This window comes from Peromyscus leucopus, chromosome 1, assembly GCF_004664715.2.
Source record: "Peromyscus leucopus breed LL Stock chromosome 1, UCI_PerLeu_2.1, whole genome shotgun sequence".
NCBI lineage: Eukaryota > Metazoa > Chordata > Mammalia > Rodentia > Cricetidae > Peromyscus > Peromyscus leucopus.
In genome coordinates this window covers 95,445,228-95,588,595 of record NC_051063.1, presented here as the reverse complement: position 1 = coordinate 95,588,595, position 143,368 = coordinate 95,445,228, and the positions used below count along the sequence as shown (strand labels likewise).

The window sequence follows — 143,368 nt, the reverse complement described above, 5'->3', positions numbered from 1 at the left end:
AAAAAAAAAAAAAAAAAAAGTACAATATGCCACAGTGCACACAATAGGGCTCTATACTGTCCCTTCCCCTAAAGCCAACTCTAGTTTTGCTTTGTTTTGAGACTTTTTTAAAATAGTGCTGGGGGGAGAAAAAGCCTCCAAAACACATTTTCCACACCAAATCAAAGTGGTACAATGTTCTTTACCTTGCCATGTTGGTCACATTCCTATGGCTGCCCTCAGTTCCTTTTGTAGTCCTCCTCACAAAAACCCAGGGCATCTACTTTGTGATATAAATTCTCCACTTCCCCCTTGCAACAATGAATTATTAAGTGGCTCAGGGTTCTCTAAGGGCAAGGCTTACACGTCATCACGGAAAGTGTGAAAGTATGGAAAAGGCATTCATCCAACTGTCCCATGCTTTTGTGTGGTACTGAATCAGCTCTTTGGAGGGTTCCTCCTGGGTTTGGTTAAATCTCCTGTAAGCAAACACTCTTCAGGCGCATCACTCTGCTGAGCAAATGCTCAAATGCACAGAACAAAGTGTCATCTATATTCTTTGGACCACAAACAACCTTACCTCATAGCACTCATCTCTATCATTCAGTGTCATAGAAAGTCCAGGAAAGTGACCAACTATACATTCTGCCTGTTCTGGGACTTCAAAAAACATATGAAGGCGGGGCGGTGGTGGCGCACGCCTTTAATCCCAGCACTCGGGAGGCAGAGCCAGGCGGATCTCTGTGAGTTCAAGGCCAGCCTGGGCTACAGACTGAGTTCCAGGAAAGGTGCAAAGTTATACAGAGAAATCCTGTCTCAAAAAACAAAACAAAACAAAACAAAAAACCATATGAAGTATAATTGTTTATAGTCAAGGTGGTTTTATAAATGCACTTCATTGAGTATGATTCAAGTTTTATAATTCTGTTAAGGTTAAAATGTAAATAAATTTGCAAACTGAGACAGAAAATCCTTTACTGGGGGCTGGAGAGATAGCTTAGTGGTTAAGAGCACTGACTGCCCTTCTAGAGGAGCCAGGATCATTCCCAGCACCCACATAGCAGCTAACAACTGTCTCTAGCTCTAGTTCCAAGGGGGATCCAACATCCTCTTCTGGCCTGCACAGGCACTGCATGAGTATGGTATGAAGATATACATGCAGGCAAAACACTCATACACATAAAATTTAATAATAATAATAATAATAACAACAACAACAACAACAATGTAAGAAAAGGTCCTTTACTGGCACAGGGGTACCAAATTTTTATTTCAAAATCATAGCCACTCTTCTTAATAACAACCATGTCACCAGAGAGTTCCTTTGCCCTACAGCACCAAGCTCAGCCCACCCATAGCTACTAGGGACAACTCTACAAAGGAACAGACTCATTCCCCAGCCTCATTTTCCTCCCCTAGCTGAGCATAAACAAGAATCTCTGCATCTGTAATAATGCCCAAAGGAATATTAATATGGAAAACAGCCACTGGGAAGGAAACACCCTCAATGGATTGCTAACACTTTCTCACGCCCATTCCTTGGCAAGCACTCCCTCCACAGACCTCCAGCCTTTTTACAAGCCATGCAAGGGTCCTGTCATGCCACTACCCCCATATGTTCTGCCTTTTTTTGACCTCCAGGTCTTTTTCAGATATGGTTCCCTCTCCCAGAAATTTTCTTTACATTCCTATTTTGCTTAGACGATTAAAATCGCTCCTCAAAATTCATTCCCACAGTATCTCCTCTGATGACTGTCCCTGACACTGGGGATTCTTTGCTTTCCTCTGATTAAGTACCTGTATCACACTCCACTTTAAATGTTTATCATGTGCCCTGAAAGATTTTACAAAATACATTATCTTCCATAAATATATGTGTACACAAATACATGTACATATGTAATACAATATATATATACAAACATGCATATGCATGTTAGTATTTAAACTTCTGCATCATAAACAGTAACAGAAATGTACTTCTGGTATATTATAGATGTTAGAATTCTGGGCTGGGGATCTAATTCATTGATCAGTGGTAAAGTGGATGCTTAGTACATGTAAGGCTTGGGTTCAATCCCTAGCAACAAGAACAAAAGGAGAAAGAGGAAGAGAGGAAGGAAGGAAGGAAGGGAGGGAGGGAGGGAGGGAAGGAGAAGAGGCAGTGAGATGGCTCAGCATCTAAGATGTTTGTTGTGCAAACCTGCTGACCTGAGTTCAATCCCCAGAACCCATACAAAGGTAAAAGGAGAGAACTGACTCCACAGAGCTGGCCTCTGGCCTCTACACAGGCTGTAGCACAGGTACCCTCCCCACCCCCACCTCATATAATAATACATTTTTTTAATTAAAGACTAGAATAGGATATTGCATTTATAAATATTTCCTCTTGAAATAAACCACAGCATTACTCTTTTAAGTGAATCCAAATAGTCCAGTGGAATCTAAGTACCACATCATCCATCTAAAAACAAATTTGGGGGCTGGAAAGATGGCTCCACAGTCAAGAGCATTTGCTCCTCCTGCAGAGAACTAGGATTCAGCACTCACATGGTGGCTCGCAATCATCTGCAAGTTCCGTTCCAGGGTTTGGCCTCTATGGGCACCAGACATGCACATGGCGTACAAAAATACATGAAGCCAAACACTCATAAAAGAAAAATAAATAAAAACACATAAATTTTATCATTCCCATCTTTCCTTAAGTTTTTAGTTTTAGTTTTGTTTTGTTTTGTTTTTGTTTTTCGAGACAGGGTTTCTCTGTGTAGCTTTGCGCCTTTCCTGGAACTCGCTTTGGAGACCAGGCTGGCCTCGAACTCACAGAGATCCGCCTGGCTCTGCCTCCCGAGTGCTGGGATTAAAGGCGTGCATCACCACCGCCTGGCAAGTTTTTAGTTTTTGTTACTCATTCTTCATATTGTATCCTAACCTTTATGGTTCAAAATCTTTTACTGATCAACCAATAAAACTTCTCTGCAATGCATATATATTATATGTGCCCAAAGTTTTAAATTCTCCTCTAAACATAAGCTGTGTATGTTTAAAAAATATATAGTATTTTATTATTCCTTCTGGATTGGATTTTCTCTTCCTTTATACAACTGGTAAAAAACATAATTACGGCGGGCGGTGGTGGCGCACGCCTTTAATCCCAGCACTCGGGAGGCAGAGCCAGGCAGATCTCTGTGAGTTCGAGGCCAGCCTGGGCTACCAAGTAAGCTCCAGGAAAGGCGCAAAGCTACACAGAGAAACCCTATCTCGGAAAAACCAAAAAAAAAAAAAAAAAAAAAAAAAAAAAAAACCATAATTACATTATAACTTGGCACTACTAAGCATAAAAGGTAATTTTTTATCTGAAGTTCATTATCTTTCACAGTTAGGTGCAAGTGATAAGAAAGCCTGTTTACCTAGGTAACTAGACAGTAATAACAGAAAATGGTTATACCAATATCTGTTTTGTACTCATTTAAAGTTACACCAAAATCACACAATGGTTGATCATCAAAGACTATTTTTCATTATCTACAAGCCGACAACTCAAAATTTTGTTGAAAGCATGGATTGTAAACCATCTATGATGGTACACACCTTTAATCTTAGGATTTGAAAGGCATAGGCAAAGGCAGGCAGATCTCTGAGTTCCAAGCCAGCCAGTGATGTTTGTTCCTGTCTTAAAAAAAGAAAAAAGGAAGGAACTAATTAGGAAAGAAGAGAGGGAGATGGAGAGGGGGGAGGGATTTTACCCAGTCATTCACTTTCTTGACCATTTCTGATTGTGCCTTTGCTTATTAACTTGAAGGCTTCACAGACCAGGCAAACAGTGATACAAAATAAGAAACAGCTATGGCTTCTTCTCATAAAGCAGAAGAGTGACTTTGGAAAGAAACACCGTGGGTACAACTGCATTCTCAGACAGATTGACTTTGGAAAGAAGACACAGGAAATCAAGGATCTTGGAAAATTTTCCAATTTGAAGACTAGTAGTCTATTTTAGGCAACTTTCTCCATCTTATTTTAAAGATTTGTGTGTGTGTGTGTGTGTGTGTGTGTGTGTGTGTGTGTGTGTGTGTGTGTGTATTTGGGTGGTATGCATGCCACATTGTGGGGGTGCCAGTCCCCTGGAGCTAGTGGTGAACTGTCTGATATGAGTGCTAGGAACAAAAGTTGATTTCTCTGGAAGAGCAACAAGTACTCTTAACTGCTCAGTTTTCTCCCCAGCTCCTTCCATCTTGATGAGGCATGATTTTTTTTTTCCTCCCTCTCTGGGACCAAATACCCTCTCCCACAAAAATAGCAGCATTAACAAAATTAAAAATATTAAATTATGTTTATACATGATTAATTATTATTATATCTTAACAGAGAGACTGAAAACAACTTAAATCCTTCAATAAATCATATTAAATATTAAAAATATATGGGGCACCCCCAAAACAAACAAAAAAAAAAACACCACTATATAGTTCTCCTTGAGAATGAAATCAAGCCGGGCGGTGGTGGCGCACGCCTTTAATCCCAGCACTTGGGAGGCAGAGGCAATCGGATCTCTGAGTTTGAGGCCAGCCTGGGCTACCAAGTGAGTTCCAGGAAAGGCGCAAAGCTACACAGAGAAACCCTGTCTTGAAAACAAAACAAAACAAAAACAAACAAACAAACAAACAAAAACCAAAACAAAGAGAACGAAATCAATTCCCTCCAAAATTAGAACCCATATCTGTATTTCCAGCCTTAATTCTTACATTATTAATACATCACCCCATATACATGACATGGCTTCTAGACTCTGGTACAGGAGATCATGACCAACACAGGAACAGAGACAAAAATAGCATAGGACACATGGAAAACAAGGCCCAAAGTTTACTCCTAGAGCCTGCATTGACATTTATGGATTTCCAACCTCGAAGCCTAGATCTAGAGAAAGGAGGGCTGGGCAGTCTCTAAGCTGAGCTGGGAAGTACAAGGACCTAGAGGCTAGGAACTAAGCACAATATGGGTGACCTCAGTACTCAAGGAATTATTGATTTTAGTTAGTGAGGTTGGTGGAGACAGAGCTCCACAAGGTGCATGGAGGCCATGTCTCTCCTTGGAAGAAGGCAAGCACGAGGCAGTGTGCTTAGATTCCCTACATCAGCAGATTGATGGGCCCCCTGGGGAGAGCACCACTCCTTGAGACTCACAATTATCACTGTTGAAAGTGAGGCAGAATCTACACATAGTAACAAATGTTGCTTATAAATATGTCCCACTTTGTGCTTTAGGATATTCTTCACTTTTTCCTTTCTCTCACTACATCAAATATCTGTTCTCCAAACAGTGACCTGCAAAGGCCAAGATCAATGCCCTTGTGTTCCATGCAGCTTTCTTACACCCTTATATTCCCAGCCAGTTGTTCTATGGCCCTTATAATTGTTTCCACTGCATATATAGCACAAGGTCTTCAATGTTTCATGAATCTACCCACCTTGGTGCTTATCTGTAGCTCTTTATTGTAGGCACTGAGGCAAGGTCTAAGTCCTCCATGTCTCCCTGTCACACAGAGTTGGTCTTAATACACTTACTGTGCAGGATGCCTAAGAGCTTACAGGACTATCTCCTCCCAAATGCCCACCTCTTTTACATATTTTAAGGGTCACATCCAAGTCTCTGTGGGCCCTTCATAGTCCTTGGGGTTTCACTTTTTTTTTTTGGTTTTTTTTTTTTTCCCCCGAGACAGGGTTTCTCTGTGTAGCTTTGCGCCTTTCCTGGGACTCACTTGGTAGCCCAGGCTGGCCTCAAACTCACAGAGATCCGCCTGGCTCTGCCTCCCGAGTGCTGGGATTAAAGGCGTGCGCCACCACCGCCCGGCTTATTAGGCACTTTTTAGTTGTCAAAATAATTTCTCAAATGCTGTTCTACCTGAAGGTTGCCTGCAGCCTGTGCCAGCCAACTCTTCAGAGACAAAGCCAAACAAACACAGTGGCACTCAGAAGCCAGCAGCATGCTAGGAGAAGTCATTCTGGGAGGGCTTTCCCTTCATGCAAATGGTGTGTGTGTGTGTGTGTGTGTGTGTGTGTGTGTGTGTGTGTGTGTGTGTGTGTATGAGTGTGTATGAGTGTGTATGAGGTATATGTCTGTGTGTGTGGTATGTGTGTACATTGAGGACTGCACCCTTTTTTGTATGTGGAAGCCAGAGGAGGATGTTGAGTATCCTGCTCTATCACTCTATCACTCTTATTCTTTTGAGACTGGGTCTCTCACTGAACCCAGAGCTAAGCTGGCAGATAATAAGTCACAGAAATCCTTCTTTTTCTGTCCTTCACAATGCTGATGTATTAAACAGGCTAGCATAGTCGCTCTTTGCTTTTTACATGGGTGCCAGATATTTGAACTCGGTTCCTCATGCTTGCAGAGCAAGCATTCTTACTTGTTGAGTCACCTCCCCAGTCCCTCCAGCTAATCCTAACAGAAACAAAATGGAATTCAGGATTTCCCTTACACACACACTTATTTCCCAAAATAGGGAGAGGAATATTTATTGCAATTAGACTCACCATTACAGCTAGGCAATGATGACTCCTGCCTGTAACACCAGCAAGATAAGGAGTTCAAGGCCAGCCTAAACTATATAGCAAGTTTGAGGACAACCTTGTGTAACATAAGACTCTGTCTTTCAAAACAAAACAAAACAAACAAACAAACAAACAAATAAAAAACCCAAAGCCCTACGCATCATCAAAAATAAGCTCACCATAACTACTTAATACTTTGTAGTCAGCCTGAGTGACTGGAGAGATGGCTCAGTAGTTATCAGTTAAGAGCACTTGCTGCTCTGGCAGAGGACATGAATTCCATTCCCTGAACCTATGTAGTGGCAGCTTACAACTACCCACAACTCTGGTTCCAGGGGATCCAGCACTCTCTTCTGGCCGCTGAGAGCATCAGGTATTAATTCTACTTACATACATGAAAGCAAAGCACTCATACATATAAAATAAGTATTTTTAAAAATATAGTGAGCCTGAATAAGTATCTCAATACAGTACAAATAAAATAGTCTTAAACTATGGAAGGAGGATTAAATGGTAAAATTAGAAGAATAAGTTGGCAGGGGTGGGGGTGGGGTGGGGAATGCTTATTGTAGAAACTAAGGGCCAAGTTAATCTCTAAAATAGAATGCCTTCCTCACAAATGTAGAAAAAAAGTTCACAGAATGGCTGGTATCGAGTCCCAAGGAGATGAAACAGACTCTGGAAATGAAACGGAAATAGTAGAAACATTAAATCCACAGACAATCAATGAGCAGATGCTACAAAAGAGTCAAGAACATTATAGCTACAGAGATAAATTTGCAATGAAAGAAACATTAAAGGATTGATGCATGGGATGACAAACAAGAAAAGGAATTTGGCTCCCAGGACTGCCCTGCAGACAAAAGATGTCTTTGGACAAGTAGCCTCAAATCTATAATTAAAAGTTTAATAGATAAAAACTGTCTTGAAATGATAGACAAGTTTGGTCTGAATATAAGAGACTTAAGAGATACCTGAAAAAAAAAAAAAAAGACAACCATGGGCAACTACTGTGAGAATATTTTATATATATATATATATATATATATATATATATATATATATATATATATATATATCAATGCGTGTTACAAAATCCCCAAACTAAATTTCTTCAAGCTCTGCAGGGGGTATATTTATAGGCTACATTTGTATATAAAACTCAGAGTAATTATTTTTACTTCAAATTGTTTAACAAGGTCTTTGAGGGTCATTAAGATGGCCCAACAGGTAAAGATGTCTATCACCAAGTCTGACCACCTGAGTTCAATTCCCAGGACCCACAGGGTAGAAGGAAAAAACTACTCCCTCAAGTTGCCCTCTAATTTTCATATGAGTACTAAGGTACACCCCTGTACCATACTTCCTGCATAAATAATAAATTAAACCATAATGAAAAAAGTTAAATAAAAAGAACTTTAGGGGCTGGAGAGATGGCTCAACAGTTAAGAACACTGACCTGTTTTCCAGAGGACCCATTTCAATTCCCAGCACCGACATGGCAGCTCACAACCATCTATAAACCCAGTTCCAGGGAACTGATACCCTCTTCTGGCATCCCCATATATGCACCAGGCATTCAAGGGGTGAACAAACATACCTGCGGGCAAAGCACCCATCCATACACATAAAATAATTAGTTCGTAAAAAGTGGGGGAGGGGTGGCTGGAGAGACGGCTCAAAGGTAAAGAGCACCAATTACTCTTCCAAAGGACAACAGTCTAATTCCAAGCACCCACGTGGCAGCTCACAACTAACTGTATGTAACTCCAATTCCAGGGATCTGACACCTTCACACAGATATACATGTGGGGAAACATCAATGAACATGAAATAAAAATAAATAAATTCTATATTAAGCATAAGAAAAAATATAAATAAGTAAAAAGAACTTTGATCTTAGTTGAGCAAAGAGGCTCACATCTATAATTATAGTATGCAGGAGGATAGCTGTAGGTTCAAGTTTGGCTTGGTGTATGTAGTGAGTTCTAGGACAGGTAAGACAACATAGGAGACCTTGTCTCAAAAGTGGGAAGAGGGAAAGAGAGTCAGGAACAGAAACAGAGATAGAGGTAGAGAGGTTTTAATGTTAAGAAATGTGATTTTACATTTTACATTTCCATCTCACTCTTGGTTCCAAATTGAACTCGAGTTGGGGAAAAAAAAAAAAAAAAGCCTGGTCTCTAAATTAAGGTAATATTGGAGTCAGCTTGACTCCTGCCAAAGACACCGCAGCTAGGGGAGAAGGGCCATGACCCAAAAGAACCAAAGAAGTTGAGGAAGCTGTTTATTGGTGGTCTGAGCTTTGAAACTACATGTGATAGTTTAAGAGAACATTTTGAGAAATAAGTACACTTATGGATTATGTGGTAATGAGAGACCTCCAAACAAAATATTCCAAGGCCATGGTTTTGTGATTTACTCCCCCCTCCCCTCCTTTAGACAGGGTCTTTCTAGGTAGCCCTGGCTGTTCCAAAATATATTATGTTGTCCAGGCTGGCCTTTAACTCACAGAGTCTGCCTGCCTCTGCCTCCAAGAGCTGGGATTAAAGGCATGCATCTGGCTTTTTTGACTTATTCTTAAACTGAAGAGGTAGATGCTACAATGTGTGCCTGACCTCAGGAGGTTGATGGGCATGTGGTGGAACCAAAGAGAGCTATTATTAGAGAGAATTCTATAAAGCCTGGTGCCCATCATTGAAGAAAATGATTGTTGGTGGCATTAAAGAAGATACAGAAGAATGTGGAATATTCCTTTACACTGTGTGAATATATTTCACTGTGATTGGTTTAATAGAAAAGCTAAATGGCCAGTAGCTAGGCAGGATTTTCAGGGCAGAGAGAATGGGGGGGGGGAGAAGGGCAGAGTCAGGAGTCACCAGTCAGACACAGAGGTAACAAGACATGTACAAAATGAAGTAACTAGCCATGAGCCATGTGGCAGCAAGTAAATAAATAGAAATGGAGTAATCTAAGTTATAAGAGTTAGTAACAAGCATAACTATTGGCCAAGCATTTATAATTAATAATAAGTCTTTGTGTGGTTATTTGGGAGTGGCTGGCAGGACAGAGCTCAACTGTGGTCCTGACAAAAAACTTTGCCAACAAACGAATATGATTTGAGAGACTGCTTTGAAAAGTATGGCAAGATTGGAACAACTTAAATTATGGAAGATAGAGTGGAAAAAAGGAGCTTTTGCTTTTGTAACTTTTGTTTTGTTTTTCAAGATAAGGTTTCTCTGTATAGCCCTGGCTATCCTGGAACTTGCTCTGTAGATCACATTAGCATTGAACTCAGAGATCTGCCAGTCTCTGCCTCCCTAGTGCTAGGATTAAAGGCATGTATCTCTACAGTCATTGCTTTTATAACTTTTGATGATCATGAATCAGTTTGTTCAGAAATACTACACTATAATGGGCAGAACTGGGACATTTAAAAGGCCCTTTCTAAATAAAAGATGTAGTCAGCTGAATCATAGAGACATAGAGAGGTCATGGAGATGGATTTGGCAACTTTAAGGATGATGGAACAATTTTAGTAGATGAGGCTATGGTGGTAGAGGTAATGGCAGCAGAGGTAGTTATGGGGGTGGTTAGTGACAGTGGATATAATAAATCTGGAAGCAATAGTGGCAACTATGGTGGTAGTCCTGGTCATAGTAGTAGAGGAAGCTACGGTAGTGGTCTTGGTTACAGTAGTAGTGGAGGCTATGTTTGTGGTCTTGGTTATAGTAAGAGAGGAGGCTATGGTGTTGGTCCTGGTTATAGTAGTAGAGGAGGCTACTGTGGTAGTCCTGATAAAGTAGCAGAGGGTACTATGGTAGTGGTTTTGGTTACAGTAGTAGAAGAGGCTACTGTTGTAGAATATTATTTTAAGGTGTGTTTCTTTTGTTTATGTTGCATTTGTTTAACTCTGTGAAGCTGTGTTACTATGCCTGTCTAAAACACCTGATAGTCTAATAAAGAACTGAACAGCCAATAGTGAGGCAGGAGAAAGGATAGGCAGAGCTGGCAGGCAGAGAGAATATACAGAGGAAAAACAGCAGCCAGAGAAGGAGGATGACATCAGGGGCCAGCCACCCAGCTACATAGCAAGCCACAGGTTAAGAGTAAGAGGTACAGAAGTCAAAGAATGGGAAAATCCCAGAGGCAAAAGGTAGACAGGGTAATTTAGGTTAAGAAAAGCTGACTAGAAAATAACCCAAGCTAAGGCCAAGCATTTATAAGTTTAAAAAAAAAGCCTCTGTGTATTTATATGGGAGCTGGGTGTCAGGCCTCCCAAAAGAGGAAAAGAGGAAAAAACCCCCAACAACAGGCTATGACCGTGGTCTTGGTTACAGTAGTAGAGAGGATGTGGTGGTGGCTCTGGTTATAGTAGTAGAAGAGACTATGGTAGTGGTCCTGGCTATAGTAGCAGAAGAGACGATGGTGGAGAGTAGACAGTAGAGATAGTAATGGAGGTACTGATGGTGGATATAAAGGATTTGGAGATGATGTAGCACTTACGGTGGTAGCCCTGGTTATAGCAGTAGAGGAAACTATGGTGGTTGTCCTGTCATAGTAGTAGAGGAGACTATGATGGTGGTCCTGGTTATAGTAGCAGAGGTTGATGGTAATGATCCAGAATACAGAAACCAAGGTAGTGGATATGATAATGGAGGAGGAGATAAGGGTTACAATGAAGGGGGAAAGCTAGGTGGAGGTAACTATAGTGGTTGTGGGAACTATAATGATTTTGGAAATTATAGTGGACAACCACAATCAAATTATGGACCCATGAAGGAGGGCAGTGTTGGCAGAGGATGCCTAGGCAGTCTCTATCATTGTGGCTATGGATCTGGTGGTGAAAGTAGTATATTTGGTAGCAGAAAAGGGCTACAGTTCCCATCAGGAGAGAGTGAGGAATTGCCAGGAAAACTGCAAGTTACTTTGAGATAGTTGTCCTAAACACATCAGAGGAATTGTAAAAATCTGCCAATAAAGGAATGATAATCCACAGTCAGAAAAGTTACTACAGCTTAAACAGGAAACCCTTCTTGTTCAGGACTGTCAGAGTCACAGTTTGCAAGAAGTGTAGCTATTAATTAATGTAATGTAGTGTCAACAGGATGTAAATTCTTTTTCATTACATCAAGTATATTGCCAGTTCCAGGAGATCTAATATCCTCTTGTGGCCTCTGAAGACACCCATACACATGTGGCACACACACTTTGAGGGCACACATACACACAAAACACAAATTAAAATTAAATTTAAAAAAACATGAACATGTAAATAACTAAAGAAATACTGTAGAAATTAAATGGCCATTAAACATATAAGAGAATATTCTATCACGGTAATAATCAAAAAACTCAAATTAGAACAACAATGGAGCACCATTTAAATGATCTGACTTGCAAATATTTATCATGTGCATCATTTTCAGTTAGTTAGCTAGAAACAAGCACTCTCACTCACCCTAGCAGAAGGGCACACCAATAGTCAATGACTTTCTGGAGAACAAATTGGCTAAACGTGTCACATCACGAACTCTAAAAAGATCCATTCACTTTCTTTCTAGAAATGTAACCCAAATACTTGAGGAATAGCATTAAAATACACAGGCATAAGGATGTTATTCTCAGTTTTTCTAGACAAGCACTCAACCACTAGCCTATATCCCTGACCATTACAGTATCTCTATAGCAATGTGTATGTTGAGGGGCAAGGGGAGTTTCTAAACATTAATAAAGAGATTAAATAAAGTAGGTAAACATTTGCATTTTGTGAATGCATATTTATTTTGATAAGTGTATAAGTAATGATTTTCTCTGAATACTGACATAGTAGGTGGGTTGAGGTTTTTTATTTTTGGGTTTTTGTTTTTCAATTTAATTTCCTAATTTTTCTAGAAACAATGAACCACTTATGTAAAATTCAACCAACTAGAAGCTAGAGAGATGGATCAGCAGTTAAGAGCTCTTACAAAGGACCTCAGTTCCTTTCCCAGCACCCACTTGACAGCTCATAACCATCTGTAACTCCAGCTCCAGGGAATCCAATGCCTTCCTCTGGCCTCCTCAGGTACCAGGCACACACATGACACACATGATGCACATACATACATGCAGGTAAAACATTCATACACATGAAATAAAAATAAATCTTTTTTGGGCCGGGCGGTGGTGGCGAACGCCTTTAATCCCAGCACTCAGGAGGCAGAGCCAGGTGGATCTTTGTGAGTTTGAGGCCAGCCTGGTCTACCGAGTGAGATCCAGGCAAGGCACCAAAACTACACAGAGAAACCCTGTTTCAAAAAAAACAATAAATAAATAAATCTTTTTTGTTTTTAATTCAACCAATTAATTATAGATGAAATGTTCCATCTTTGAGGCATGAATCACCCACCAGCCAATAAAGCAATGACGAAAGAAAAAGATGTGTAACACACAACTAACTAACCCTGCTTCTAGAGTGTAGAGAAGGGCTCCATCCTGCCTGGAGCTGAAGCATGAATGTGAGAGGTAAGGAAGTCAACAAAAGAATAGTAAAAGCAAAAGAAATGGGAGGGAAAAGTCAGCCACATTGATTCTACACATGATTCCAGCATGGCTGAAAGGGGAGGGTATGTATGCACAGAGGACTTGAAGTAAAAGCCAAATGACAAAAGCATTTGAAAGTCATAGAAAAGGATGGAACTACTGAGTGAAAAAAGAATCCACAAAGAGCTTCTGTGGTTCATTTACACAGGGTCAGAAAGGGCAAAACAAGTGGAAACAGAAGAGTAATTAGGGATAGGAATGCATGTGCTTTCTGAGGAGGTGGGAGGGGACATGCAGGGGCTGTAAATGCTCTGTCTCATGATCTGAATGGTAGCTATGTAGAAGTTAATACATGCTGAGATCCACTACTATGAGCTTATACTTACGCACTTTGTGCTATTCCTCAATTTTAAAAAAAGAAAAGAAAGTATCGTAAGCTGTGTTTTACAAATCTTGTTTAGGGGAGCCTCAGAATTTGAAGAACATCTGAGCCATAAAAGCTCAGGTGTTCAGCCGGAACAGGCCAAGGCTTTAGTGGGGTTGGAGGCAGCAAGACAATGAGGAGGAAACCCAACTAAGGACATGCTGGAAAGTGAGACTGGAAGGGCTTTTTAAATATGATGCTAATAGAGAAAAAAGGGGATGGCTGATATCACAAAACACAGGAGGAAAAAGATTAGCTTTATAGTGTACAGGTAGATATTGGACATGGGAAGTTCAGGGGTACCTGTGGGTCATCCAGCAGCCTGCCGTATCATATTTTCTGTATAAAATCAGTTAGCTTCACCACAATTTAATAAGGTAGGTACTATTCGCCTCATTTTACAGATGAAGAAACCAAGGCATAGAGAGAGTACGGAGCTTGTCTAGAACCACATAATCTAAAGTAGGCCATGTGGCTCTAGCCCAAATTCTTAAGGTAACTGCAGATGATAAATCTCTGACATAAGGGAAATAGGAGAAGCCCTGGGGATAGGTGAGATCACACACACACACACACACACACACACACACACACACACACACACACAAAAACCCACAAAAACAAACAAAACAAACAAAAAAAATCACTTCTCATGGCTGCTATAAAAATTAAATGAGATGACCTTCAAAAAATCCACAGAACTCAATTAAAGGGATCTGTTAAAGAGAAGTATTTAGTTGGATACTACTGTACAAGGGCTGGAGAGATGGCTCAGTAGTTAAAGAGCACTTCCTACTCTTCAAGAGGACATGAGTTCAGTTCCCAACACTCACTTCAGGTGGCTCACAAACTCTGGTTCCAGGGAATCCTTCACACACACACACACATACACACACACACACACACACACAGAGAGAGAGAGAGAGAGAGAGAGAGAGAGACAGACAGACAGACAGACAGACAGACACAGAGAGACAGAGACAGATTGAAACACACAGAGAGAACTTTGTTTAAAAACAAAAGTCCATCTGAAACAAAAGGTCCCATCTCCCACCACACTTTTTCTTTTTTTGCAGAGCTGGGAATCAAACCCAGCTAGGTAAGCACTCTGCCACTGAACTACATCCCCAGACCTTTCCCATGACACATAAGGCTCTTTCTGTACAAACACTGTGGATCCTAAACATGATTCCAAATCAAGGCAGTGGCTTGTCAAAAGAGAGATGTTGGGGGAAAAATAGCAAAACAAAATTGTAACAATGGATACCGGTTGTAAGATATTTGTACACACTGTGAATTGCTGTGATTGGTGTAATAAAGAGCTGAATGCAATAAATAGATAGGAAGGAATTATAGGTGGGATTTCTGGACAGAGAGAGCTTTGGGAAGAAAAAAAGGGGGAGTCACTAGCCAGACGCTGAGGAATCGGGACATGTAGGATGTGAGATAAAAGTCATGAGCCATGTAGCAGCAGGTAGATTAATAGAAATGGGTTAATTTAAGTTATAAGAGCTAGTTGGAAACAAGCCTAAGCTAAGGCTGAGCTTTCATAATTAATAAGTCTCCATGTCATTATTTGGGAGCTGGCTGGTGGGACAGAGAGACTCTTTACAGACACCCATTTTTCCATGCTAACACAAAGCACTACTCCTCTGCAAGTTGGCTCTTCTTCACCTCTAGGTATCTATGAACAGATTCTACTGTCCACTCAAGCAAAAAGTTTAGATGCCCACTCTCCACCATAGAACACAATTTATTTTTTAGTTTTAGGGTTTAAGTGATTGCTTTGTAACCCAATCCAGCCTTAAATATATTCTCTCTCTCTCTCTCTCTCTCTCTCTCTCTCTCTCTCTCTCTCTCTCTCTCTCTCTCTCTCTCTCTCTCTCTCTCTCTCTCTCTCTCATTCTCTCTCTATGTGTGTATGGGGTTCACATGTGTGCACATGCATGTCAAAGACAGAAGACAACCTCAGGTGTTCTTCTTCAGGCACTATATACCATTTTTCTGAGATGGGATTTCTCAGTAGCCTAGAAATCAGTAAGTAGGCTAGTCTGGCTGGCCAGTGAGCCCCAGGGATCTGCCTATCTCTACCTCCTCTGTGCTGGTATTAAGAATGCACACCACTACACATAGCTTTTTTAATAACAGAGGGCTCTAGTAATCAAACTCAGGTCTTCATGCTTGTAAAGCAAGCTATCTCCCCAGCTTATGGCCTTGAATTCTTGATGTTCCCACTCTGCCTCCTCAGTGATAATTTTATAAGTATGCGTCATACCCAGCCAATATATTTTTTTAAACAGTCTCATATGTTCCATGCTGACCTTAAACTCACTGTACAGTGGAAGATTATCTTGAATTCCTGATCCTTCTATCTCCACCTCTGCTGTGCTTAGAACACAGGTGCATACCACCATTCCCTATTCATGTAGTGCTAGGGACCAAACCCAGGGCTTTGTCCATGCTAGGTGAGGGCTCTATCCCAGTCCAAGGACACAATCTTTAAAAGAACTGCCATTCTCCTTGGACTTGAATCCAGTATATGGAAACTCCCTCAGGCAGTCTTTACTACTAACCACAGTGTAGTACTCTCTGAGAGGATATCCTGCTAACTGCAGTTCCCAGCAACAGTAAATGTATCCTAACATGTATAATAGGAAAAATAACTAACTAAGTCCTATTTGTCACAGAAAAATACAATCCCACATGTTCAGCCTTCTTATCAGGTCATCTCAACACCCATGTGGGGCTCAGAATAGTGACTTTACCAATAGCAGCATTTAAGTAAAGAGGTATCCAACACCCATATTAATGCCCCACATAGTTTTCTCTTGTTTGGTACTTAGTATTGACCTAGGGCCCTACACATGCTAAGCAAGTGCTCTACCACCTTGTTTTTAAGTTTTTCATAGTTGTGTGTGGAGACCTCATGCTGATGTCAGTTTATTGCTCTCTACCTTGTACACTGATTTAGGGTCATTCACTTGAACCCAGAGCTCCACAATATATCTAGTCTAGAGGGAAATTCTCATCTCCACTTTCTTTCTTGGCACTGGACTTAGTCAGGGCTTTCACATCCAACTGGCATTTACAAGGCTTCTGTGGATAACTCCAGTCCTCACCAAATGCTTTAACAGCTGAGCCAGCTCTCCAGCCCCTTCCAACTCTTATTTATTTATTTTTACTTTTTTGAGACAATATCTCAACTAAGTTTCTCAGGCTCACCTGAACTTGCTTTAGCCTCCTGAGATGTCAGGCATGAAACACCAGGCTAGGTCCCACTTCATTTCTTAATTTTGCCCATTCACTGATTCACCAAATCCCTAATACTAAGCAAGTTCAGAGCAATAAGAATAAAGAGATACTGGAGGCCAAAGAGATGGCTCAGCAGTTAAGAGCTCTGGCTCTTTTAGAGGACCCAGGTTCAATTCTCAGCTCCCACATGGCAGCTCACAACTGTCTTTAATTCCAGTTCCAGGGACTCTGGCACCCTCACACAGACATATATGCAGGCAAAACACCAACACACATAAAATAAATATAAAATAAATCTTAACAAAAAAAAAATAAGCAGATGCCTAGATACCCAGTGCTTTCCCCATAGCATCCAGTTAATATAGGTTAAACATGAGGAAGAACTGTATAAGCAACAATAACAGAACATCTCTCTCAAGACCAGTGTCTGGCAATGACTCCCTGATTAAGAATTCCCTCTACCCTACTCCAGTTGACCTCTCCCAAAAAGTAGAATAGGGGGAAGAAAGGGATGAATTCAACAAATCTTTAGATTCAAAATTGCCTGAGATAAACTGACATCTAAGATCTCAACTTTACATCAAAGACAGATAAAAGCTGCCAAAATGGACCCTTCCCACTCAGGAAGTTTTTTTCTGAGAACTGACAGGGGTACAGTCACATACATTCTAGTAACCACTGTCCTTTATCAGAATAGGCCCATATCGTTTCCAACATATTTGCTTCAGAATACTAAATTCTAATTTAAACAAATGATGCCCACACTTGTAGAAAGGCCTTAATTGGGCTAGTCTGGTATTTTCAGCACAATCTTGCAAAGACTAGATTCTTTTTAAGGCTTTAAAAGACTTGGGCAAAATCCTTTTGATGCTATTTTTTTAAAAGGCCATCTCCAGAGTTTACATGTGCTCCCCAGTTGCTTAAGCTGATGGGAGAGGACATGTTTTATTCCAAGGGCTCCTTCCAAACAGAAAGCTCTAATCATCAACACATCTGATGTAGACTTCCTGTATAAAACAAAACACAAAGTCACAAATGTATTACATAATCATACATCTAAAAAGTGAGACTCCTAAAGGCAAAACACAAAAACAGAAAGCTCAGCTTGTTTAGCCAGAGGGTGACAAAAAAAGGGATGAGCACAATGGTACATTTGGTGATGGCCACTGGGCTCCAGGAAAAACAGTTTGTTCTCTCTGTAGTCATCTGTGCATAGGAGATAGATGGGAAAACAGTGGAAACAAACTAACTAACTAACTAAAAGAAAACTAGCTAACTATGAGGAGATAATCTGTGCTGTCAATCTGGAAACCTTAACACTGCCCAGGGAAGCCGTGAAAGTACTTGAGAGCAAGGGGTTTAACAAGAACTTAGGGCTATCTGGAGATAAGAGTTATTTCAAACAGTCAAAATTCTGTACCAGGTGGTTACATTTGAGTATCAAAAGGAAAGCACAGTCCTGTCTTTCGGAAAACTTAAATCACTTCTCTAATAAGTGATAAAAATGACAAATGCTCACCAAGTATAAAAAATGTTAATTGTGTAAGCAAGGTATCATGCTGGGCATAGTGATATATGCCTTACTCAGGAGGCAGAGAAAGGCCAGCCTGGTCTACAGAGCAAATTTCAGAACAGCCAGGGCTACACTGAGAGACCCTATCTGGAAAAACCAAAAAGAAAAGAAAGGAAAGGAAAAGAGACAAGGTATCAAACAAAGCAACCAAATATGTCTGACTTTCAAAAACAGCATTGCAAAAAACTTCTTTCTGAGACCCTCCAATTCTCAGAACTAAGTTGGAGAACTTACAGGAATTCCTAAGAAAAGCTCACCAACTGACTGACAATGAGTATCACCACCCTCTGAGGAAACCTGAACAGTGTTCCTTCCTATCCTGTAAACAGAGGCTAAAGACAAAACAAAATGGATCTCAGGAGATTCGAGACACAAAATGGAAGAATGAACCAGGGGCTCATTTGGATATAACTTCCTCTGTCTGGTCCTAAAGGACAATTATGGTCTAGAGGCTGAAAAACTAAGCTATTGAGGACTGGTGCACTCTTTAATCACAGCATTCATGAGGCAGATGATCCCAGAGTTCAAGACCACCTTGGTTTACACAGCAAGCTCCAAGCCAACCAGGATTACACAGGGAGACTGTGTCTCAACAAAATAAAATTGAACTACCCCTCAGACATCAAATTCCAAAAACCTGTGAATAATGGCAAAGCTGGAACTCTTAACTTGTGATTTTTTTACTTCAAATGACCTGCCCTAAGAGAGATACCATGTTAGAGGTCCAGATCCCAAACTGAGTCATGTCTGTATAAGTACTGGTCATTTCAAAGCACAATTCAACAACTCAGATCTCCAGGGCTAAGGACTCTTAATGGTAAAGTGGGTATGGAAAGCTGAAAACAGCTTTACTTTTTTTTTTTTTTTTTTTTTTTAATGACTTTCATGCACTCCAGCCAGGGAAGCAGGAAAGCTAACTGTAGATCATCACCTCTTTCTCCTCCTCTTCTCCAAATCTAATCCCGTCTCATCCCCAGCACTGTAGCAGACCACCTGATGCAGCCTTCCTCCCCTCAACCCCTACCCGCCATCTCTAGCAGATCATGCATTATCTGGGAAGGCACCAGCCAAGCCTGCCAGAGAACCAAGTAGGCCAGCAAAACAGGTAAGTGAACTTCAAATCTTTACTCTCCTTCCACTCCTCCAAATGTAATCCTCCAGTCTCATCCCTGTAGCTCTGCAGCAGACTACTTGTGGCCTCTCCTAACTCTGCTGCTATCCCCAGGGAACTGAGCAGATCCCGGTAGAACACCTGCTTTCCTCCCTCCTGTGGATCCCCTCAACCCCCATCCTAGCCCATCACCATTCCTAAGTGTCAGCTCCTAATACCTAGAAACAAATTTTACCTGGAACCCCTACACCTATCAGAATCCCAGAAGAATTTCCTACCAGGCAATGCACAGCCACCACATTCTCCTAAGAACCAGAGAGGGCAACAGAAACCAAGGAACAAAACACCCAACAAGACCAGATATCAACCCCTAGAATTACAATCTTCCTATACCCAAGTGCCTAGACACCAGTGTAAAAACACAGTAATAGTCAAGACAATATGTCTCTACTAGAGACTGGCAACCCTACCACAGTAGGCTCTGAGTATTGCAACATAGCTGTAGCACAAGAAAAAGATCTAAAAATAGTCTTTATGGATATGATAGAGGTCCTTAAAGAAGAAATGAATAAATAAAGAAATCTATGAAAACACAAAGTTAAGACCTAAAAGTGGAAATACAATCAATAAAGAAACAAAACAACTCACTACTGAATGAAAAATGGGTCAAGACATAAATTAAGAATGAAGAGCCGGGCGGTGGTGGTGGTGGTGGTGGTGGTGGTGGTGGTGGTGGTGGTGGTGGTGGTGCATGCCTTTAATCCCAGCACTCAGGAGGCAGAGCCAGGCGGATCTCTGTGAGTTCGAGGCCAGCCTGAGCTACCAAGTGAGTTCCAGGAAAGGCACAAAGCTACACAGAGAAACCCTGTCTCAAAAAAAAAAAAAAAAATTAAAGAAAGAAAGAAAGAAAGAATGAATGAATGAAATTAAAGATTTTCTAGAGTTGAATGAAAATGAATACACAACATATCCAAACTTGTCAGGCGGTGCATCTCGTAAATAATGCATCTTGTTTTGTACATGATGTTTATAGTGTGTGTGAATAGGATCTTTTTGTATGTTTTTTTCTTATTTAGATGTTATATTTATTTTGTTGTAATGGTATAAGAGTGTTATATATCTTTTTTTCTATTAGATAGCGTAATCTATGATCTCTGTGGACAGGGTTTATGTGTGATGTGTTGACTGGTGTTGTGTGGAGTTTAACATGTGTAGTATTGAGAAGCCAGCCTGTCTAGCATATATGCGTAGATCTGGATATGCATGCTAAACTAGCACGAGATATCCTCGGATTTTCTAAACTGTATCCCCCCCCATTCTCACACTCAATAATATATCCAACCTAGGTGTAAAGCAATTAAGTACGTCTGAAGAATCATAGTATGTGTCTAGCACTAAGTGCTTACATAAAAAAAATTCCTATCTTTCTGAAGAACCACCACACTGATTTCCATAGTGGTTGTACAAGTTTGCACTCCTACCAGCAATGAATAAGTGTTCTCCTTATTCCACAACCTCAACAGCACGAGCTGTCATTTGCTTTATTGATCGTAGCCATTCTGATGGGGGTAAGATGAAATCTCAAAGTAGTTTTGATTTGCATTTCCCCTATGACTAAAGATGAACATTTCTTTAAGTGTTTCTTAGCCATTTGAGTTTGCTCTTTCGAGAATTCGCTGTTTAGATCCGTACCCCATTTTTAAAGTGGGCTGTTTTCCTGATGTCAGAATTTTTAGTTCTTTGTATATTAGCCTTTTTCCTCTCTTTTTATTTTATTATTTACAATACATTTTATTATATTTTTTAAACTTTTATTGATTATTCTCTCATACAATACATCTCAACCACAGCTTCCCCTCCCTCCACTCCTCTCTCCCCAGATACAACCCACCCCACCCCAGTCTCCCCCTAGAAAAGAGCAGGCTTTCCAGGTACATCAACCAAACACAGTACAAGATGCAATAAGACCAGGCACAAACCTTCACGGGCGAGGCAAGCCAGAAGGAGGAAAAGGGTCCCAAAGGCAGGCAAAAGCATCAGAGACACTCCCACTCCCACTGTCAAGAGTACCCCCAACACCAAGCCAACAATCCTAACATATATGCAAAGGACCTAGCACAGACCCATGCAGGCTCTTCTATTGTCACTTCAGTCTCTGTGATCCCCCATAAGACTGCTTAGTTGATTATGAGGGTCATGCTCTCCCAGTGTCCTCAACCCCACTGACTCCCACAACTCTTCCTCCTCTTCCACAGGATTCCGCCAGATCTGAGAGGAGGGACCCGATTGAGACCTCCAACCTGAATTCTCTTTCCACCTAATATCTGGCTGTGGAAGCAGCTTCTCTGATGATGACTGGACTAGGCACTGATCTATGAGTACAGCACAACATCATTAGGAATTATTTCAATGATTTTTTTTTTTTTTTTTTTTGCCAGTTGTATTTGGTTCTACCTTAGGTCTCTGGGCTATCCAGCCTCTGGTTCCTGGACATCCAGGCAATGTCAGGCATGGGCCTCAACTTGGAGGAGTCATTGGCTGGCTACTTCCACAAGTTCTGTGCCACCATTGCTCCAATACATCTTGTAGGCAGGACAGATTGTAGATGGAAGGTTTTGTGGCTGGGTTGGTGTCCTAGTCCCACCACTGGGAGCCTTGCCTGGTTACAGAAGACAGATGATTCAGGCTCCATATCCTCCATTACTAGTAGTCCTTGCTAGGGTCACCCTCTAGATTCCAGGAAGTTTCCACCTTCTGTGCCACCTCACACTACCTGATACTCTTTGGCCTAACAACCAAGTCTTCAGAAGAAAACCTATAGTCTACAGAGGGAACAGCAAGAACTCCAGGCTATTCCAGGAAAAGTCTAATGAGATAGCTTCATCCACTGCTGCCCTTCCTGTGTCCAGTATCTGTGGAGAATCAAAGAGCTTGATTATAAATTTGGGGATTCAAGGACCCTTTATGTTCTGTAGCAGTACACACAAACACAATCTCTTGGTAAGAAATCTAAGGGATAGGAAGAACCTTCCATATTTCTAAATCCTTTCTACATTACCACACAATAATCCTCCAAAGGCTTCTTACTGTTCCACCAGTAACCACAAGAGAAATAAGATGGTCCCGTTTGGTATTGATCTCATTAAAAAAGATAATCTCAATTCATGTTTTTCTTATTTTAAAATTCAGTATTTTTAATTGGAAGTAAAAGAATGTATGCATGGAAAACATCTCAAAATGTTGAGGGCAGGCAAGGAAAGGCTTTTAAATCACAGCATTGAACTCTACCTCTCAGGGTATTTGTCAAAGAAAAAAACTGTCACTGGAGTATTGCAAAACTCGTGCAGCACATACACGACAGACCACCAGTGGAATTGCTCCACACACATTCCATTTCAGTGTTTGCCAGCTAACATTCAGTTCATTCTTTTTCCCAGCAACCCTGTAGTCAATGCAACTAACTTCTTCCCATTTATCCAGCTACTTACTGCAGGGTACTTGCTGTCAATGGGGCATAAACTGAAACACCCAGATACTTTGGTTACATTCCCTTTTTAGCTTCTAGATTATGAACTATAACATCACATTCCTGTACATCAATGTCACATAAGTCTTCTAAAAACATTGTTCTGGCCATCATTGCTTTTCTCAAAAACCTTTAGAAGTGTGATGATGTCTGTGGGATAAAATTCTAGCCCTTGAGCCAGAATTCAAGCTGATCACAGTCCCTGCTGCCGGACCTCCCACTGCTCACTGTGGAAGCAGCAGTGGAGACTGAGTCAGCAAACTGGGCAGCTAAATCCTAGCTCTGCCAGTGACTGGTGTGCCATCTTGAGCAGGCTACCTATTGCTCTGATCTTCTCCTTAAAACAAGAGCAACAGTGAAGAATTAGAAAGCATCCAAGGGCTCGCCGCTCCTTTTGACTTTTCTCCCTAGTTCCCATCCAAATGGCCCACTCTGTGCCCTTGAAAACCCCACCAGCAACACTGCACCATTCATTTGCACAACCACATTTCCAAGCCTGACTCAAACTACCCCACTTCTGGGAAGTGCTCCTGCCTCTAGCCATTTTCTAGTTGATGACCTTTATTATAAGTCAATCAACTAGATATTTATTTGTGTCAGTCCTTTCTCCACAAGTCCACAAACTGAAGACCAACCACAACACAAAATACATTGATGATAAAGGTTACCTCAAAACTGTCAGAAACGAGTTCCTTTCTGGCCCAATTAAGGAACAGACTACCAATATGTATCTTTCTCCCAATATTTATTTGAATCAATCTCTTCCCCCATATTTTGCAGTCTTTCCAAAGTTAATGTTTACTTAGTAAATAAAAAGGAGTGCTGAATCTGTTAGTCTCCTAGAGACTGCCATCCAGGCCAGCGGAATCCAGACAGCTTTTGCTTCACAGTATGCATTTAATAGACACTAGAGCCTTGGAGTCTTCCTAATTCAGCATGGGATTTGGATACTACAGACAATTCAGTCCTTTTGATTAAGTTTTCTAGAATTTACACTATTTCTGATACTTTTGAAATCTCTTACTTCTGAAAGAAAAAAAAAAAACCATGAACCGAGCAGGGCATGGTGTTTTCACACCTGTAATCCCAGTACAAAGGAGGTAGAGGCAGAAAGCTCATGAGTTTAGGGCCAGCCTGAGCTACATCAGACTTCCCCCCCCCCCCCCCCCCCCCCCCCCCAACAAAAAAAATCAAAGAAGGTGTCCACCTTTGAAAGAAAACAAAAACAAAACAAAGCATTTATGTGGTCAATTAGGGGTTTTCCTTGTGGCCCTTAACATCTTGGACATTGGATAACAACTTCTTTTCCATTTCCCAGACCCTGTAACGCAAAAGCAGAAACATCTCCTTGGAAATGAGATCAATAGCTGGTCTGAGGCAGCATAATGGCACTCTTTCATTTGGCCAGGAAGCTATTTTATCCATATTTAAGCGATTTTAAATTATGTTCATACAAAATTCCCCAGAACACTGCAATATCCCTTCTTTAAAAACACTAGAAAACGTTCAGTCCTTTCACTTTTACTCGGATACTAGCTTTTCAGCACAAATGCTGAAGAGTGTTCCTTCAATGCTAGATCATTTCGTTCACATAGGAAAGTGTATGAAGGTATAGAGCAACAAACCCTGTTTAGCAGGTCCAAGTGATAGAAAACAAAGTTAATTCCCTTTGTTTGAGTAGCAAGCTAGTCTGTGTGGATGCGTGTGTGAGCGTACATCCAGCTGCACTCAAGCTGCATGGGTTCAGGTAATTGCAGCTCAACTGTCTCCCAGGCTGCCTGCGTTCCGCAGTACTGCACAACTCCAGGCTCGGGTCGGGGCTCCACACCCCACACAGCGCAGCCCGGGCCTGACCGGAAGGCAGGGCTGGCCACGATCGCCTGAAGGGCAGTCCCCAGCAACTCCGAAAGCTGTGGCCCGCACGCTAAGTACTCACGCAGCAGAAGCCCCTGCCTGGGCCCGGATTAGGGAAAGCGGAAGGGCTCCGTACGCCGCGTAATAGGAATCCGCGTCCTATCCGCCACCCGGTGGGGAGCTGAAGCAGCGCGGCCGGCCGGCGACTCCTGCGGTCGGCCGGGAGCCACTTACCTCGGCCGCCCGAGCTGGCCGGGAGTTCCGCGCAGCCGGAGCTGCCCCGGCGCCGCACAGCCCGAAGGAGGGGCCGCTCCTGTAGAAAGGGCGGGCGGAGGACGGGTATTCGCGCCCGGGGCTGCAGAACCAGAGGAGGCGTGCCTCCACCGGAGACCTAAAGGGTGGGCTGCTACAGCCAGGAGGAGGGGTGTGCTCCCGGGCGCGGGGGAGGGGGGGTCTGCACGGTGGGGGGAATGGAGAGAGACGGGGGGGGGGGGGGGGGAGAACCAGGGTGGGAAGTCGGGCCCCTAGACCGCACCGCCCTCACCTCCGCACCATCCGACCAAGGATTGTCTGGATCTGGAGCAGAAGCACAAGGGGATCAGAAACTTTATGTCATTTTCTCATACACACGTGATCCCCTGCAGTCCAGATGGTTTCAATCACCGAAGGAAAAAAGCCGCTCTGCTGGTATGCATGAAAAGCCGGAGCTGGGAAAGTCTGGGAAAAACTGCCTGTACAGCCGGCTTGCCTTCAAACAAACCCAAGTGCTCTTTCCGTTCTGCTGGCTTTGGGCCCAGGAGCCATACGAAACCCAAACGACATTAAAAGAAGCTACCCTGGGTATTGCAGCCAGTAGCAGAACTAAAGCTCTAGGGTTGCAGGGATCGGTTCTGAAGCCTAAGCTCCACGGGAATTATGAGAATTTAAAATACTCTACGTGCACGCAAAACCAAAAAGTAGAAAAGAATGTCATTCAATGATGAATCAACAGTTACTGGTGATGGTCTTATTTATCGATGGAATTTGATGGAAAATTGTTGACCCAGTGTAACAATCCAGTTCGAAAAGACTATGTCATGTACAATACTGACCCATACTTACTTGATGGGGTACTATAAAGCCTTATAACTTGATTTCTCCTCCCATAAATCACTTACAAATAGATCTTGGAATTGGAATGACCACAGTAAAAACTGACTTTCAAAATTTAGAATTTCAAATTGATAATTTTGGCGGTGAGTAGTGGTACATACCTTTAAACCCAGCACTAGAGAAGCAGATGCAAACAGATCTCTCTGAGTTAAAGGACAGTCTAGTCTACATGGCCAGTTCCAGGATAGCCAGGTCTACACAGAGAGACCTTATCTAAAACAAAAAAAATTTACAATTTTAAGGCTGGTGTATATAAGGCTCTGGGTTTGGTCTGTAATCACACACACTTTATAATTTTACATTGACTGGTTGCATTTCAAAAGAACCAATGTGTGTAGATCAATATAAGCAGGCTCTAAAGTCAAGACCTGTTTCAAAACCCAGACCAAATCAATTGTCACATATCCTAAAGAGATATTTACTCAGCTGCAAGACAAGCACCAAAAATAATAAGTTTAAGATTCATCCTAGAAATAATTCAACTTGCTCATAATCAAACACAAATAGTGGCAAGAACTGAACTGATTAAAAAAAAAAAAAACTATTGTTCCTTTGCCAAAAGAGGATACAGACATGAATTCTAGTATTAACTCTTTATCACCATCATATTGACATCAGAGAAGATGTCCGGACTGTCTGGTAGACTTTTCCTTTGGACACCTTGCCTTTGGTGTGACATAGTCATCCTGTGTAAAAAATGAATCAATTCCTGGTAAGTCGAACTGGTTCTACACTGGGAAAACCCAAGATTTCAGCTGCTGCTGAAACTCTTTGGACAACAAAGGCACTGCGTGAAACTAAGCAAGACAGTATGTGTTGTATACCAAACTCAAAATCGGTGAGTTTCTACTACAATTCACTGACACGTGGACCCTACACTTGGATGGCCTTGCCTCTCTAATCACCAATCTTCAATTAGGGTGATTTTTCCCCAAACACAGAAAGAATGCCTATATGGCAGCAGGGAGGAGGAGTAGCAGAGACACCGGAGATGGACAATGACAAGCCAAGCTCAGCGCTTATTACTCCTGGCAAACTCCACTTGCAGCTCTCAAGAGTTGTAGTGGAGGAGGGGTATAGAGATTGTTCTGAGGCCGCAAGCATGCATACTAAGCACAAGCTGTCCCACTGACTACACCATCTGCCCTGTGAAGAGGCTCATCAGTCTCTCACTTCTAAACCTAACAAAACTTGTATGAACATCCCATTTTCCCCATGGGTGATTTGTAGAGAAAGCCAACTGAACAGAAGGCATCAAGACTTTCTTCCACCATGACCCAGGACATTAGTTATTTTCATTTCTAGCTGCTGGGACCTCTTATGTGTGCTGAAGCAATTGCAACAGGCAATGATGAGGTACAAGTCATTCTTTTTGTCTGAAAATTTAATTTACAAAGTATACATAGAACTCTGTGTGTGTGCGTGTGTGTGTGTGTGTGTGTGTGTGTGTGTGTGTGTGTGTGTGTGTGTCCACAATTGCATGCTTGCTACAGAGTGTGTGTGGAGGTCAGAGAACAACTTTCAGTAGTTCTCTTCTTCCATTTACTGAGACAAGGTCTATATTTTCTTTCTGCCATATTGTACTCCAGGCTACCTGACCTTTGACCTCTGATTTTCCTGCCTCTGTATTATTATCCCATCTCACTGTAGGAGGGTAGGATTTCAGATACAAACTGCTACTGCCTCTGGTGGTTTACAAAATATTCTATTATTTAAATTACATATATATATGTTTCTATGTGTGGCTATGTGCACCAGTGAGTGCAGGTACTCATGAAGTCTGGAAGAGGGCACCGGATACCCTGGAGCTGGAATTACTATTGGTTGTGAGCTGCCCCACATGTGTGCTGAGAACTGAACTACAGTTCTCTGCAAGAGCAGCAAGCACTATAACTGCTGGGCCATCTATCCAGCCCCTACATCTAGCTTTTTATGTAAGTTCCAGAAATGAACTTAGGGCAATCACTTTTACCCACTGAGACATCTTGCCAGCCCATGTGTGGAGCTGTTTTAATTCCTAAGAAAAGCCTTTGCTAGACCTGCTTTGTCGGGAAGAAAAATTAGCATACCTTAAAAATCTCTAAATATTGCCGGGTGGAGGCAGCGGCGGCGGCGGAGGACACCTTTAATCCCAGCACTTGGGAGGCAGAGGCAGGCAGATCTTTGTGAGTTCGGGGCCAGTCTGGTCTACAAAGTGAGTTCCAGGAAAAGCGCAAAACTACAAAGAGAAACCCTGTCTCGAAAAACCAAAATAATAATAATAATAATAATAAAATAAAAAATAAAAATCTCTAAATATAGTCCTGAATCTTAGTTCCACTTACGTAAGCATTAGTGAGCAGCTAATATTGGCCAGATATTTATTAGAAACATTGACATCTGGAATTTCTTTTAATTTTCATTAACCAAATATTCACTTTGTTGGATGAACAAGGCCAATTATGTGTAAGGTTCTTAGGAGGATAGTATGCTTTGAGAACAGGAGCCAATTGTTTGCTCACAATTACATCCTATGTACCTACCATGAAATAAGTCCACAATGCATTCATGCTGTTTCAGTGAATAAAAGATAAATAAACTGAGCATGGTGAAATGCCTGTGATTGCACCTCTCAAGAGGCTGAGGCAGGGAGTCAAGAGTTTGAGGCATACATGGGCAACACAGGAAGACTTCGTAAGAAAAAAAAATAGTAGTAGCATAGCTAGAAATACAAATAGTAACACTTCCCAGGTTGCAGTCCTGTAGAGGCATGTCACTTATAAACAACAGAATGAAAGAATAGCTATAGGGTAGAGCTAGCAGCAAAAAGAGAAGTAGTGGTTAGCACTAACCAGCTGTGCACTTTAATCACAATGTATGTTCAGAACACAGACTGCTGAAAATAGGAAGCATTTGTGGAAGGAATTTGGTCTGTTTAGTGCCTAAATTAAGGACTTCAGAGATACACTTTCCCATGTCCCAGTTGTTCGTGCCCTCAACACAGAGCCAAGACAAGATTTGAGCATAAACATCCTGACTCTAATTTGGATAGCATGAATACAGTCCTTTCATCCTCTCTCCTACTTCTCCTCTGCCTCCAAGCCATTTCCTCTGTACTGTCTTCTGTCAGACAAATGAACATCTTCTAATTTTCAGACGAAGTAGCTTTGGCTCTCTTTGTGTAGAGAAGTACAATACAGCTTGATTACATGGTTATGTTCCATACAGATGCCTGGCAACACATCTTATAGCTAAGTGTCTGTATTTTTTAACTCTGAGGGACTTAAAATTCAACTGTGTTACTGCACATCGAAACAGAACTTGACGTCACAGAGATGGGTTTTATGTCCTTTTTCTGTTTTAAGAAAGAAAACCTGAAGCAGGGTGAGTTGCCTGGGTTTTGGTTTATTAATTTCACATTGACACATTGATTTTGGTTTCTTTTCAGGGACAGACTTTTGGGTCTGTAGCTCTAGTCCTCATGAAGCAGTTGTTTCCCTAGCACATGTGCCCATCAGCCTGGCTGTGGGGCTAGGCTTCCTGGCACAACAACTAGATTTCTCTGTATCAGGAAAATGGGAGACATGGTTGGCCTAGATGACTCAGCTTTCTAGGATAAATGTTTCCAAACATGCTTTTTTTTTCTTCTTAGCTTTTTGTTTAGATTTGGGGGTATCTCAGGAATCTGGGGGGTGGGGGTTAAGGTGTTTGATTGTTTTGGAGACGGGTTTCATGTAATCCAGGCTAGTCTCCAATATGCCATATAACTGAGGATGACCATAAACTCCCCATCTTCCTGCTTCACATCCAAAGTCCTTTCTTTTTTGTTTTTTGGTTTTTCAAGACAGGGTTTCTCCATGTAGTTTTGGTGCCTGTCCTGGATCTTGCTCTGTAGACCAGGCTAGCCTCAAACTCACAGAGATCCACCTGGCTCTGCCTCCCGAGTGCTGGGATTAAAGGCGTGTGCCACCGCTGCCCAGCCAAAGTCCTTTTCTAATATTTAAGAATGTTATAGTTATTGTATAAGAATGTTTTAGTTAAATTGCCAAACTTCAATGTTATTTGAAATCATCTGGAAATGTTTTTCAAAAATAGTAATCATCAAATAAATAAAAAGCCAGGTGTAGTAGCACACACCTTTAATCCCAGCACTAGGAAGGTAGGGGGAATCTCTCTGAGTTTGAGACCAGCCTGATGAACATTGCAAGTTCTAGGCGAGCCAGGGCTACACTGAGACCTTGCCTCAAGAAAACATAAAAACAAACAAAAAATATTAACCATGACTCTGTGGCGATATTTTGTATCCCCCAAAATATTTGTACCCTAATAAAGTTTATCTGAGAATCAGAGGAAAAAGCCAGCCACTATAGTAAACATAGAGGTCAGGCAATGGTAGCATATGCCTTTAATCCTATCACTTGGGAGGTAGAGATCTGTCTGGATCTCTGTGAGTTCAAGGCCACACTGGGAACAGAGTCAGGAGTGGTGGTACATACTTTTTTTTTTTTTTTTTTTTTTTGGTTTTTCGAGACAGGGTTTCTCTGTGTAGCTTTGCGCCTTTCCTGGAACTCACTTGGTAGCCCAGGCTGGCCTTGAACTCACAAAGATCCGCCTGCCTCTGCCTCCCGAGTGCTGGGATTAAAGGTGTGCGCCACCACCGCCCAGCGGTACATACTTTTAATCCCAGCACTAACCATAAAGGTCTGGAGGTCTGTACAGACAGGAAGTAACAGAACTGGGCAGGAAGAGGAAGTGATATAGCTGGGCAGAGAGAGGAAGTGAGGTGGCAGAACAGAAAGGCATATAGGTGTGAGTATACAGGAAATAGGTCTCTTTGGAGACTGAGGTGTTGGTGAGGTAAGGTTGTCCATGGCTTGTCCTATTCCTTTGATCTCTCAGTTTTTCACCCCAATATCTGACTCCAGGTTTTTTATTAATAAGACCATTTAGCAATTTGTCTTACAATGACTCCATAACCTTAACAAGTACTATTTAATCCAATCTGCTTTCCATTCACCCAGATTTGAGAAGAAATTCATTTCTAAAGCAACCGGATGTGATTAGAGATAGTTGTAATTTCATCACTTACATCAGCTTGACTGGAGGCAGGAGGATTGCTGTGAGTTGAAAGCCAGCCTGAGAGATACATAGGGAAACCCTGTTTTGAGAACAAAAACATGGCTGGGAATATTGCTTAGTTGGTAGAGGGCTTGCCTAGAACCCAGAAGCCCTAGGTTTGATTCCCACTGCTGCATAAAAGTTGGGTATGGTGATATGCACATCTGTAATCCTAGCATGTGAGAAGTGGAGGCAGGAGGATTAGAAGTTCATGTTCCTCTTTAGCTATATAGTAAATTCAAGGCTAGCCTGAGCTCTGTATGAGACCCTGTCTCCAGATGAATAAAGACACAAACAAACAAACATATAATTCAGCCCATGTTCACCCTTGAGGCTTTCACATAAGCTTTAAGACTCTGGGGCAGGGGTTGGACAGTTAGCTCTTAGGCTAAGAGCACTAGTTGCTCCTGCAGAGGATCCAGGTTCAGTTCCTAGCACCCATGTGATGATTCACAACCACTGATAACTTCAGTTCCAAGGGATCCATGTCTCTCTTCTGACCTCTGTGGGCACCATGCACATGTATTGTGGACATACACATGTGCAGACTAAATAAAATAAAAATCTAAAAAGCAAAAAATTAAAGAAGACTCTGGGCCAGTGTGGGCATCAACACCTCAAGTCTATAAATCTGCATTAATTCCAAACACACTAGGACACAGGTTAAAACCCTGCACAATTGTTCAGCAAGTAAAAGCACTAACCATACAAATCTAACAAACCCAACTCAATCCCCAGAACCCAAATAAAAAAACAGATGCATCTGTAATCACAACACTCATGGAAATGGGAACTGCCCTTCTTCACTGGAAGCTAGTCTTCACAGCAGCAAAAACCCTTCCTCAGAAAAGTAGAAGGTGAGAACTGACTCCTGAAAAATGTCCTCTGACACCTACATATTCACCATGGCACATGCACACCCACACTCACATGTAAAAATTTAAAAATAAAAAAGAGCTCTGACAAGTACAAAGGGTGCCAGATGCAGTGGTGTATGTGTGTAATCCAAGTGGAAGGCTAAGGCAGGAAGGGATCCCCATGAGTGTCATGGAAGGCCTTGTTTGTCCTCTCTTTGGCTTTGTACTGTCTTTCCAAGCCCCTCAAGAACTGTGGCATGTGTAGAGTCACTGGTTTCTCACTCAGATCTAAGCAGTTGTCACAAGTAGACTCTGGTCTAGACCTGCTAACTTAGAATCCCCAAGGCCAACCAACACTAGGCTTAACAATAAGGTCTTTACTTTGTTAGCTGTACAGTGCATAATTTTCCTTCTAGAAAAGCCCCACCATGACCACACACTCACACAAGCTTCTCCAAAGGAACCATAAAAATATTTTATGAATTGAAATAGAATGAAGTTCTTTCCTTCACAAGAATACTTGGACACAACTACTGCTACAGCCTACCTCTAAAAGAAACAAACAAACAAACAAACAAAAAGCCTAGTTTAACAAAACTTTTTAATAGATTACTGAGGAATCAGCAAGATTTTGTGAGGCAAACAGAACTAGTAAGTCACTTATGACACTGTTTCTGGGGAGACCTGAACAAACATCTCACCCTAGAAAGAGAACCATTAATAGACCCATGTTAAGGATACCACCAAAGTCTTAACTTGGTAAATCAATGAGTTTTACTGGGGTTACGTACAGGAGCAGCAACAACTCAAAGACAGCTGTATCACCAAAGCCCACCGCAGTATGGGCACGGCTGACAAAACCTGGAAACCTGGGGCTCACTATACAATTTGCAGTAGCTCCACAGATTGAAGAGTGTCTTTGTAGGCAGCTCAGTTAGGCTGAGCTTTTTCCAGCTTATTTGGGAATGTCTCTGCTATCCTTACAGTTTGTGTGCTTGTAGAGGAAAGAACCTAGTATATCTTAACGATTTCAGGGACTTCCTGAAGCCTTTGGGTTGTTTACTTCCTAAGCTTAAGAGTTTGCCTGAATGTTTTCCCCTCCTCTTAGAATATCCAGTGTCTTAAAGAGTTCCCCTCCAGCTGGGCAGTGGTGGCACATGCCTTTAATCCCAGCACTTGGGAGACAGAGTCAGGCGGATCTCTGTGAGTTCAAGGCCAGCCTGGGTTACAGAGCAAGATCCAGGACAGGCAACAAAACTACATCGAGAAACCCTGTCTCAAAAAAAAAACCAAAAAAAAAAAGCTCCCCTCCAAAAGGGCCATTTTAACTCTGAGGAAATTGCTATACCACTCTACTGAAACTACTGATTTCATACTAACCTGTAATCCAGAAAAACTAACTAAATGTATATCTGATTAAAAACTTTAAATAAATTTTTTTAAATATTTACTTACTTACTTATTGTGTATGTATGTGGGTGAGTACACATATACCACAGCACAAATGTGGAGGTCAGAAGACAACTTGCTGGAGTCCTTCTCTCTTTGTATCATTTGGGTTCTAGGGACTTAACTCAGGTCATCAGGCTTGGTAGGAAATGACTTTAGCATTAGCTGAGCAATCTCACCACTCCAAGATTTCATTTTTTAAATTTCAAGAAATAGGAAATTCAGAACACTGTTCTATAAATTATATGAAAAACTTTTTTACATTGATTTAAAAGCATTTTTATATACAATACAGGTAAGACATACCTGGTTACACTTTTAAAAACAATACAAATTAATATACAGGGAAAAATAAGCACCCCTCCCCCAATTTTGTATGCATGTGCTTGTTCATTTGTGTTCAAGTATACATGCGCCACTGTGCCTTTGTGGTCACAGGACTAGCTCCAGAGTAGTCTTCTCCTTCCACCTTGTTTGAGGCAGGCTCTCTTTGTTGTTCACTACTGCTATATAGCTCAAACTAGCTGGCCTTCAAGGATTCTTCTGTGTCAGCTTCCCATCTCCTCATAGGGAGCACTTAGAAACAGAGGCATGCTACAGCATCCAGTTTTATATGGGTTCGTGGGATTTGAACTCAAGCCCTCACACTTGTATGGCAAGCATTTTACTCACTAAGCCATTTTCCCTCCCCAAACCTTTCCTCTCATTCTTGCCCATCAGTTCTCCTCTTTTTGGGAAATCACTGCAAATTATGTATTCTTCCAGAGATGCTCAATGGAAAATACAGAACTGTTAATATGTATTGAATTCATTTCAAAGAGGAAAGGTTCACATCTTTCAACATATTCTCAAAGAGGTTCATGATCTCAAAAAAATTAAGAGTAACTATTTTAGAGCAAAGCTAAAGAGTGGTGCACTACCTCAATCAATTAGTAGGATTAGCAGAACTGCATCCTGCATGTGGTGTTTTAAATAAGAATGGCCCCCATAGGACTAGGCAGTGGTAGTGCATGACTTTAATCCCAGCATTCAGAGGCCTAGGAGGTGGATCTTTATGAGTTCAAGGCCAACCTGGTCTACAGAGCAAGTTTCAAGACACCAAGGTTACACAGAGAAACCCTGTCTCGAAATACCAAAATGGCCCCCATAGACTCATATATTTGAATGCTTAGTCATTAGGGAGTAGCACTATTTTAGAAGAATTAGGGGGGGTGTGGCCTTGGTAGTAGATGTGGCCTTATTGGAGGAAGTGTGTCACTGGGAGTGGTTTTTGAAGCTTCAAAAGCCCACACCAAACTCAGTTTCTCTCTCTGCCTGTGAATCAGGATGTAGCTCTCAGCTATTTCTCCAGCACCATGCTGCCATGCCTGCCATCATGGTCCCCACCATGATGAGAATGCCCCTGAAAGCAAGCCCCCAATTAAATGGCTTCCTTTATAAGAGTTGCCATGGTTATGGTATCTCTTCATAGCAACAGAATATGATTGAGACAATGCATTTACTTATTGGTGTTTCTCTGTATAATTCCAGACAACAAAAATCACAACAAGCAGTGTGGGTTAGCATGCAGATGTGGTTATAAAAACACTCCATGTGCTTGTTAATAACCTCCTGATTTTTATTTCTGTTGCTTCCAAATAATGTTAGTGTTGACTGACAAAGAGTGGAAATCTGTAGGAAATTTTTGGTATGTGGATATGCACAAAGAGCACACATTTTTCTCTCATAGCCTAAAAATTTTCTACTGGATAAAGGAAAGATTTTATTTAGCTCTACAAGGATTTCAAAAGAAACATTAACTGGTAATCCTGGTTACTACAATTAACAAGTTATAGGGTTATTAGAAAAACTATAGCACACACACACACACACACACACACAGAGAGAGAGAGAGAGAGAGAGAGAGAGAAGAGAGAGAGAGAGAGAGAGAGAGAGAGAGAATGAGAATTAATGGGAATCTTGCCTAGTAAATCTCATTTGGATTTCAATAATTATTTTCAAGTGTTACTACACTTGAGAGTTTTACAAAAAATTAAGACAAGTTACTAGTTTCTATGAGAGAACAACTGTGCTGCTTTCTCTAGCCCCCTTTCCACAGCAGATTCAGTTTCCAAGGCTTGAACCCCATTCATACCTTTCACTCTCCCTTTTCAAAGTATACCAAAGATGTAATACAGAAAATCAAAATTTTCTTCCAATAACCAGTTCATGAAAAGGTTAAATTAGATCTAGGTCCTTATGTTTTGTGCTACAATATCTGGTATTTTATTCTAAATACTAGGCTAATAGTAACAATAGTTCACTTAAGGAAAGCATTGGGAAAACTTCACTGATGCTGTTGGTTGGGTCAGCTATGAGAACAAGTGAGCTGAGATGCCAGGTGCTATGGATGCATAGGAGGTGAGAACAGGCTCATTTGATGTGCTGGATAGTTTTTAGTCAACTTGATAAGTTAAAGTCATTGGAGAGGAGGGACCCTTAATTAAGAAAATGCCTCCATAACATTGGGCTGTAGGCAAGCCTACAGGGCATTTTCTTAATTAGTAATTGATGAGGCAGGACTCAACACATTGTTGATGGTGCTATCCCTAGGCTGGTGGTCCTGGGTTCTATAAGAAAGCAGGCTGAGCAAGACAAGGGAAACAAGCCAGGAAGCAGTACCCTCCATGACTTCTTCATCAGCTCCTCCCTCCAGGTTCTTGCTGTTTGAGTTCCTGTCCTGACTCGTTAAAATTACAATGAAGTAAATGTTAAAAAAAACAAACAACCATCTCCTTCATGTCAATGGGAACCTTGACTTCACCACTTTAGTGAAAACAGACTGTAATCTCACTCAGCTTTCCCCTGCTACATCAAAATAGCCCTTCATTCTCCCACCTCCTGATACAAACAGTTTATTCTCTTGGGATAGAAGACCTCCTGGATCTCCTGGATTTTGCACCCTTTCTTGTTTGAGCCTCTTATTTCTTTGAGTACCTTTCCCTGTGTCTTCTGAGAAGGGTGATCAGTGATACCATTTTGTTCTTTGCAGGCTGAAAACAACCTCAATCTATTCACCCATTGGGTTGATAGTCTGGCTGAAAAAGTACAGAGAAAAATACAATGTTCCTGCAGATTGTAGAAGGCATCATTTTACTAATTATACATGTGCTTTCACATACTGCAGTTGAGAATATAATATACACTTCTGTCTTTGGAAACTTGTATGGTCTTTCTCTGAAGCTCCAGATGATGTAGTGTACTATGTGTACCTCTTCAAACAGTCTTTGGTAATCTGGATACCCAGGTCTTTTTCTTTTTGTTTATAAATTTGGTTTTGTTTGTTGTTGCTTGCTTGCTTTGGGACAGAGTCTCATGTATCACAGGCTGGTCTCAAAGTCCATATGTAGACAGGATAACCTTCAACTTCTGATCTTCTTCCCTCTACCTCCAAAGCACTGCAGTTGCAGGCTTGTACCATGCCTGGCTTCAACTATTCCAGTTTTTATTTTCCAAATGCTCGGCTTGTTCATTTTTCCTGTAGCATCCGAGCTCTTTACTTGACCTCTGTGCTCCCAGCCTCTCTATCAACTCCTTTTCCCATCTCTATGACCACTCATCAGTGTCTTTCATTACTGAATCCTCTTCTGTGTAGTTTTCAAGTAGAAAATTTTCCTTTTGGCTCTTTCCTACATATAAGCATTTTATCTGTTTACACAACTTCAGTTAAATATATTGATCTTGTCAAACTATTATCTCTAGAGCTCTAACTTATCTCTTGTATTTTCTAGACATGAACTTTCAATTTACTTGTGAGGCATCTGTACCTGGAAATACCAGATACTGTAAACTTTACACCTCTGTTCTGGCTTAAAGCATTCTATGCTCCAATCTCATAACGACTTGTTACCAGAAAATATCACAAAAGTTAACAACTAAATAGGTTCAATACAAATGTCAAGCCTTTAGTCAAGCCTTCTCCGATTTCTTCCTGTCCTAGGCAGAGTGGACGAGTCATTCTCTGAGATAGTCATATCTCAGGATGCTTGCTCACCAATACTCACCATCACCCAGTCTATAAACTAAGCAGACACTGGAAGGCTCTTGAAAGTATAGGCTAGTCACCTTTCTGTTAGCATCAGCTCCACCTTCAATACCTTGCAACTACCTATAGCTATAGCTGTAGCTGTCAAATTACTGTCATTTCTTTTTTAAAGATTTTAAAAATCATCTTTAACTTTGTATATGTGTGTTGGTTTCTGGAGTAGGAGTGTGCACACAAGTGCAGGTGCCCCAAGAGGTGTCAGATCCCATGGAGCTGGAATTACAGGCAATTGTAAACCACCTGACATGAATGCTGGGAACTCGGGTCCTCTGCAAGAGCAGAACATGTTCTTAGCCAGCTCCAAAGTATAGGCATTTCAAATGAACATACAATAGAAATATTTGACAGTGTAATCCATCATTAAGCACAGAATGTAATTAGAAATGTAAACATGTATATATATATATACCTACACATGTATATATACATATATGTATATGTATTTCTAGTTTTCCCAATCTAATCCAAAGACACATTCTTCAGAGTCACTTGCACATATATAAATCAGAATTTGAAATGCTAATTCAGTTTTCAAATCACTTGTTCTCCCAAGCAGGCACCCAAAAATTTACTTAGAAGACAGAACATGTGTTTTTTGAAAAGATAAAAAACAAAACAAAACAAAGGGGGGGGGGAGAAAAGAAGGCAAAGCGAAATCTTTTTAGAAAGTATCCCTCATACAAATATGTTAGCAGTGGGTAACACCCAAGCACCCCAAGCATGCCAGCTGCTGACCACTTTTTTCAGTGATTAAGGAGTAAAGAAAAGACAGCCCTGAATCTGTATGGATCTTTGCTGCTATGGGCATTGTAAGGCTGAATAAAGAATGTCATTTGTATGCACGGGTTAGGCCTTGTGGGCTTTTTGTTTAGTTTTGATTTTTTTTTTTAACTAAGCCTTAATGCCAAATCTTTCTCCCCCACCTTCCTGTTGAACTGATGCTATGTTAAGATATAAGCACAAACATCTCGTAAGTGTTTTAAATCCATCCAATTGTTTGAGAAGGCATACGTGCTGGGCCATTGAAACCAAAACATTAGAGCTAAGAATTTTGATGAAGATAATAATTGCTTACAGACCAGCTTGTTTTAACTTGCTCAACAAAGAGCACAGTCCTTTACCACACTTTCATCATAGGCTTTTTCTCTTTATAATCACCACTACAATTAACCCTTTTAAAGGGGAGATTATCTTTAGGTTATAAGGAAGTTATCACTTAGATTCCATCATCTTCAAAATTTCACTTACCTAAACTTTTTATTAATGTTTTGTGGCTGACTTAAGCATTATTTTTACAACCCATTTGTTCTGTGTACAGTCCATTTCCAGAAGCCTTAGCCTATAATTTCCTTGTGTCTTATACTTCTAGGACATTTCTGTAGGTCTATAAAGCTGTAGTTGCATCTGAAAGCTGTGATGGGGCTCTGCCTCAGTTGGGAGTGATTCCCTCACTCCTTCCTGTTTCAATTCAATTATTTTTATTATTTGTGAACTTGCTCAACTTTTTTTTCTTTTTTCTTTTTTTTTTTTTTTTTTGAGAAAGGATCTCACATAGCCCAGTCTGGCCTCATTATATATCAAAAATGACCCCCTAAGTACTGGGATTATAGATGTATGCCACTATATGCAGTACTAGAGACTTGAACTCAGGGCTTCATGTATGCTTGGTAAGTACTCTATCAACTTAGCCACACTGCCAATCCCTGCACACACACACACACACACACACACACACACACACACACACACACACACAATTTTTTTGGACAAGTCTCACTAATAGCCCTGGCTGGCTTCAAACTCAGAGTGTTCTGCCTCCCAAGTGCTGGGATTAAAGGCATGCACCACTCTGCCCAACAACAGTCCTATTTTTAAGGGCTCTTCCCATGATAATCCTTGTAGGGAGTCCAGGGTGAGTTCAGTGCCTGAGAGGATGCTAATAGTAATTTATTGACTGACAGAAAGGACCAAGCTCAGTTATCTGCTGGTGTCATCCTGCTTCTTTGGATTTCCTAGTCTCCATTTCCTCTATGCAGGTAGAAGTCCTAAAAAATGAGGTACATTAGAGTTGTGGGACTGGGTTAAGTCAGTCCTCATGATCAGATGGCTGCAGGAACAAGCAATCCAGAAGTCAATAGGACTTCATGTCAAAGGTAAAAAGTCATAAACAAACCACCAGGCAGCCACCCACAAGATCAAGGTAACTAATGGAACTAGGGGGAACCCAGGATTTGCTAAATCCCTGGCAGAACTCTAGAGACCTCACTCAGCAAGCTATGCTGCCTTCTGTTTCTCTCAAAGCAGGAAGCTCTCCATCTCAGAAGCCTTCAGTTTCAGGGTGTGAAAGAAAAGGATATGACTGAAGTCTCACAAGGAGAAAGATGTAAGAGACTTATGATGTCCAAAAGAACTAAGAGGTTGGCTGGGCATAGTGATACATGCCTTTAATCCTAGCACTCAGCAAGCAGAAGCAAGTGAATCTCTGTGAGTTCAATACCAGCCTGGTCTATATACTGGGTTCCAGGCCAACCAGAGCAACACAGTAATATCTTAAAAAAAAAAAAAAAAACCTAAGGGAGAGATTCTTGTTTTAGTTGTGGTTGTCTTTGGAGAGGGGTGAAAGAGACAGAGGTGTGAAGGTCTGTGCACAGAACCAAAGAAAACACTGTGTGTTATGCTTCATCGTCTCTGCCTTATTCCTTCAAGCAGGGTCTCTTGCTGAAGCACTAGATCAAGGTTGGCAGTGAACAAGCCCTGGCAATCCTCTTGTCTCCATCCCCCACAGCACTGGGGTTACCACTCCACTACCACATCTGTCCCTGTTTTCCTTAACATGAATACTGGGGATTCAAACTCAGGTTATTGTCCTTATGTAAGCATACATTCTATCCACTAGCCAACATCCCAGCAAGGAGCTGTATTCTTTTTTAAAAACCTGTGTGTGTTTCTTTATATGTATGTATAGGTGTGTGTGTGTGTAGATCAGAGAACAGCCTGAAGGAGTCAGTTAACCACCTTCCAGATGTGGGTCCTGGAGACTAAACTCAGGTCACCAGGCTTGACAGCCAAGTATTTCACCTGCTGAATCATCTTTCAGGACCCAAGTTACTTAATATTTTTAAACTTTTATTTTCTCATTAATGAAGTCCATCTGTGCAACTACAGCAACATGAATCCTTACTTCTTTTCTTCTTCTAAACTGGCTCAGGTAGTTCACTATCCATTTGTGTATACATGATCTCATGTAAATTCAAAGGGTTCCAAAGGGTGCTGCCTGGCTGAGGTTGCTCCAGGGCCAGATTTTAATGATAGAAATTACACGTGAGCCTCTAAACTGAGGCCATTTATATATTCTTCCCATTTACTTCCCACTGGTATTTGTATTACATCCTTTACTTTTTTCCCATGACCTGATGTTTGCACTGATTCTTGCCTTTCACAGGCCACTGGATTTTCTAATCTGTGACCTTATTCTGAGTTTGGGCCACAGATACACTCTCGGTCTGAAACATTTGGGTGGCATCAGACCTCTGGCCCAAGACTCACAATAAATTCCTTCTCTTGCCACTATTCCCATGCTGTTCATTTTCATGTCTATGACTTTTTTTTTTTTTTTTTTTTTTTTTTTTTTTTTTTTGGTTTTTCGAGACAGGGTTTCTCTGTGTAGCTTTGCGCCTTTCCTGGAACTCGCTTTGGAGACCAGGCTGACCTTGAACTCACAGAGATCCACCTGGCTCTGCCTCCCGAGTGCTGGGATTAAAGGCGTGCGCCACCACCGCCCGGCTCATGTCTATGACTTATGTCCTTCCTCCCCAGCCAGTGCTGCCTGCAGTTCTGCTGCTTACCCAAGTTGTAGAATCTTCTTTAGAGCTTTGAGCAGAATAAAGAAATTAAGTAGAGTTTATATAACAATACTATGTACAGAAGACAGAAACCTGCTCACAACTAACAGTAGTATTAAGTGATTGTGTCTTTCTGTATCTCAAGTTCACTGTCTTTTAAGTTGGCTTTTTTTAAAGATTTATTTTGATTTTATGTGTATGAGTGTTTTTCCTGCAAGAGTGTCTGTGTACTATGTGCATGAAGTGCCCATAGAGGCCTTAAGAGAGCATCAGGTCCCCTGGAACTGTTATTACTATTGGTTGTGAATTGTCATGTGGGTGCTGGGAGCTTCTAAAAGAGCTATTAGTGCTCTTAAGCATTAAGCAACCTCTACAGTCCCTACTGTTTGTTCTCCTTTTGTTTTTTGAGACAAGATCTCACTCTGTAGGCCTGTTTGGCCTGGAACTTTCTACGTAGACCAGGCTAGCCTTGAACTCATAGAGATCCACCTGTCTCTTCCTCCAGAATACTGGGATTAAAGGCATATGCCACCATGCTTGGTTTCTTAAAAAAAAAAAAAATTTTAAGATTTATTTATTATGTATACATGTTCTGCCTGCGTGTTTGCTTGCACAACAGAAGAGGGAAGAACCAGATCTCATTATAGATGGTTGTGAGCCACCATGTGGTTGCTGGGAATTGAACCCAGAACCTCTGGAAGAGTAGCCAGTTCTTTTAACCTCTGAACCATCTCTCTGCCCCTGACCCCTTTTAAAATTATTAATTACATTTAGTGTGTGTGTATACATATGTGAGTATGCACATTTGGAGGTCAGAAGACAACTTGCAAGAGTTAGTTCTCTCCTACCATGTGTCACCTGAGGATTGAACTCAGGTCGTCAAGCTTGGTGGTAAGGGCCTTACCTACTGAGCTATCTCACCAGCCCCTAATTGAGCTTTCAGACTTATCTAAAATCTTACAGAATATTCGAGTACATTCCATCAAATGAACTCATTTTCCCTAGCCTATTACTAAAGCAGATACCTTTCCCCCTCACAGACAGGGTTCCCATTGCTCAGACACATGGCACAGTGCTGAGATGTTCTATGAAGAAGTTCTAAATACAAAGGAGTTCAAGGATACCCCTTCATCCCAGTTCCTAGGGAGTTGGATCTAGTGAGGGGTAAACAGAAGCAAATAGTTTCCTGAAGCTGTGCCAAAGCTCTGTGTCAACTGTCTAGCAGGAAATGCTTTCAGAGGATGAAGATAAACAGACTATCATCTTTTGGGGTGAAAATATTCTGTCTTCTTACAAAACAAATACACTGGATTTAATCAGTATCACACAGAGGGTGAACAGAAAAAGGCACTGAGAATGCTTGAATAATGGTACTTTGTCTCAGTTAGGGTTTCTATTGCTGTGAAGAGACACCATGACCATAGCAACTCTTAAAAAGGAAAATATTTAACTGGGGCTGGCTTACAGTTTTAGAGGTTTAGTCCATTATTGTCATGGCAGGGGGCATGTTGGCATGCAGGCAGACATGGTGCTGGAGAAGGAGCTGAGATCTACATCTTGATCCTCAGGCAACAGAGAGTGTACTGACTTGAGCTTCTGAGACCTCAAAGCCCGCCCCAACAGTGACACACTTCCTCCATCAAGGTCATATCTACTCCAACAAGGCCACATCTCCTAAAAGTGCCACTTCCTATGGGCCAAGCATTCAAACAAATGAGTCTATGGGAGCCATACCTATTCAAACAACCACATACCTGTAGGACATGTGGCAGCTACATGGGCTGTACATGAATCTCACTGCTCAACAGTCATGTATATAGTCAAAATGTCTTATGAAAATGTCATGGTAAATTAAATTAAATCTTGTCTTTCTTGTAATTTCCATTATAGCTTTATGAGAAATTTATATTTTAGAAGCAGTTCTTAATGTTTTTATTTTTTGCTAGGCTCTTACTCTGTAACCTAGTCTGTCCTAGAACTTACTATGCAGACCAAGCTGGGTTTGAACTCACAGTTATCCCCCTGCCTCAGTTTCTCAAGTGCTGAAATTACAGGCATAAGCCACAACACCTGTTGTTGTTCTTTTTAATTATTTTTCTTAAACTGGAGAACTAGCTCAGTTGTTAAGAGCATTGGCTGCTCTTTAAAAGGAGCAATATTCAATCCCCAGAAACCACACGACAGATTTACAACTGTCTGTAACTCCAGTCCTAAGGGATCTGACACCATCTTCTGGCCTCTAAAGGCATCAGGCATGCATGTAAGCAAAACACCCATACACATAAATATAAAAATTTTGGGGTTATTTTTCTTATTATTGTTATTTTTTTGAGACAGAGTTTCTCTGTATAGGTCTGGCTATCCTGGAACTCACTCCACAGACCAGGCTGGCCTTGAACTCAGAGATCTAACTGCTTCTGCCTCCTGAGTATTGGGATTAAAGGCATATACCTCTACCACAATATAAAATGATTTAAAAAGAAATTTATTTTTTTTCTTATGTGGGGAAAAGAGGCAGTGTCACAGGCCCAGTATGGCCCTGAACTCCCTATATGTCCATGAATAACCTTGAATTGAACTTCCTGCCTTCACTTACTGAGTGCTGGGATTACAGGCATGTGCCACCACACTCAGTGTGGTGCTGGGGATCAAACCCAGATCTTCATGCGTACTAGGCAAGCACTCTACCCAACTGAGCCTAATCCCTTGCCTTTATGCATTTTTCTTTCTTTTCCCTTCCTTCCATTCATATATCCTTCAACAGTCTCTACTCATGATCCTCCTGCCTTTGTCTCTTTAATACTGGGGGGAGGGGGTAGATACATGGCACCACATCTAGTTCTTAATACTTTAGCACTATAGAATTGTAATTCTTTCTAACACTTTCTACATAACCATAAAATTTTCAAAATACGTTGAGTTTGGACTGACACTTAAGCCAGTTGAGTAATTTGGTTGTAGCCTAAGATGAAGTTATTCATAGGATCAGGTCTAAAGCAAATCACTCCAAAACCTTTTCCAATACATTTCTGTCTGCCCTCATTGTCTATCAGAAAGTATACCTGACAATTATACCTTTACTAAAGAGCTCCTCTGCTGCAACTTACTTTTACTTTCTTTAGCTGCAGAAAGATGATGATAATATATGGGTTGACTGAAAAGGCCTACTACCAACCAAAGAAATCTGCTGTCCTCCATAAAGTCTCTTGGCCTTTTTTTGCTTTCTCTACCAGTCACCTGTGTTGTTCAGCTCCAATCCCAACCACCTGTAGTCACTGTCTCCTTTCTCACATTAGGAGTGTCCTCTGTCCCAACCAACTTCATGTCCAATGTTTCTCAGTAACAATAAGGAATAAAAAACTCCCATATCCCAAGAAACAGATTTACCTGCAATAGATCCATTTCTGTACCTGTTATACATCAGCATACTCCAGGCACCTCAGATAACAATCTGAGCCTATCTCTTTTTCAGGATCCTCTCCCATATTCCATGTTCATGTTCCATCAGGTGTCATTTCAAATATCCACCAAAGTAGGGCTTCGCTACCTTAGTTACTACAGGGGAGCAACAGGAAACTTTGTGTAGAGCCTTTCATGTTTTCTCCTCAACATGAGGAAGAGGAAGATTTTGATACAATAGAAGAGTAGAAAACAGGAACCCTTCTCCTCAATAATTGCATAAGCAGAATCTGCTAGATGCAACTGTTTTGGAACTCTGGAGTTTACTGAAGGATTGCTACTTCCCAGGTAAGGCTTGGACAGACCTGGCTTAGTTAGGGTTTCTATTGCTGTGATGAGACACCATGACTATGGCAACTCATTTTTGTTTTGTTTTCTTTTGGGGGGGTGGGGGTTTCAAAATAGGGTTTCTCTGTGTTGCCTGGCAGTCCTGGAAATAGCTCTGTAGACCAGGCTGGCCTTAAGAGATCTGCCTGCCTCTGCCGCCCAAGTGCTGGGATTAAAGTGGTGCAATATCCATGCCCAATGACTAGGCCATGAAAACTCTTATAAAGAAAAAACATTTAATTGGGATGGCTTACATTTTCAGAGGTTTAGTCCATTATCATCATGGTGGGACATGGTGGCATGCAGGCAGACATGGTGCTGGAGAAGGAGCTGAGCATCCTACATCTTGACCTGCAAGCAACAGAAAGTGGTCTGAGACACTGGACGTGGCTTAAGCATATATGAGACCTCAAAGCCCACCCCCACACTGACACACTTCCTCCAACAAGGGCGTACCCACTCCAACAAAGCCACACCTCCCAATAGTGCCATTCCCTACGAGCTTATGGGGGCCAATTACATTCAAATTGCAATATACTAGTAAAACTGAGCTCTTAGCATGGCAGAAGCTACCCATTCTCCCCACCCATGTCAGGCAGCTGTGACTATACTCCTGGGACAGCTTACATGAAGCTTATGGCAGACAATTTGTACAAAAAAGACCTTTACTCCAATTACTGGGATCTCTGTTCTATTTATTGTATCTTTTGATCACAAAAATGTAAACAAAGGAACTCTGCAGAAAACAAAAATTTCTACAAGCCAGTTTGGATCAGGACTGTCCATCAAAGGCTTGTGTGCTAAAGGCTTAGTTGCCATCTTGGTGCTATCAGGAGGAGGTGGTACGGGACACAGTAGGAGGCTTTCTAGTCATGGGAGATTGTGAGATCTTAGTTTTTCTTTCATAACCCACTCAGAGAGGAAGGAACTGTGCTCCTCCATATATTGCCTGTCACAATGTACTATCTTGCCACAGGCCCAAGAGCAAGGTAGCTATTACCTTATATACCGAACTAAGTAAAAATACATCTTTCATCTTTATAAACTGATTATCTCAGTTTGTTGCAGTAATGGAAAATGGCAAGCAGCCATCATTGTTCCAATAATGAAGCTGGACTCATCTAATACCACATACAAAAAGTAACTCAGTATGAACCAAACACTTAAGTATAAGGCCTAAAGCAATAAAACTTCTAGAAGAAAACACAAGACAAAAGCTTCAAAACACTGAATTTGGCAATGATTATTTTTTAATGTAACCAACGCACAGGAATAGAGGGTAAGATAAAGAAACTAGACTTCATGAAAAGCTTAAATCTCACATATCAAATAATACTATCAACAGGGTAAAAGTGCAACCACAGAATGAGAGAAACTATCTTCATATCATTTTACTAATTCATATCTAGACTAGATACTAAAATTCAGTATCACACAAGTCAAAACAGTCAAAGAACTTGAATAGACACTAAAAAATAAAGATTAAAAAAATAGAGCCGGGCGGTGGTAGCGGCGGCGGCAGCGGCGGCGGCGGCGGCGGCGGCGGTGGTGGCGCACGCCTTTAATCCCAGCAGAGCCAGGCGGATCTCTGTGAGTTCAAGGCCAGCCTGGGCTACCAAGTGAGTTCCAGGAAAGGCGCAAAGCTACACAGAGAAACCCTGTCTCGAAAAACCTAAATAAATAAATAAATAAATAAATAAATAAATAAATAAGATATAGAGGCATGATGACTTGAATTTGATCCCATCCCCAGAACCTCCAAGGCAAAAGAAAGACTCCTACAAATTGCACCCCACTCCACCCCACATACATAAGTAACTGATTTTTTTTTTTAATTTTAAAAAAGATATATAGGAAGGCTACAGAGATGGCTCAGTGGTTAAAAGCAAGTATTGCTCTTGCAGAGGACTGGAATTCAGTTCCCAGAATCCACATTCAGTAACTTACAATCGCCTGTAACTCCAGCTCCAGAGACTCTGATGCCCTATTCTGGCCTCTGCAGGCACTGTGTTCAAATGCACATAGTACACAACACCCACCTACACACACACACACACACACACAGGCATATACATAACTACCCAGGCATGGTTTGAATGCCTTTTAATCACAGCACTTGGAAGGCAGAATTGAACAGATCTCTAAGAGTTCAAGGCCAGTCTGGTCTACGTATCTTGTTCTAGGCCAGCTAAGGCTAGAAAGTGAAACCCTGTCTCAAAAAAATTAATTAAAAAAAAATAAAAACCATTTTAAGAAGAAACTATAAATGACAAACTAACTCCAAAAAAAGCTGGATGAAGAGAATAATAAGGATAACAATTACACAGAAGTCAATGAAATTAAAAACAGAAAAAAATAATTGAAACCAAAAATTGGTTCTTTTGGAAGATTTTAAAAATTAACAAAACTTTAGATTCATCCAAAAAATGAGAGGAGCAGAACAATGGTTCAGTAGTAAAAGCACTGGCTGTTCTTCCAAAAGATCCTGATACAATTCTCAACACCTAAGTGGTAGCTCACAATCTTCTATAACTATTGTTCCAGGTGGTCTGATGCCCTCTTCTGGCCTCTGAAAACACCAGAAATATATGTAGGTAAAACAGTCATACACATAAAAAATTTTAAATATATATTTATAAAATATATTTATAAATTTATAAAATATTACATATATGTAGTATGTACATATATATGTATATATAGGAGATTCAGCCAGACATAGTAGTACATACCTGTAACCCCATTAAGAAAAAGAATAGGAGCCTGCTTAGTGGTGTATGACCTTAATTAATCCCAACACTTGACAGGCAGAGGCAGGTGGATCTCGAATTCAAGGTCAGCCTGATCTACAGAATTCTAGGACAGCCAGGGATACACAGAAAAACCCTATAGGGTGAGGGGAGAAAGAGAAAGAAGTGGATGTGGTGACACATGCCTTTAATACAGAGGCAGGTGGCAGGTGGATCTCTGTGAGTTCGAGGCAAGCCTAATCTACATAGAAAGTTCCAGGACAGGAAAGTTCCAAGGGCTACATAGAGACCTTGCCTCAAAAAAGAGAGAAACAGAAACAGACATACTAGCCAGCCACACTCAAAGCTTAAAGAAATGAAAAAGATTATGCTGTAATACTGTAAGTTTTTGTCAACAAATTAGACGACTTAAGTGAAACAGACAAATTCTTAGACAGAAAGAATGAGAACTGACTCAAAAAGGAACAAAAAATATAAGCAGATCTAAGACAAGTAAAGAACTTGAATTAATTAAAAATCTTCCCATGCCTGGCGTTGGTGGCGCACACCTTTAATCCCAGCACTCGGGGAGGCAGAGCCAGGCGGATCTCTGTGAGTTCGAGGCCAGCCTGGGCTACCAAGTGAGCTCCAGGAAAGGCACAAAGCTACACAGAGAAATCCTGTCTCGAAAAACCAAAAAAAAAAAAATCTTCCCAAAAGAACAGCTCAGGCACAGTTGCTTTCAATCAAATAGAATGATACCATTTCTACACAGATGATTCTAGAAAATAGAGCATTTCCTAAATCACTCTATAAGGCCAAAATCTTGTACCAATTCAAAGGCACAAAGCTGAAAACTAGAGATCAAAATCCATCATGAAGATACGAACAAATATTTTCAATAAAATATTAGCAAGACAAATCCAGCAAAATGTAACAAGATTATACACGGTGTTGTGGGATTTATCCCAGGAATGAAAAATTGGCTTAATATCCAAATATACACTAATACAACATATTGATAGAATAAAAAATAAAACCACATGGCCACATCAATTAATGCACAGAAGAACATTTGACAAAATCCAGCAACCTTTCAAGATTAAAAAAAAGAAGAAATAAATGTAACAAAATAGGACTTCCTCAACCTAACAAAGAGCATCTAGCATCAACCAAATTCCAAACACCAAATAGGGTATAGTGAAGTAAGCGCATGCCTTTAATCCCATCACTTGGGAGGCAGAGGCAGAGGCAGAGGCAGGCAGATCTCTGTGAGTTCGAGGCCAGCCTGGTCTACAGAGTGAGTTCCAGGGCAGGCTCCAAAGCTACACAGAGAAACCCTGTCTCAAAAAAAAAAAAAAAAAAAAAAAAAAGAAACTACTCTGATCTATAATATAGTAATATTTTATTTGTACTGAAGTATGTTTTTATTTGTATGTTAATAAATAAAGTTGCCTGGGGGTCAGAGCTAATAGTAAGCCATAGCGGAGCTGGGCGTTTGTGGTGCATGCCTTTAATCCCAGAACTTGGTAGACAGAGCTAGGTAGATCTCTGTGTGGTCAAGGATACAGCCAACATTGGAGACACATGCCTTTAATCTCAATACCAACCATAGAAGAACTGGAGGTCTGTACAGACAGGCAGTGACAAGGCGGTCATGTGTTTGGGTTTACAACCAATGAGAAGGCAGAACAGAAAGTCTATATAAAGACAAACACACAGGAAATAGGTCTCTCTTGGCTGAAGAGGATTGCTGAAGCAGGAAGGGTAAGGCTCTTAGCTCTGACCTCTTGGGCTTTTATCTTTACATTGGCTCTGTGTTTCTTATTTAATAAGACGGTTACCTCTACACTATACAGCAAGTTCAAGGCCAGCCTGACCTACATAAGGGGATGTAGTATGATGGGAGAGTCCCTGCCTAAGGCACACTGGCCCATGTTTAGGATCTACAGCACTGAAAAAACTCCATACACCACACAGTTAATGATAAAAGATTCCAAACAAGGAACCAAGGTTCTCCTGTCATTTCTATTTAATGCTGTATTGATGGCCAGTATCATGAGGCAGAAATCCTGACTGAAACATTGTGATTGAGACAGGCATAAGGGGCACACACCTTTAATACCAGCAGGAGACTAGTCTGATGTACATATTGACTTCTAGGAAAACAAGGGCTACATAGAGAGACTCAATCTATAAATGAATGAATGAATGAATGAATGTTGGTTGTCTGTTTTTTTGCAGTGGGACCTATGTAGTCCAAACTGGCCTTGAATTCCTTATCCTCTTGCCTCAGACTCCTAAATAACTGGAATTTAAAGGTGTGTATTACCAGGCCCTCAGGTCAGATTTTCTTCATGCACAGATGATCTGCCCTTGTCAGTAGAAAATACCGAAGAGTCCACAAAGATCCCCCACTAGGATTAATTAGTAAATTCATCAATGTCACAGGAGAAAAAGTCAACTATATTCCTATACACTAGCAATAAATAACCTGAAAATGAAACAGAAAACTATTACATTCATATTAGCATAAAACATCTAATACATTTGTTACAAGAAATGCAGGATTGAACGGGCTTGGTGGTACACAGCTGCAATCCCAGTACTTGGGAGATGGAGTCAAGAGAATCTTGAATTCAAAGTCATTCTCAACTATGCTTCAAGACTGAAATGAGCTGGGAGTGGTAGTTCACACCTTTCATCCCAGCACTTGGAAGGCAAAGGCAAGCAGATCTCTGAGTTCCAAACGAGCCAGGTCTATATTGTAAAGTCCAGGCCAATCAAGGGCTACATAATAAGACCTTGTCTTTAAAAAAAGAAAGGGAGGGAGGGAGGCAGAGAGAAAGAAAGGAAGGAAGGATGGATTGAAACTAGGCTGGAATATTTAAGACCTTGTCTCAAAAAAAAAAAAATCAAGAAAGGAGCTGGGGGAAGGAGGAAGGCAGGAAGTAAGGGAGATGGGGAGGAAGGGGAAAAAAGGATATAAATACCATGATAGTTAATACTGATTGCCAACATGTCAGAATATAGACACCTAGGATATATATCACCTAGGAGACAAGCTTCTGGGTACACCTGTGAGGGACTGTCTTGATTGGGTTAACTGAGGCAAGAAGACTACCCTAAAAGTAGATGGCACCATTTCCTGCTCTTGGGCCCTAGACTCCATAAAAAAGAGACAGCTAGCTAAACACCAGCAATCACTGAAAGAAAATAGCCTGGAGATGCTAACCAGGTACTGAGCAGGCTTTTATTAAATCCTCCAGGCTGCACTCAGGATGGGTGGAGATGTAGCCCCAGGGAGAGTTACAGAAGTGAGCTTTATAGGTAATAGGATAGGAGTAAGCGTGAGGCTAGCTGGTCAGTTCCTGATTGGCTGCAGAAAGAACATTTTCCAAATAAGGGTGTAGGAGCATGAAGTCTAATGCAGCCTGGTGCAAAATTTCAAATGCAGAACTCATCACTATCTTGTAAGCAATTCATTGATGGACTGAGACAAAATGGCGTTACTAATGTTAAGCCCTATCAATCATTATTCTCTGCTCCCTGATTGTGGATGCAACATAAGCAGCTGCTTCAATGGCCTTCTGACAGGATTTCCCAGTACCCTGAAACTGTGTGCCACAGTAATCCCTTAATAGATTTTGTCAGAGTATTTTATCACAGCAACAGGGAAAAAAAAAGACAAAGAAACTAAAGAAAACTGAAATAAATATATAGATATTCTATGTTCATGAATCAAAAGTCCAATACCATTTCTTTCTTTCTTTCTCTTCTTCCCCCGCCCCCCCCTCCACAGGATTCCTTCGTGTAGCCCTGGCTGTCCTGGAACTCACTCTGTAGACCAGGCTAGCCTTGAACTCACAGAGATCCACCTGCCTCTGCCTCCTGAGTACTAGAATTAAAGGTGTACAACACCACCACCCAGCCAATATGCTTTCTTAAGATTTACTTTTATTTATGTATATGTGTATATGCCTGTGTATGTGTCACTTGTGTGAGCAGATGACTGTGGAGGCCAAGAGGAGGCAGTGATGAGATCCTGAATGTGGTTGCTGGGAACCAAACTCAGGTCCTCTAGAAGAGAAGCAAGCCTTCTTAATCACTGGGCTATCTCTCTAGCCTTCCAACACTGTTAGGATTGCAGTTCTCCCCAAATTGAACTAAAAATTCAACTCAATTCCTATCAGAACCCCAGAAGTCTTTATGTAGAACTTTACATATTTTTTGAAATATAAATAACCTAGAATATCAAAGCAACTTTGAAAGTACAGAACATAGTTTGTATACTATTTCTATACTTCTCAATTTCTAGACTTACCATAAACTTACAATAATCAAGAGAGTATAGCATATTCCATACATATGGATCAATGGAACAGAATTAAAAGACCAGAAATTAATTTCTGTATACTTATAGTCAACTGACTTTTGACAAGGGTACAAATGCCATCTAATGAAAAAAATGATAGTCTTAAACAAATGGTATCTAAAGAGATGAATTTATATCTCATATAGCATATACACAAATTAAACTAAGTATTAGAAGACAGAAGAAAAATGTTGAATTAGGTAAAAATTATATATGTACCAAAAGCACAACCCATAGAAAAAAGTACTAAACTGGACTTCATCATAATTTAAGACTTGTTGCTTCAAAAAACACCATTAATAAAATTAAAGGGCAGAGTATGGAGAGATGATTCCATGGTTAACAGCACTTGCTGCTCTCCCAGAGGACCCAGGTTCTATTCCCAGAACCCACATGGAGGCTCACAACTGTCAGTAACTCCAGTCCCAGGGGATCTGATGCCCTCTTCTATCTTCCATAGGCACTACAAGCATATGGTGTACATACATACAAGCAGGCGAAACATCCATGTCTTCTATTGGTCTCCATGTGCACTGCATGCCTTTGATGCACATGCATACAAGCAGGCAAAAGACCCATATTCATAAAATAAATCTCAAAAGAAAAAATATTTTTAAGGAAAATGAAAGTGGGGCTGGAGAGATGGCTCATTAGTTAAGAACACTAGCTATCTTGCAGAAGACTGGAGTTCAGTTTCCATCATCCACATGGTGGTTCACAACTGTCTGTAACTCCAGTTCCAGGGGATATTATGTTCTCTTCCAGCCTCTGTGGTTGCCAGCACACATATTGTGCACATGCATCCATGCAGGCAAGCACTCAAATGCATATAAAATAAAGTAAATCTTTTTTTAAAGAAAAAAATTAAAGGTAGATGAGGAGAGGCTTAATAGGTAAAACGCTTGGCATGCAAACATAGGGACCTGGGTTGGGACCACCCAGATGCCCAGCACCCACATAAAAGCTGGACATGGCAGTGTGCATTCATTATCTGTTGCTGGGGAGGTAGAGACAAGAGGGTTTCTGGAGCTTGTTAGCCAGCTATTCTAGCCAAACTGGTAAGCTCCAAGTTCATTGAAAGACCCTGTCTCAGAAACTAAGATGAAACTCAACTGAGGAGGATATCTAGTATCCACCTATAACCTCTATATACAACACACACGAGAGAGAGAGAGAGAGAGAGAGAGAGAGAGAGAGAGAGAGAGAGAGAGGATTATTCCTTCCATTGAAAGAATCTCTTTATAAGGTCCCAATAACAAACCAAAATATGATTCCACAAAGTACACTCTGGGAAACCAATGAGTTTGTCAGGCTTACTTACAGAGTGTGAGATGAGGGGTTATGGACAGCATCCTGAGTGATTCACAGCTGTCACACAAGAAGGCCTGGAGGTTGGCTTCCTCAAAGCCACAGAGATAGAGACCCTTCCCTTTTTCTTTCCCAGCCTATATGCTAAAGGCTCTCCCTGAGACCTGGGCCCCTAAGCAATTAGGGCATAACTGCATATTGCTGGGAGGCATGGTTGGAGACCCAGGTAAAGGTCCAATGACCCTCCTCACCCCTCCCCTCTATGAGGGAATGTCAACAGTCCACAAACATGATATGTGAACACTTGCAAGCAATCACAACTGATCTGATGAAGATGGTGACTGTTTTGCTCAGAGAACACACTTTACAACAACACTTCCCCACCCATACACAAAGAAAATGAAGCACTAGGGATATAACTCAGTAGTAAAGCACTTGACTAGCACGCAAATGGCCCTGGGTATTTTAATCCCCAGCACTGAAAAAAATAAAAAATAAAATGAAAAATATAATAGACTACAAGAAAATATTATAAACCATACATCCAATAAAGAATCCTTTGTTCAGAATTTGAACTTTCATCATTCAATATTTTTTAAGTGACACACAAACCATATTAAAAATGGATAAAGGATTTGAACAGATATTTTAGCAAAGAAGAAACAGGAAGAGCTAGAAATAACAAAAAAAAAAAAAAGGTCTACACAGCAGCACCAGTCATTATGGAAATATTAACTGAAGCCTCCATGAGCTGCTACTTCACACTCACAACAGTAGTAAAACAACTATAATTTAAAAAACAACAAATAGCAGGCTGTAGTGGTGCAGGCCTTTAATCCCAGCACTCAGGAGGCAGAGGCAGGTGGACCTCTGACTTCGAAGTCAGCCTGGTCTACAAAGAGAGTGCCAGGACAGCCAGGGCAGTCACACAGAGAAACACTGTCTCAAAAAAAAACCAAACCAAAGACAAAACAAAAAAAGGTTAAAAAAACAATAAATGCTAGAGTGCATGAGGAAAAACTATCAAGTGTGGAAAAAAAGAACAGTACAGCCACTTTAATAATATTTTGGCAGTTTCTTATAATGTAAACATAAATTTATAATACCCTCAAAAATTTCACTTCAAAGTATCTGCTCAAGAGAAATGAAAATGTCTGTAGAGTCTTATATACATTATCAGAATAGCGTTCAAAGTGGAAATAATTCTAAGTGATGAATAAACAAACAAAATACAATATATTCATATGGTGGAATATTATTTATCCACAAAAAATAATAAAGTACTAATATATACTACAACTCAGATGAACCTCAAAGTAATCTAAGTGAAAGAGACTAGTCCAAAAGGGCCACATATCATATGATTCTATTCATATGAATTGCCAGAAAAAGGCAAAGTTATGGAGATGGCAATCAGAATAGTGGTTACCTAGGTCCAGAAATAGGAGTGAGAATTGACTAGAAATGGTGGATACTAGACTACTTTTTTTTCTTTATTTTTTTATGTGTGTGTGAATGTGGCACATGTGTGCAAAGAATGTGTGTGGAGGTCAGAGGACAACTTTTGGGAGTGGGTTCTCACCTCTCCACTTCGTTTGCTGCTATTGCTGGACCACATACTCCAAGCTAGCTAGTCCAGGCGTTCTAGCCCCATTTCCTGTCTTCACCACCCATGTGACTGCAGAAGAGCCGAGCTAACAGATGCACACGCTACAGCATCTGACTTTTTACATAGATTCCAGGACTCAAACTCAGGTAGTTAGGCTTGTAGGGCAAACCTTTCCCCTGAGGCTCCCTCTCAAATCACCTCTCAGGCCCAACATTGCATTTTCAGTTCATCAAAATATCCCAAAGCAGGACTGTGATGATATGGGTACAACTCTGAAATTTTATTAAAATTCACTGACTTATATACTTAAATCAGGTGAATTCACGCCTCACCACGCCCATCCATTGACACGACCTAAAGACTGAGAATCCCTTTGTGTCCCATAAGGGACCCACCCCCGCTAAGAAGTGTTCCGTAAAGTGGGCCTTTCGCCCCATTTATGCCCTGCTGCTGCTCACCCGCGGGTGCTGCTGGGTCACTAGCACTGAGACTTCGGGCTGTCGCCATAGCTCAGGGGTGTTATGAAAAGTAAATGACCCAGTTCTTACTTTAAAGTGATGGGATTAATGCTTGAAAGGTGGGTCCAGATGCCAAGAGAAAGAGATTGGGGGGTCAGCCTGGTCTACATAGTGAGTCTCCAGGCCAGCCAAGGCTACACAGTGACTCTCTGTCTCAAAATTAATTAATTAATTAATTAATTAATTAAAAGTAAGTAAATAAATAAATAACACCAAAATTCACAAACAAAATTGTGTGAATCCATCCTTCCAAGGGAGGGATGAAGAAGCTGCAGGGAGGGAATGTTGAGACACACACCCCCACACACACTCCTCTGGCATCCCCTGAAGTCTACCGGTCCCCATACCCACAGCCCCAAAGCCTCTGTCTGGCCTCCATCCCCAGCCCCTGAGAGCTCTTCTGACAGAACGCCCTTTTCCCAGCCCTACCTCCTCAGGCGTGTAGTTCAGCTAGCCTCATCGCGTCTTCCCTCACACAAAAGTGGTTTGGGAGTGGCGACAGCCCTGGATGTGGAACGAAAGAGCCGCTGCAGTATTCCCACAATCTCTCTAGCTCAACAAGCGCCGGGATTCACACTGACCCGACGGGGCGGGACGGACCTCGAGCAGGCACCGCGTCGCGTCAGTCGCGAGTTCCAGCCGCGACCACGTGCCCCTCGAGCCCGGCCCCGCCCACCTCCAGGCCCCGCCCACGGCGCCCAGCAGTTAGCCCGGCAACTGGCGCGAAAGGGCGGCCGCGGGAACGCAGGCGCGTTCGGGAGAGCGCGGCGCGCATGCGCCCGGAGAAGCAGGTCGGGTGAGGGGCCGCACCCAGGGTCCTGGAGGCGGAAGTGTAAGGGACTGGGGGTCCTGTCTTCCAGTCCCCAACTTGGAGTGCGCGATGCGGGCGGAGGGAGAGCTGGGGTTGCGGGGGAAGCTTCCTCCTGGATCCGGGCCTGGGTGCGGCTGACGCGCCCTGTCTGTGTGTGTGCCCAGGGAAACATGGAGTACTGTCTGGCGGCCGCGATGCTGAACGGGGTGGACCGGCGCTCACTGCAGCGCTCGGCTCGGCTGGGGAGGGAAGTGCTGGAGCGCGCCAAGAGAAGGGCAGTGAACTGGCATTCTCCGGAGCGATCCAAAGGCAGCGTGGGGGTCCTTTACCGCCAGGACCCCTACCAGGAACGATGGTCGGTCCCCGGTCCCCAGCGCCTCCTAGGAGAGGTGAGGGCGCGAGCTGGGGGACTGCCCAGTCATTCTCGGCCTCCCACTGGGCCAGAGGGAACCTCCATGGCCGAAAGAGGCCAAGTATCTGGGCAAAGAGTGGAAAAGTCCTTTGGAAACTTCTTTTGACACCTTTTATTATTTGACAGGGGTCTCAAGAAGCCCAGACTGGCCTTGAACTCCTGCCTACACCTCAAGTACTAGTTTTAAAGGGATTGTACACCGGCGCAGTGTGACCAATTCTTTATGAGTAACAAAAGAATAGTTACTCGTTATTAATAGTTACTCAGAATAAAATAGTATTCTGTTTGTCTACTTTTAAAATATAATTTCTTGCGGAGTGTGGTAGTGCACGCCTTTAATCTTAGCACCCAGGACTTAGAAGTAGATCTCTGAGTTCGAGGTTAGCCTGGTGTACATAGCAAGTTTCAGGCCAGCTAGGGTTACATAGTGAGACCTTGTCTAAATAAGCAAATACAATTCTTAGTGTGGTGTCAGAACTTGGGAGATCGGGGCAGGAGGATCAGGTTCAAGGCCAGCCTAGTGTACATGTGACCCTGTCTCAAAAACTCTAAACAACAATAACAGCTTTTTTTCTACTACTTGATAGTAAGTAAGGCCAGCTAACCTATTATTTTAGTTCCTGGATAAATTGCATGTCTACTTTACTGAGTTAGAATTCTTTCTCAGCAAGATCCTTCTTCCCAATTTCAGCTTGTAGAAGCTATCCTAAAAGTGAAAGAGGCTATTCCTCAAAAGGATGTCCTTTTCCAGTAGAGACTTGTAGGTTTCATCTGTGGCTTGCCATTTATTCACGTAGAGAGAAGAACGGCGCCCAACCCTTAGTGCTTCCTTCAGAACAATGGCTGAATTCATGGACTATACTTCAAGTCAGTGTGGGGTAAGTTGGTGCGAACTCACACTGTGCTCCTGATCTGTGCTTAAGAACAATCAGTACTCCTCCATCCAGGGACTTACAGGCCTTCATGAGCAGATTATAATCTATTAAACCAGGTGGTAAACACAAGTTAGAATTCATTCAACAAATATTTATTCATCCTAACTGTAGTTGTTGAAGATACAGCAGTAAACAAACCAGAAAAGGTCTTTGCCCACATTGAGTTTTCAGTTGTGTAGGGGAAGAATATGGTGCTTATTTCCTGAATTCCACAGTTAGTCTAATTTGAAGATGTTTCCTTTTCCCTTTGAAATTAAGTTAAAATCCTCAGGGTCACTCCTGAGTTGTTTTGTGTTCAAAATGTGTTGAATCAAAAACTGGAAGCCTGTATGTTAGCTCTTAACCTTCAGTGTTTGTTTCCAGTTCATGGTGAATGTCCCAATGGGTTTGTAAACAGGTGTTGGTGACAGAGATAGCCGTGTGAAACAGATGCGGGTGTGCAGTTTCTGCTTCCCAAAGATCAACCAGTTGGCTCTTTTTAATGGCAGATCTGCTTCCCAAAGATCAAACCATGTTCTGTAAATTTGAGCTAGCCAGTTGGCCGCTCTTAAGACTCACCTAAGACACGTGACCAGAGCAGTGAGAAATTAGGAGTGCACTTCTGGACATGAAGTTCCCCTCCTTCTGTTCTTTAGCTTCCTGTGGTAAAGTTCAGATTTCTGAAGCCCCAAGCTTAATTATTGACTTCTTTGATTTCCACTGAGAGATGAAGAGTAAATTATGACAACACCATGCAAGATGTAGTCATTGAAATGAGGAAACAGATTTTAGGTTCTGACACCCATACACTGAAGTTGAGGGGCTGGATGTTAAAGGCAGACCAGCCAACACTGAAGGGAAACACAGGCTGTTTTCTCGGAATCACACCGGGCTTTACATGTAAGTGCCCTGGATTTAAGGATACTGGTGTATAAGCGAGATAGAAAAGGGTTGGTTTTGCTGTGCTTTCAGGCTTCAGATGTTAAGATCCCCAAACTGCCAGTCTTTCTGTTTTGTTAAAGATCTCAAGTAGCCCAGGCTGGCCTCAGACTTGCTACTTACCTGACCCTGAACTCTTGATCTTGCTTCTACTTTCTGAGTATAGGGATTATAGACATTCACTGCCATACCCAACCCCCATCTTTTACAAACATTCTTTAGATTACAATAGGATTTCATCCAAGGAGCTATGGTTCAGAGACCATTTTTAATTTTTTTTTTTTTTTTTTTTTTTTTTTTTTTTTTTTTTTTTTTTTTTTTGGTTTTTCGAGACAGGGTTTCTCTGTGTAGCTTTGCGCCTTTCCTAGAACTCACTTGGTAGCCCAGGCTGGCCTCGAACTCACAGAGATCCGCCTGGCTCTGCCTCCCAAGAGTGCTGGGATTAAAGGCGTGCGCCACCCCCACCCGGCTAATGTTCTTAATTGTCCTAAGGAGGCATTAGAGTGATCTGTAACTTCAGCTCCGCTATAAAATCATTAACTTAAACACTTGGTTCATGGTTCAGTCAAATAATAGTTGTCTTTGAAGCTTAGCAAACTGGTGTATTCTTTATGTAGGTTTTCAGCTATGTTCCTCTTCAATCCCATTACAGACTGGTGCTTCATAACTTCTTGGTCTTTTGAAGATTTAGAAAAGTGTTCTGGGTTTGGCTCTACAATTTTAAAGTGGCCTTAAAATGTCATAGGTCCGTGTCCTGAGTTCTCTCCCCAGCCTCTTGTCACATTCCTTTGACGCTGTCTCTACAGTATGTTCCAAACAAACTTGTGACATCTTCATTACTCATAGTCAAGGGCAAATCTAAGGTTAACTTGGAAGAGGAGGAAGGAACTAAACAAGAAAAATGTGACTTTTCTGATCTTTTGGATTATTCTTAAACTAGAGATCTCCCTCCTTCCATTATTCCCCTGTGCAGAACCCTGGGGCAAAAGGCTGCATGGCTTTTAGGTTTATGTTTTGTAGCCTTCAACTCAAGGAAATCCCTCCATTTCCTCTTCCTTGTCTGAGTACCTGGAAGTAAACACAGAATGGTTGATCTGACTCTGTCAGGGAGGAAATGAAAGGGTGAGTGTATTTGACATGGAAGTGAAGATGTGAAAACCTTTACCTAGCAGAGAACATGATTCTGCCTCTTTATTTACTTCATCAGAGTTCTTGCCCTACAGAGGCAGCAGGTGGCAGCAAAACCATGCCAAATGCAATTTCCTTGTCTTAGCATCTCAGGCCTAGGCCTGTGGAAAGGACAGGTAATTTACCTTTTTTCTCATGCTTCCTTCCATAACTTTACTGTGCACAAGTATCGGAGAATCTTTCTGAAAATTTGGCCAGAATAATTAAATGTTCTTTCACATTATTTCTCTAGAAATACTATTCATCTATGCCAGAGGAAGGAGGGGCAACCCACGTCTACCGTTATCACAGAAGGAAGCCTCCAGAAATGTACATGTACTCAGACATAGGACATGATCGAGAACAGGTACAGCTCTCCATTGTTCCAGGCCATGCCTGTAGCCTCTCAAGGTTGAGACAGAGGTTTGTAAGTCCCTGTGGGATTTTTTTTTTGTCATCAGATACCTCTGTGACTCAGCATTCTAGAGCTCAGCAGACATGTGTGACTTCATAATCTCCAAGAACTTACAGAAATAGGAGTTTGTGTGAAACTTAAAATTATTTCACTCTAGGATCTTCAACTGAACCTGTGATCCTGGGCTGTGAGGTTCTTGGGCAGCCTTAAGAACCACATATTTACATATGCATCTGGGAATACAAAAGAGGGTTGTTGTCTTAAGCCACATGTAGCAGCACAGACCTTTAATCCCACCACTTGGGAGGCAGAGGTGGGTAGCTCTCTCTTGAGTTTGAAGTCAGCCTGGTCTACACAGAGAATTATATCTTACTGAGATAGTGATACTGCTATGTCTTTGGTAATTTTTAAAAAGGAAATGTGGGTGGGGATTGTCTCATTAAATATTTTTCATTTTTCAGACAGGGTCTTGCTGTGTTGCCTACTCTGATCTTGAACTGGTCTCAAGTGATCCTTCTTCAGCCTGTAGGGTGGCTAAGACTACCTTGGTTTTTATAAAGATAAGAGCTAGCAGCCCCTTATCACACACTCTGTCTTGTTTGGTTGGTTTGGGGGTGTTTTGTCTAGTTTTGTTTTGTTTTGTTTGAGACAGGGTTTCTCTGTGTAGCCTTGACTGTCTCGGAACTCACTCTGTAGACCAGGCTGGCCTTGAACTCACAGAAATCCTCCTGCCTCTGCCTCCTGAGTGCTGGGATCAGAGGTGTGTGCCACCACAGCCCGGCTCACACTCTATCTTTTAATATGTGTTAATATCTTTAATATATGATATTAAAGATTAATATCTTTTAATATGTGTTGTACAGCTTTTGGGTTTCCAGTCATGGCGAAGGAGGCTAGCTGAAAGCCAGCGCGCAGTGGCAGGAGGGTCAGGGAGTGGCGGGGCCCTGCCAGCTGGGTGCCCTCTAGGAGGCTGGGGGGTTGGCCTAGGCAGGGCCCCACTGGGTGGCCCCTACAGATTTAAGCCTCTTCAGAGTCTGGAGAAAGTGGCAGAGACAACAGCAGAGCCTTCTGGGCAGCTTGTTGTTCACTCAGACACTCACAGTCACACTGTCCTGGCTAGCCTTGAGGACAGAGAGAGAGGGGCTTTCTCTGTGATATTACTTTAATTGTGGAGAATGTGCATTTCTGAGCCCACAAAGCTTTACTTGCTGCCAGTAGCGAGTATTTCTCAATGATGTTTGTGGAAGAGGGTGAGATTGGCCAGTCTATTTATATGTTGGAAGGCATGATTGCAGACACTTTTGGTATTCTGCTGGAATTTATCTATACAGGTTATCTACAGGCCAGTGAGAAAACTACAGAACAGATCCTGGCTACTGCTCAATTCTTAAAAGTCTGTGATCTGGTAAAGGCTTACACAGACTTCCAGACTAACCATGGCTCTCCAAAGCCTCTGGCTCTGAACAGCACTGGGACTCCAGTGGTTGTTATTTCTAGTAAGAAGAATGATTCTCTAAAACGGAAGCAGGGAAGACCAAGAAAAGGCAATAGTGTGCGGGAGGGAAAATCAGAACTCACTTCCAAGGAAGACATGCAGCTGAGAGTGAACAATTCAGTTCAGAATAGACAAAACTTGGTGGTTAAAGAAGGAGACAGTGTGGAGCTGAATGCAGGCACAGATCCCAGAGGAAAAGGCATCTGAATCCGCTGGTGAGCCAGATAGAGTGGAGGAGGTGCTCGCTGAGGATGAGAACTGTGACCCCAAGGCTTAGGATGGGCAGGATAGCCTGAGTAGGCACAGCAAGTGGAGGATACAGAGCTCTGTCAAGCTTAAAGATTACAAACTCATTGGAGATGAAGACGACCAGTGTTCAGCCCGGTGGATATGAGGGGAAAAACGTGCCAGCGGTCCTGAGGCCTGGTGTAAAGACTGTGGCAAAGTCTCTAAGTATAATCACTTTTTAGCAATCCACCAAAGATGCCACACTTAGAGCAATTTGTTGAGAAATTTGGAGTTGTGGTCATGACAGTATTTATTTATTGTTCAATTTCTATATGATAGGCATTTTAATAAAGCCTCCTTACATGCCATTTTATATAGGTCTCTTAGTAATCCCACAGTAGGTAATATCTCATGTACAGATCCAGTCTTACTTAGAGCAGGCTCACCCATGTCGTGATAACCCAGCCAACCTGATTCAGAACCCTTGGTTTTTGTTTTGTTTTTTGTTTGTTTTTTTTTTCTTATCAAGTTATTAAGCACCTCCTGCCTTTTGATTTGTGAATGTTCCTCATCTTGGCAGAAACATTCTCTTGCCCTGTTCTACAGATGTCTTTATAGTTTAGCCATCTTGTAAATATTCCTCCTTTTGGATATCTCTGACTCAGCATTGGTATTTGTCCACCTTGTTACTGAAATGTCCTTTGTCCTCTCATATGGTCAATATGGAAGCCACTAGCAACACAGGGACCTTTTTTCCTCTTATACAGTACTGAGGGTGGAACCCAGGGTTTAGGTGCATGCCAGCCAAGCATTTTACAGCCGAGCTCTATCCCAGCCCTACATAAATTTATCACTTGAGTTTTAGATAGCTAGACTGAGAAACTGAATTTTAATTTTGTTGTTTGAATAACCACATATGTCTGATGGCTACCATATTGGACAATGTCTCTAGCAGAAATTCTCAAGTTCTTTCTTGAGCTGTTTGATTTCAGGTCAGGTTGTGATCGTTACTTGTAAGCTTATGTATAGGGGCTAGTGTTTTCAGTTTTGCTGTCATGTGACTTAGTGGCACCTGCTGCTGTGTTCCTGAGCCTGCACATTAGAACCACCCAGAGCTTCTGCAGCTCCCTGTGCTCCTCCACACTCAGCCTGCTGATTGACTTGTCTGGATTGGCCATGTTTGAAGTTTCCCAGAGATGGAGCTGTCGATAGAGTGCATGTACAAAGCCCTGGCATCACTCCCCAGCACCACAGAAATGGGGCAAGGTTGCACGTTCTGTGATTCCAGCACTCCAGAGGTGGAGACAGTAGGATCTAAAGTTCAGGGTCATCCTTGGCTGCAAGGCAAGCCAGTGATACATGAGGTGCTCTCTCAAAAAAGAAATTCTGTACATTGGCCAGGCGGTGGTGGCGCACACCTTTAATCCTAGCACTAGGGAGGCAGAGGCAGGCGGATCTCTGTGAGTTTGAGACCAGCCTGGTCTACAGAGTGAGATCCAGGAAAGGCGCAAAGCTACACAGAGAAACCCTGTCTCGAAAAAAAAAAAAAAAAAAAAAAAAAAAAATTCTGTACATTGAAAACTTGAATTAGGCTACTTTGGACAGAACAAAATCCCAACTATGTGTTGAACTGTAGTGGGTTCTATTTTATTTTTTTCTAATGGGCTCTGTAACTAATAGATTCTAATATTAGATAGTATTGTAGCTATTTTTATCCAAGTTGTACATAATTTAAAGCATTACATTGTTCAGTAAAACTTAAGAACAAAAAAATATGTGTTGTGCAAAAGCCAAAGGTTCTGTTTGTTCAACAGAAGTAGGCTTTTTGGTTTTGAGTTTTCTTAAACTCCTTTAATTATTCTCAAAACTGACAGACTTAAGTCCAGAATCAAGTCCCTGACTTCTCTGGTCTATGAGTCATCTTAGGGTAGTAGAGTAAAGGGGTCGAGTGACAGGAGTGAGCATGGGGATGTGAGTGGACTCAGTACAGGCTGCGAGAACCCTTTGAGTAGTCCTGAAATCCCCTCTCCACCCTGGCCTGATCTCTCCAAAGAGCAACATTCCTCTTTCCTGTGATGTACAAAAATGGTACCTCTAAAGCTTTATCCATGTTCCCTGCTAATACCATTCCTAGAAGAAGCAGAGAAGAAAACTGTGTTTATGAAAGTCTGTTGGGTGTCATGACTTTAGCATTTCAATCTTCCCTTCCATCCAGGAGACCAAGGCTCTGAGTTAAGTGACTCCTGCTAGTGAGTAACAAGACATGGGATTTAAACTCAAGTTTGCCAGACTCCATAGCTCACATAAGGAAAAAGTAACAATGGAAAACACATCTCTAAAAATAGCTCTAAATGTACCAAACAGATCATTAATAACAGGTGACAGATGAGAAAAAGGCATAGGAAATAATCCTAATAAGATAAGAGAAAATGTCTCTGCTTTCAGAAGGTCAAAGCTCAGGTCATAATCGATATTTATCTTGACAGAGAAACAGCAGAGAAGAGACATCTGTTGGTCCAGGAATTATCTACCAAACATCAGAGCATTCTCAAGAGGCATCCTGGCCTGTGAGTACAGAACTTCATGTGTGCTGGGCTTCACTACCCTTCTGTAAGCTGGCTGACTTGTTACCAATTGGGCTTCATTTGTATGGAGCTCTACAGTGTCTTCAAATTGAGAGGTTTACTTGAAGGTCCACAAGATTTTGGTTCAGTGCAAAATTCTTTTTTCTTAGTGTTTTCCTTCACTGGAGGCTTAAGGGATGCTCTGTGTGCCTCAGCTCATAGTTGTGGTTGGAAAGAATGTTAAGTATTCACAGCTCCCTTCCTAGGCTCAGCTGGGCTGGCATTGGCTCCTGCTAGAATTCCACCATCTGTTGAAGCAGCAGGGGGGTCTGACCCTCTGCTTGTAAAATGCAGCCATTGCTGAAATTCCAGAATGTGTACATGTTGGGTTCCAAAACATTTGAAATGTTTCTGTGGAGGAAAAAAAAAAGAAATAGATATGGGTGTTTTCACTTTCAGGACCAAGGAGTAAGTAAGTAGTCTTTGAGCCTAGGGAGTTTGTTTGGGACTTGGAAGAGCTGGAATTCGAGGAAGGAACTTAGACATGTTGCTGCAATAAATCGCTTTTTGTTTGTATAAAGTTTGTTACTAACCAGGATTCAGATATTCTAGAGTTATTAGCAACTAAAAAATTTTGCTTCTAGTACAAATGCAAGCTGTCAGCTGTGGATATCTTCATTAGTGCTGCTTTTGGTAATTCTGATTGGCCTGGAGTTCCAATGTGAAGATGGATTTTTTTAGGTTTATTTTATGTGTATGTGTGTGTACTTGCATGTATGTATATCACATGCATGTTTGGTACCCTCAGAGGATAGAAGAGATTGTCAGGTCCCCTAGAACTGGATTTACAGGGTTTGGTGAGCCATCACCATTGCCTGGGTTCTGGGATCCATACCTGCATCCTCTACAAGAGCAGCAAGCAAGTGCTCATAACTGCTGAGCCATCTCTCCAGCCCCCCCACACAAATAGGCACTAACCTCAGCGCTGCCGTGTATGGAGATGAATGGAGCATGTCCTTGGCTAGGATTCTGAGGCCCCTGTATATTACACAGTCATCCTCTGATAAACAGCAGTGTCATTACCACCTCCTCACATCAGTTAAAGGGTGTTGGACCTTTAATTTTTCAGAAGTGGAAAATTGATAACATAAAGTAGCTGTTGAAAATGTTGACCTCAAGTCTGTCATCAAGGTAATGTGGGATGAAATTTCATGGAAGTACAAATATCACTTATTCCTGCCATAGAATTTTCTGGCCAGTAGTTTCATTAGTCTCCCTTGTGTGGTGTAAGAAATGACAACTCTGCCCATGGTTCTTTCCAAGCATTGAGCAGACATGAAGTAGCTACCCAGATACATTTTTTTTTCTTTGAGATAGGGTTTCTTTATGTAGCCCTGGCCATCCTAAAACTCACTGGGTAGACCAAGCTGGCCTTAAACTCACAGAGATCCTCGCCTGCCTCTTCCTCCCAAGTGCTGGGAATAAAGCTGTGTGCCGCTGTGCCCAGCTCAGCCCAGATGCACTTTGGCTCTTACCTGCTCTCTCCTGGTTTGTGACTTTGCCTTTTTGCCGTGTGAGCTAAGGCCCATCCCCTGCAAATACACCTGCCCTGAGCCACTTCCCAGCCAGGTATGAAGTCTAGCCTTGGAGGATGGTTTCTACTCAGTTCAGCTCTGAGCACTGTCCCATCAACTCCAGCTTTCAGGGCTTTGCAACATAAAAGAGCCCACCTTCCAGTAAACAGGCTTTGACCCGGAAATGGCTAGGCGGAAGTGTCCGCTTGGTAAATGGGACCGTGGGGGCGCGTGTTGTAAACCCTTCAAACGCTTCAGTGACAGAGGGCGTCCATTCATATTATTAGCTTAGGAGAGAAACGGTGCCTCATCTTTCCGAAGGGAGTCTGGCAAAGCATGATTGAAAGACCTTGCCAGTCCTAAGTGCCATTTTCTACTTCTGATTCCCAAGCAGCCTTTCCCTCTGCCTAACTCCTACTCCATCTAGGGGTTTCCTTTGTGTGCGTGCATGTGGTTTTTTTTCAAATCAGGATCTTTCTCTTTCTATGTAGCCCTGCCTGTCCTGGAACTCTCTTATGTAGACCAGGCTGGCCTCAAACTCACAGAGATCTGGCTGCCTCTGCCTCCAGAAATCTGGGATTAAACATGTGAGTAACCACACCTGGCAGGTGTTCTTTTTATAATTCGTTTCTATAACACTCTCTCATTTACAAGTTTTGACATGCTTGCTTGTGGGTAGGTATTCTCACAGATTTAGAAAGAGAGCATCAAGCATTAAAGCTGAGAATCACCAAAACAGCAGTGCCATCATGTGACCAAGCTGAGCCTTGAAGGCAGGACCCCATATCTATACATTCCTCCCCACCTCTGGCCCACAGTGGCAGAGATCAGTCTTTAAACCACCTTGCCTCTTTTCCTTTCAGGCTGAGGACATCTCTAAGGACCTCTACATAGAAGTGTATCCTGGGACCTATTCTGTCACTGTGGGCTCAAGCCCTTTAACCAAGAAGACTCATGTGGTCGAAGTTGACTCAGGGCAAAGTGTGGACTTGGTCTTCCCCGTATGAAGTTGACCATCACTGCCATCATTTCGCTTTTTTTTAAGTAGCAAGAAGAATAAAATCACCTATTAATTGTCTTAATAATGATAGATTGATGCTACTTTTAATGCTGGCTGTCAAGGGGCAACCTTTGTGAACTGGAGTCTGTCTCTTTCAGAGCTCATTTTACCTTGCGATTGATTATAGAAGTCCCCTATTCTTGTGTGCCTGAAAACAATAATGTAATGGTGCTGTCTGAACAGCTCTTACTACTGGCTTTCCAAATAAGTGTTAATTATGATAATAAAGGGAGAGATTTGGAACTAAAAAGAATTCATTTTATTGGTATTAAAAAGAAAAAAACCCAATGTTCCCCATGTACAACTGTAGGCTTTGTGAGAAGACAGCAGGTGGGCACACCCTGCCCCTTTTGTGATAGGTGTCCTAAGCCGTTCAGCAGGCCCCTGGCAGGAAGTTCCAGTGCAGGACCACCAGCTCCTGTGGCCCTCACAACAGATGTCTTCCAAATGCTGCTTCCCTGCAGGAGCTCTCCGGACCTGCAGGAGCTCTCGGGAGGGGAGCGGTCGCTGTTAGACATTCTCACCTGTAGCCTGTGCTCAGCCTCCTTCTGTTAAGGCTTTCTCAGACGCTCTTTTTAACCTCTTTTCAAGTGTTTACCTCATTTTCCTTAACTTCCTCTAGGAGAAAAATCTTCAATCTTATAGGCTGACTGTAATTTTAAAGATTTTTGTTTTGTTTCTGTTTTGATTTTTAAAATGAGACAGGATCTCACACGGTAGTAGCAGACCGGCCTAGTAAAAACCTAGGCTGGCCTTACACTTAGAATAATCATCCTGCCTCAGCTTCCCAAATCTTAGGATTTACAGACATGAACCACAATACCCAGTTTGCCTTTTAAGATTATTTCCATGTGTATGAGTACTTTGCATACATACCATGTGCATGCCTGGTACCCACGGAGGCCAGAAGATTGTTGTTGGCTGCCATATGAGTACTAGAAGCAAACCTGGGTCCTCTTTAAGAGCAGCAAATGCTCTTAACCAACGAGTCCACTCTGCCCCAAATTTTAAAATTATGTGTCTATGTGTGGACTTGTGCACCTGGAGTATAGGTACCCTCAGAGTCCAGAAGAGGGGATCTGACCCCTGGAGCTGGAATGACAGGTGGTTGTGAACTGCCTGATTTGGGAAACATTTTATAGGGATCCTTGTACATCCTTCCAGAAGCCTGGAATGAACTTTGTGGGTCCTCTCCATCTTCTGACATGCACAACAGTGGGTATGTGGTTTTCTCAACCATCCTCAAACAGTATATGACCCCAGGAAGAACTACTTAAGGAGTCCCTTAGATGCCCTGCCCAGGCATTCTGCTTTACCCAGATGCTCAGGACTTTTCTACTAAGGGAACTGTTTCTCTGGTTGTTCTAATGCCTGGCTTCGTTGTCTGTGTTCAGCTTCTGGTTGAGACTGCCGTGGTTTCTTGTTGGTGGCTTTCAGGGCTAGCTCCTGGGTAGTCCCCACAACTGCAGTTGGCTCTCTGTCCTGTTGGTTGTCCTTGTCTTTTTTCTTATTGTGGCAACATCTTGTTCCTAAACCCAAGATCAGTTAGTAGAGCCGGTGCTAGAGACAATGGGAAGTAACAGCCTGTCTTTTCCTTCTAGCTTTGTACCCTTGTAAGGGAATACAGAAGGCCATGTTTGGAGGGCAGAGGACCCACATACCCGAGGATCACAAGAGGTAGAGCTGAAGGCTGATGGTCAAACTTTGGAACTTGACAGACTGACATCAAGTACTGTCTGATGGAGTGCTGATAATTAGTACTGATTAAATACTAAGCCTGTTTAGAAGCCAAACAACACATTTCCTTACAAGGATGCAAAGCTGGAAAGGAAAAAGCTTTGTTACTTGCTGTTGTCTCCAGCCCTGGCTCGCACTTGGCTTTGTGCCTGTCAGTCATCTTTGCCAGTTGACAATGACAGGCAGTATGGCATCTGCATAATCCTAGAACCAGGCTAGTCTAGGTTTGACCCAGACCCTGTCAAAACTGCTAAAAACAAAAAGAGCAGGGATGGGACTTCTAACAAATAGATCTAAAAAGGAAGAAATAGCTGGGGGGTGGGGGTGGAGGGTAGGGAGGGGACCTTTCCCATACACCATCTAGAACATTCTCTGTGTGGATTTAGAATATTCCTGATGTTGCTCCATGCGCTACTCCAGAAGTTTAAATCTTTTCCTGAACTGTAACAAAACACCTAGGACCCAAAAGATACATTATTCTTCTTTATGATTAATTATTAGAAATATTTTATTTTCTTGAAGATTGATTTTTAGCCTGGCAGTAGTGACACACATCTTTAATCCTATCACTTGGGAGGCAAAGGCAGGCTGATCTCTTGAGTTTGAGAACAGCCTGGTCTACAAAGTGAGTTCCAGGACTGTCAGGGCTACACAGAGAACCCCTGTCTCAAAAAAGAAAAAAGATTCATTTTTATTATGTGTGTGTGTGTGTGTGTGTGTGTGTGTGTGTGTGTGTGTGTGTATCTGCATGAGTGTTATGTCATGTGTACTTGGGTGTCTATGGAATAGGCCAGAGAAGGGTGTCATGTCCCCTGGAGCTGGAGTTAGGTGATTGTGAGCTGTCTGATGTGCATGCTGGGCACTGAACTCTGGTTCTCAGGAAGACAATAAGCACGGGTTTCTCTGTGGAGCCCTGGCACTTACTCTGTAGACCAGGCCAGGCTGGCCTTGAACCTAGAGATCTGCCTGTCTCTGCCTCTGCCTCCCAAGTGCTGGGATTAAAGGCGTCCACCACTCCCGGGCAAACAATAAGCATTCTTAACCACTGAGCTATCTCTCCTGCCTCAGAATTTATTCTGACAGGAAAAACTGACTTGCATATATTTTAATACAATGATTGGGAAAGCGACTGAACATGGGTCTAAGCAGCTTTAGGTAGGAGGTGGTAGCATGGATGTAGGGCGGGAGAGAGTCTGCTTGTCCTTGACTGGTTTCTGTCCACCCTACAGATTTCAAATCACAGCAATGGAAACCAAACCCAGAAACCTGAGCCTGTCTCATCACCGCGGCCCCTCTGGTTAACCCCTGTTGCTTTTCCTTACGAGAGTAGGTACAGCCTTTCTTTCTCCAGGCTGTGCCAAGCAGGAGGTGGTGGAAGTCAAGAGTCAGTCAGCATGAATGTTAGATTTGGGAACTATTCTCTATCCTGTCACTGCTTGGGAGGAGGATTCCAGAAACAGCTGTTTCCAAGCTGTTGTTGCCAAGACTTGCTATAGTGAGACCTGGAGACCACTTTAACAGAAGTTCCAGACCTTTCCTCTCAGTTGACCAGAAATGAATGCTTGTCTTTCTAATTATTTCCCTGACAGGGGTGAAGGAAATATCCCCAACTTTGGATGCCAGAGAAATTCCTGAAAGCCTCTTGTAAAATACAACTGCAGGGGGCTGGAGAGATGGCTCAAAGGTTAAGAGCACTGACTGCTCTTCCAGAGGTCCTGAGTTCAATTTCCAGCACCCACATGGTGGCTCATAACAGTATGTAACCACTCCCAGGGAAATCTGATGTCCTTTCTGGCTTCTGAGGGTCCTACATATATGTGACACACAGACATACATGCAGGTAAAACACCCATACACATTTTATTTAGTTAAAAAAAAAAAATCTGAGTAGACTTAGGCCTGCACTGACTTGTGCCCAACCCTGGGATCTAGAGAAGTCACCCAAGAAAGTAGAAAAAAGATCTCAACCTCCTGGAACTGAAGACTTAGTCCTGTGGTGAGAGTGAGCTGCTCACACGCTGAGTAGTCCATTCTGGCTAAGTAGCTGTTGTAGGAACAGGCCAATGGCTTCAGGCCTGGGTCTCAGTTTGCATAGTGTCTAGTGCCCTGAAGCCCTTAACACTCAGAGCATAGTATGCCTGCCACAGATCCCTCCTCAGTGGACAGGGGATCAGTGGCAATGGGCCTCCAAAGTGAAGCCTAGGCCATGCTTCTCTAGGCCACCTGCCTCGTGCAACTCTGCTCCCTCACCTAGACTTCTGCTCTTTCTGCACTCTGATGGGAACTTAGATAGGATGGGTATGGGGCAGATAGTAACATGCATCTTCTCTAACCTACCAAGATGTGCTCCATAGTCCTCGGTGCAAGGTGAAACTAGGGGTTGCCCATCTATTCTAAAATGAGCAGCAAAAGGCAGTGCCCCCCCCCATCCTACTAAGGGGCCCATGTGGACAGTACAGGCTAATCCCTAACATTTAAGGTCTAGTTTCTATACTTGCTCAGGTCTTGACTCTCATCAACACCTGCAGTCAGCGCCCTGTTAGTAGATGAGTGGAGACAGAAAAAGGAAGATGTGGCTAGGGATGTTGGTAGAGAGCTTGCCTGGCATGCATGATGCCCTGGGTTCTACCCAGCACCTCATAAACCTGGCATGGTAGTACATGCCTGTAATCCCAGCCCTCAGGAGGTAGACGTGGGAGGATCAGGAGTTCAAGGTCATCTTTGGTTGCATGAGACCCTGTCTCAAAGAAGAGGAGGGTGTTAAATAGAGGTACCAATCAGAGCACAAAGATCAAGCCTATCTGTCCTCTCCTGGGGGAGCTGACATTCTCCCCCACAGCCTGCATTCCATACATTACTTTCAAGCCCACCAGAGTATACCAGATTCCCATGAGACCCTTGCAGCCCTTAGCCCCTGCCTGGGAAGCTAGCGCCATACCCCAGTATAACATACCTGGTTTTCCAGGGGGGTGGCTCAGGCCCATTTCTCCTCCAGTACCTCCACTCAAGCTGGCGGGGGTCAAATTGCTGCCGCGGCTTCTCAGAAAGGAAGGGGTCAGTGTTGACTGCCCTGCTTACCATCTGTCTCTCAGGAAGTCCCGTCTCCAGATGGCTCTCTGAATTCTCTTCCTCAGAGGAGGACATATTGTAGCTGAACGCGGCTGTGGCCTCCTCTTTGGGACCTTGTAGGGGCAGAAGCTGAGCTGTGGGCTTCAGCTCCAGCTCTGGGCGTTTTCTGGTTGTGACCTCTGAGGTCCCAGTTAGAGGCCACCAGCTAGGCCCCACCACAGGACAGCCGCAGAAACAGCTCTGATACAGAAGCTGGCAGCGGGCATGAGAGAGGCAGGGAGGGCATAAGAAGGAAGAGTTCAGAGGAGGCTTGTGTGTGGAGCATCCAGTGTTAGGTCCCCGCTGAGAGCAGTGAGGTACCCAAAGAAAAGGACTGTGGTAGTCCCTTGTGTGAGGTGTTTCTAGTCTCTCCACAGCCTTCTTCCAGACAGTGGGGGGCACACACTGGACCCTGTCTAGAGGCACCTTAGTTGTCTTGCCATTCCAGAAGTGAACAGTGATCTCTTCTTCTTTAGATGCTATGAACAGAAATGGAAGACATTTTTTTTTAATAATTCCTGGTTCTTTGGAATAAAGGTTTCCCTATCCTCAAAGCCAAAAGCCTCAGCCCCATCCCTCTGCTCTTCCTTGCTCTTCATGTGCCACTGTGACCAGAGAGCCTGTGGGAATGTCCCCCGCTCCTGTAGCACACTAACCACCAGCTCTGGAGGATGTGCTGGCACCTCCTAGGCTGAAGAGGACCTGGAGGGAACTGGTTTTCATGCAAAACCAAAATGCAGCCTCAGCAGAGGCTTCTTATTGTTCTCTGAAGTACAGCAGTGCTGATTGGCTGGCGTAAGAGGATGGTCAGTCTCTGGAGGACTTGGTGAGTGATCAGTCCCCATGACTAGAATATTTTCCCCGCCACCACACATAATGTCTTTGTTGGGTTTGTTGGTTTGCATTTCTGAGATAGGTCTCATTATGTAACCCACACTACCTTCAGATTCATGATCCCCCTGCTTCAGCCCACTGAGTGCTGGAATTAGAGACATATGACATCACATCATATGATGGTTTTGGTAATCAACATGGTAGTTCTAAGTTGTTTCTCTTGATTTTATTTTATGCATTTTGTCTTTTTGGTTGTTGTTTTGCTTTCTTTTCTAAACATTTTTATTTTTATGTGTATAAGTGTGTAGCTAGAGTTTTCCTGCCTTACCCACAGTTAGGACAAATCTTTGTCACCCACCAGTCCCACAGCCGCTCAGACCCAACCAAGTAAACACAGAGACTTATATTGCTTTCAAACTGTATGGCCGTGGCAGGCTTCTTGCTAACTGTTCTTATAGCTTAAATTAATCCATTTCCATAAATCTATACCTTGCCACATGGCTCGTGGCTTACCGGCATCTTCACATGCTACTTGTCATGGCGTCGGCTGGTGACTCCCTTTTCCTTCCTGTTCCCTTAATTCTCCTCTTTGTTAGTCCTATCTATACTTCCTGCCTGGCCACTGGCCAATCAGTGTTTTATTTATTGACCAATCAGAGCAACAGATTTGATATACAGACCATCCCACAGCATAAGTGCTTTGCCTGGATATATGTATGTGTACCACATTCATACCATGGTGCCCAGGGAGGCCAGAAGAGGGTACTGGGTCCCCTGGAATTGGAGTTCCAGAAGGATGTGAGCTTCCATGTGAGTGCTGGGAACTGAATCTGGGTCCTTTGCAAGGACAGCAAGTGATGTGAACTACTGAGCCATCCCTCCAGCCCTTGTTTTTTTTGTTTTTTGTTTTTAGACACTCTTACTCTGTAGCCCAGGCTGCCTTCAAATTTATAGCAGTCCTCTGGCTCAGCTTCCTAAGTGCTGGCATTACAGACACAAGCCACATGCCAGCTTCTGTCCTCTCTGATACTAAACATCACGTATCCTGGAAGATAGGACGGTGGATCTGCTGCCCCTGCAGGGTGAGGGAGCTGGGGAAGGTGTGAGGGTTCTGTTTGCTGTAGTTCTGAGACCGCTGAGCCATGACCACCAGCAGTGCCCCTCTGGGGAGCCATGACCACCAGCAGTGCCCCTCTGAGGAGCCATGACCACCAGCAGTGCCGCTCTGGGGAGCCATGACTACCACAGTGCCCCTCTGGGGAGCCATGACTACCACAGTGCCCCTCTGGGGACCCATGACTCCCAGCAGTGCCCCTCTGGGGAGCCATGACTCCCACAGTGCTCCTCTGGGGAGCCATGACCACCACAGTGCTCCTCTGGGGAGCCATGACCACCACAGTGCCCCTCTGGGGACCCATGACCACCAGCAGTGCCCCTCTGGGGAGCCATGACTACCACAGTGCCCCTCTGGGGAGCCATGACTACCACAGTGCCCCTCTGGGGAGCCATGACCACCAGCAGTGCCCCTCTGGGGATGTCAGGTCACAGGAGCTTCCTCACCTCTTTGGCCTTTCTGTTTCTTCAAGCCCAAGAGAACAGTGCCAGGGCCGAACTGCTGCTGCTCTGGTTCCCAGGGTGCCAGCACCTTGTCACCTGGTTGCAGTGAGTGTGGCCCAGATGGTGAGAACTGAATGACATCTTCTGGAAATACCACTCTCCGTTGTTGGGCTGGCAGCTTTAGGCCTGTGACAAGGGGAGCCTCAAATTCCACAACCAGGGCCCCCCGCCTCTCCAGCTATGGGAAAGGAAATAGAGGAAGATTTGACATTAGGGGCCAGGGAGATTGTTCTGTAATCAAGAGCCCTGGCTGCCCTTGCAGAGGACCATGGTTTGGTTCTCAGCACTCACACGGAGGCTCACAGCTATCCATAATTGCAGCTCCAGGGGATCTGACACCCTCTTCTGGCCTCTGTAACCACCAGGCATATATACATGATATACATGCATGTAATCAGGCTGTCTTAGTTACTGTCCTAACGCCTTGATAAAACACCATGACTAAGGCAACTTATAAAAGGGAGTGTTTACTGAGCTCACGGTTTCAGAGGGTTAGACTCCATGGCCATCATGGTGAGGCACATAGCAGGAAGCAGGCAGGGATGTGCTGAAGCAGAAACAGAGCTCACCTCTTGATCCACAAGAACAAGGCAGAGAGATCTGAGAATGGTGCACACAGGCTTTTGAAACCTCAAGCCCACCCCAGTGACATACCTCCTCCAACAAGGCCACACCTCTCATCCTTCCCCAACAGTTCCACCAACTAGGGACCAAACATTCAAACATAGGAGCCTAAGGGGGCCATTCTCCTTCAAACCACCACACAGACAAAGCACTCATACACATAAAATAAATCCTAAAAAAAAAAAAAAAAAAAAAACACATTTGAAGTATAACAATAGGGGAACAGAATGAAATACAACAGGGAACAGAGAGTGGCAATGCACACCCATAGTCTCAGTACAAGAGAGGCTGAGGCAGGAGAATTGCTCTTGAGCTTTGGGGCAGCCTGGGCTTTATACTGAATTCCAGGTCATGTTGAGGTACATATCAAGTGCCAGGGCAGCTGGGGCTACAGACCGAGACCCTGTTCGAAGCAAACAAAAAGATGGGGCAAGCAAGATGGCTCATTCCCAGGACCCACATGATGGAAGGAGACAACTGACTCCCCCCCCTTGCCTTCTGACCCACATCCCATGGCACACGTACACACACACACACACACACACACACACACACACACACACACGGAACCACATTCACAAAGTCTGACTCCAGAAAGTAAAGTACCGGAGCTGGGAATGTAGCTAGTCGGTAGAGTGCACACCTAGTATGTAGAAGACCTGGACTCAATGCCCAGCACTACACAAGACAAGCATGGTAGTGAAACATACAGTCACAGCTCCTGAGAGGCAGAGGCAAGAGAATCACAAGTTCAAAGTTCAGGGCATCCTGGGATACATAAGGTCCTATGTCAAAAAATTAAAACTTGGAACCCGAGAGATGGTTCAGTGATTAAGACCACTTACTACTCTTACAGAGATCCAAGTTTGGTTTCCAGCTCTCACACGGCAGCTCACAACCGTTTGTAACTCCAGTTCTGGGTGGGAGCGAGGATTCTACACGATCTTCTGGCCTCTGTTGGCATTGCACGCACATGGTATACTTAACATTCACACAGACATAAAATAAAACTAATTTTAAAAAGAGAATTCTAAGCCGGGAGGTGGTGGTACACACTTTTAATCCCAGCACTTGGGAGGCAGAGGCAGCGGATCTCTGTGAGTTCAAGGCCAGCCTGGTCTACAAAATGAGTTCCAGGACTGCCAGGGCTGTTATACAGAGAAACCTTGTCTTGGGGGGAAAGAAAAGAGAGAGAGAAGTCCAAGCCAGGTGGCTTTAGGGGTTCACTTTTCAGCATTTGATGATTTGCCCTTCTCTTAAATGTGATAAACCATTCATGTGCTACATTGTGGCAATTAAAAAGCTATGTCAATTGGGAGCACACACCTTTAATCCCAGTACCTGGGAGGCAGAGGCAGGTGGATCTCAGAGTTTGAGGCCAGCCTGTTCTATAGAATGAGTTCTAGGACAGCCAGGGCTACACAGAGAAACCTTGTTTCAACAAACAGAGAGATCCACGAAAGTCGCCACTGAAGTGGAGCCCAGGACTGGTCCTGGCATTTCAGAACAAGATTGTGTATGTGAGAGCAAGTGCCCACATGTGAGAAGTACATCGCGGTTCCTCTTTCAGGCTCAGGCCCATGATTCAACACACTGAATCTTCCTGAACAGAACTGATGTACATTTTTCTCACTGTTAAGGGATAAACTGTGTTCTCCTTTCTGCAAATTGATGGATTCAAGTCTTTTCCCCAGTACCCCAGCATGTGATGTCCTCTTAGGAATCAGGCCATTGCAGGTATAATTAGTTAAGGTCACAGTGAGCATGGCAGGCCCTTATTCTAACTGATGTCTTTATACAAAGAGGAGATTTGAGGGCTGGAAGGATTGCTCAGTGGTTAAGCACACTTGCTGTTCTTGTAGAGGAACTGGGTTCAGATCCCAGCACCCACATGAGGCAGCTCACAGTCACCTGTGGTCCAGCTTTAGGAGATCCAACCCCCTTATACACATAAATAAAAACCATTTGGGAAAGAGAGGAAATGTGAGTAGATAATAGAGAAAGCCATGTTAAATCGAAGGCAGAGATCAGGGTGCTGCTTGTTCAAGCTAAGGAAACCCCACGATTTTGAGCAAATACTTGAAACTATGAGAGGGGCAGGAAACAGACTCGTCCTCGTGGCCCTTAGAAAGACCCAAACTTGAAATGCCTGTCTTACAGCCTCAGAATGGGAAGCACAGAGTAGGTCTGTCAGTCATGGTGCTCATCTTGCAGCACTTCACCCCACAGCCCTAACAACTCAGCCAAGAACCAATGTACTTCCGAATGTACGCAACCAATACACATCGGGTGCAACAGCGCCACCCAGAGGAGTGTGTGGGGAGCTGATGGGGAGAAGCACTTGCCTCTGGAGCAGCCTTGATCTGAGCCAGATAATAAAAGCCGTCAGGTTCCCTCCTGGCCAGGACCCAGGGGCCAGCAGCATCTCCGACTCTTCCCAGCCAGCTAAGCCCCTGCCATGGTGTACCAGCAGTGTGGGTACATGGGTGACAAGAGGCATACCTGGGAAAAGCAAATGATATCAAGGGGTGAGCGCAAAATCCTAAAAACATCAATGGACCGTAGAAAGGGCTCAGAGGGTAAATGTGCTTGCCACCAAGCCTGACAGTCTGAGTTCAATCCCCAGACCCCACATTGTGGAAGAAGAAAACTGACTCCCATAGGTTGTCCTCTGACTGCCACATGTGAGCTATAGCGTGTGTCCCCATCTAGATAAATATATGAATATAGCATGAAATAATAAAACCAGTAAGACACATGCCTCGGGGTCTGATCTGAGGAGACTCACTGCATGAGGATAATAAGGGTGTGAGCAACAGAAATCCAGGGAGAATGTGGCAATCTATGACTTCCTGTAGGACCAGCTAAAACTCTGGAGTTAGAAAGTGAAGGACACAGAGGGCCCTTTTTTGGACTGCACATTGTTTCAGGATAACCAAAATGAAATCTGCTTCTCTACTTGTGTTAATCAATGCTTGAAAGACAGCGAGGGATTCTAGGATGAGGTGACAAAGTGACAGGGGAGCCAAACTGCAAGTTGCTTGACTCCAGGGGTCAGAGGGATGTGGAAGTGATGGAGTTGGGGCAGCGGAGGACCTCCTGAAGGGGCTGAGGAGTAGTGGAAGGCAAAGCCAATTCCGAGGATTCTCTGGCCTGGGGCAGTTGCAGAATGGAGGATCTGGCCTTTGGGGTTTTGTTTCCTTCAAATATTTATTTTTTACTTTTTGAAGTGTATGTGTTCAGATTCCCTGGAGCTGGAGTTACAGGCATTTGTGAGCTGCCTGATGTGGGTGCTAGGAATTGAAGTCAGGTTTTCCATAAGAATGAGTATGCACTCTTAACTGCAGAGTAATCTTTCCAGCCCAAGAGGGCCTGGGCTTTTGAAAAAGCTGTTTTGTAGGCAAGTCTGAATATAAAGGTGTTTAACTTGGAGAGAGAGAGAGAGAGAGAGAGAGAGAGAGAGAGAGAGAGAGAGAGAGAATGGGCGGTGGTGGCGCACTCTTTAAATCCCAACACTCAGGAGACAGAGGCAGGCAAATCTCTGTGAGTTTGAGGCCAGCCTGATCTACAGAGCGAGTTCCAGGACAGCCAGGGCTACACAGAGAAACCCTGTCTCAAAAAGATCAAATCAAACCAAAAGAACACCAAAAAAGCTTAACTTGGCCTTGAACAAGGTGTTCCAAACAAATAAATTAAGAACTTGAGCAATGGACTGGAGAGATTGTTTAGTGGTTAAGAGCACCTGTTGCTCTTGCAGAGGACCAGGATTTAGTTTCCAGCACCCACTTGGCTACTAACAATCTTCTGTAACTCCAGTTCGAGCAGATCTGCTGCCCTCTTCTGGCCTCTGCAGGTACTGTATGCATGTAGTACACAGACATGCAAGTGGGCAGAACACCCAAACACTTAAAAAAAAAAATTAATTTTTTTTTTAAGTTGAGTATTTGGGCTGGTATGCCCCTATTCCAGGAAGACTGGTCCCTGGAACTTGCTACAGGCTGAAGTTCCATTGCCATCTCATAGTCACACTTTAGCAGCTGACCGAAGATGCCATTCTGGAAAATCCCAGGCATTTGAGGCACTTTCAACTGGACCAGGAACAGAGGAGAAAGGAAGGACAGAGGGCAGAAGCTGGTACCTGGTGAGTGTGCAGTTCTTGGGCAGCCAGGGTGCCTGTGTGGCAAAGGGACAGGTGAAGGGGTCGCAGGGGGGCACGGCACCATCCAGGTCAGGGGCTTTCCGGGTGTGGCCACACTGCAGTATCTGGGCAGAGGCAGCCCAGGCCTGGGAGAGGGCTGCATGGCCCTCAGAGCACCCACCTGGAGCAAACACAAGCATCACAGTTGTCTCAGCCTGGCAGAGGACACTCCCCAGGGTTCCCACACACACCCAGAGTTTCCGCTTTGGAGTACCTATCTCAGAATGTCCCTCGGGATCTAGGGAGGGCTGAAAGAATGGAAGCTAGAAACTTCAAGAAGTCCTACTTTAATCCTCCTTCAAAGCTGCGTGCTCACAGCTTGTAACCACTCCAGAGAAGAGTCACAAAAAGCTCCCACTGGGCTTTACCTCCTTCCTCCTCCCCAGTGGCTAGAAACCCTCGAGCATGCCCTTTCTCTTTACACACCCTGCTCTGGCCACCTGACCCCCCCAAAAGCCACCAGTTCCCCTCCTAACCTGGTCACCTACAGGACTAGCACAGGGCCAACCCCTTTGTGGACTTATTCAGAGGCAGCAGCAGCCACCTAAGACTTGTTAGGGTCTACCATGGCCCAAAGCCACAGGTCTGATTCCAAAGGGACTTACCTGAAACCCCAAATCCAGCCGAGACTTCAGCCTTGCCACAGTCTCAGCCCCGCCTGGCAGTTGGCATTCATGGCCTTGGCCCAACAACTCTTGGTTCCCAGGCAGGTTGCCAAGCAGGTTGCTATGGATGTGATCCAGCAGGCTACACTGGGGCATGGGAGGGTACTGGGCATGTGCAGAGAGTGACCCGAAGCACTGAGAGACTTAGATTTGGGGGTAAAGTGGGGGAATCAGGGCAAATTTTGTATTCTCCCTCTATCTCAAGGGCTGCTTCCTTACAGTGGGAGCCTCTTAGGGATCTGGGGGGAGTCCCGTGAGGGGGTGCTGAGCTCTACAAAGACAGAGGGCTGTCTATCCACCTCTACCTAGTGAAGGCAGGAGGCTGGATCAGGAAGCTACTGAGCAGCCTAGGGACTCTTCATTCCTTGTAGTTTAAAACAAAGTAGCCTTGGGGCTAGAAAGGCAGCTCAGAAGGTAAACTGCTTGCTGTGTGAGCATGAAGACCTGAGTTCGGATCCCCAGCACCCACCTGGCTGCGTTTACAACCCTAGCATGGAAGGAAGAGCTTAATGGCCAACTACTGACCCAAAATGTGGAGCTCTGGCTCAATGAGAGATCCTGTCTATAAATAAATATAAATAAATAAATAAATAAATGGGAGAGCAACTGAGGAAGACACCTAGCCTCCACAGGCCCATGCATGTACATACATACATACATACACACATACACACACACACACACACACACACACACACACACACACAAACGTAACGGAAGAAGTGGAAGTATGTGAGCTGTAGGAGTATGGAGAACAGACTGGTGACCAAAGGAATAGAAGTCCAGATTCCTTGGGACTGGAGAGATGGATCAGCAATTAACAGCACTGGACCCTGGTTCAATTCCCAGAACTCACATGACAGCTCACAACTGTCTGTAACTCCAAGATCTGACACTCTCGCATAGGCACACATGCAGGCAAAACACCAGTGCACATAAATCATTAAAAAAAAATAAGAAGTCTGGGCAGTGGTGATTTGTCCATGCCTTTAATCTCAGCACTCGGGAGGCAGAGACAGGCAGATCTTTGTGAGTTCTAGACCAGCCTGGTCTACAAAGGGAGTTCCAGGACAGGTACCAAGACTACACAGAGAAACCATGTCTCAAAAAAACAAAAATAAAGAAGTCCAGATTCTGCTCTCATGCCTGTATCCACAAAAGACTGGTATGTCGAAGCAGTCACGGTGCTCAATGGAGAAGACCCAAGAAGGCACACAGGGACATGTGTGTGAGCCTCAAGATTGTGGCTGGGAATTTTGTGTACAGACTCTCTTTTTTTTTTTTTTTGGTTTTTTGAGACAGGGTTTCTCTGTGTAGTTTTGGTGCCTGTCCTGGAACTCACTCTGTATACCAGGCTGGCCTTGAACTCACAGAGATCTGCCTGGCTGTGCCTCCCAAGTGCTGGGATTAAAGGTGTGTGTCACCACCACCAGGCTCAGACTCTCTTCTTCTTGTGCAGAAATAAATATCTAATTCTAGAAGATTCTGTTGGCTACTTCCTGAGAAAGTCATAAAGAGAGACCTAGTCTCTTAGGCACTCTGTTCAAGTAGCCCACTGCCCCCTCACAGTGTGTTCTGCACTGACTTTAAAAATGTTCATTTACTTTTATTTTATATGTATGAATGTTCTGCCTGCATGTATGTATGTGCACTACAGGCATGTCTGGTGCCTGCAGAGGCCAGAAGAGGGCTTTGGATCCCCTGGAACTGGAGTTATAGAGAGTTGTGAGCCGCCAGGTAGATGCTGGAACCCAAACCTGGATCCTCTGCAAGAGCATCAAGTACTCTTAACCACTTAGCCATCTTTCCAGCTCCCTGTACTTCTTGCTGGAGAGAGAGAGAGAGAGAGAGAGAGAGAGAGAGAGAGGAGAGAGAGAGAGAGAGAGAGAGAAGAGAGAAGTTAAGGAGGGAATACATCTCTGTGTTGGTTGTGATGGTGACGGTTTGGGCTGAGTTTTCTCTGTCAACTCAAAGTGCCTTGAGTGATGATGCTGTCCTAAAGCTAGTTTTGCAGTCACCAGAATGACTGTGGCCCAGACACATGCCTTGAACACCAGTCTAAAAAAGACTAGTGAAGGGGGCGGCCAGAAGGGATTATGGAATGAGACCATGGGGTTTCAGTGGTGGTAGTTAGGAAAATATTCCAAGTTAAAATGGAAGAATAAAGAGAGAAGGATGTGTTTGCAAGACTGTGACTTCCCTTTTGTCCAGGGATGAAAGCCAAGTGGGTCCAGGCATGGTGGCACATGCTATCAATCCTAGGACTCTGAAAGCACAGGCAGGTTGATCTCAGTGAGTTAAATAGAATCCAGCCAGAGCTACACAGTAAGAGCAACAAAACAAAACAAAAAAACCACAAAGTAAACTAAGGGGGTACATTCAAAGGTAGCAGTCAAAAGGTAGTCATCGGTTTGTTTGAGCAATGATATTTTAATAACTTCACACGTATGTACACACTGACTTACAGGACACACACCTGTCGTGCACAAAAGGATAAAGAAACGACTTCAGAATGAGGGTAGAACCGTTGAGAGCAGAATCCGGGATGAAAGTTAATGGTGGCTTTGACACAGGTGACGGGATTGGGACAGGAAAATAGCATCAACAAATATTTACCAGTGTGAGACAATCACTGAGCGTCACTCTTCAGCCTATCCGTACTTTGGAGAGGACCTTTGGCCAAGGCTCTAAGAAGGGTGGGGTGGGAGGTGCAGAGAACCCTGGGAACTCTCTACCCTCCGAGTTCTTAAAGCTGTGAGGCCAGCATGCGATTCTCAGTCTGGCTGAGACCCTTTAGTACATCTGAAACCCAGGTAAGCAACATTTAATGAAGGTCGGTAGTAGGACTAGTTGTCCCCTCCCCCAAACCACGTGCGTGCATGAGAATCTACTGGATGCTGCTGCAGGAGACCCCGTTTTTGGAAAGCGCCAGCTCAAATGACTCTCAGAGACGATTCTAGGGGACCGCAGCTTGTGGTTCGAGGGTTCCTCTCGGCCTCAGTCTCATCCTGGTACAAGAGTGACTGCAGGTAGCTGATGTACTTGATGGCAGCTCTGAGGGTCTCCACTTTGCTGAGTCTCTTCTCCAGGTAGTCCTCGGGCAGGTGGCGCCGCAGCCGGGCGTAGCCTTCGTTCACACACTTGACTCGCTGCCTCTCACGCTCATTCCTCTTGCGGATGAAGGCCGGCCCATAGGCGTAGTCACAGCGCCTGTAGTTGGGGTAAGGCATGGGGAAGGGGAAGGGGTACGGGTCGCCATAATTGTCCATGATCAGAGTATCGCTGGAAAAGGGCAGCAGAGGCAGCTCGTCCGCGTAAGGGTTCGGCACCGGGGCCTCAGGGCACAGGTGGACAGTGACCATGGGGTCCAGGTAGAAGGGTCTGGACAGTGGCAAGTGGGCAGACTCGGAGAAGACGGAGAGCCTGTCTGGAGGGCTGGAGTAGCTCCTGGTGTCCATCATTTCCTCTTTCACCTAGAAACAGAGGCGTGCTTGTCAGTTTGGCCAGATTCAAAAAGAGCAGGTTTAATCTACTTTCTCCGAGATTCATGTCTAAGAGACTTCTGCTTAGTTTGGGGGCTCATATAGAAAAGTAAACAGGGTTATAGTCACTTGTGTGGGAGGCGCTGGGGTGGTGGCTTAGACTTGTAATTCCAGTACCCCAGAGGCTGAAGCAGGAGAATAGCTGTGAGTTCAAGGGCAGCCTGGGAGATATAGTGAAACTGTCTCAAAACATTACCACCACTAACAAGAAAGGAAGGAAGAAGGGAGGGAGGAGGGAGGACTCCCCTTTTTCTCTTTCCTTCTTCAAAAATTGTATTCTCTCTCTCTGTCTCTGTCTCTTTCTCTGTCTCTGTCTCTCTCTCTCTGGGATGGGTGGGGAGCGGGCACTGAATCCAGGGCCTTGCCCGTGATCAGCAAGGTGCATTGAGCTACATAGCCACTACCTTTTTACCTTTGGCTGTATAAAGTAGTCTCGACAGGTCTTCTAGGACACTGTTGCTAACTAGTTCCCTAAGAGGCAGGGAAGGGGTGCTTGTGTTTCTGCTGGAAATCCTTTAGGGGCTCAATCTGGACTTTTTCCTTTCCCTTGCTCTGGGTCCTCAGGCAGGTGTCTTAACCCTTTCTGAGCCTCACCTGCTTCCTATATCTACTTGCGGTCTTGGCCATCCTGCAGTGGTTAAAAGGTTTGCATTTGAAAAGTCCAAGCAATGCCTCATCCCGGAATTAGCTGTTTTCCTTTTTCTTCACAGATGGATACTTATGGACCCTCTCTTTCTCTGCACCTCATAAAAATCTAGTTAATATTTTCCCCCACAGTGGAGAATCAAAACATGAGCGTCTTCGAAGCACAGTTGCTGAGGTCTGGCCACGCTCATGATTACAGCACAGGTGCTGGATCTGTGGGCCTCGGACAGCAGATCCACAGCTCTGGGGCGACTTCTCGGGGAGTAATTTTCCAGTGTCTTTGGGAGTCACAGGCTTGGCATACAAAAAAGAGGCGAAGCAAAGCAAACTAAATGTTTATAGACAAGACTAGATAACGCTGGGGCCGCTCTCTCCGTTTGTTTGTGGTTTTGAGACCGGGTCTTGCTGTGTATTTGCTGGCCTGGCATTAGTTAGAGAGCCGAGGCTGGATCCTAGGCATGTGGCACCAAACCTAACTTGGCACTGGATCCTCTCTACCTGAGCATAGCAGGAACTCTACAGGCCTTGCTGGGTGATGGAAGGAATGGCCTTTAGGATCAGATTCTAGTGTGTTTCCATCCTTGTGAAGAGGCCTAGGCATGGCCTCCGAAAAGATAAGAAACTCGAATCTGAAATGGCGGTTAGGGGCTGGGGGCTGGGGCTGAGGGCCCGGGGCTGGGGGCTGGGGCGGGGGGGCGAGGGCCAGGGCCTGGGGGCGGGGGCCAGGGGGCCGGGGGCCGGGGGCTGGGGGCGGGGGCCAGGGGCCAGGGGCCGGGGGCGGGGGGCCGGGGGCCGGGGGCCAGGGGCCGGGGGCTAGGGCGGGGGGGGGGGCGGGGGCCGGGGCTGGAGCGCCGGGAAGAAGGGGGAGGGTTGTAGGAGGCCATGGTGGGACTGGCTGGAAAAGGAGTGAATGCCTGGAACAGCGTGTGCTAACGAGGCTGGGGAGGAGAGTGATGCAGTGCCAATGAAAACTAAAAGAGAGGAACGGGAAATGGGAGCGGCCAAATTACTGACCAAATGACCCACAATAACTAACAGAAGACAAAAATCTCTGGAAGATTAAACAGGAGCCAGAATTCTGTCAAATAGAAAAAGTTGCTGAGACAAGAAACTAGTTAGGAAATTCCCAAGCCAGGAATTCTAGAGGCGAAGAGAAGAGGGCAGGTATGTATGACAAAGCCACAGATCCAGCAAATGGGGACAGGGAGCGCAGCTCAGCCCTGGAGTCAAACCCCAGCACCAAGTGAACCGGAAGGTTAAGGTCACCCGAGGCTGGTGAGATTCATGAGCCCCTGTGTCAAAGCTAAGCAAAACGCCTGGCGAAGGGAATGCAGCCTGCACCGCTTAGTTTTGATAACGGCCTTTTTTGCCTACAGCTGACGAGTTAAATGAAACTATACTAGCGCCCTAGTTAGCTTTGACTATCACCTTGACACAGCCTAGAGTCACCCGAGAGAACAATTGTCTACATCTCATTGGCCGGTATTGGGATATTCTCTGTTTTGTTTTTCTTATTTTATGTATGTGTGCCTGCATGTCTGTATGTGCACCACATGTCATGTGTGCCTGGTATCCATAGAGACCAGAAGAAGGTGTCAAATCTCCTGGAACTAGAGTTACAGGCAGTTGCAAGTGGCCTGATAGCTTTGCAAGGAACCAAACCCAGGTCCTAAACAAGAGTAGCAAGTGCTCATAACAGCTGAACCATCTCCCCAGCCCCTAGGGTATTGTCTTGACTGTTAATTGATGTTGGGGGCCCACCCCACTGTGAGTGGCACCATTTCTTGGGCAGGTGATCCTGGACTGCAGAAGAAAGCTAGCTCAGTATGAGCCAGCAAGTCAGAGAGTGAGCCGCTAAGCAAGTGGTCCTCCGTGGTCGCTGCTTCAAGTTCCTGCTCCTTGGGTCCCTGCCTTGGTTTCCCTGGATGATGGACTGTAACTGTAAGCTGAAATAAGCCCTTTCCTCCCCTCAGCTGCTTTTGGTTAGAGTGTTTTTTATCACAGCAAACAAGATGAAACCAGAACAGTCAGGTTCCTCAAAAGTAAAGCAGATGTCCTCAAAGCCACTTAGGCAGAATTTTATTTTGAGTCATGGTTCTTACCCTGAAGAATAATTTAAATAATATCTTAGCTCTTGCCCCAGATGAAATCTGAGTGATTTGTATAGACCACAGGTAATTAAGATTCTAAGTTTTTATGAGATTTTTGAATAATTCCTAGAGCATGGTGTGTCTGAAGACACATTGATGACGAGGCTTTTCTATCGAGCATTTCCAAAAAGTCCTCCATCTGTGCAAGGACATTTAAGTGTGGTCGATTTTCATTCATGCAAGAGAATTTAAGCATAAAATTTAGGAAGATGAAAGCATGCAGCCATGAAGAGGGTGAAGATAGGAAGCCTAGTGGGGGTCTGGATGTGTGTATGGGGGAATTGAGTACAAGTTTATCTCCAAAGGAAGCAATGGATTTATGCTGCTATTTCAGGCTTCCAAATACACGAATGGATGACGAACACACCTACCTCGGGAACATCTCAGGTTTCTATCTTAGAGCTCTTCTGGGAAATAAATAATGAGGTCTTAATGATAAAATCCTGAGAGATTCTTGATGCTCCACTGAGCATAAAAACATTAACTTTCATAATTAAAAAAAATCTAGAATGTAAAAAATATAAAGTCACCATTGCACATACAATTGAATCATGGCATGTGAGAGCTGGGGAAGCTTAGAGATGCCCTCCTTCCCTCCCTCCTCAGAGGCTATGATAAATTGCTAAGGTTTCAAAGGCAGCAGCAATGCTGGTGCCAGGTGCCAGAACCTCTGTTCATTAGATTTCCTCACCAGGACAATCTGGGCCTTTTGTTGTGTGGGTCATCATCGACTTCTTAAGAGACTAGCATAATCCTACTGATGATAACTTTTATCAACTGTGCCTGAGGCTTTTCTTAAAAATGCTGTTCTGCAGTCTCCCCGTGGGCCAGTATGGAGAAGCGTCTCTTACCTGTTTTGTAGTTCAAGATGCTGTATTTGGAGCTGAGTCTGACTGAACCTGATTTATAGGTGGTCATTTAGTGAAAATATGCAAAGTAGCTTATAGTTAAACAGAACCAACTGGCTCTGGTTTAGCTGTTGTTTTTTTTTCTTCTTTGACCTACTATGGAGCTATGATAGCACCTGACAATCTAAGCTGAAAGGTTTACTTAGGAAACTGGATACTTGGGTCTGATTCTTTTGTTTAGAGGGTACTCCCATTCATCCGGATTTTATGGTTTTATAAAAAATTATTTATGAAAAATACAATAGTCTCATAATATGCAAACACTGGTCAGTATTTTTTCAGACAGACCAGAACTAAGAGGGTCCATGTAACCTTTGCAGCATGAAGTCTTCTGGGTAATGCAATACAGTGACGTGACCCTGAGAGCTGGTGCTTTGATAGCGCCATGTTGGCAAAATAACTCCCTTTAAAACAAACTGGGAATTGGCATACTGTAAGTGTTTAGTTTTCTATATAGGGAGAAGTTCTTACTGCTTCCTTAATTCAACAGAAACTGGTGAGTCATGAAGAAAACATATTCTATAATATAGTTAAGCATCATTGTGTTTCAAAATGTTTTGAAGGGGCTGGAAGATGGCTCATTAGTTAAGAGCACTTGCTTCACAAGCATAAGAACCTGAGTTCAAATCTCCCAGAATACACATTAAAAGGCCAAAAGTGGTTGTGTTTGTCCCTGTAACCTCAGTGCTGGGGGATGGTCAGGTGGAGACAAGAGGAGCAGTGGGCCTTGCTGGCCAGCCACCAGACTAGCTTCAGGTTCAGTGAAGGACCCTGCCTCAAAGGAACAGAGTGTAGAGTGATAAGGGCACCTGACACCCTCCATAACACACACACACCATGCATGCATGCATGCACACACAAGCAAAAAATAAAAAGCTGGAATTTCTGAAAATGTTTATTAAAATAAATAAGAAAGATCTTTATTCTAACTAGAAATAACCAAATATGTGTTATATTAGATTAAATTCAAGAAAGAAAAATCTAACATCTTAAAAGATTTTTACATTTTTATTTATATGTTTCTGTGCATTTGTGTGTGGGTATCTGCACCTGAGTGCAGATGCCTATGGAGGCCAGAAGAGGGCGTCAGATCCCCTGGAGCTGGAGTTACAGGTGGTTGTGAACAACTCAATGTGGGTGCTGGATACTGAACTTGGGTACTCTGCAAGGGCAGCAAGAGCTCTTAATCACTGAGTCATTTCTCCAGCTTATGCTGGCTAGTTTCATGTCAACTTGGCACAAGCTGGAGTCATTGGAAAGGAAAGAACCTCAATTGAGAAAATGCTTCCATAATATTTGGCTGTAAAACATTATCTTAGTGATTTATAGGGAAGAGTTCAGCCTATTGTGTGTGATGGCATGTGGTCCTGGGTTCTATAAGAAAGCAGACTGAGCAAGCCAGTAAGCAGCACCCCTCCATGGCCTCTGTATCAGCTCCTGCCTCCAGGTTCCTTCCCTGTTTGAGTTCCTGTCCTGACTTCCTTTGATGATGAAGAATGATACTGAAGTACAAGCCAAGTAAACCCTTCCCTCCCTATCTTGCTTTTGGTCATGGTGTTTCATCATAACATTAGTAATATTAACTAAGACACAGCCCCAATGTCAACATATTTTTTTTTATACTGAGACTATGAAGTCCTGGCTGGCCTGGAATTCACTACATAGACCAGGCTGTCTGCAAATTCATGGAGATCCACCCGCTCCTGCTTACCAAGTACTGTGATTAAAGGTATGCATCATCATGTCCAGACCAACATAACATTTTAAAACATTTGATATTTCCATTAATTCATGTTCTGCAATTGAAAGATAATTTCACATTTACTTTCTATGTATTCCAGGAGACATGTGTTGACATTCTGTTGTCCCCTTGATTGCTGGGGAAGGTTTCTAGCTTCTCACCAGTAAATATATTAGCTATAATTTTTTTGCAATTTTTTTCCCCTTGAGATGTTAGTCTCATCCTGTAGCCTATGCTGGCCTTAAACTCCTGGCAATGCTCCAGTTTCAGTTTCCCAAACGCTGGGCTTACAGGAAAAGCCACTGTATCCAGTCTGTAATTCTTGATCTGGTGGGGAAGTTCCCTTTCTTCCCAGGTTTCTTTCTTTCATGTGTGTGGAGATCAGAGGACAAGCTGTGGGTGTCAGCCCTTACCTTTCCACCTTGTCTGAGACAGAATGCGTAAGCAGGGTAGCTGGCCTGCTCACACTACTGCATACAGCTTTTCTATCTGGGTCCTGCGGATTCGAGTTCAAGATGGGCTTGTGTGGCAAGTGTTTATACTCGCTGAGCCATCTCCCCAGCCCCTGAGTTTTTATTTCTCATCCTTATGAATTTAATGTAACAATGTTAATATGAATTTAATGCATCTGTAAATCTGTAATTTTGCCAAGATCTTCACAGAAATCAGCACTCCTTTATGAATTGTTATATAAATGCATGTTTTTCATATATACATGTACATATGTTCGTATGCATGTATGGGTCTCATCACAGTCCAGGATGACTGAATTCCAAGCAACCCTCTTGCCTCAGCCTCCTGAGTGCTAGGATTATAGGCATGCACTACCATGCCTGGCTTATGAATTTCAAGCCTCTCACCTCATCTGACTACTTGTGTACCCAGGAATACATCATCTTTCTCTCTGCACCCATACACCTGTAATAAAAGTCAGTGTTTTAGGATTCGGTTGCATAACATGTTTTCAAACAACAGGGTACCAAAGGTCTCTGTATCACCATGGTTATCACATAGCACAAGAAGAAGGAGAGAAGGCTGGACAGCGGACACACTGATAGGGGTTTTGAAAATTATTTTATTGTTACATTCCAAAGAGGATGTAGGAAGAAAAAAGCCAGTTATCCAATAACTGTTAGACTTCTCAGAGAGAGGCAATCTGAACTCCAGTCCCAGTTCAAAGCTGCCCACATTAGTTCAAATAGCTGCCTCTCAGCACAATAGGAAATGCTGACCAGTATGTGTATGCCATTCATCCAGGGAGGCTTGGGCTTAAGAGAAAATGTCTTATTCTAAATGTTCAAGTCCTTAGAGATACTAGAAGATGAGGAAGACCACACACACGGAGACTGTGTTTAGTTATTAGAGTAAACTAGCAAACGGCCAGTTTGTTCTAGGATGTGCTGCATCAGACATCACAGCGCACAAACGAAACAAGTCTGCATTTCGTGAAGAGCCGCCAGGCATTTTAGATCCAACTTACCAAGAAATGCAGCCACAGGCCAACCAGAATCTTAAGTAATGTAGTCAGTGCAAGAATCATGTGTGGAGGCCAGCACGTGAGAGCTGGCTCCACTGGAAATACTGACGAGTGGAAGAGAAGGTCTGGTGTATTTACAAGTCTGTCTAGTAAAGAGACCTGAGGAAGCTGTGTCACACTCCCAAGGCCTCCATTCCTTCTCCCACCACGGAAAAACAGAAGGAAAAACCCACCTGGAAATTATCTTGAAAACCAAGTTAGAACTGTGTAGTGAGAAAGAGAGCTTGTTCCAGGCACAGGACTTCAAGATAACTCACAGGCAGCTTAATTTTATTAGTAAAAGTCACAAGTAGGAAAAGGTTTACTGGCTGACTTGGAACTGTGTGCTTTAAAAATGTCTCTATTAATACATTAACAAGAAAAAATACTAAGCATGTGGGTCTGCTTCCAACTTTGAGTCTTCCTCCATCCGGCAAGGAGTGTGTAAAAACAACAGGGTATTAAAACCCAAAGACACCCAGTCAATTCTTCCCAGTCGTCTGCCGTGGTTTTTCTAGTCATCTTGATTCCGATTCCCAGTTAGCTGAGGACAACATGTCGGTCGAAGACAGACTTTCGCTGCTCCTGAACCTGAAGCTTCCAGCGCTGCTGTGCATACTCCACCTTGTTTAGAACATTGGCTCTGCTGCGAGAGCGGGCCAGCACGTCATGGGCATTTGCAAAAGGCTGGTGATCCTGAAAGTCAAGGTGGAAACTGTCAGAGATGGGGGGAGCTGCATAAAACACGCGCAGAACAAACAGCCTGTGAGCCAGACCAGGGACAGGGGCTTCTGCCCTTCAACTATTAGAAGCAGGACAAACTCAGCTACAGAAGCAGAAGATTCCAGAGACAGGAGCAATAAAGGGTACGTGAGAAACACATCCTTAGGTCACCATTTTCAAAGGCATTTTCTTTAAGAAGCAGTCACCAAGTCAATGATAGTGGTCATTTTTGTTAAAGAGAAGTCTTTCCTGGTTAGTGGGAGAATAACGTCTATTTTCTTGGGCCAGTGAGATGGCTCAGCAGGCAAAGGCACTTGCCACCAAGCCTGACCTAGTTTGATCCTGGGGCCCACATGTTGGAAAGAACTGACTCCTTCAAGTTGTCCTCTGAGCTCCACATATCCTGAGGCATGCATGTGCCCACACTCCCACCCCTGTCCCCTAAATAAACAAACTAATTATTTTAATACAATTAAAATTTTTAAAGGGACTAGAGACATGGTTTAGCAATTAAGAATGCTTGCTGCTCCTCCAGAGGACCTGTAAGGCAGCTCACAATTGCCTATAACTCCAGCTCCCAGGGATCTGACGCCCTTTTCTGGCCTCCCAGGATACCTGCAAAAATGTGCACACACAGCCATATAAAAATTTTTAAAACCTTAAAAAATTTAGTCATTTTCTTGTGCCCTTCTTTCCTTTAAGATATGGTCTGACCACATCACCCAGGCTAGCCTGGAACACTACATTGTCCAGACTGACCTCAAACTAGTGGTCCTCCAACTGCCCACTCCCAAGACTAGAACTTCAGGCATACACCACCTATACCTCGATTAAGAAAGTCTGTTTTCAGGGCTGGAGAAATGACTCAGAGGTTAGGAGCACTGGTTGCTCTTCTAAAGGACCTAGGTTCAATTCCCAGCACCCATATGGCAGTTCAGAACTGTCTATAGCTCCAGTTCCAGGGGATCTGGCATCCTCACACAGACATACATGCAGGTAAAACCCTGATGTACATAAAAGATAAATCTTAAAAAAATAAAAATAATAACAAAAAAACCTTCAAAAGCTATGACTTGTAGGTCCCTTTAAAAAAAAAAAAAAGAAAGAAAGCTTGCTTTCACATTCCTATCTCCATGTAGATATTAATGTAGGACTTTCCTCTGTATTGGTCAAAACTTAATAGCTCATTTGTGGCAGAGGCGAGCTCTGTCTTTCCATTTCCCAACTCCCATTATATCAGAACTGACATGTCCACCTAGAGCGGCTAGAGCAGCCAGGAGCTCTCAGGGCCATATCTTGGCTGGTCTTAATGTCTCTCTACTTTCTAGTTTTCTCTCTTCCGGCTCTGCAGTGAGACAGAGCTCATGTGTTTTAGTGTCTTCTCTTATCATGGAGAGTGAGGGCTGGCTTACTTCAGCATGTCTAATCAACAAAAACTTACATCTTTCATTGCAGAGAACTCCACGGCTTCAACGTTAATTGCTATCTTAGGAAAGAGGCTAATGAAGGTTACCCTAGTTTGCGTACAAAGCCAGATTCTCCTGTCAAAATAAACTGATTCAACTGGATGTTTGTAGTCATTACACAGAAAACCACCCCACTAATCTACCTATGGATGAGATGTCAACACAGCTGCCCACATGACAAACAGCTTCAATTGTAATTTACTGCTTTTTATTTTGCTTTTTCCTTCAGTTTTTCCTCAACCCCATGTCAGCAAAGTTTCTAGATGTTCCAACACAGGCCAAGCCTCTTAAATTAGGTTTGCTGACAGGAGAGATACAACACTATTCTGCTGCGCGTAGGCAGCAGGCAGGAGTGGGCATGGCATGGCAAGCTATGCACAACCACCTGACTGCATTACAACTGCCACTGCCGGGGTCTTACCCACTTGTGTCTCTACAGCAAAGCGTTTCTACTGTGTTTACATTCCCGAGCATTTTCTAGAGATGTATTTATTTGTTACATGTGGGTGTTTTTCCTGCATATATGTCTGTGCACCATGTTCATACCTAGTGACCATTTAGGGCAGAAAAGGGCGTCAGATCCCCTGAGTCTGGAGTTAAAGATGGTCGGGAGCCAGCATGTGCGTACTGGGAATAGAACCCGTGTCTTCTGCAAGAGCAGCCAGTGCTCTTCAGCGTTGAGCCATCTCTCCAGCCCCTTACTTCTTTAATTTTTAAAATATTTATTTGTTCTTGTGTTTGGGTGTCAAAGGAGAACTTTACAGGGTCTGTTTTCTCTATGCATCGGTAGCTGAGTTCCAGGGACGGACTCAGGCTGCTCAGCTTGCTCAGCTTGCTCAGCTTGCTCCTGTAGTAAGCTCCTTTCCCCGCTGAGCCATCTTTCTGGACCTCAAAGCAGCTTTTTGTTTTACCTTTTAAAGATTTACTGTGTTTCGAATTATGTGCATGTGTGTAGGTGTGTACACACGAGTGCAGGTGTCCACAGAGGCCAGAAGAGGGTGTCAGATCCCCTAGAGCTGGAGTCACAATTGTGAGCCACTGGACATGGGTACTGGGAACTGAACTTGGGTCCTCTGCAAGAGCAGTGTTCTTAACTGCCAAGCCACCTCAAAGGCTTTCTATAAGGCATCCTTGTCTTCTTTATCAAAATGTCCTCCACTTTTGTTTAACTTAGGTGGTATCTTTTGCAAATCTCTTATTTAACTCCACAAATGAAAACAATAAAGACAATGCTATCAAGTCTAAGATGTTCCCCAGACACAGAAAGAAAGGTAAAGAAAGAGGACGGTTAGCTGGGCATGGTGATGTACACCCCAGTTCTTGGAGGGCTGCTGCAGGATGGAGGCCAGCCTGGTGTATACAGCAAGTTCTAGGTCAGTCAGGGTTACAAGTAAGACCCTGTTGAGAGGCAGAGAGAGATTGAGGTGGGAGGTAAGAGGGAGAAAGAGAAGAAAAACATAAAAAAAAAGAAAGCAAACGGCTAAAGTTGTAGCATTGCTTGGTTTCCAATAGGGAAATAAACTGGCCCAAGGTCACTTAACAAATTAGCATACAGAGACACCAACACTCTGTGTGCCTAACCTTAAGTTGGTGTCATGGCCTCCCAACACACCAAACTGTTTCGGGAAGATTACTATGGGAAAATGGTGCATCAGTGATTTTGTATATAAAATATTATTACCATTGGTTTATTTGGACATAAACAACACTAGCAAGAAGGAAGTACTTTATCAGAGACCCTCTCAGTTACACAGTCCTGTCACCTACTCCTCAAGGTAGGGGAAGAGAAAATCCTAAGGAACAAACTCAAATGACTAAACAAACCAGTTAATCCTTTTGGTCTGCAATCCACCTCCAGAACAAGATTAGACTAGCTGCTCACAGACACAGGGAGAATGCAAATAGAGATTTCCACTTTCGTGTGTTTGTTCTTTTTACACCTGATAAAATTACAATGAATACAAAGCATGCTTTAGTGGAATGTTTAGATAATAGTGATGATGTGTCCCGGATATATGATACAACAAATACTACCATTGTTTGAAGTGAACCTCTTGACTAATTGTAATAACTTTTATCTGCCTTAAAACAGAATAAAAAATTGGGGAAAAATTTAAATGCCTTAAAATTAACCTTTAAAAAGTACATACTGAAGAGCTCCCATGTTAGCTAAGCAGTTCATACGAACTGAAATTTAACTTCTATTTGTACAGTTAAACTCACAGCTTTGTTTGGAAAACCTTTCTCTGTCTAGAATCAGTTTGACAAATATCAGAGTCAGCTGTGACTCTTTGTGACAATGTTCTCCAATGGTCAGCATGTAGGAAGAATTAATCACCCATGAGCAAAGTGGTTACTAAGCACATGAGCCTATCAATCAGTGTCACTCTCCATGTTTACATCTACACATTTTTGCACCAGTTTACATTCTGCATGTTTTACACTAACATTGCCTCTGAGTCGGCAGCAGGTAATTAATGCTGAAAGATACATGTAAAGTCCGCATAAACTCCTGTGCTAGGAATGGAAACACTGTGAGGCCTCCGATAGATACTTTGTCAGTAGTTCTCAACTGGTAGTGATTCTCTCCCCTGCCAGGTTTCTTGAAGGCAAGGTTTCTTCACAATAAAGGGTAATTTAACTCTAGTATCTACAGAGTCAAGGCTGAGAATGTATAAATGGAAAACATTTGAGACTCTACTGCTTCTTACATATAAGTTCTCTCTGGCATTAATCTTACTGTCTGCTTTATGTGTGTATTATGTTTAAGATTTATTATTTTTAATTATGTGTATGTATGTGCACGAGACTGGAGGCCAAAGGCATTAGAGCCCCCTGGAGCTGGAATTACAGGTAGTTGTGAGCAGTTTGGCATGGGTGCTGGGAATGAAACCCAGATCATCTGCAAGAGCAATATATGCTCTTAACCACTAAGCTCTCTCTCTCTCTCTCACTAAGCTCTCTCTCTCACTAAGCTCTCTCTCTCGCTCTCTCTCTCTCACTAAGCTCTCTCTCTCGCTAGCTCTCTCTCTCTCCCTCCCTCCCTCCCTCCCCCTGGCCCTTTAGTTTGTTTTAATTTATTTTAAATTTGACACAGGTTCTTAAGTAGCCTAGGCTGTCACTGAACTTACTATGTAATCAAGAATGATCTTTAACTCCTAATCATACTGTCCCTACCTCCTAAATCTTGGGATCACAGGTATGTACCACTACACCCAGCCTATCTGTGCCTGTTTTTGTTTTTAAATTTTTACATATTTTATTATATCAGATCCCCAGACTTACCTTTCTCTCAGCCTACCAATCTACTCCTGGAATTATTTATTCTTAGTTAAAATGTTGGTTTGGTGTATTATGATGTGTATGTGCATGTATTTGTGTGTGGCAGTGCAGACCCATGGGCATGCCGAGGCACGTGTGTGGAGGTCAGACAACAACCTGAGGTGTCCCTTTTGTTTGAGGCAGGGTCCTTCCTTTGTTGTTCACTGCTGCATACACCAGGCTAGTGGCCCATGAGTTTGAGGATTCTCCTTCTCTGCCTCCCATCTTGTTGTAGGAACACTGGGTTTACAGACATGTGCTACTGCACCCAGCTTTACATGGGTTCTGAGATTCAAACTTGGGTCTTTCTGCTTGCACACCAAATCCTACTGAGCCATCTCCCCAAGCCTCCCCTTAGAATTCTTTAAACCTATCTAGGTGTTTTAGTAAGCTAGGTGTGGAGCAGTATGCCTGTAGATACCTGTAATCCTTGAAAGGCTGGGCAGGGGGTGCTAGGTGCTCTGCCTAGTAGGCTGCATGTATGGCTTGCTGGAACAACTTCTTCATAGAGAGATACACACTAAAGTTAGAACTCATTTCAGCACCTCAGTGAGGACCTGCACTTCCATGAAAACATCTGCCTATGGCCATCTTCACTCATCCCAGATGAGGGCAGAGACTGGCAGTGAGCACCTCAGTGAGGACCTGCACTTCCATGAAAACATCTGCCTATGGCCATCTCCACTCATCCCAGATGAGGGCAGAGATTGGCAGTGAGCAGCTCCTGCAGTGCCAGAACTTACCCCAACGTCATCATCACTCTGCAACAGCTGTGAGTGTCCAAAGAGGCGCCTCTTCAGGATTGGCTCAACTAAGGTAAGGTACACCATGTACAGAAGTAGAAGGCCCAAAATAGAGAGATAAATTATAATGGTAACCTAAAGGAAAATGAAAAGAAGTTACCCTCTGTTCAGGCCGAGAACTCTGTTTGTTTGGTAACAGTGACATTACAGTGAAGACAGAAAAACTACTCAGCGCACAGGATTTCTGTACCAGCCAGAGTCCAACAGGAGAGGCAAACTAATCCACCAAAGCAGGAAAGGAGGGAACAAAGCTTCGCCTTTGGATCTTTTTGTGGGTCCCCACCGACTGCTCATCATTCCCCAGCATGGCCTGCACAGCTGTTTTCTTTCTTCAGCTGAACACGGCAGCTGACATTCAGCAGTATCACTGCCAGAGCAACCAAAGGCGTCCTAGCTGAAACTGTGACTCAGGTGGATTTCAACAGACCACTCCTTGAGGTAAGTGGAGTTACGAAAAACACTTGTTAGGATAGTGATTTTTTTCAGGATATTAATTCACATGCTGCCAAAGGCACAGCATACACTCAGCTGGCTATAATAACACAGAAAACACCAACAGCTGGCCAAGGCATGGAGAGGAAGAACACACTGCTGGCAAAATGGTGCAACCACTTTGGAAAACTGTCTGGCCATCTCTTAGACAAACATAAACTTACCACTCTGAGGAATTTTTCCAAGAGAAAAACAAACATATATCCATACAAAGACACTCATGACAGTATTATTCATAATATACATATGGAGATAATCTAAATATTCATGAACTGAAAAACAGTCGTATAATGGAATACTATTTAGTAATAACATGAAGTCCTGGTGCATACCACAAGTTAAACAAAACAAAAAGTCACAGAGGACCACATATAACTTTACTTACATGAAATATTAAGATGTATGTGTACAGGTAGAAAGTTAAATAGTGACCATTTGGGATCAGGGACAGAAATGTTTTAAAAACTGAAGTTTAAGATGTTGTTTTAATCTACTAAATTATCTACATAAAAGTGAAAGAATTTTAGGATATAAATTATACACTTAAAAGGTCTGTTAAAAAGCATATGGGCTAGGCCTGCAGTTCAGTGGTTAAACATTGCCCTGTTAGGCATGAGGACCTGGGCTCCACAAAAAGAGGTGGGTTGGAGAGATGACCCAGCAGTTAGCACTGGCTGTTTCTGGAGGACCTAGGTTCAGTTCTCAGCACCCACATGGAGACTCATAACTGTCTGTAACTCCAATTCCTGAGGTCTGATGCCCTCTTCTGACCTCCACGAGCACCAGGCATGCAAGTGGTACATAGATATGCAGTCAAAATCAAAACATCCATACATATGAAATAATAATAAAATAATAATACTTTAGGGGGCTTGAGAGATGGCTCAGAAGTTTAGAGCATTTGTTGCTCTTTACAGAGGACTCAGGCTCAATTCCCAGCACCCAAATGGTGGCTGATAACCATCCATAACTCCAGTGCCAGAGGATCTGATGCCTTCTTCTGACCTCTGCAGGCATAGGCATGTACATGGTGCATAAACACACATGTAAGCAAAACACTCCTATGCATAAAGTAAAATCAGTAAATCTTTTTAAAAATTGGTGGAAAGAGGAAGGGCAGGGAGAGAAAAGAGCAGAACATGACAAACCCAAGGCATGATGAGATTTCCCTACAGGGCTGGGTCCTGCTGAAATGCTTGTGACTGATGCCCTGCATTCACTATGAGGCCTTTTTCTTTTTTCTTTTCTTTCCTTTCCAAGATAGGGTTTTTCTACACATTACTGTCTATCCTGAAACTCACAGAAATCTGCCTGCTTCTGCCTCCTGAGTTATGAGGCCTCTTTTTTTTTTTTTTAGGAAAGGAACGGGAAGCACAATCTTAAGACAAACAAACCTGAGAACAACCACCCGTCACCATAATAAAGTAATTGAGTTCATTAGTGACCTAATGTGGTGAGTTGTCGACACTCCATTTCAGGACCTGAAGACCTGGTTACATGTTTACAATAGTGACCAAATGCATAATTCAGTCAAGGGTTGTGAGGGCAGGGGCAAGATGACTTGATAATGTTGTCTCACTGGCCATTAGCATACATGATCCAGAGAGAAACTACGATATCTTTCCAGAATATGCTAATTATTTACAGCACATTTTAGAGCCATTTCACTTGTCTGTTTAACATATCCTAACTGATCCAGAAAGCAAGAGCAGGTCCATTATTACTTTCAAGAAAGTTCAAATGTTTCTGTCTTTTCTGGAGAGCATGTGCGAGTGTTTGTGCATGCATGTGTGCATGTGACTATATTTATATTTCACCTTGATTGTGACAGAGCTTCTTTCTTCATATTTGCATTCACAGCGTAGACAGTATGCTTCTACGTCAGGCCCCCGCACAGGCATGGGCTCCACAACATGAAGGCAATCACTGAAAAAACAAGGGCAAAAGACTGCAGAAGCCTGGCTTCATATTTTCCTGTCTCTGATCAAAACTTCTCCTGAAACTCAGAATGTTCATTGAGCTTACCCAAAGAAATAATATAAGAAATGAATAATTAATAAATCAAAGTAAAATAATTTCCTCTCTATTAGCATTTTGGTAAGATTAAACAGTGTAAGAAGCCAAAAGACAATGGCTGTCTATGTCCAAGTTGCTATTACTAACAGTTTCAGATGCCCTAGAAAATCCCAAACTGTATATAAAAAAAAAAAAAAACTATTTGCCAAAACAAGTCATATTTAGACTTGCCCAGTTACCAAGCAAAACTCCTTTAAATGCTTTAAAGTGACATAAGGCATTATTTAAATACTATCTCTTGTGAATTAATCACATTTTAAATTTTCATTCGTGTGTGAGAAGAAGCGTGGTGTACACGTATGTGTGTGCAGGTACACATATCAGAGGTCAGAGGGGAGTATCCAATATCACTCTTCACCTTGTTCCCCGGAGACAAGGTCTCTCCCTGAAACTGCAGCTAGGCTGGCAGCCACAAGCCCCGGTGGTCCTCCCGCCTTTGCTTCCTACATCTCTGGGGTGACAGGCACACACGGCCACACCTGGCTTTTTTATGTGGGTGCTGGAGATTCCAACTCAGGTCATCATACACAGCCAGCATTCTTACCCACTAGGCCTTCTTCCCTATCCCAATTAACATCATCGTCGTCGTCGTCGTCGTCGTTGTCGTTATATATTATTATTATTTTGGCTTTTCAAGACAAGGTTTTTCTGTGTATCTCTAGCTGTCTTGGAACTCATTCTGTAGACCAGGTTGGTCTCAAGCTCTGTCTGCCTCTGCTTCCCAAGTGCTGGGATTAAAGGTGTATGCTCCCAATTAACATTATTTTTAATTGCCACAATATAGCATATGAATGGCTTATTAAATTTAATAGAAGAGCAAATTATGAAATGCTGAAAGGTGGACCCCTAAAGCGACAGTTAGAAATAATTACATTCTTGGCTAGCCATGCTGGCACATGTTTTTAATCCCAGCACTTGGGGGGCAGAGACAGGCAGATCCCAGGCCAGCCTGGTCTACAGAGCTAGTTCTGGGACATGCAGGGGCTGGAGAGAGGCTCAGCAGTTAAAAGCACTTCATGTTCTTACAGAAGACCTGGGTTTGGTTCCCAGCCTTGCTATCAAGCAGCTCACAACCACCTATTACTCCAGTTTCAGAAGATCTGATGACCTTTGACCTCCAAGGGCACCTGCATGTATAAACCCATTTTATATACATATAAATTAAAATTAAATTTTAAAGTATTTTTGAATGAAAAATGAAGTATACAAAAAATAAGATAGAGATACCTTATTTTTAAAAAATGCTACCAAAAATATCTTTTCTAGGAATCTGTCATTTTCTAAGAATCTGTCATGAATGATTACTTTCCATTTTGCAACCGTGTATGTGAGGTGTGTGCTCATGCTTGAGCAGTCTCGCCGGCCCTTGCTTCCACTTTGGTGTGTCTTCATTAGTCATCTCTGACTGCCTCGAGAATGCTATGACAGCATCTTATCTTAGCCAAGCCATCCCTCTTGGGGGCACTCGGTGTTCTGAGATGATTCCTTCTTTGACCTACCAAAATGTACCTTTGAATGTTCTGTTGCTCTGAACTATACCATTGGAAACAAAGCTCAAAATGGTATAAGTAATAAAAACTTCAGGTATCGACAACAAGTAATTTAATTTGAACAAAAGCTGGACACGGTGGCATATACCTATAATCCCAGCACTTGGAAGGCAGAGGCAGGATGATTCAGAGTTCCAGGCAGGCCTGGGTTATATATCGAGACCCCGCTTCAAAAAAGGCAGGAAGGAAGGAAGGAAGGAAGGAAGGAAGGAAGGAAGGAAGGAAGGAAGGAAGGAAGGAAGGCAGGCAGGCAGGCAAAAGGAGAGAAAGAGAGGGAGGGAGGGAGAAGGAAGGGCTGTGCAGGGCTGAAGCAGCAGGAAGGCTGTGTCTGACTAACCCATAATAAACAGAGCTAGCCCCAAGATGTGGCTCAGCCACTCTCAGCAACTAGGAAACACCCCCACCTAGTGCTCAAAGGAAGAATCAGCTTTGACTGCGATCCCAAAGACAAGCCAGGGCACTACTTTTAGCTTTCCTTGTTTTAAACCAACTATCCCAAGTCAATGAAGAATTAAAGTCAACAACTGGACAAAACAAAAGGCCCAGGGAACAAAAGGTTAAAGTGTATTTAGGGACTAACAGATACCCGGATCCTCAGGGAGCCATAGTATCCTGGTAGACCATAACTTGCCTGTCTTTCCAAACAAGTTAGAAATCTGCACTATCAGTGGGAACATACATGAGCAAAAGACGTACAAGTAAGGGAAAGTAGAAGAGATGGGAAAAAATCCTATTAGGTCTTGTTTTCAATGATTTTCTTTTTTTAAATTTATTTATTTTTATTTCAGGTCCATTGCTGTTTTGCCTGCATGTATGCCTGTGTGAGGGTGTTGTATCCCTAGAACTGGAGTTACAGACAGCTGTGAGCTTCCATGTGGGTGCTGGGAATTGAATCCAGGTCCTCTGGAAGAGCAGCCAGTGCTCTTAAGCGCTGAGCCATCTCTCCAGCTCCTCAACTATTTATTCAAAGCTCCTTATTTTAATTTATAGCCAGGGATGAAGACATGGCCCTGTATCATCATAGAATAATAAAAAGTTAACAACAGAAATTAGTATTAAACACTTAAAAAGTGAGTTCAGTTGCTACTCCACTAATACACATCACATCTGTTACTGATAAGAAAACAAACTGATTATACACATGTTCAACATTTTTGGGAAAATTATAGAAGTAACTTAAAGATGTATTTGAGGACTGGGGATACTGTCCGGTGGGGGAATGTTTGCCCAGAACTTACAAGGCCTTGGATATTATCTCCAATACAAAAAGAATTTGAGCTTGCATGTATCATATAAAATAACCTGCTGGTACAACAACTTTAAAAATATACCCCGATCATTAGCCCGGCATGGTGGCACATGCCTTTAATCCCAGCATTCAGGAGGCAGAGGCAGAGGCAGGCAGATCTCTATGAGTTTGAGACCAGTTTGGTCTACAAATCAAGTTCCAAGACAGCCAGGGCTGTTACACACACACACACACACACACACACACACACACACACAAAAAAAAAAAAAAAAAAAAAAAAAAAAAAAAAAAAAAAAAACCTGTCTCCAAAAACAACAACAACAAAACAATAACAACAACCAAAAACCCAACCCCAATCACTTTGTAACATAGAGATCTCTTTTAAGAGATCTCTTAAGTGGAACACAGACCTTCACACACTAAACAGACTAAACCTAAATGCGTATTGTGGCAAGAATAAACAATGGCACCAGAGAAACTAAGTGTGCTCAAAGTCAAACAGGACAAATGTGACAGAACAAATTTAATCTTGCTTTCAGATTGCTGCTCACCACAGAGCTGTGAAATCAGGCACATGCCGAAGCACCCATTACTTGGTGCTACTCCCCGTCAATTTCCACTGTGGTGTGACATCACAGTCCCACTGGGGGAAGGACATCTGTCCTGCTGTATAACCTGCCCGCTTCTTGTTTCAGGCACGTAAGAAAAATCTGTCATTTTTTTAAGGTCCACTGGGATAAACCGAGAAAGCTGTTGGTAGTCAACTAGTTAATCAGGATCCCAGTCATAGGCCTGCCTGGCTGCCTAAGGGCTGAACGATCACAGTCTCAACGTTCTCCGAACCCACTGACACATACCAAAGGAGAAATTCCGACACACATACTTCATTCTCATTCATGCCCGACTCTCTGAAACTTTTAAATATAGTCTCCAATATTTCACAACATATCATCAAAACTTAAAAACTGTAGCCTGGGAAGTAGAGGCAAGAGGAGCAAGAGCATGAAGCCAGCCTGCTGTCGAAACAAGTGCCAGGTTGATCTGGGCTACATAGTAAGATCCTGTCTCAAAACAAAAAACAAAAGCAAATTCCAAACCAAAACAACCCCCCACTCCCAGAAAAAACTGTATGAATTGTAAAAATTATAAGCCAGGAGCTGGAGAGAGGGCTTGGTAGTTAAGAGTGCTAGCTACTATTGCAGAGGACTCCAGTTCGGTTCCCAGCACCCAAGTTGGTCATCTTACAAGCACCTGTAACACTAGCTCCGGGAGTTCAATATCCCCTTCTGGTCTCCACAGACACTCACACATGTATGCATGAACACATACAAAAATTTTTAAAGTGCTTAAAAATTATACATCAGATAAAGAAGGCTCAACTTATCTTTCACTGAGAAGTGAGAGATCCCTGACCAAAGTTTAAGAGGGCACAAGAGACCTTGGTAGTTCAGGCACAACAAACTCAGTCCCATCCCCATATGAAACCTCCCAGCCTAGAGCTTTCTGTTTGGGCTACAGCATTCCTTTAGATTCATATCATGCACTCAGGACTCTTGGAGTCTCATTTTTTCCAGATAGAGAATTTAACACTTTTGCTAAAAAAAAACTAAATGAGACAATGTATGAATATTCTGAGTTAACTGTAAGAACTACAGAAAGAAATGTGACAGGTGATTTCTTGACCCATAATACTTACCAATCTTTCTGAGATATGTTCTTATTATAAATATGTCCAGGATTCTCTTTATAGGGAGGGCAGATACATTTACACCTCACATCTTCAAAATTCTGTAATGAAAATGAAAGCATCATAACTTGGTTGTATTAGCATCAATAATTAAAAAAATCTGGACACATCCACTTTGCTGAGTATCTTGTCAGGTGTTCTAAAACAATCATAAAGATTTAGTTTTGAGAGACACAAGTTCCTAAAGCCCACAAGTCCTGACCTGTGATTTATTAGACCCACTTATGAACCCATGACAATCCAGTTGTGTCATCATCTCCTGACACCAGAAAGACACGTCAGTGACAGATAATGGGGCCTACCAAGAGAAATGCTGGCATGAAAGGACTGGGGAGAATCCAATTCAAAATTATTTATAAGCAAGTCCCAATTCTAGGCTGGGGGTGGATGCAGCTCAGAGCTAAAGCATGTGCAGCATGCAAAAGGCCAATTCAACCTGCAATGCAACAAAAACGTGGGGAAAGCCAGAATTCTTCTAATTTCATTTTCTCTAACTTTTTTTCCTTTGGGGAGAAAGGCACCAAGCATGGCTAAAAGGGCCACGTTGGCTACTGACAGGATGAAGACCCAGAGGCACTCAGCCAGTGCTAGGAGGGCAGTGAAAGGGGAAGCAGCTTGAATCCTGCTGAATCTTGCTAACCTCCGTCCCCCCAGGAAACAGGGAGGACAACTCCTAGCAAAACGAGTTTCACCAAGCAGAGGAAACAGCCATTAAATGCTGGATGGAGCCAAGAGATGCTTCTTCAGCAAAGCGCTGTCTATTTGAGATGGCAGTGGCTCATTAGTCCCCAGAGAGACATGTCCACTGCTCCTATGTACAGAGCAATGTCTGGCAGAGCTGTTGACAGCTCCTAAATGTATTCAGCAACCACTGTGCCAGACCCGGTGTTCAGTGAGGGGTGACTCAGAGAAGCAGGAGTGGCTCCTGTTTACTGGGACAAATCCTATCAAGGAGAGATAGACAAATACATGTATTACATATATCATGACACACTACATAAAATGGTGATGTATGACATCCATGCAGAGTGTGCCGACAATATTTCAAAAGTTGGGAGACTTTCTGCTGTCCCTATTTCTGATAACATCAAAAAGATTGGAAAAAAAAACTGACCAAAACCATCTGCCTTCCTGTAACCTGTCTTTCCCAGCCCTTAATAATATTTAAAGATGTTATAAACCTCTTCTTTTAAAAATGCAGTATCACTATTTCCCCACCACATGGTGAATTCTTTCTATTTTGCCCCATGATGAGTTAGCTCATTGGGAAGAGAGCATATGTTTTCTTGATTCAGGGCAGCTCTGGGGCACCAGATAACGACATGAGGGGACCAGAACGGTTAAGAAACACCATGGGAGAAAGGATATGATCTCCCTCTCTTCTAGACCTGTTCTTCCCTTACCTTATCAGAAGAGGGAGGTGTAGGGTGTAGGGGTGTAGGGGTGTGTGTTGTGTGTGTGTGTGTGTGTGTGTGTGTGTGTGTGTGTGATTTCGTTCCTGGAGGGGGGCTGAGAGTATCAAGCTGGTGAGATGATTCTGTAGGTCCTCCTGGGGAGGGGTGGTTGCCACAAGAGGCGAGCCCCCACCATGGCAAGGAAATCTGTTCATGGATGAGTTGAGAGGAGCTAGTCCTTAGTAGGGAAGACTTCGGGGAGATGAGGGTTTCCCATCATTTGGGTTGGGGCCTGAGGGCTGGTGAAGGGCGGGAGTGGGCTGCCGGAGTTTAGGGGTGGAAAGTTCAAAGCTCCCAGGGCTGGAAAGCTCGTCAAGTTCCGGGTGTGGGCTGTCGGGGCTGGGAAGGGACGTGTCAGGAGGTGGAGGAGTTGCAGACCCGGCTCCGGGCACTTGTCAGGGGCTGAGGTTTAAGAAGCTCTGGGAAGGGCCGGCCCGGGCTGTGAAGCAGGGGATCTGGCTGTCGGATTGGGAGAACCTGGGAGTGGGGAGCTAGTGGGCAGCCCCAGTTTCAGCCAGGCCAGAGGCAGGGGCGGAGCTCCTGTCAGGAGCCGGGCGGGGCGGGACTCACCTTGGCGGCGCCTGTCAGCTGCGCGAACAGCAGCACGGACAGCGCCAGGCAGGACAGGCTGAGCCCGGAGCCCAGGCGCAGCAGGCCTCCGTACCATAGGCTTGCCATCGCGGGAGCCAGCCGCCCCAGCGAGCCCCGAGCCCCGCGCCCGGCTCGGGATCCGGCTCGGGATCCTCCGCCCGCACTTCCGCCTGGGCCTGCGCGTCACCGTCCGCGCCGGGTCAGCTGCGAGAAAGCCTCCGCCCCGGAAACGGTTCCGGGAGCGCCAGGCCTGCCGCGGCCGCTGCCACGGGACTGCGCTGCGATCTAGGGGCTGCCCCGGCCAGGGCTGCCGAGTCCTGCGGCTCCAGGAGCAGGCCACGCGGGCCGAGTCCTGCAGCCCGATGAGCCCCATCCCCGGGAGCTGCCGAGGCCGAGAGGGTGCTGGGCGCGGAGACCTGGCCGGGAGTGGCCCGGCGTCCCGAGCTCCGAAGCCCACCCGGCGGCGGGGGGTCGGAGCTCACTCAGTCCCTGGACTTTGGTACTAACCTGCGCTCTGCGCCTCCTGGATTCAGCTCCCTGCCGGGCTCCCAACGGTCGCTGTGGCTGCCCACGTGGGTGTGGCTTCCACTAGGGGCTGGCCGCCTTGGTGCAGCTTGGGGTTGGAAAGTGGGCCAAGACGGTGGAGCTGGGCTGGCTCAAGTCAGGCTTCCCTAGATGTGGACCGCCCCGGCAGCATCCCCCGCCCAGGACTGCTGGAGGTGGAGAATCCTTCTGGTCGCTATGCTCCTGTGAGGCAATGCCTATTTAAACCCCCTCAGTTCGGGGAGCGCTGACCATACTCTGCTGATACTTTAGAAGCACCTTGGAGAGGACGCAGTGCCTCATCACAACCTTTAGGGATTTACTGGAATGCCATCAGGGAAATCATTTCCCTTCAATAAGAGGGGACTGGATTCTATGAATTTTAAAATCTATTCCCAAGATACCCATTAATAAATAAATAAATGGGCCAGGCAGTGGTGGTGCATGCCTTTAATCCCAACACTTGGGAGGCAGAGGCAGGCGGATCTTTGTGAGTTCGAGGCCAGCCTGGTCTACAGAGCGAGATCCAGGAAGGGCACAAAGCTACACAGAGAAACCCTGTCACGAATCCCCCCCCCCCAAAAAAACAACAAAAAAAAAAAAAAAAAAAAAAAAAAAAAAAAAAAAAAAAAAAACGGTCCTTTCCTGGTTGGTACAAATGTTTTAACTACCGGGTAGAATTTTCTCAACATTTTTCTGCTGTATGATTCTTGTTGATGCTAGATTGAGATCCTACGCAAGGTGCTATAGCATTAAAAAGTATTTAGCTCGTTTTAGTCTTAAATGGCAACCAGCCCAGAGTGAAATCAGCAGGACTGGATGCTTTCTCACCAGTTTTTGTTGTTTTTTTTTTTTTTTTTTTTTTTTTTTCCCAGAGCTGAGGACCGAACCCAGGGCCTTGTGCTCGATAGGCAAGTGGTCTACCACTGAGCTAAATCCCCAACCCCAAGTTCTTGTAAAGATGCTGTCACACTGGGGCACTGGGACAGTTCAAGTCCTTCTAAGTGGTGTCCTGCTGATCACAGGACTGTCAGGATGAAATTTGTTGGTGAGACACTGTGGATCTGATTGCTAAAAGCTGACTTAGTAGCCAATTTGGATCAGCTTGAAGCTATAGATCTGACATCTAAAAGGAATATGTACTCTTTTGTGTGTGTGTGTGTGTGTGTGTGTGTGTGTGTGGTTTTTCAAGACAGGGTTTCTCTGTGTAGCTTGGAGCCTGTCCTGGAACTCACTCTGTAGTGTAGCCCAGGCTGGCCTCGAACTCACAAAGATCCAACTGCCTCTGAGTGCTGGGATAAAGGCACGTACCACCATCCAGCAGGAATATGTACTCTTGAGATAAAGCATAGGAACCCTCCTGTGCGACTCCTTCAAAATTCTTTTCAAAGGTTTGAGGGGGTGGCAAAGACTTAGAGGACCACAAGTGTCTCAGGCTGGTGGGTTATTTTCTTCTTTGTCTATGCTGTCTCAAACTTGGGGGCTCAAGTGATCATTCTCTCTCAGCCTCCTAAATAGCAGACTACAGATGTGAGCCCCCAAGTTAGGACCACCTCGTCTGTTTAGTGAAGAAGCACTAAATGCACTCGGTATGGGCAGAATATTAGAACTACATGTGCCAACTGAACATCTGAGGTGTGAGTAATCTAAACTGAACTATGCTGTAATCATATACTGTGTTTCAGAGTCAGCATGAGAAAAACGTAAAAAATGCCTTTATTTTAAAACACTGATTAAAGTTGGAGCTGGAGAGATGTCTCAGCAGTTGTGAGCACTTGCTGCTCTCGCAGAGGACTAAGGTTTGGTTTCCAGCACCCCCATGGCAGCTCACAACCTTCTGTAACTCCAGCTGGAGGGATTGGTTCCTCTTTTCTGTTCTCCAGTGGCTGGTTGTGCTGTGGTGCACATTCATACATACTGGCAAAACACTCATACACATAAAATAAACATTTTAAATAATGATTAACATTTAAATATTTTGAATATATTGGATTAAAATAATTATTAAATTTTACTTTAAAAAAATCAATATGGCTACTTGAAAATGTTTTGTTCTAGAATGCAGAATGTGGCAGCCATTAATGGAGTGCAACTGACCATAGACTGGAGGTTTAGTTTAAGGTCAAAAGAACAGCGATTGGGCAAAGCTGGTACAGGTATAGCTGAGGGCTTGGAAGAAGTGTATCTGCCAAAAGTAAATGTAAATTTCAGCTAACTTTAACAGAAGTGGAAGGCGCAGCTCCCCTTGCTCTGTGCTGCTTATACATGTATGACTCTTTCATGTACGTCAGGGATCTTTAATGCCAGAAAGCCTTCCTTGAACGTGTACATGTCTGATTTTGCAGATCTCTTTCCTAACTTACTTCATTATTGTAAAATTGTGTTTTCATATATGGCTTTGTGTTCCCACCCACTACCAAAATCTTGTGGGCCCTTTGAGCATAGGAACCTTTGTCTTAGTATCCTTGGATCTGGAGACTGAGAGCTAAGCATTAATATGGGGACCAGGGGAAGAGAAAAGAGGAGGGAAGGAAATTCCTTTAGTTGTCACAGGGATAGCAGGTACTTCCTCGAGTCCTTGTTTGATTTCTTTCTGATGCTGAGAGATGAGTGAGGTGTCCAAAGTGCAAATGGCAGAACCTGGGGAACTGAGGTAGATGAGGAAAGACCTCGACCAGGATCACTTTAGAGCCATTCTGTTAATACTGATGTGAGCACCCGTCCTCCTCCCTGCCCTCTTCCTGCATTTCCTGTAAGGAGGTTTTCCTACTCCCTTTGTTATTTCTTTTGTCATGCTAGGGATGGAGCCCAGAATCTCACACATGCTAGGCAAGTCCTTTTCTACTGAGCTGCATCCCAAGCCCCCACTCCATTCCCCTTGATTAAGAGGGCCAGGGTACTCTACAAGATCTGAGTTCTTACTTCTTAGTAAAGCCTAAAAAATTCTCTGTGGGCAATGATTAGGAAGGCTGGAGGAGTCAGAATTAAGAAGCCCCAGTGATGACTTTATCATGTGCCCCTGTCGGCTTGCCCTTATTAGTCTCCTGAAATACGAGGCTTTCTGCACTCTGTGAAACACGTCAAGTGTGCCTTACCATACGTGTTACCACTGACTGGTGCCCTTCAGTACCAGTAATCATGGGGCCAGAATGTCACTTCTGACCCTGGAGCTGCTGATGCCACTATGGCTGCTAAATTCTTGGGTTCCTAAAATACCAACAGTTGTAACTGGTGCCAGTGCTCTTAACCACTAAGCCATCCCTAGTCTCAGAACATTCAAACACATGAGACAGTCTGCCCTTTTTCTTCCCAAGTGTTGCTCTCAGGGCTTCATGTGTTCCATTTATGACTTTAACTAGGGAATCTTCCCAGAATCCCTCATTGGCCTTCACACTGATGACATTTCTCCATGCCTACTGCATAACTTTTGTTCTGGAATAATTTACCTTCCCTTCCCCGTGCCCCCCTTTTTATTTTTCTGTAGCGCTGGTGATCAAACCCAGGTTTTTATCCATGCTAGTCACTCCACCATTGGTTACATCCCCAGCACTAGTCTTTCCCCCATTAAAAAATTTCTCTCTCTCTCTCTCTCTCTCTCTCTCTCTCTCTCTCTCTCTCTCTTCTCTCTCTCTCCCTCTATCTGGAATGGAGTTACAGGCTGTTGTAAACTGAGTGATGTGGGTGCTGGGAACCACACTCTGGTTCTCTGCAGGAGCTCTTAACTGCTGAACCATCTCTCCACCTTCTCCAGTCTCCCCTTTCTGAGACAGTCTTCCTATGATGCTCATGCTGGCTTTGAATTCACAATCCTCCTGCCTTGGCCTCCTAAACCCTGGAATTTGCAACACCACACCTGGCTTTCTAACTCTAGTGTTCTAGTCTTTTATAACACACCACACCCTAAATAAAAAGTCTCTGAGAAAACAAATAAGATTATTTAAATAATTGTGTAGGTTTCTGGAGGTTAATTGGTAGTTATGACTATTGATTTTGTCATTCATTGTTAAAGAGCCTGGTCTGGTAAACTTTTGACATTTTTCATAATTAGGATAATTTTAAAAGCATAAGAAATTCTTTGAGGTGGAGTGGCAATGCCTCCTGAGCAGCAGAGCATAGTTCTAGAGTGTGAGAGCCACTGTCAGAGTTGAAACACCCTGCTTGCTGGCTTCTTAACCTTACGTTTAAGTGTTAAAGATACATACAAAATAAATAAATGTAGAAGAAAATGAAAAAGATATGTATCCCTAAAAGGTAAGTTTCTATCATCTGTAAAATGTATTTATTTGGAATATCAACTAATGACACAATTATATAGTAAGATTAATTCAACCCTTTCCCTTCCAAACCACTCTCATTTGTTATACAAATAAACACTTCCATTTCTAGAAGTAACTGTTCTCTCATACACTGCCGATTGGGTCAACATGACAGATTGTTCTTGTACTTTACTTTGGATATTCTCACTTTACACTATGAGTTCAGTCCTTTTTCTACTTGTGTTATAGACACAAAGCCAGGCTCAGTGAGATTCACTAGTCTGTCCAAAGACTTTAAGAAGGAGCTGAAGGAGCAGCAGCAGTTGAGCTGGAACCCACAAAGCCTTGAATTCAGAAGGCCCTAAAGCAGAAAGCCGATGCAGCCAGGCTGTGCCCTGGCTCCTCCACCTTCCAGGTCGGGACCCTGGCACAGAGACCATCAGACAAGCACACAGAGGGCAAGGTCCCAGTTTATTGATATATCAGTGTCACAAAGAAGCCCAGTACAGCCAGAAACACTGAGCAGATAAAGTGCTAATGCAGAGACCTGGCAACAGAAGGAGAAGGAATCCAGTTCATCTCCTCCATGTCCCCAGCCCGAAAAGGTATTTCTACTACACAAGAGTAAGGGTAGCTAGGTAATCCAATCTATAGATGCTGTGAGCTAAGGAACAGAAAATCAAACTAGTGGGCTGTGTGCAGAGCAAGGAAAAGGGAAAGTCAGAAAATAATCCTTCCTCAAATTAGATAAAGAAATGCCAAAAGTAATGTTTTTCAACTTCTTGGATGCGTCATCTATTTAGAAATGAGACAGGTCTGCGACCACTTTCCAGGAACTCAGAACTATGATGTGGTAGGCACTTTCCTACACCCTTAGAAACACTAAATTTCTGATAGGAAAACTCATTTACCTCCTTGCTTTGCTAGCTCCCAAAAGCAGAGCCAGTATCCCCTTGTGAACATTGGGGAGACAGAAGCTATAAGAGTAATTAATTTGGCAGCATTTAAAAAGCATTAAACACAGGAGGCAGAGGCAGGTGGATTTATATGAGTTTTAGGCCAGCCTCATCTACATACTGAGTTCCAGGCCAGCCAAGGATACATAATGAGATCCCGTCTCAAAAAAACAAAACAAGTATTAATGAATCTCAAGACTTATAATTATCTTGAAGCATTTTAGGTGTCTCTATTATGCCTGGGGATTAAAATAATTTGGTTAAAGAATTCAGACAATTTGAATGAGCTGAGTGAACTATGAGATGGAGTCCAGTTCACCCCCGCTGTTTCTATTTCCAAATTAAAGAATCACAGACTGATTTTCAGAGACCAGAAGGAACACTGGAGGCCATCTAATCATCCTAGTGCCATACAGTGCTGAACTCAAAAGGGCCAGGATCAATTGCATCTTTCAAGAGCCTGAGAATTCCTGGCCTCACTGGGTCCTCGGGAAATCCAAATAAGAAGACACTAGAAGGAGTCTGCAGTATGCTTCCCTTGCAGCCAAGCATCAAGGCCTGGGGTAGAACTCTCAAGTAGGCACAAGGGGCGACATCTTCAGCTCTGTCCTGTGAGAAGCAGGCTGATCTGATACTGTGATAAACAGAAGTGCTGGGAGGCCTCAGTGAAGGGGCACATTCCTCCACATAAGGAGAGCTGCTCATAGACAGGCTGACGGCTGGGACACTAGGCAAGACACAAAGTTTGAGAACTGCTATGAGCCAAGGGTAGACTTAGGAATGTCTTGAAGGGATACTCATGGTTGGTTAGTTTTCTGACTTAGTCAAATGCTTCTGTAACTGAACTGAAGATGCCTGAGATGACACAAGAGCAAAAACAAAAAACAAACAACCATCCCATGATTTCCCCAATCCACTGAGATGGGTCAGGAAATACTGGGCAGTTATAAAGTTTGTTCTGTTTTGTTTATTTGTCTTTTGAGACTGTTTATCTCTGACTGGTCTGGAACTCACTTTGTAGACCAGGCTGGTCTCATACTCTGAGATCTGCCTGCCTCTGCCTTAGTGCTGGGATTAGAGGCATGCAATATACCCAGCTCTTAATGGTTCTTAACACCTTTCCTTGTACTGAGGGTTTCCCAGTCTTCAATTCCCTGCCTGGAGGTTTCACTCCCTATATTTCAATGCCAGGCAAGTTTTCCAGGTAGGCTTTCCCACTGACTGAGTGTACTCAGTCTCCTCCCTTCTATTCTGGCCCCACTTTGGATCTTATTCTTCCTTTTTACCTCTCTTTCCAGATACTTGAATCATTGTGACATGTAACCAGACAGACAGAAATTCTTGCTGGTTCTTAGGGGTAATCAGTATCTGATAGTGACAATTAGATTATCTATGGTATGTCTGGAACTAATATTCCTTCCTCTCTGTGGTTTCTTTTTTCTCTTGTTAAGTTCCCTGTTTTTCTTTGTAGCCTGTTGTTTCTCCCCAACTCTCCTTTTCTTCTGTGGTGTGTCTATGAGAGGGTGTGTGCAGGAATTTGTACAAGTGTATGTGGAGCTGTGCACCTGTGCACACTCACATTGGGTATCCTCTATTCCTCTATCACTCTCTACCTTGTTCCTTTGAGACGGGGTCTCTGGAGATAGAGCTCTACCTCTCTCTTCCTCGCTTTCTCTCCCTCTCTGGGTCGGACTGGCAGCTAGAAAGTCCCATCAGTCATCCTGTCATCAGCCCCCTCAGTTCTGGGGTCACAGGTGTGTGTAGGACTGTGCCCAGCCTTTGGGTACTGGGGTCCAAATAGCAGTCTTCATGCTTATGCAGCAAGCATTCCTAATCACCAAGCCATCTCTCTTTATCTCTAGCGCTGGATTGAACCCAGGACCTCGTGCACATTAGGCAAGCACTCCACCACTAACCCACATCCAGTACCCCTCCTTTTTTTTTGCACTCTAACCTTGCTGCCTTCCTCGTAAGGCTTGGGAAAAATGAAGCAACACAAAAGCCTTGGTTTGGATGTCAGGCCAGATTCTGTCTGGCTTCTGCTACTGACTTAATATGTAAATTTAGACAATTCACTTGACTGTCTGTGTGTTTAAGTGAAATGTCTGGATCAGATGATCTCTCTGAGACATCTCTCAGATCAGTTCACATTGGAAAAATCAATTACTTCATTGGAAGAGATTCTAACTTCAAGACATGTCTATATAACTCCTTGAAACAGCTAAAAAGAGAATCCTATTTACTATATATTTTACTATTAAAAAAGCAAGTTTTATCTGTGGAGAAACATGGCAGCCCCTACACTGGACTAATAAAAGCAAATTCTTGGAATAAGCAGAGAAATAGGCCACAAATAAGACCTGGCAGTGTCCAAAGGGTCTATAAATTAAATATTCAAAGAAGTAAAAAACAATGGCTGTTTAACCATTAAGCCATTAACTAGACAAGATCTCTAAGCACAGACTATAGTCTAGAAAGGTCTGAGTGGGAAGAAGCCCCTGCAGGATGTACTGGAGGGAAGGACTTGGTCCATAGCAAGTTGCTACTGCATTTCATTCAAACCCAGTTTTCTCAGTCTGTCAGCCTGGTGTGTGCACATGCAGACACTCTCCAGGCTGCAATTATGCTTCTGAAGTGCTGAAATGAGAAAGAAACAAAGAACTGATAGCAAATTCAAAGAAGTTAATCTGAAGGCAAATAAACTGGCTTAAAAACTTCTCATGCATACACTTATTTATAATCCCAGCACTGAGGGGCTGAGGCAGGAAGCTCATGAATTCAAAGCCAGCCTGGGCTATACACAAAAACCCCATCTCAATGCCCCCACTTCCACTTCACACCCCATTCCATGCCTGGGCTACATACTGAAAGTTTGTTTCACATGCACATACTCTACCTTAAAAAGCTTTTGATTTCTTCCGCCATTCTGTGTGCTATCGTTTTTTATTATAACATGTAAACTACAGAGTTTTGTGGGACAATGGACTCTGGTCTGGGGAAGGGCAGATTTGGGCTAGGAACCCATGCACTGTCTGAGAAACCCCAACTCAAGACAGATGGATTTGACTTCCCTGACTAATTTCGGTACTCACTTGGCTTCATTCAAAGACACTGTCTCCACAAAAGGGATTTCTTCTTTGTCTGTCTTCCCAATGATCAGCCGGTGCTTGTCCAAATTTATGATACACTGAAACAAAGGGGGACCACTGGTCACTGTCAGTGATGCTACTCTCAGTCCCCTGCCTGTGAGAGGAAGCATCAAAGGAAAAGTATCAAAGGCCTACCTTCAGGGATCTAAGAGTCTGAAGCCCAAGTGACAAGTTTTTTTCATTATCATCTAATAAAAGCAAAACAGTAAGATTGAGACATTTCCATGCTGGCTTGGATGTCAGCCTAATCACCATTAGGTTCATTTGTCCCACCTATCCATCCATCCATCCATCCATCCATCCATCCATCCATCCATCCAATAAACCAGCCAGCTAACTAGACAATAAATATCGGTTGAACATCTTTTATTGAGTACTTTTTCAGATCATTATAGTTAAAAGAAGGTAAGAGCCAACATTCAAACCAGTCTTTTTCACTCTAGAGGACAGAGGCCTTCAGCAAAAAATAGGCAGATAGTCTAACATAGAACATATGAGAAGCAGAGGGAGAGTAGGCAATTAGGCATTAATGGCAGAGGAGGAAGAGGATCAGTGCCCTCACCAAATGAAAAGTGCCCTTGGGGACATTTTAATATCTGTCTTCAGGCAGGTAAGATTGCTCAGTGGGCAAGGTGCTTACTGCCATGTCTGAAGACCTGATTCAATCCTTGGAATCCACATGGTGGAGGGAAAGACCTGACCTCTGACCTTTATACAAGTGTCATGTCACATGAGCATACCCCCTCCCTAAATAAGTAAATGTAGATAAAAATCTGTTCCATTGTGGCCGATATGCACAATGGAATTTTTTTTATCCATAAAGAAGAATGAAGCTATATCATTTGTAGGAAAATAATGCAACTGGAGATAATCACTGGAAGTAAATTAAGTCAGTCCCCAGAAGACAAATACTTCATGTCTTCTCTCATTTGCTTGTCTTAGATTTCATATGGACACATAAAATCATATAAAAAAAGATAACATAAAATAGTGGTGAAGCTGTCTAGGGAAACAATGGGGACTAACTAGATAGAGAAGAGTAAGAAAGGGAAATGGGATATGCTCAAAGCACATTTATATACTTGTGTGAAAATAGCCTTATATAATCAAGTATTTTATTATCAAAACATCTAGTTACATGTATTTATTTGGGTGGGAACACCTGTGCCATGGGTCACAAGTGGAAGTCAAAGGATGATTTGCAAAAGTCAGTTTTCTCCTTCTACCATGTAGGTTCTGGGGATCAAACTCAGGTTGTCAGCCTTGAAGACAAGCATCTTAATCCACTGAGCAATTCCACTAGCTCCGTTCTGTTTCTAAAAATTTATTTAGTGTTTATGTGTATGTATGTACACCACATATGTGTACAGGAGCCTGAGGATGTCAGAGGAAGGTGTCAGATCCCTTGGAACTGGAGTCACAAGTGGTTGTGAGCCATCCTATATAGATGCCCCAACCTGAGGCTTCTGCAAGAGCAGGAAATACTATAAACCACTGAGTCATCTCTCCAGCCCCCAGTAAATACATATTTAAAAATTAAAAAAAGTAATGTGCTGGGCTGATCATGGTGGTACATGCTTTTGATCTCAGCACTAGGGAGGAGTGACAGGAGAATCTCTGAGTTCAAAGCCAGCCTGGTTTGTATAGTGAGCTCTAGGATAGACAGGACTATATAGAGAGATCCTGTCTCAAAAAAAAAGTGCCAGGTATGGTGGCACTGGCACTGTAATTACAGCATTTGGAAGGGTAAAATTAGCACAAAGGTATACAGCACAAGGAAATATGAACCTTGGATTTTGAAGAAGTCAGTATTACAGGCATGAGACCTCAGGAAGGTTTATGTTAGGTCCATAGATCTAGTCCCCAATTTAACTCACCAACCACAGCTGCTGGGCAATCCAGACGGAGAGAGCCCACTGTAATCAGTAGGTGCTCAATCTGGCCTACTACTTTGAGATGCCGTGGCAGAGAAAGCTTTTCTCCTTCATGCTTGTGAGATTTAACATGGTCCTTTAGTCTGAAACACAGGAAGATATAATCTCATTGGCAAAGGTTTCTGATTGACAGTAGGGATTCTCTCGGGACTTCCTGGGCTAGCTAACCTGTACTTGCTTCAACCCTTTTTCCTAAACATGCCAGGGGAATACAAAAGAAACCACGAGACTTGTTTCCTATTTTTAAGAAGCTTACATCACTACCCACATTTGTTAAGAGAGGAGTTGACACATTCAGAGAATTCTGCTTACATCCTCACATCCCCATATGTGTGTGAGATAGTTTAATTAATGTGTCTCTTACCCATCTGTGGATAACAGATATCAGAGGACAAATTAATCCTAATTTAGAAAAGGCCTTATTCAAGGTCCCATTTCCCCCTCCTTTCTATTTCAGTTTATTCCCATCAGATTGTCTTAGGCCGTAAGGTTAATAGGGACAGGCATCTATTTGGTAAGGGCATAGACATTGCTATCAGCAGAGAATATTACGGAGGAAGTTCTCACTAATTTGACTTGCCTTTGCCGGGAAGGAAAGAAAGGAATAGCACCAAGTGCTCGCACGGTTACATAAGCTGGTTGGAATAGCTAGTACCCAAGCTATTATGGGTTGGTGGATAAATACTTAATTATGGACTTTCTATGCCAATACTTCGGCTCTCCTCCATTTCCTCTCTTTTGGTGTTACAGCCCATCCAAAAGAACACTAATTGCAGTTTTACAGATGGTTATTAATTCCTCCAGAATCATGGCAGTCTGCTGCCTAATTATGCATCAGGACATTATTAGTCTTTCTGGAACAATCAAATTGTACATACCTCATCTCTTTACCACATTTTAAAAAAAATTTAAGATTCATCGCACTTGAGTTCTAGAATCTACTTTACCCCAACCCTTAACTGTAATATGCAAAATCCACAGCGCTAACTTCAGAGAGTCACAGCAGTGATGAGTGAGAACAAGGTAGATGTAGAAGATACACAATGCTGTCATTAAGAACCCAAATGAAGCCCTGGGTAAGCCCACTTGAGAATTTCCATGTCTTGGATGAAGTTCAAAACAGGCCACTTGGTCTGTCTCAATAACTGTTTAATTGCAGAGATTTGGTCTGAGGAATGATTTACTGTCTACAGGGAAATATGGAAAACAATACTAGGTTGATTCTATTCATTTTAGGCTGGATGCCTCAGGGGCCATCTGGTACTTTAGAAGAAAGAGTAGGAAGAAGGGAAGAAGAACAGGGAAGGCTGAGTGAAACTGCAGTAAGACAGAACGGCTTTCTCTGACCAGGAGAGGGAGAACCTTGGGTTCTCTCTCTCACCCTGCAGTCTAGAAGTCTGCTCAAAATGTAGAAAGTGGGAGTTAGCAGAAGGCCCGAGGTGTCCTGGATCTCTTCCGCTGTCTGACAACTGCCACATGTCCCCTCTATTAAGGATATGGTTCTGGCCAAGATAAAACCTTTACATGTTTTTCTGTGCTTCTGTAGGTACATTCAAGCATCTATAACCTTAAACCAGATTCAAACAAGGAGTATAATTACATCTGACATGCACCCAGCACAAGTGGCTGCTTACCCCAATCTGTCCACACAGGCCGAAGAGATGAGATTATATTGACAGCCGGTGTCAACCAGAGCTTTCACATCCTTTCCAGCACACTATGGGAAGGAAAGATACTCTTTAATAGGCTCTGGAGAAGCAAAGAGCAAGAAGCAGCAGTCAAAGTTCCAACTGGTGGGTCGGTGCTGTCCCATTGTCCTTCACTGCTAAATCTGTCTTTGATTGGCTCTTTTCCTGCTAAGTCTAAGGCTGATAGAATACCCATAGGGAACTTTGGAGATTTCATTCTATATACTAAATATTACATTCACAATATTCTAAAAACAATCATCCTGGGGGTCAAATACAGGGCCTTGAGCATGCTAGATGAGCTTTCTACCACTGAACTACATCCCAGGTCTTTAAAAAGATGACACGTTCTTTTGTATATCTGACAAAAGCGTTGGTACTTATTGCCACTCAAATGTGCACACATATAAAATATCGTATGCATTTCTAATATAGAGAACTTTAAAACCCATTTATTAATTCCATGTGAAGAACCATTGTCTATAAAGTTTTGAGGAGAGAGTCTACTATTGGGATTATAAAGGGTACCCAAATCCTACTTTCTAAAAACTTCTAGAAAAGCTATTCCTTGAACATTACCTGGCAAGACACTAAAATCATGTCATCATCTTCACACTTTTTTAGCCCTTCAGATTTTGTCTGATTGAATTTGTTGGTCTTGGAGGCCCAAGGGACTCGACTGCTCCGGAGCTTGGACAGGTTGGTTTCCATGAGGCGCCTCTGCAGAATGTTATGAGGTTGCTTGAGGGATAGAAAGCAGAGGCTTCTTACTGTCAGGCCACTCCCTCCTCTCCCATCACCCCACCCGGGATCCACAAAAGTAATGAAGGAACCTCATGTAACAGCTCCAACTTTGCCCTCATATTCTTCCCCCGGGTGAGGATGTCACTGGTACTGTCAGCACAGGTATTATAGATCAACATGTAATAGACTACTCTGGAGTGTGCTTCTTAGTTTTTTGTCAACCTGACACAAGCTCATATTATCTGAGAAGATGGCCTCTCAGTTGAGAAAATGCCCCCATCAAGTTGGCCATAGGAAAGCCTGTGGTGCGTTTTCTTGACTGACAGTTGATGTGGAAGGGCCCAGCCCACTGCAGGTAGTGCTGTGCCTGGGAAGGTGGTCCTGGAGTGTATAAGAAAGCAGGCTGGGGGGGGGGTGCACGCCTTTAATCCCAGCACTTGGGAGGCAGAGCCAGGCGGATCTCTGTGAGATTGAGCCCAGCTTGGTCTACAGAGCGAGTTCCAGGGCAGGCTCCAAAGCTACACAGAAAAACTCTGTCTTGAAAAAAAGAAAGAGAGAGAGAGAGAGAGAGAGAGAGGAGGAGGGAGGGAGGAGAGAGGAAGGAAGGAAGGAAGAAAGAAAGAAAGAAAGAAAGAAAGAAAGAAAGAAAGAAAGAAAGAAAGAAAGAAAGAAAGAAAGAAAACAAGCAAGCAGGCTGAATAAGCCATCCAGAACAAGCTATGAGGAGTAAGCTGCTGTGGGATGGTCTGTATGTCAAATTGCTCTGATTGGTCAATAAATAAAACACTGATTGGCCAGTGGCCAGGCAGGAAGTAGGTGGGACAAGGAGAGAGGAGAATTCTGGGAAGCAGAAGGCTGAGGCAGAGAGACACTGCCAGCCACCGCCATGACCAGCAGCATGTGAAGACGCCGGTAAGCCACCAGCCACGTGGCAAGGTATAGATTTATGGGAATGGATTAATTTAAGCTATAAGAACAGTTAGCAAGAAGCCTGCCACGGCCATACAGTTTGTATGCAATATAAGTCTCTGTGTTTACTTGGTTGGGTCTGAGTGACTGTGGGACTGGCGGGTGACAGAGATTTGTCCTGACTGTGGGCAAGGCAGGAAAACTCTAGCTACAGTAAGCCTTTAAGCAGAATTCACCCATGGCCTGTGCTTCAGTTCCTGCCTCCAGAGGTGTGTTCTTGTGGGAGGAAGTATATCATGAGGGGAGGCTTTGAGGATTTCAAAGCCCTGCTATATCCCCACTGTGTCCTCTCTGCTTCCTGTTTGTGGGTCAAGATGTGAACTCTCAACTTCCATCTCCAATCACCATGCCTGCCTGTCACCACACTTGCCCACTGTGATGGTGATGGACTCTATCCCTCTGGAACCCTAAGTTCAAATAAACCCTTCCTTCAATAAATTGCCTTAGCCATGGTGATTTATCACAGTAATAGAGAAGTAACTAGTACATGGAGATAGGACCACTATGCTTAAGAGAACTGAAGTGCCCCAGTGATGTGGACTTGTGCCTTCCTCCCTTTACAAGGGCAGGTCAGGAGAAAGAAGCTTTATTTTACAATAAATGATCTCTGTTTTCCTGAACAACTGTAAGTCAGCTTACAGAAAGGGCAGCTCATTGTCATAGGTACTTAGAAGCTCTGCTAATTGCTATGTTAAATGTCACACCTATATAGTCTTAACTTTTCAAATCTATTTTGCAGGTGCCTTGTGGACCTGGCTCTTCTGAAGGTGGAGTTACCAGTTTGGCTGATAGACTAGGAAGACAGTAATTCATGGCTGAGTAAACTTAACATGGACATTTTGGAACCAGGCAAACCCCACAGGAATCATCCTCACTGACAACTTGAAAATACTGGGCCTATCATGTTATTCACTTATCTAATTTTCTTCTCTTATTCCTCCTCCTCTTTCCTGTCTTCTGTCCCTCAACATCCTCTTTCCACAGTATTGAGGATTTAACTTAGGGTATGCTAGTATTTGCATACTAGTCAAACACTCTACAACTATGTGTAGTGAACAGGAAAGTGGGGACTTAAAACAGACACTGGCCAAGAAGAGAATTTAACAGACTTTATGTATGTGTCAGGAACCAAATGTTAGGAAACAGAATGGCAGGTCTGAGTTTTGCTAGAACTTGGTAGAGTTTCTAGATAATGTTCCTCTATTCCTGCTCAAAGTGGCTTCCAGACCATTTAGAACGATCTCTCTCTCTCTCTCTCTCTCTCTCTCTCTCTCTCTCTCTCTATCTATCTATCTATCTATCTATCTTTCTCTCTTTCAAGTCATTTGACCTGAGAAATTTTCTATGCACATGTATCTTGTGCCCACTTTACAATAATGTTTCAAAACTCTCAAATGATGGCACTTAGTCCCAAGATTCTTCTACCACATTCTTCCTCTGATTCAAAGAGTAAGAAGTTACTCTTAGAGGTCTAGAACCAGAAGTTCCTGGGAAGGATAGCAGGGGAAAGTCTTTATTATAAGCTGTCTTACAGATTTCAAAGGAAGAAGGGAGTCAGAGCTGTGACTCGCTGTCACTCTAGTAAGGAGAAGAAATAGATTCCCAAATCCACTGGTCCTTGGCAAAACAGGATATAGATTAACATCCCTGAGGAAAGGAGAAGAAGAGCACTGGTGAAGGCAGTGCATGTTTCTTACTTGGTGAGGATGGCTAGGAAAGTGCTGGCTCCAGCGGATTTTGTGATGCAACACTGAGGAGAACACTGTTCTCAGTAGAAATCAATTCCTCACTTTAATCTCAGTCGGTAAGAAGATGGATCCCAGCTTGAGCCATACTAAAGCAGAGTGGTGGTTTCTGCCAAGTCCCACTTAGCAGGACCTACCCAGACAAACTGAATTTGCAGATGGGACTTTAAGGGCCACCTAATCAAAGCCTCATCAAAAGCTTCTTCCTTCTACACTGTCTTGCCGAACACAACAGTGTCTGCTTCTTCTTAATCTTGCAGAGAAACCTAATCATTAACATTCTGAATTCATTCTTAGTACAGCCATCCTTCTGTATTTTCCTCTTTCTCCTGGAGTCTTCCTCTGTAAGCTAAAGAGCATCCTCAACATTCCTAGATCCTGGGAAGAAGACATCTTCACAAAACTCAAAAACATACAGGAATACTTATTGTTTTTCTTTTGGTTTTCTGAGACAGTGTTTCTCTGTATAGTCTTAGCTGTCTTGGATTCATTCTGTAGACCAAGCTAGCCTCGAATTCAAAGATCTGCCTTCCTCTGCCTGCCAAGTACTGGGATTAAAGGCAAGTGCCACCAACGCCTGGCTCTATCAGTTGTTTTTTTAAGTCAAATATAATATGGCTCATAAATCTGGTTTCAGTTAATTTAATATAGAAATCCCAATACAATGAAATGATAAAATAAGGGAGCCAGACATAAGAAATATGATTAATTTCCACAGCAGATTTGTAGCAGCCAGCTAACCCATATTAAACTTAGATATTTGATCATTTTATTATGTCCACATAATTTTTTACAATTTATTTTTTTATTTCATGTGCATTTGTGTTTTGCCTACATGTATATCTGTATGAAGGTGTTAGATCCCCTGAAACTGAAGTCACAGGCAGTTATAAGCTGCCATGTGGATGCTGGGAATTGAACCCAGGTCCTCTGGAAGAGCAGTCAGTGCTCTTAACTACTGAGCCATCTCTCCAGCCCCATGTGTACATATTTTAAAATTTTATGTATTTATTCATTTTTATGTGTTTGAGTGTTTTGCTTGCATGTATGTATGTGTACCATGTGCATGCCTGGGACACTCAGAGGCCATAAAAGGACATCAAATCCTCTGAAACTAGAGTTACAGATGGTTGTGAACCACCATGTGAGTGCTGAAAATTCAGCCTGGGTCCTCTGCAAGAACAGTCAATTCACTTCATCATTGAGCCATCATTTCAACCTCATGCCTACATATTTTAGGAGGCTGCACAGCTGACATTTACCTTACTCCCAATCAAAAATTTCCTAACATTATAGTAAAGTAAAAAGAAAGGCCTAAATCCCACAAGAACAAAAAAAAAATAGTAAGAGAAAAAGAAAATAGATTTTGACAAAAATTTGACAACTGAACAGCATATAGCTAAACAACAACTGGCTTGGACTAGAGAAAATTTGAGTGCTTCACACTATTTTACGTCACAGACCACAGAATGGCAGCGGCTGATAGATGCTCCTTAAAATCCTAGTTCCTTCCATCTCAGGCAGTTAAGTAGATTATGCTTTCTACCCTCCTTTTGGCAGAGCCCTGTGGCGACTGCGTTCTAGAGGATTGAGTGTGGGTAGAAGTGATATGCATACCTTTAAGACTGGCCCATAAAAAGCTCCTAAACATACTGCTTCAGGAATTCTTTTAATTCTGAATGACTAGCAGAGTTGACTGCCACAGCAACCTTTTCAGAGGTCACTGCCAACTTAGGTCTCTGGAAATACATGCAAAGTTATCTTGCTAACTTTTCCACTAGTACATTCACCCTCAGAATTTATCCCAGGACCCTCCGCAGATATCAAAATGCATGGATACTTGGCCCTTATATAAAATGATGGCATTATTTGCATATAACCTGCTCATATCCTCCCCTATATTTTAATTATCTCGGGATTGCTTACAATACATAAGGCAATGTAAATAGTTGTTATACTATATTGTTTAGAGAATAAGGACCAAGGAAAAAGTCAGTCATGTTAGTACAAAAGCAGAGTTTTTTTTTTTAATTTTATTTATTTATTTGGTTTTTCGAGACAGGGTTTCTCTGTGTACTTTTGGTGTATGTTCTGGATCTCGCTCTGTAGACCAGGCTGGCCTTGAGCTTAAAGAGATCCACCTGGCTCTGCCTCCCGAGTGCTAGGATTAAAGGCATGCGCTACCACCACCCAGCAGTTTTTTTACTTTTAAATAGAGATCATTATGTAGCTCTGGCTAGCCTGGAACTCACAGAGATCTGCCTGCCTGCCTACGGCTGAGATTATAGGTATGCAATACCACTTACAGCTTAGAGGTTTTGTTTTTGAAAATATTTATTTTATTTTATTTTTTAAATAATTATTTAATTTTAATTGTGTGTGTATGTACACGTGAGCATGTGTGTACATACACACACATGAGGTCAGAAAAAGGTGTCAAATCCCCTGAAGCTGAAGTTATTAGGCAGTTGTGAGCTGGCCAAGATAGGTACTGGGAACCTAACTTGTGCCCTCTGGAGAGCAAGTGCTCTTAACTGCTAAGCCATTTCTCCAGTCCCTATAAACAGTTTTCTTGTGTTTTGTTTTTTACTCTTTTGGGGGGCCCACCACCCAGCTCCCAAATAAATTCACACACTGAGGCTTATTCTTAATTATGAAAACCCAGGCTTAACTTGGCTTAGTTTCCAGCCAGCTTTTCTCAACTTAAATTATCCCGTCTACCTTTTACCTCTGGGCTTTTCCCATTCTCTTACTTCTGTAAATCTTACTCTTACTCTGTGGCTTGCTGTGTAGCTAGGTGGCTGGCCCCAGGAGTCCCCTTCCTTCTCTGGCTACTTCTTCCTTTTCTTCTACCTCTTCCCAGATTCCTCCCTCTATATACTCTCTCTGCCTGCCAGCCCTGTCTATCCTTTCTCCTGCCTTGCTATTGGCCAGTTCTTTATTAGATCATCAAGTGTTTTAGACAGGCACAGTAACACAGCTTCATAGTGTTAACAAAAGGAACACACCTTAAAATAATATTCCCCAACATTTTTTATATATATTTTCATCATACAGTTGGGTGAATCTGTGGATACAAAACCCACAAATACCAAAGGCCATTGTACAATTACTTAAGAGAATTATGTTTGAGCTATTACACGTATAGTGGTGTCTAGCTGTAAAAGTAGTTTTCTCAATCAACCTAAAATCCTGGCAAAACTGAGAAGTTAGAGGTATTGCAACTTCTACCCTCAGAGGTGTGATAGGGATGGAAACACAATAGTTTAAAGCAGTGGTTCTCAACATGTGGGTCGTGACCACTTTAGGGGTCGAATGACCCTTTCACAGGGGGGGGTGCATATCAAATACTTACATTGCAGTTCATAACAGTAGCAAAATTACAGTTATGAAATAGCAATGAAATAATCTTATGGTCACCACAGCATGAGGAACTGTATTAAAGGGTTGCAGCATTAGGAAGGCTGAGAACCACTGGTTTAAAGTCTGCATTTGACTCCCACTTGACCCAAACAGTTGGGAAGAATGCTAAAAGTTTACTCTTTGTAAGAACAACTTAAAAGACTCTGACTGGTTAATAGTTTGGCTTTCCAGATGTATATAACAGCTTTAGAATAGTACTGAGTACCACACTAAGAAGAACTGAAGGCTATGGAATTAAAGATTCAGAGGGCACACCCTAGCATGATGAAGGAAAAAAAACTACCCCAAGATATTACAGCCTTAGAAAAGAAGAGGCAAAAAGATATCACATCACCGTGGAATATCATAAATGACACGAATTCCAAAAGCTTCCAAATGGCCCAAATACAAAGGATTGGGAGCCAGAATGATAAAGATTCTTCAACAATAAAAAAACAGATGCTAAAAAACAATGGAATAATACCTTCAAAAATCTAACAGTGGGGCTGGAGAGATGGCTCAGTGGTTAAGAGCATGGGCTGCTCTTCCAGAAGACACAGGTTCATTTCCAACACCCACATGGAGGCTCACAATCTCCTATCAGTCCAGTTCCAGGGATACCTTCATCCGGGACTTTGATGCCTTTTTCTCTATTGGCACAGACACATGCAGATAAAACACCCATATACATAAAATAAAAACAAATATTTATTTATTTATTTATTTATTTATTTATTTATTTATTTATTTATTTATTATGTATACAGCATGTATGACTGCAGGCCAGACCAGATGTCATTACAGATGGTTGTGAGCTATGTGGTTGCTGGGAATTGAACTCATGACCTCTGGAAGAGCAGTCAGTGCTCTTAACCTCTGAGCCATCTCTCCAGCCCTAAAAAACAAATATTTTAAAAAAATCTAAAAGTAAACCATTTCATACCTAGCCATGCTATCAGTTGGCTTTTAAGGAGTTATTTACCACATAACCATAAGAAGCTACTGGAAGATACTCAACCAAAAAGAGGAAGACAAAAGGCAAAAAGCATGGGATCCAAGAAATAAAGGATCCAGTAGAGGGGGTCTGGAGAGCTGGCTCAATGGAAAGAGCATTTGGCTGCTCTTTCAGAGGGCCTGGGATCAATTCCTAGCACCCACATGGTGGCTCACAACCTTCTGTAATTCAAGTCCAAGGGATCTAACGCCAGCTTCTGGCCTCAGCTGGAACCAGGCATGCACACAGTACACAGATATATATGCAGGTAAAACACTCACAGGCCAAAAAAAAAAAAAATACACATAAAATAAATAAAACTTTTAAAAGGATCCAGTTGAGAAGGACAGCAAAGGAAATTGAGAGCAGCATTAGAAAAAAAACGTTTGCCTATAAAACGAACAGCAGCCAGCCCAAAATGAAATGAGAAAATGGGAAGAACGTCTTTAAGAGGGAAAAAAAGGACCAAGCATGGTGTCACATGCCTGTAGTCCCGACACTTAAGAGGAGGAGACAGGAAGATCAAGTGTTCACGGTTAGCCTTAGCTACATAGTAGTTAGTACAGGCTAAGCCTGGGCTGCATGAGACTCTGCCTCAAAAATAAAAATGAGTACATCCTGTGCCGGAGTCCAGCCACATATCTCACCCCTCATCACAGAACCTTCTTTTTGCAACAGACAGAGAGCATTACAGAAAACCACAACCCTTCAAAATGCAAAAAACAAGTGATCATATGATGCTCAGCTCTAACTGATACATCTATAACACAACTTCTGCCCCTCAGGAGCAGGGAATCTGCTGTGAGATTGCATCTTCTAGGAGTGTCAGGGAAGCTATACCCGTGAAATCTCAACATAGCTGCCTAAACAAGACCTGAACAAGAACACCACCAACAGACATGCTAACATGGAAGGGGGAGATCTCATGGAGCCCCAACCTAAACAAAAATCTATATGCAAATAAGGAAAATTGTGAATGGGAGAAATAGTCTTCTCTGAAAAGAACTCCCCTCAAAACCAATACCAACTAGTGAATATAACATTATACAGACTGAGAAGGTTGTATTTATATATTTATTAAGGAAAAAGAAGACATGAATTTGAGAGAGAAAAAGGGAGTACATGGGAATGGTTAAAAGGAAGAAAGGGAAGGGAGAAATGAGAAATATATAATCATATTTTAGTTTCAAAAAATTTTAATGAACTTGTAATCATCTATAGTTTTAAAGCATTTTTACATTGAAAATTAAGTAAAGAAAAAACTTCAAGGAATCAATTTTGGAAAAATACATGATAAAGAAAAAAACATAATACATTTGTCTCAGATATGAACAATATGAACATAGTCATAAGAGTAAATACTGATTTGTTCCAAAATGATAATTCAGCAGAATATTAATATAACAGGAGAGAGGATATGGTGTGAAGGTATAAGAGAATGGAACTCTTACCCATTGAAAGAGAACTTTTTATTTTTCTTTTTTGAGACAAGGTTTCTCTGTGTAGCCCTGGCTGTCCTGGAACTTACTCTGTAGATCAGGGTAACCTGGAATTCAGAGATCCACCTGACTCTGTCTCCTGAATGCTAGGATTAAAGGCATGCACAAACACTGCCCAGATGTTGTAACCATGTTTTGCACCATACATATTGGGGCCAGGGACAAATCTCAGGAGTGTGTTCTCTCCTTCCCCCATGTGGATTCCAAGAATAGAACTCAGGTCATCAGATTCAGTTGTAAGTGCTTTTACTTGCTGAACCATATTGCTGCTCCATCTTAATCCTTTCAACAAAACCAATTTAGTAGTATGTACTAGTAAAATCAAAAAATCAGGAAGCTGGGCAAGGTGGTATATGCCTATAATCCCAGCAAATCAGGAGGCTGGAGCAGAAAGATCACAAATTCAAGGTCAGCCTAGACAATATAGCGAGACCTTTTCTGAAGAAAAAAGTTGGCACATTACCATTCATTTAGAAATATGGATGACAGGTAGAAGAGTTGGCCCTGTCCCTCACCAGCTGCCGTACTTGTAAGAGTGGCCCCTGTACCTCACCTAGGCAGTACAGTAGAGCTGGCCCTGGTGGTTTAGGTGTGGGAGAGCCCACCCAGAGGGTGGAAAGGCAGAAGAACTGACTCTGACTCTCGCTCATTGTTGCAAAGAGTAAAATTAGCTGGGGCAGTGCTGGAGAGTTCACCCTGGTGGTGAGGACAGGGGAAAAGTGGCAGGTTGACCAACCCTGCAGCTGCCCAGGCCCAGAACCAGGGTTATGACTTGGTCTGCCCTAGCATCCACCCCATCTATGATCTGCTAGAGCACATGAAGGGGCCTGACACTCAAACACAAAGCTGCAGGATCTTCACAACACAGGGCAACAACAGGATACCCAAGAGGAGTCCCAGTGAGCGCCCAGTAGTAGAAACCAGAGCCTCGAACCAGACCAATGATTCTTTGCAATGAACACTTGCAAGTAAAGATATATGGACAAAGGGGTTTAAAAAACAAAGAAATCATAGGAAATAATGAAGCCACAAGAAAGGCCAGCTTACAGAGGTTTAAGTGGAGTGTTATTTTTCTAAAGCAACAAGAGATTTGAAGGTAGACATTGCCTACATTAACTCAGCAGATGAGCAATTTCATTTCTCTTGCACATGCCCGCATGGTAATAAGCAAGGTGCCCTAGATCCAGGCATTACGTCCATATTCAGAAGAAGAGGGAAGAGGGTGGGAACCATGCTGATGCCATCCATCCCTTTTGTCATGAAAGCAAAGGTTTTTCTAGAAGCTTCCTTAGCAGGTTTCTTTTCCTTATCTTATTGATGAAATTCAACAACCATCTTCACTGCAAGAAATCTTGGAACAGAATTTAGCTTTCTAATCTCTATAGAGTCAAATAGAAAAGGACTGAAAATGGAAAACCAATTAGACAACTAAAGCATCTGCTAGAACATGCAAAAACTAAATATGTTTTGTATGCATATACAACACTATTTTTTCGAGATTTAATTTCTAAGAGTATGTATATGCATGCATCCGTGTGTGTGTGTGTGTGTGTGTGTGTGTGTGTGTGTGTGTGTGTGTGTCTGTTTCTTGACTGCAACACAATGGACCAAGGGCCTCAGGTTCTTACTGCCATACCTTACCTGCCATGAAGGACTGTCCCTTCAACCCATGAGCCAAAATAAATCATTATTTCCTAAAGTTCCTTTAGTCAGGCATTTTGTCACAGTAACAACAACAACAACAAATAACCAATACACTTGCTTAACATCTTTTCGCTCATAGCTGTCCTACTTGGTTTATTAAAAATTGCTTTATTTTCTTATTTATAAGTCTGTGTCAGGGCAGGGAATACGTGCACGTGAGTGCGTGTGCCCTCAGAGAACAGAAGAGAGCACTGGATCCACTGGATCTGGAGTTACAGGAGGTTGTAACTACCCAATGTAGTCACTGCTAAATAAACTCAGATCTACTGGAAGAGCAGTGTGTGTTAATAAACCCTGAGCCTTCTCCCCAACCCATACTTGGAGATATCATCTACAGGTACTTGAGTTTATTATACAAACATATGTCTATTTAGCTACTTAATAATGGATTTCTTCCATATATTTGTCATCAGAAATTCTGCAATAAGCTCAACATTTTTTTTCTTGAATGTCTCTTTCAACTAGCTTCTAAAGCCATCCTTCTGTTTACTTTTTGCCTTGTCTACTGGTTCCTTTACCTCTGTTCCGTTTTAAAATGTCAGTGTTCTTCAGTGCTCTATATTTGGCCTTTTTCTCACTCTACATATTTGCTATTGGCAATTCTATCTGTTTTCATTGCATAAATCACTACCTTTATAAGGACTTTATCTCAAGCACAGCTCTCACTCTTGAGTTTCAGGCCTATAGCCCCAACTGTGCCCCACTACTTGAACATTCCACAGGCTTCAGACTGAACTTGTCCTACCCATATTTCCCATAAAGGATGTTTTTTCTTCTCTATCCCCTCCCTGTCTTGGTGAATGAAATTCTGCCTCCTCATATATTACTCTATTTCTACTGCTAAATCTAAGCATCTGTAATCCTAAAACATTACCTTCATGATCTCTTCCCCTTACAATGGTTCTCTTGACAGCTGGGTTAAACAAAAATTCTCACTTTAGTATTCAAGATTTACTAACTACCACTCATCCTCCTTCCCAGTCTCATCTATTTAACTATCCCTGCACCAAGGTTTCCTACTTTCAGCAAACTACCACCTGTTGCATATTACCTTGGGCAAATCACTAATCTCACTAAGCCTTGCTTTCTTTTTTCTTTTCCTTTTAAGATTTATTTATTTTTATTTTACATGCATTGGTGTTTTACCTGCATGAATGTCTGTGTGAGGGTGTCTGATTCCCTGGAACTGGAGATACAGTTATGAGCTGCCATGTGGGTGCCGGGAATTGAACCCAGGTCCTCTGGAATAGTAGCCAGTGCTTTTAACTGATGAGCCATCTCTCCAGCCCCAAATTTTGCTTCCTTTAACAGTAATAAAGGATATTTGAGCTCCACATTCAGTTAGTTACTTCTTCCTGCCAACCTTAGCAAATGGCACTACCATCTACTTGTTTTGGTTTTGTTTGATTAAGTTTTGAGATAGGTCTCACTGTGTTGCCCAGTCTAGTCTTAAGTAGCTTGGAACTATAGGCAGTATACCCAACTCATACACATTCTTTCTTTTTTCTATTTTATTTAATGTGCATAGGTGTTGTGCCTGCGTAAATGTCTTCACAGCCAGGAAGGTCAAAAGATGGAAAGAGTTGGATCCCCTGGAAATGGAGTTACAGAAGGTTATGAGCCACCATGTGGGTGCTGGGAATTGAACCCCAGTCAGCTGCAAATGCTTTTAAGCACTGAGTCATCTCTCTGGCGTCATACACATTCTTGATTCTTTTCTTAGTCTCCCTTTCCAAGTGCTGTTGCTCCTGCCTCTAAACCACATCATTTTCTCATCTCTACTACCTCCAATCTAACCAAGCTACCATCTTTTCTATCTGTAATGCAACAGCTTCCTAACTTGTCTTCTGATTTTTACGCTTCCATTCATTCTCTGCATCGTGACCACAGTGAGGTTTTGTTTGTTTGTTTTAATGCATGCCAGTGGCTGGAGATGTAGCTGGAGTGGTAGGATCCTTACCTAACAACATGGAAAAAACAGATCTAGCTTCCATTGTTTGTCTGTTCCTATTCCCTATCACCACACTCCTTGCTCGTTTTGCTCTGGCCATGCTGGCCCTCTCTCAATCCTCTAATTATATGAAGCGTCCTGATGGTCAGACTATTGCACCTGCTGTATCTTTTGCCCAGAACATTCTTTCCTGACATATTTTACCCCCTCGTTTCCTTCACTATCTCCATAAAAGTAATTCTTTTAAAATGGCAATTTATTTATTGATAATTGCATACATGTATACAATGTCTCTTGACCATATCCACTCCCAACTTCCACTCCTTCTCTCCCCCATCCCTTCACAATCCCCTTCCAGAGGCTGGTTTTATACTGCATTTAACTCCTTTTCTAAGGCTACCAAGTTCTCTAGTCCTAGACCTTTGGCATTATAAGTAGCTAATCTACAGGGCACCAGGCTGAGCTGCTCTAATTGACAGAGAACTAGTCTACTCAGGTATGTAATAGTCAGTTTCCTGCACTATGTTCTACTATCTCTCCCCTGGCCTGAATTATAGCTAGTTTGGATGAAGTTTTTGGTTATATGCAGACTCAAACACAGAAAGAAAAATTCTCCCTCTGCTACTAGGCCAGGAAGGATATAGCCAAGCAGGTCAATAATAACATCATATAAGAAATTCAGCATATCATCACATGACATAACTGCTTTAAAAAAGTAAAGTCTGTAGTACAACAAGAACAACTTTCCTGGTTGCCAAAACAAGAAAAATTACAATAGGCAAAACTCCAAGAATAAGGATGCTTTTGTCTAGCTCTGTCAGGTTTTTTTGTTTTTGTTTATTTGGTTTGGCTTGGTTTGGTTTTTCCAAACAGGATTTCTCTGTATAGCCCTGGCTGTCCTGGAACTTGCTTTGTAGACCAGGCTGGCCTTGAACTCACAGAGATCCACCTGCTTCTGCCTCCCAAGTGTTGGGATTAAAGGCATGCATCACCAACGTCTGGCTCTATCATTTTTTTAAGTCAAATATAATATGGCACATAACTCTGCCTTTAGTTCTTAATTTAATACAAAAAATCTCAATACAATGAAATGATAAAAATAAGTGAGCCAGACATAAGAAATATGATTAATTTCCACAGCAGACTTGGTAGCAGCCAACTCCACACACAAAGCAATTGGGTAAAGGCACTATCCTGGGGCCAAGAGAACATGACCATCTTTGATTGCCTTACAAGTACCATCTGCCAAACCAAAAATGTCAATTTCAAACTGCAAACATTACAGAAAGAGCACAGTACAAGGTACTAGATAATTCAGGAAAGCTAGAAGCATCATTAAAACATGGGATACTTTGCTGTGGGATGGTCTGTATGTCAAATTGCTCTGATTGGTCAATAAATAAGACACTGATTGGTCAGTGGCTAGGCAGGAAGTATAGGTAGGACTAACAGAGAGGAGAAAGGGAAGAACAGGAAGGTGGAAGGAGTCACTGCTAGCCGCCACCATGACCAGCAGCATGTGAAGACACCGGTAAGCCACACGCCATGTGGCAAGGTATAGATTTATGGAAATGGATTAATTTAAGCTGTAAGAACAGTTATCAAGAAACCTGCCACGGCCATACAGTCTGTAAGCAATATAAGTCTCTGTATTTACTTGGTTGGGTCTGAGCAACTGTGGGACTGGGGGGTGACAGAGATTTGTCCTGACTGTGGGCAAGGCAGGAAAATCTAGCTACAATACTTGTGTGATGAAAAATAATCCACAGATTTAACATTGCTCAAGCCCCAGAGTCAATAAAAGCTGAATTTGTATTCTCCTCTCACAGCTCTTTTTTGCCCCCTTTCTGCTGGGGTTGTTGGATAAACTACTTCAAGTCAAAACTACTGTTCAATTTTAATGCCCTCCAAATTCCACATCATGGAAGAAAATGGAGCCAGCATGGTCTATCTTGTCTGTAAAGTGAGTTGATAAGACTGTGTTTTTAAAACCCTTTCTGAGATGGTACTGAGGCTGCCACGTCAGTTCCAAGTGCTGCTTCACCCCAGCACTTGCGCTCTGCCTGCCCTCCTCAGTCAGCCTTGGTTTCTGTGATGCTCTCTGGTTCCTCCCTTCAATAACTTGCACATTAAAGGTGTGAGAACAGTGAGGGAGGGAAATTAACTCTCCGAAAATGGGGTACGGGAAGTGTGAAACATGGTTCAGGGTTTGTTTCACAGTCAACTGCCGCCGTGTGTCATACCCATGGCTGTCCCCTGGAAGCCCTCTCTGTGGTCTCAGCTGTGCTCTGTGCTGTCCACTCCCTGTGGTTCAGCTGGGACAGAGGGAGTCAGAACAGAACTGTCCTACATAGTTCATAGCAGTATCAGGAATCTTAGGAAGAAGGATGTGGTAATTCTCATCAGGGAACTCCATAGCCACCCATGGAAACCAAACATCTATGCCTTAAATCCAGCGTTTTAAAAGTCCACATTTTAATTCTTCCCATACTACCTCCCACCTTGTTGAATAGGATTATTTGGTCTGAAGGGGAGAAGATTTGGACTGAGTTTGACAAATGAATCATGAATGTTTTAAAGTGATAGAAGGCAAAGAGAGTTGTCTCTTTGATAGGAATACATTTTAATCACTCATCACTCCGCGCTAGCACGACTAGATCAACTATACCCAGGCTCAAGCCGAAAAACAGCTTTTAAAAAACAGAGTAAGTTACCTGGGTAGCTCTTTCCTTTCATGAGAGTATCTAATGGCAGGAAGGGAAAATCTTTGGTATTGATGAATCACTAGAACCATTAAAAAAAAAAAAAAAAAAAAAAAAAACAGAAGCACTAGCTTCCATTGCCATACTGGGGCCAGAAATAGCAATTCAGTGAACCAGGGCCAACAACCACATTCAAAATTAAGTATCAGAAGCTCAAAATATAAAAATACTAGAAAGATTATATAGAGCATTTATTTCTGTTGTAAAAGACATTTAATTAATGTTCCATAATTTTCTCCACAAATAATAAGCAAATTATAGATACAAGAAAACAATCAAGCTGGGAGTGGTGGTGCATGCCTACATAATCTTAACAATCATGAGACTGAGACAGGAGGATCCAGAATTAGAGGCCAACTTGTACTGTGTACTGAGGGCCAAGCCAGACTAGGTTATATAGCAAGACCCTGATATCTCATTAACAACAACAACAAAAAAAAAAATCAAAGTACAAGCAAACTCCAGATGAAACTACAAAGTTAGATATAAATTTGTGAGAAAGGGATGAGAATTAAATATAGGTCACATCCCTCAGCCATTCACCCTTATTCAATAGCTGGAGGACAATATGGTTTTGGATTCTGGCCCACGTCCTGGACTTCTACTTAATACCAAGAATAATCCTGCCAGAAATAAAAAAGACTGCACCAACCCCAGCTCCAACTATGTACATGCATTAGCTGATCTGTGAGATGGAGCAGTCAGGGCTTCCTCCCTCCACTCACTCTTTAGAGGGAGGACTGAAGAAGAGGAAGAGATAAGAGGGATGAGATGTTTAGGTTCTGGGAATATTCAAGCTAGACCCCCTTTTCCCTTGCTCGCCCCACCCCACCCCACCCCACCCCCAGTCAGGGTAGAAAATCAAAGGTAGATTAAGGCCAGAACTAAACTAAATAGATTTGGGGCGGCAGGGAGCCGGGCGCAGTAGAAACAACCAAAGTCATCTAGATTCAGCAACTGTCACGAAACCTCGCTCTCCACTGTTTCTCAATCCCCCACTACGAGTCACCTCTGTCTGGGACACAGGACTGGCCACGCAGCCTGTGAGGAGGCAGTGGGAGCTGAGACTTCGCTGCGAGGTTCCAGCCCCGGGAGCCAAATTTGAGATTCCGAATAAGCGGGAGGAAAGGAGATCTGAGAGCAATAGATCCGGTCAGGGTCTCTTCCTTCCTTGTACTGGGGAGAAGAAAGCCGGGCTCCCGGAGAAGGCTACCCTGAGGGAGAACAGGCAGCTACAAGGTCCCCAGGGATGTGAGACAGGGGGGATCTCTGTCGAGCACCCGCCAGGGAGCGGGCAGTGACAGGCCTGGCCGGTGACTCAGTGAAAGCGGCCCCGAGGGCCTGGGCAACAGCGGCGGCCCGGAGGCCGGAGGCAGGCGTGGCCGGGGATGGGGAACTCACCGTGTCCTTGGACGAGCCCAGCTTTTTGAGGCCGTCCAGGGGGAGCAGGTCGGCGGAGTCCTTGTGGATGAATTGCACCGCCTGCTTCATCCGGCGCTGCTGCCGCAGGGACGCCGCTTCCCGCATGTCCGTCTCCTTGCGGCCGCCCTCGGTGAGGAGTCCTGAGTAAAACATTGCTGAGGAGCCCGCGGCCCGGCGGCCGGGTCTCCCGGTCCCGAGCACCCTCAGCCTCGAGCTCCTTGACAGCGCCGCGGGAGCCTTGCTCCCGCGTCTTTTATAGCCGAGCGTGACGTCACGGGGAGCAGCCAGTGCGCGCGGGAAGGGCGTGGCTGGCACAACGCCCCGCCCTCTGGCGCCCCAGTAGTGGGGGCAGGGGGCGGGGTGTCTAGCGTCAATCACCTACCTCCGCTCCATCATCCACCCTGAGGAAAAAGCCAGCCAGGAGCAAGAAGCCCGCGGTGGCCCGACTGCCCCTGGGGCGCTGAGTGTCCCGCGGGGCCGCTTCGCACAATTGTCCCCTCTCCCGAGTGGGTTGCCCTGCATGCCCTGCATGCCCTGCATGCCCTGCATGCCCTGCATGGGATGGGCTGGACGGCCCTGTGCTCCAGCAGCCTCTTCCACCCCAGCCGCCGCCCGCCCTCCGATGCCCAGCTCACCTGTCCACGCCGCTGCAGATCCGGGAATCACTGACAGCTGAGCCATGCTCGGCTTCTCAGAGTCGTGCCTCAGTGATCGAAGTTGAGAGAGCTCCGGATTCCTCCAACTTCAGGTTGGTCCCCACCCACAGGCCACGTGACTGAGGAGGGGGGCAGGAGGGCGGGCTGGATGGATGGAGCCTTTCGAGGACCCTCCTCCCCCTGGCATCAGCACCAGAGGTGGGGAGGCAGGTCTGGTCTGGAAACTCCACCTGGCTGGGTGTACACCTGCTCTTAAGAACACCAAGAAAGCGCCTGCTTTTCTCTGCAGACGCTCGATTATACGTTTGGGGATGGAAGTGGAGTGTATCCTTATGGGAAAATTGAGAGCTGTTTTTCTTTGAGACTCATTCATGCTTTCTAGCCATTCTCAAAGGAGTGTTCTGTTCCTTCTGGGTTGGAGTCTTGACATAGGACTTAATACAAATCACATTTCTATGTTTGGGAATCACCACACCTCTCTCCACCTCACAGGAGCAGGCATGAATCAGAAAGATCTGCACCCTGAGAGCACTGTAAGTCGCAATAATGACACTTACTGAGCTCTGATGGTTGTGAGCTAGATACTAGAATGAACACTTACAAGGCAGTGTCTTAGTGAAGGACAGCAGCTATGAGATAGCATCACCATTCTCTTTATATAGGCAAATACCCAAACCACCCAATCTGCCTCCGGAATGTCCCTCACCCCTTCCTTTCCATTGCTCATGGTGCTGTTAAAGTATTCCCCAAGTACCATTAGCACCCCAAAAGGCGTCTGCTCTTGACAGAAAGACCCTCTTCTGTGGTTGCATTCTGCACTTCAGCCCCGTGAGTTTTCTTCCAGTGCTGTGGAGAAGTCTCTCTCCCTGCTGCCAAGGGACTTGCCTTTGGAGGGCCCTCTGAGTGGGATGGATTCCCCTCTCACCCTCTTCAGTGGTTTGTGCTTCTTCTAGACTGGTTTTTGCTTCTTTAGAGGATGTCTCTGACTTTGGTGCTTTCTCCTAATTGCTTAGCATCAAATCCCCAGTACCTGGAAGGCTACCAATAAACACTAGTATAGGCATGGCAAAACATTAAGGTTATGTCTAAGGAAAACAAGAAACAAGAGCTACAAGGTCTATCCTTAGAACCTGTGCTGGCCTCCCAGACCTGGAATGGCTGGCCTTGACCTCCTGGGGCTGCTAATTTACCTCTGCCCTCCCTTCAACACCTGCCCTAGTTTGGGGAGCACACAGACTGTTTGCAGGAAAGCAAATCCAGAAAGCTGCTCACCTAGCTTTGAGGAAGCCCCAGGGCAGGGGGCTTATTCTCATGCAGAGAGCAGGTGGAGCTGCTCATCTTCCACTCCTCTGGCACACTTCCACAGCGGTTGCCCTGGTTCCTTTGTCCTGTTGTTTGGGTCCCTGCCTGGTTGCTCCTCCAGTGGGTCAGCTAGGGAACGGTGACAGACAACCCTGCCTTGTCTCTCTAGGACAGGTGCCTCTGAGCTTGGCAGGGTGTCAGCCCAGCCCAGCATAGAGGGTCCATGTGGTTTGGATTGGGACGTCTTTCCTCAGGAAAGAAACCAGGCAGGTAGATGCTCTGGGGAAGGAGTTGGAATCCTTGAGGCAGTTCAGCTCAGTCTTGCAGCCTTTTATTGCTGAGGATGTTCTGACCGAAGAAAAGAGCTCTTGTCATAGCTAGACTCCCCCGGGAACACCAGGAGGCAGATTCTGTCTGTTAAACTGGAATTTGGCCATATCAAGTGTTGCTGAAAAATCAGTGGGCCCTGGCTGGAGCTGGGAGCCTTTGTGTGAATTCAGAGCTCATTGCTGTAGCGGGGTTTGTGCTATGCAATTGGATCTGTGGTACCCATTGGTCCCTTACCTCTTAAAGGCCCTCCTTGGCAGACTGAGTCCATCACTGTTCTCAAGCATGGTTGATGTGATGAGATTCGCTTCCTCTATGTCAGCACACACAGAGTTTCTGCAGACCACAGCCTGGCCCCTCAGGTTGAGAAGGCTCACCTCTGGGTGGTATATTCGGTTCCCAAATGACTGAGCAAGTCATTTTTCTACTTCTGAGTCTGTTTCCATGTGCACAAAAATGGTTTAGTGATATTGCATATTCAGTTTTGCATTATAAACTCTGAGGACTGCACCAATAGGAAAGATTGATATTAATTCTTCATCTAGCCAAAGCCCTCTGCAGCTCTAGACCATGGATAACACATAGTAGTTAAAAGCACACGTTGTGGGTGTATAATGCACTGAGTTTAAAGCATTGCTCTGTCACTAATAAGCTACGTGACTTCCTGACTATGAGAATTTGGTTTCTTCAATGTTTTGGAAAATTGTCATGTACTTGAGCTCACCAAGAAGCTGGCTCAGGAAGCAGGTTGCCCCCCCCCCCACACACACACACATACCACTCCTTCAGAACAAGTATATTTGTCTCAAAGTGTCCTTCAAGGACTCTTATCTGGAGATGATCTGCCCACCCCCAACTCCATGACAAAGGGTGAGGGAGAACAGCTCAAGAATAAAAACACTGTGTCCTTGAAACCAGCTGGAAGGTAAATGATTTCCTGAAGATGCTCCTATTGTTTATCCCGTGGCATATAAGAGCCAACACTGAGAAAGAGAAGCCAGTTCATCCACAGAAGGCTTGTTCACTGGCAAAACTCAGCTGGGAACTCCAGATGACTGCCTCAACATCTGCAGTCAATTTCTGCTAGATGTTGTGAGCCTCAAGTTGGTGCTTTTTGTTACTTTTCCTGGAAACCTCATCCAAAAGGCCTCATCCTGGACTCTATCAGGATCTCCAGCCAACTACCTCAACAGGCTTCCTGAAGTCCATTTCTGCTGGATGTTCTGAGTACACAATTCGGTAATGTTTTTCTGTCTGTCTGTCTGTCTCTCTGTCTGCTATGTGTCCTTTTATTTGACTCGCTCTAAACTTAATAAACTCACTCATTGAAAACTAGATCATTCTCTGGACTATATGGAAGAATTCCTAGAAAATGTGCTAGGACCATCTCTACCTATCAGGGCTGCTATGAGGATCACATGAAATTATCCAGATAACATATTGGCTTGTACCAAGAGCCCAGAAGGGAGCTATTATCATTAATTGGGACAACCTCAAGAAAACCCATAGGCTGCTATGATATGAATGGGTATGACTAATGCTCCTTATAAAACTCCAGGCACACAAATCAGACCTGAAAACTCTCCCTTGATCTTTGGGTTTGAGACCTCCTGAGGCAGAGATTGGCCAGCTCTCTTCTCCCAGTGTCTCCGGATTCTGGATTGCCCATGTGTGCAGGCCAGTTTATGTCAATTTGACACAAGCTGGAGTCACTGGAAAGGAGGTAACTTCAATTGAGAAAATGCCTCCATATTTCAGCTGTAAGGCATTTTCTTAGTTAGTGATTGATGGGGGAGGGTGCAGCCCATTGTAGGTGATTTCATCCCTGGGCTGTTGGTGGTCCTGGGTTCTATAAGAAAGTAGGCCGAGGAAGCCATGGGGAATAAGCCAGTAAGCAGCACCCCTCCATGGCCTCTGCATCAGCTCCTGTCTTCTGGTTCCTGCCCTGCTTGAGCGTCTGTCCTGTCCTGACTTCCTTCAGAGATGGACTGTGATGTGGAAGTGTAAGCCAAATAAACCCTTCCTCCTCAACTTGCTTTTGATCATGGTGTTTCGTCATAGCAATAGTACCCCCAACTAAGGCACCATGTTAGGTAGCTACCATCTAAAGTTCTCTGCACCCCACCTTGGCTGTTGCAGAGGATCTGTACCTAAAACTCATAGCGAACAGGCCAGTACTGTTTTGTAAGATGTTTTTAATGATTTTTCTCTTTAAAAATTATTTTTATTTTGTGTGTATGGATGTTGTGCCTGCATGTATGTCTATGTAACATGTGCATGAAATACCTGAGGAGGCCAGAAAATGGGGTCAGGTCTTCTGGAACTGGAATTATAGATGATTGAACTGTCATGTGGGTGCCAGAAATTGGACCCAGGTCCTCTAGAAGAGCAGCCAGTGCTCTTAACCACTGAGTCATCTCTTCAGCCCCCCTTTTATGTTATTCTTATAGTGAAAAAAAAAATTGTAACTTTGTTAAAACAAAAACTCAGACTTTCCTTTCATAGAGATGCCAGGGCCTCAGGCATGGCTGGATCTACAGGCCACGTGGTATTATCCATTTCAGCCCTGCTTTCTCCTGAGCTGTTCTCTGGCCATGCAGGTGGCTCCTGTCTTAGTTGTCAGTAGTTCCTGGCTTACAGTCTCTTCTTCCAGAAATCCTCTTTGACTCTCCAGTCGACAAAGAAGCCTTTGAGAATGGAATACCGGAGGAGAGCTCAGGCTGGGAAGCCGCTTTCTCACTCCCTGGAGCGCTCTTAGATCCCCAGACCTATCCTTAGAGCTGGGAACAGAGCAAGCTCCCTCCTGGGTGTCCTTAACACTCTTGTGGCAGGCAGAATCCTCAAACATTCGTCCTCTGTAGGAACCAGGTGTGTGCCAGGATGTCTTGGCTCTAGCCTTGGAGACCTTTTCTACTTTGGCAGGTTAAAGCAGAAACGGGGGAGGGGGTTTGCCCCTTCAGAGACATTCTGAGCATCACCGCAGACTCAAAATACAGAGCTGATGGCCGCCTTGGGCTGCTTTCCAAAGTCTGCTGAGCCTTTTTGTATCTGTTCCTGTCAGCAATGATTTGGTTTCATTTCCTGGGATGGGGGCAGATTTTGACCTCATATCAGACAGACAGCAAGAGGGGGCAGAGAGACAGACAGACAGACAGACAGATACCTCCGCATCAAAGCAGTGGTCCATTTTGAAGGTCAGGAAGGCAGGCATCTGGGCTTGGCTTCGAGTTCAGCTCCGCCCCCTGCCTGCTGTGGAACACGGGACGTGCTGCAGAAGGGTTTGAGCCTCGGTCCACCCATCTCGTGAGTCTGTGTAGTTCGGTAGAGCACAGAGGCCTGACCCAGAGTGGACCTCAATAAATATGAGCCCCATCCTTTTCCTGCCCACCTTCAACACACAGGGTCCAGACACAAATGAGTGACCCTCCTGAGGCAGGGGAAATAGCACAGGGTGGAAGAGCTATGAAAACCACAGACCTCTCAGAATCCAGTGAATCCGAGGCACGACCTGCCTGCTCACTGGTGGACAGCCGGAGTGTGCGGCTCACCCTGTAACCAGTGAATCCTCAGCACGACCTGCCTGCTCCCTGGTGGACAGCCCGAGTGTGCGGCTCACCCCGTAACCAGTGAATCCGAGGCATGGACCTGCCTGCTCCCTGGTGGACAGCCCGAGTGTGCGGCTCACCCTGTAACCGTACCCACCTCAGGTTCCACCTCCCTCTTTTAAGCATGATGTCAGGGAAAGATGGTGACAGGCCACAGGGCCTGGGGGCAAACAGCAGAAAGATGAGGGACTCTGTGCATCACAAGTAGACTCCCAGAAATGTCGATGTGTACAGAGAGAGAGAGAGAGAGAATTCACTCTGACCTACTTTCATGCTCAGTTCTGCACTGTCCAGAGAGAAAAAGTCATTCCTAGCTAATCTCCCCTGCCCCTGTCCCCCCACCTTATTTTAGGTTTAGGGCTTTGAGCATGCTAGGCAAGTGAGTGCTCTACTACATTTCTAGACCCGTTCCTGGCTACTCAAAAAAAAAAATTTGTTTTATGAACAATTCCAAATTTTCAAGTCACAAGCATAAAATGCTACAAAGAATACCTGAATGTCCTTCCCCCAGGTTACCTGTTACTAAATTTTTATTACACATGCACCTTTTTTCTTGAAACATTGAAGGACAGATTACATAAAGTATGACCTTTTACTACTAACTTGACATTGCATATTTACCAAAAATACAAGTGTGGTGGTGTCCACCTATAATCTACCTCCTACTTGGGAGGCTAAACAGGAGGATTGAGAATTAGGGGCCAGCCCTGGCATGGTGGCGCCTGTCTTTAATGCCAGCACTCAAGAAGCAAAGGCAGGTGGATTTCTGCGAGTTCACGGCCAGCCTGGTCTACAGAGTGAGTTCCAGGACAGGTAGAGCTATATAGTGAGTGAGGCCCTGTACAGAGAGAGAGGGAGAGGGAGAGAAAAAGAGAGAGAGGAGAGAGAGAGGATGTGTTAGGGGTCAACCTGGGCTACACAGACAGTTCAAGAGTAGTGAGGCTACATTTCTAAAACTAGAAAAGATGGAGGAGGGACTTTTCTCTCATGTAACCACACTACAGACATAAACTTCATAAATTTACATTGATATAATATTTTTATCTAAATTATTCATGTTCCATTTTTGTCAGTGGATGTAGTAAAGTTCTTTATAACATTTTCCTCTAGTACAGGAGGTACCCAGGGTCATGTCTCCTCAGCTTATTTAATCCAGGATGTTTGCACAGCTTTCTCTGTCCTAAAGAATACAATCCCCACAGGGCAGTGGTGACGCACACCTTTAATCCCAGCACTTGAGAGGCAGAGCCCAGCAGATCTCTGTGAGTTCGAGGCCAGCCTGGTCTATAGAGGGAGATCCAGGACAGGTACCAGAACTACACAGAGAAACCCTGTCTCGAAAAGACAACAACAACAAAAATACAATCCCCTGTGTCCCTTGCTCTTTTCTGTGCTGTGACTAAATTCCCGGTGAAAGCCATTTAAGGAAGAAAGGTTTATTCTGGCTCATAGTTTATGGGGGTAGAGTCTACCTCGGCAGGGGAAACATGGCAGTTTGCAGGTCAGGAGCAGGCAGCAGGGCTCCTCACATCCTGGAAGCCCAGGAAGCAGAGAGGTGAGTGCTGGTGCTCAGCTCACTTTCTCCTGTTTTCCTTTTTATTCAGGACCCCGATCTATGGCATGGTGCCACCCACATTCAGGGTAGGTGAATGTTTAACTCGTGGGCTAAACCTGTCTGGAAACATCCTCACAGATGCACATAGAGGTGTGTCCAATATATTAGCAGAGCTGTATCACCATCACTCCCAAAGATACCCATTTTTGATCATTCCACATTTTCTCCCAAATTACCTGCCCTAGAAAACTTGTAATCTACTTCTGTC

At 43.4% G+C, this 143,368-nt stretch overlaps 6 protein-coding genes and 1 pseudogene across 15 annotated transcripts in view; 2 read left to right on the top strand and 5 right to left on the bottom strand.

Annotated features, from left to right (window-relative positions):
• Dennd2b (DENN domain containing 2B) overlaps window positions 1-25,514 on the bottom strand; it is a 160,069-nt gene extending 134,555 nt beyond the window's left edge. Inside the window, exon 1 of one of the 5 annotated variants that reach the window (XM_028894591.2) lies at window positions 25,340-25,514. The gene's annotated coding sequence lies outside the window, so the exon portion shown is untranslated. Of the gene's footprint in view, window positions 1-24,877; window positions 24,964-25,029; window positions 25,113-25,339 lie in introns of those variants that run through there. The other 4 variants (XM_037211645.1, XM_028894593.2, XM_028894595.2 and 1 more) reach the window with 4 other exon arrangements.
• Window positions 25,515-56,292: 30,778 nt separating this feature from the next.
• On the top strand, window positions 56,293-67,430 carry Akip1 (A-kinase interacting protein 1). Of its 4 annotated transcripts, none has more exons than XM_028894638.2 (6): window positions 56,293-56,392; window positions 56,577-56,801; window positions 57,622-57,702; window positions 60,098-60,211; window positions 64,469-64,549; window positions 66,984-67,430. In XM_028894638.2, the coding sequence occupies exons 1-6, from the start codon at window positions 56,375-56,377 to the stop codon at window positions 67,125-67,127; spliced, it is 663 nt and encodes a 220-aa protein (XP_028750471.1). In that variant the 5' UTR covers window positions 56,293-56,374; the 3' UTR covers window positions 67,128-67,430. The 4 variants fall into 4 exon arrangements, with proteins under 4 accessions (XP_028750471.1, XP_028750473.1, XP_037067498.1 ...); XM_028894639.2 differs by having other exon boundaries at window positions 56,350-56,433; XM_028894640.2 differs by lacking the exon at window positions 57,622-57,702.
• On the top strand, window positions 61,099-63,425 carry LOC114710452 (annotated as a pseudogene).
• Window positions 67,431-71,614: 4,184 nt separating the features above from the next.
• C1H11orf16 (chromosome 1 C11orf16 homolog) lies at window positions 71,615-79,974 on the bottom strand. Its single transcript, XM_028894634.2, is given in 6 exon segments — window positions 71,615-72,504; window positions 74,420-74,654; window positions 77,446-77,602; window positions 79,239-79,341; window positions 79,344-79,419; window positions 79,904-79,974. Coding segments are annotated over 5 exon segments (1,233 nt in total). The 5' UTR covers window positions 79,402-79,419; window positions 79,904-79,974; the 3' UTR covers window positions 71,615-71,824.
• Window positions 79,975-82,896: 2,922 nt separating this feature from the next.
• Window positions 82,897-83,584, bottom strand: Ascl3 (achaete-scute family bHLH transcription factor 3). The gene has a single exon (XM_028894644.2). It carries the CDS (start codon window positions 83,422-83,424, stop codon window positions 82,897-82,899), a length of 528 nt encoding a protein of 175 aa, XP_028750477.1. The 5' UTR covers window positions 83,425-83,584.
• A 6,420-nt stretch (window positions 83,585-90,004) lies between these two features.
• Tmem9b (TMEM9 domain family member B) lies at window positions 90,005-106,525 on the bottom strand. Of its 2 annotated transcripts, none has more exons than XM_028894643.2 (5): window positions 106,445-106,525; window positions 103,842-103,933; window positions 99,088-99,196; window positions 96,719-96,853; window positions 90,005-91,161 (listed from the first exon to the last, which is right to left on the bottom strand). In XM_028894643.2, the coding sequence occupies exons 3-5, from the start codon at window positions 99,169-99,171 to the stop codon at window positions 91,006-91,008; spliced, it is 375 nt and encodes a 124-aa protein (XP_028750476.1). In that variant the 5' UTR covers window positions 99,172-99,196; window positions 103,842-103,933; window positions 106,445-106,525; the 3' UTR covers window positions 90,005-91,005. The 2 variants fall into 2 exon arrangements, with proteins under 2 accessions (XP_028750476.1, XP_028750474.1); XM_028894641.2 differs by lacking the exon at window positions 106,445-106,525 and adding an exon at window positions 105,917-106,125.
• A 4,663-nt stretch (window positions 106,526-111,188) lies between these two features.
• Window positions 111,189-135,928, bottom strand: Nrip3 (nuclear receptor interacting protein 3). Of its 2 annotated transcripts, XM_028894637.2 has the most exons (7): window positions 135,635-135,925; window positions 119,043-119,204; window positions 118,410-118,492; window positions 116,719-116,858; window positions 114,977-115,029; window positions 114,785-114,879; window positions 111,189-114,329 (listed from the first exon to the last, which is right to left on the bottom strand). In XM_028894637.2, the coding sequence occupies exons 1-7, from the start codon at window positions 135,806-135,808 to the stop codon at window positions 114,314-114,316; spliced, it is 723 nt and encodes a 240-aa protein (XP_028750470.1). In that variant the 5' UTR covers window positions 135,809-135,925; the 3' UTR covers window positions 111,189-114,313. The 2 variants fall into 2 exon arrangements, with proteins under 2 accessions (XP_028750470.1, XP_037067484.1); XM_037211589.1 differs by lacking the exon at window positions 114,977-115,029 and having other exon boundaries at window positions 114,785-114,935; window positions 135,635-135,928.
• Window positions 135,929-143,368: the final 7,440 nt, after the last annotated feature.

Coding starts and splice junctions, on each gene's coding strand:
- Ascl3 (XM_028894644.2), bottom strand. CDS start 83,424: ATGATGGACACCAGGAGCTACTCCAGCCCTCCAGACAGGCTCTCCGTC.
- Akip1 (XM_028894638.2), top strand. Junction 57,703..60,097: donor ATACTTCAAGTCAGTGTGGG/GTAAGTTGGTGC, acceptor TTATTTCTCTAG/AAATACTATTCATCTATGCC. Junction 60,212..64,468: donor TAGGACATGATCGAGAACAG/GTACAGCTCTCC, acceptor TTATCTTGACAG/AGAAACAGCAGAGAAGAGAC.
- Tmem9b (XM_028894641.2), bottom strand. CDS start 106,024: ATGGCAAGCCTATGGTACGGAGGCCTGCTGCGCCTGGGCTCCGGGCTC. Junction 96,854..99,087: donor GAAGCTCTGTCACAATCAAG/GTGAAATATAAA, acceptor ATTTTCCTTTAG/GTTACCATTATAATTTATCT. Junction 91,162..96,718: donor AGAGTGATGATGACGTTGGG/GTAAGTTCTGGC, acceptor CTTGACTTTCAG/GATCACCAGCCTTTTGCAAA.
- Nrip3 (XM_037211589.1), bottom strand. CDS start 135,808: ATGTTTTACTCAGGACTCCTCACCGAGGGCGGCCGCAAGGAGACGGAC. Junction 118,493..119,042: donor TGATTTTAGTGTCTTGCCAG/GTAATGTTCAAG, acceptor TCCTTCCCATAG/TGTGCTGGAAAGGATGTGAA. Junction 116,859..118,409: donor GCCTGTGTGGACAGATTGGG/GTAAGCAGCCAC, acceptor CCTGTGTTTCAG/ACTAAAGGACCATGTTAAAT.